The 128,304-nt window shown below is 38.5% G+C and overlaps 4 protein-coding genes and 1 long non-coding RNA gene across 5 annotated transcripts; 2 read left to right on the top strand and 3 right to left on the bottom strand.

The window, feature by feature from the left end:
- The first annotated feature begins 6,825 nt into the window (after positions 1-6,825).
- On the top strand, positions 6,826-64,838 carry LOC126369208 (monocarboxylate transporter 3-like). The gene is made up of 5 exons (XM_050013514.1): positions 6,826-7,107; positions 60,065-62,162; positions 62,276-62,497; positions 62,687-62,996; positions 63,559-64,838. The coding sequence occupies exons 2-5, from the start codon at positions 60,462-60,464 to the stop codon at positions 63,747-63,749; spliced, it is 2,424 nt and encodes an 807-aa protein (XP_049869471.1). The 5' UTR covers positions 6,826-7,107; positions 60,065-60,461; the 3' UTR covers positions 63,750-64,838.
- A 1,164-nt stretch (positions 64,839-66,002) lies between these two features.
- LOC126369239 (hexosaminidase D-like) lies at positions 66,003-76,054 on the top strand. The gene is made up of 11 exons (XM_050013579.1): positions 66,003-66,143; positions 66,227-66,281; positions 66,836-67,030; positions 67,497-67,694; positions 69,222-69,405; positions 69,747-69,901; positions 71,212-71,324; positions 71,850-71,950; positions 72,444-72,561; positions 73,408-73,494; positions 74,164-76,054. The coding sequence occupies exons 1-11, from the start codon at positions 66,136-66,138 to the stop codon at positions 74,366-74,368; spliced, it is 1,419 nt and encodes a 472-aa protein (XP_049869536.1). The 5' UTR covers positions 66,003-66,135; the 3' UTR covers positions 74,369-76,054.
- Positions 74,621-124,789, bottom strand: LOC126369305 (uncharacterized). Its single transcript, XR_007566684.1, has 2 exons — positions 124,680-124,789; positions 74,621-74,664 (listed from the first exon to the last, which is right to left on the bottom strand). It is a non-coding gene; the product is annotated as an uncharacterized LOC126369305 (long non-coding RNA).
- LOC126369258 (phospholipase A1 2-like) lies at positions 86,738-89,211 on the bottom strand. The gene is made up of 2 exons (XM_050013611.1): positions 89,064-89,211; positions 86,738-87,842 (listed from the first exon to the last, which is right to left on the bottom strand). The coding sequence occupies exons 1-2, from the start codon at positions 89,158-89,160 to the stop codon at positions 86,953-86,955; spliced, it is 987 nt and encodes a 328-aa protein (XP_049869568.1). The 5' UTR covers positions 89,161-89,211; the 3' UTR covers positions 86,738-86,952.
- On the bottom strand, positions 92,485-98,215 carry LOC126369257 (phospholipase A1-like). The gene is made up of 2 exons (XM_050013610.1): positions 98,055-98,215; positions 92,485-93,579 (listed from the first exon to the last, which is right to left on the bottom strand). Exons 1-2 carry the CDS (start codon positions 98,149-98,151, stop codon positions 92,675-92,677), a joined length of 1,002 nt encoding a protein of 333 aa, XP_049869567.1. The 5' UTR covers positions 98,152-98,215; the 3' UTR covers positions 92,485-92,674.
- Positions 124,790-128,304: the final 3,515 nt, after the last annotated feature.

Here is a 128,304-nt window from a genome sequence, read left to right as displayed (position 1 = left end):
CTCTGTGGTGTAGCGTTGCGCTCATGATGCGGACCGTCGTCATGGTCCCGGGTTCGAATCCCGAGCGGACGTATACAAAAATCTCTCTGCGAGCCCTAGTTTGTTTGGAACATATATTATCAGGATGGTCACACGATTGTTCAAAAATAAGGTGATCTGTGTACCAGAAGGCGTTAAGCCGTTGGTCCCGGTTAATACTTGCTGATGTAAGTACGTAGGCGTTACATGAGTTATGTCCTGGGCCTTTAGTTGCTCAGTAACAACCCTGACACCAGGGTTGATGAGATCGGTAATCCACCTCGTAACTCCGCACGAAGGAGTAGGTATGTGCCTAAGTTTGGTTTTACCCTTTCCAGAGTCATTGGCAAATAAATAAATTGTCTTCTCCGAATAAATTGCATGGGATCGAATAACAGTTCCAGGAATCATTTCGACAACACGCTCGATCCGACTCCACACATTGTTTGTTTTGGATGAAGCTAATGAATACCTACTTAATTGTGAAATATTGTTACCTACGTATTAGGGTTTACGGGCGTATGTTTATGTAAGTAAGTACCTATCTTCTACTTATCGTGTGCGTTGAGGTGGAATACCAACCTCATCAACCCTGGTGTCAGGGTTATTACTGAGCCGCCAAAGGGCCCTGAAATAGCTCATGTAACGACTACATACGTACATTAGTAAGTAGTAACCGAGACCAACGGCCTAAGTACCTAATGGGCTGATAAATAAATTACGTTGTTACTTGTCATCGACACGAAATAAGAAGAAGAACAGAATGTCTAGTTCAGTCAGTACTCTTGCGTACAGTCATGAGCAATATCATGTACCCACTTTAGAACCCTGTCGCACTATCATATTTGACATTTAATGAGGATTACGGTTTAATTTGTCAAAAAAGTTAATGTGACATGGTTGCAAAGTGTATACATATTAGTACTCGTGACCGTACGTACTTCTCTCTCTCTCTATTTAAGAGCTGCGTTCTTGTCGGTGAAGTAACCGCCATTCCTCTCTTCTTCCCGCCAAAACCTTCACCTCCCGATACGACACGACCTGCACCTTCTCTTTTATTTACGTACTTACAATAGTTTATAATGATTTCCATTGTCATTCAAAATTTACATTTGAAGAGTTTTAAAACAGTAACTAAACAAACTTTGTAAAAAAAGGTAAAGTGATTATTTAGAATATATGAATACATGGGATTAACTGTTTGGGAACAGATATCAGGCAGCCAAATTACTAAATTGTATAACAATGTTTTGTGTTTTCTTTTTTAAAAACGTCTAGGGCCATGTGCCGAGGTTTTTCTTGCTGCTTTTTCCGGCTATACAGGTTGTGAGAAGCTTGGGGGGGTTAAACCTAGCTCAGCCTCTGGTAGAGAGCGGAGAGTTGCCGTTCTATACGTATTATTATTTCTTACTTCTTCTTCTATCGTGTGGGGTGTGAGGTGGATTACCAACCCCTTCAACCCTGGTGTCATTATTACTGAGCCGCCATAGTCCCCTGACTTGACTCATGTAACGACTACGTACTTACATCAGTACTTAGTAACCGGGACCAACGGCTTAACGTGCCTTCCGAAGCACGGATCATCTTACTTTTGGTGATCAGCTTGTAATGTCCTAACCAAACTAGGGATCACAAAGTGATTTATGTGATTTGTCCCCATCGGGATTCGAACTTACTCTATGCCTACGCTACACTTGTGGTGGAGCAAATTTTTTTGTACCCGATTAATGAGAAAATAGGTAATTATCACGTTAAACGGAACGTAGCCTGGAAAGTAAAGTGGCATTGTAAGCTATTTGAGGAAAATCACACACAATGTAGACATGTAGATCTACAGTTGTGAATGACTTGTGTAGTGACTACTAATTGCTTCTGCCTAGACAAGGCGTACCCATTTCATGCTCTACAAAGTACTCAGTGATTCTCAAACTTTGACCATGCGGGTCATAATCCATCACAGGACTTGTTATCAAAAGTAAGACTGTTAGGCCAGGCGCGCACTACGAGTTTTTCGCCGCGCGGCAGAAAAACGCAGCGGCATAATGTCGCACTGTAATACTGCGCCGCTGCGGCGGCTCTGCCGTCAAGTGCGTGCAATACAATTTAAAACTGTTTGGTACAGTATGACATTATGCCGCTGCGTTTTTCTGCCGCGCGGCGAAAAACTCGTAGTGCGCGCCTGGCCTAAGCAATAATATATATAGTGTTAGTGGCAACGTACCGAATACCTACTGAGAGATGTGATTCAAATCATGATTCTGAGTTAATATCAAGTGGAATTTTCCGTCGCACAAGTATGGAACCGAAAATAACTTCAAAAACTAATTTTAAAAAGTTCATGATGTTTGCGACGGCAAATTCCACTTGATATTAACTCAGAACCACGGTCTGTATCATCCCCCTCAGATTTCGGGTACGGTGTCACTAACACAGAGGCGGAGGACAGGAGTTCTAGTATGGCTTTGTAATAGACTACTCTGGGCGCCATCCCACTTGCGTCAGACAGAGTACTGCGGGGCGGAAGGCAAGAGGGAAACCACTGCTCTATTTTTCCCTAAAAATGTAGCATGGAAAATGCTGCACCGACAAGAGCGTGGCTCTTAAATTGATGATGATGATGTCACTAACACCCTGTATGTCTATTTCCACCTTTTCAAGCCATAAACAACACCGTAATTTCATAGTTAACACATCATAAATAACCTTGTTAATTATCTTCACCTTCAAAACTGTATCGTTTTGCTCGTATTGTATTTGGGCATAGACTGAAGAGACGCGAATAAAAACGCGTGAAACAAGTCACTCTCGACTCGACATTGTTTTAATTCTGTTAATAAGAAAGAAATGCAGTCGAAACGTATTTTAGGTCTAAACTACGTAGGTTACTTTGGTAGGGCGTATGATCTTTTCGGTAGAGTTAATGCCATCTGAGGTAAACAAAATGCAAATTCAAAGATATCTTTATTCAGTAGGTAACATAGTTATACTTTGAATCGTGATCGTGGATGCATTCATAAATAGGTATACTTACGTCTTTTTAATTTCTCTCTATTTTTCATTACTCTGCATTTCATGTAGCTTCTATGGTGGACTCGGAACGAATAACGACCAAATAATTCCTGCATCTTCCCGGTCATGTCGTAGACTCCCATTCAGTTCCCTTCCATCATCATCTTCATACGGCCTCCATGGTCCAGTGGTTGAGCGTAGTGCTCACGATCCGGAGGTCCCGGTGGGGACAAATCACAAAAAACACTTTGTGTTCCCTAGTTTGGTTAGGACATTACAGGCTGATCACTTGATTGTCCAAAAAGTAAAAAGATCCGTGATTCGGAAGGCACGTAAAGCCGTTGGTCCCGGTTATTACTTACTGATGTAAGTACGTAGTCGTTATATGAGCCATGTCAGGGGCCTATGGCGGCTCAGTAATAACTCTGCTGGTTGATGGGGTTGGTAATTAAGTAAGCACCTCGGTGAATGGTAAAGATTTGTTTTGTGTAAGTTCTTTAAAAATGTAATAATGTGAAAGCGTGGCGAATGCCGAAGAAGAAGGCATCGAGACAAACCTGTTTAGGTTTAGCGATGTTTGTAAAACAATCTATGTGTAATTTATGAAGTGTTATAAACAAAAAAAAAAAAAAGTTCACCTCACAATCCACACGATAGAAGAAGAAGATCATCTTCATGAAATATAAGAAGAAAGATTATACGAATTATGTACTTAAAAGCTTTGAGCGCTAAATGGTCTCATACCATCCATTAAGATAGGCGGTCATGGCCTTCACCACTCTAGCCATAGAGGCAGCCAATCAGCTCGCGACACCAAACACTTCAGGACCCCGATACCGACCCCGCCGGCGTGGTCGACGATTTCCCTCAATCAGCACTTATCCCTATCGACCCACTAGGGTTGATTAATTCTTTCAAATATTTTTCCTCTCAGACGACGCCCTGAGCCGAGATTCGCGCCCAACTGGGCACCCTCAGGCCTGTTGTCTTAAACGTTGTACCGGGTGAGAGCTTTCAGCGCTCCCCATTTGTCCGGCCAAGTAGTTAATGCCATATGCGGCAAATCTACAATATGTCACGTCAAAAAAAAAATGGCGTTCACCAGTTTGCGCACCAATGCAGCGATGTACCTATAATTATCGCTGGACTCTACTCCAGAATTATCTATTTGAATCGCGTAGTGCGTAGTGAATATACAAATATAGACGTAACAAATATAATATGAACGTAACATATATTGTATATTATGAACGTGCACACGTGACCTACAAACAAACAAGCAGTGCACTAGTTACTTGTTGATAAGTTTGTTGGCGTCAACCATGAGATTTTATTTTTTTAAATTTCAAATTCAGGTAATATATATACTTTGACACACCATAATAAAATGATATACTTACTTAGTACTTAGCCGCTGGATGCGGGCAGCGCAGGACCGATCGTCGTGAAGATCCATGGGGGAGGCCTATGCCCAGCAGTGGGCGTCGTACGGCTGCTAATTATGATGACTTAGTATTTATTTCGGCAAAAATACATAATTCTTCATAATACCATGAATTTGAAATTTGAAACCATGTAACAATATGTAATTATGTATTTTTGCCGAATAAATATTTTCTTTCTTTCTTTCTTTTCTTAGTACTTATATAAATGATAAACGAACGATCTACTAAACTAAACGATCTACTCTGAACCGTGCGGGTCAGATTTGATCGTACCGTATCTTGTGAATGAAATGAAAGATGAATGTGGAGGAAGCAAGAAAAGTGTGTCAAGGATCGAAGCAAATAGAATTCCATAGTCTCTGCTTACCCCGGTGGGAAATAGGCGTGAGTTTATGTATGTATGTATGTTTATTGCTTGTTGTAACCAATATGGTAATGCGATAGAGTACGCCGCTTAAAATAGATAGATACTTGTTTAAGGTCGGTCGTTGACGCTGTTTTCGCTAAATACTCGACTAGTAGTCAGGGATTCCTTTAAAAAGAAAAAAAAATCAATTCTATACTTTTGCGATGGAAAATTCCACTTGATATTAACTCAGAATAATCAGCTGAATCATCCCTCTCAGTATTCCCCGTACAAGTACATACGGTAGCCATACAAGTAGGTATGGGTGTTAGTGATATCGTAACGAAAACTTTGAGGGTTAATTCAGACCATGTTTCCGAGTTGATATCAAGTGGAATTTGTCTGTCCCAAAAGTATTAAATTGAAATTACTTAATTTATAAAAACACAAAAAAGTCATGTATTTTCCGACAGGAAATTCCACTTGATATCAACTCAGAATCATGGTCTAACCCATCCCACTCAGCTAACACCCATAACTACTTGTATGGCTACCTGTATGTACTTGTACGGGGTGTTACGTAACGAATATTGAGAGGTATGATTCAGCTCATTATTCTGAGTTAATATCATGTGGAATTTTCCATCGCAAAAGTAAAGAATTGAAAATATTAAAAAAAACTAAAAAATCATGAATTTTGCGACGGAAAATTCTACTTGATATTAACTCAGAATCATGAGCTGAATCATACCTCTCAGTATTCGTTACGTAACACCCCGTACACGATGTCATTATCACCCTGTATACTTACAGGTACTTACTAAAAATGTTATGCATCAAGCAATTCAGAAACTCATCCCTTTTATTTAACCCAAAAAAGAACAAAATTAACAAAAACAAAGAGTTTTACAAAAAAAGATTCATTATGATTTTTTTTTATAAAAACTCTTTGTCCGAAACCAAAAGGTAGCTATCAGGTTTAAAAATATGTATTGTTTTGGCACAACCATTATAGTCGGCGTACGTTATTTATTTTTTTATTGAATTACAATTTACAATACATTTATTAAAATAAAATAGTCAAATGTTATTCTTATTTATTTTAGAATTAAAGGCTGATAAATTAAGTGAGAATAAACAAATTCCGGCGTCAGTAACCGACCTTGATCGCTGACGTCACACCAGCATCCTCTATATCTTTAATGCACTCCAGACAAATTAATCCTATGAAAACTTTTATAAGTATTAAGCAAACGTTTATTAAAAACTGAACAACCGCTTAATACTTACTTACTTACTTACTTTTCGCGTCTTAATAACATTTTTCGCGAAGATTTTCCAAAAAGATTTCTTTCGTAAAATCATTCTCATTTTTAAATTACGTACCTATTTTTTTTTTTAATTTTTGAATACAACGAAAAATTAACAAAAAAGAATAAAATAACACCGCTAAACCCCTCACGGGTTTGTCTCGGCGCTATTAGTAATATAACAAAAAACATCTTTATTTTTATTTATTTTATTTTAGACGTGATTTATTGTAGATTTGCCGCAAATGGTATTAGCTACTTGGTTGGAAAAAAAATGCCAAATCTACAGAGCTGTTCTCAAATGACGACACGTCATACACGTGGCAATTTTTTTTTTAATTGGAATAAAGAGATAGAATGACGTTCTGACATCACAGAGACAAGGAAGTTCACAAGGTCCCCGTTTTGATACGAAAACTGTGTTACAGTAAGTATGTCTATAACATTATTTCATAGACAACCGTACCGATAACCTTGTCTGTCGCCTACACAAAACCTGTCAAAGTCACTAAATAACCTGAAATCACACTATAAATGTGAAGTAAAGTGAAAATTATTATCACAAAGAAATACTACACTTCAGACGGCCTTATAAAAAATCTGTCATGTAAAATTCCACAGAATATCATTGGATTTGCAGTTGTAAAGTTTTCAAACAATATTATCTCGAGTAAACAATGTTATCATCCCGGCGATAGCACTCGCATTGAACGTTCCTCTGGGACTAGACGTTTGTGTTCACTGGAGGATTTTTTTTGTTAAAGTTTGTGTTGTATTTGTGAACAAAAATGCGGTGGTATGGTGTGAGGCGCGACGGTCTACGTCTCGCCTCTTAGTGAAACTGTTACCACCATCAGTCAGATGTGGTTCGAATGCCCGCCGCGACGCACGTGTCTCCGGTTTCGAAAATAAACGTTCCTCGTGTGTTTTTATACCAGTGAACAGCTGATCGGACGCTCCAGTGTGCAGTGAATTGAAGGTAAGTCGGGGTTAAGTTAAGTCAACAAACTACTTACCTATTTCGAGCGAAGAAGTAACGGGACAAAGTTAAAAATATTTTATTCATGCGTGGAATTAATGAATGAACGTTTATACGCGTTGATTCCAGTTAGCATAATAAAAAGTGTTTGTACATTATTTTTGTACCGTGTAATTTGGTTTGTGAAGTGCAAATTTTTATGTCTATATGCGATTCGATAGTTTTCATTGTTCGGTAAGTGTGTATGGAACACACGCATTTTTATCGCTTGAACAAACAGCAATTTATATTTACACATACACATAATATAACTCATATGCATTGTACAAATACCTACTTGTAATACGTTTGAAGAGTGGAGGAAAATGTAGGTATAAACGTTAGGTTTTAAAGTCAGCATTAAATTAGCACTTAGGTCGTATAACTTAAGTTCGAACTCGCATAAACCCTAGTGTTTTCCTTAGCAACCAAACTTGTTATTCAAGTTGGTTTCATACTTTACGACTTGCACTTTCAAAGTCAAAGATTATCCACCGATTACGAAGCAGCATGAAAGAAATAAAGAAATAAGTTATGTTACGTTTCGTGTGTACTAAAAATATTACACTTCTATTTTTGACTTGTCCACTAGGCTGGGAAAGAAAGACGAATAAAAAACAATTGAACAAATCATCAAATGCGTTCAGCTTCTAATCCGGGCATGTAGAAAAAGTCGGGTACTACGGGTTTAGGTAAACTCTGCCTCTGTGATGAAGCTTTTATGCTATGTAATTAAAGGTTAAAAAACAAACTGAGAGGAGGAGAAATTGAGGAGCAACATGTTAGCATGCTATGGGCATGTAATGAGGAGGGATGAAAGGCGTTACGAGTATGAATGTGGATGGCTATAGGTATATGGGAGGACCCAAGAAAGTGTGGATGGATTGTGTAAAGAAGGATATTTGTGTGAAAGGTGTGAGTACCGATATGACGACTGACAGAAGGAATGGAAGAGGAATACACGACCGACCATACCTGGAGTGGAATAAGGGTAGGAGGATTTTTATCCTCCCAGCATTATCCATTTCTCACAGGGTCCGCTTGCCTAACCTGAAGATTTGACAGGTCCGGTTTTTTTCAGTAGCGACTGCCTGTCTGTCGTTCCAATCCGCGAATGGAAAACCAGCCCAATACAGCTTAGGTCACATACCTCCGAAAATGCAACAATTTTCACCTGCATTGAAACTAGCGTGTCTATTTAAAAAAAAAAAAACACTTCCGAATGTGATTTTTCATTAAGGTTCTTACAAGGTTTTCTCTATAAGTCTACAATGTAGATTATTTATTGTCCCCACCGCTATTCGAACCCGGGACGTCCGTTAGCACAACGCTCTACCACTGGACTACTTTGTGATCCTAGTTTGGTTAGGACATTGCAGGCTGATCACATGATTGTCTAAAAATAAGAAGATTCGGAAGGCACGTTAAGCCGTTGGTCCCGGTTATTACTTACTGATGTAAGTACGTAGTCGTCACATGAGTCACGGGCCTTTGGATGCTCACTAATAACTCTGACACCAGAGTTGATGAGGTTGGTTATCCACCTCACAACCCACACCATAGAAGAAGATGTAGATTATGTTGACGAGAACCAACTAGTTATAAATGAAGGCTGGCAGACTGTCCCTACACGGTACATTATAATGTTATCTATCTTAGGACATCTATACAAGTATATACGGCTGCAAATTATCTTCTATTGATGTATTGCTCTCTCACTCCGATAGAGATAAAAAATAAAACGTAAGTTGTACCTCTCTCTAATTTTCACTCTGAAACTGTTTACTTACCTAAAAGCTAGAAGCCTAAAATGTAGCCTAAATACTTCAATTTTAAATACTTGTAGTATTTAAAATTGAAGTATTTGATTATTAACGTGGTTTGAAAACAGAACATTTATTAAAAGCTAGTAGCCTAAAATGTAGCCTAAACAGAACATTTATTGAAAAACAAGATTCCATTTTTAAACCAAATCAAATGCCGTTTATTTTCGATATTAGATAATTATGTCCTTTCGCATTACAATCTAAATATTGCGGATGAATTATTTCGTTAAAAATCATTCGTTTCATTCGGTAAGTGATCGGAATCATTCGAATAATTCGATTGTTAATTTTTGGAACAACCGTCCATCACTATTTGCTACAATGGTAAAAGTAACAACTATTTTTATTATATTATATTTTTGAATAATTAGGTACCCGAGTAATGAGAAACTAGGTAATTATCACGTTAATTCTAGACAGCGCCATCTATATTTTTTTGGGGGAAAGTAGCTTGGAAAGTCTCTCATTGCCTATCATTTTGGACGCCACAGATTAAAAACTAAAATTAATAGTTTATTTCTACAAATCTGCAATAGAGTATATTCAAACTCAAAGTGCTTTATTTGTAAGAATATGGGTACAAAATGATCTTATAGCTAGGATGTCCGCCATAGTCGACCTTATAATTCAGGTATACAAATTAAAATATATTATCATGCATTATCATGTCACATCAATTCAATAAATTAATATAATTAATAATTATAATTAAATCTATAACTTAAGTCAGCTAGTAAAATTTGTATCAATTCATATAAAAACAATTACATTAAAAATCATTATTATACATTTCATCAAAGTCAATTATATTTAAAAAAAGTAGCGTAATGATAATTGGACCTTAACCGGTTACATTACGTGTCAGTGTACTAACTGGCTGTTTCTTTACTTTTACTTATAGTCTAAGAGTTAGCGACAGATAACCGAAGTGTTATGATTAAATATGTCAATGGGTTGAATTTCGCTGTCTTACCAGAACTGGTTTGGAGATATGTGTTCTAATTATGTTAAAACATTATTTTAACGTAAGTTTTATAATTATAACTCGGTAGGAGGCAAAGTAAAAAAAAGGAAAAAAATGGTTCAGTACGATCTACTCTTGCGTGCGTCAATGAATCGATTGATGAATGTGGAGGAAGCAAGAGAAGTGTGCCAGGATCGCAGCAAATGGAATCCCATAGTCTGCTTACCCCGGTGGAAGATAAGCGTGAGTTTATATATGTATGTATGTAGGAGGCAATGTAAAAGCAGGCATACAGGCTTGTAAAATTGATCAAGTACGGTCACGAGCATTAATATGTATACCTTTGGTACCATGTCACATTAACTTTTTTGACAAATGGAACTGTAAGTCTCAGTAAATGTCAAACATGTTAGTGCGACAGAGTCCTAAAGTGAGTACATTATATTGCTCATGACTGTACCTATTAAAGAGGACATAAAAGCACGAAGAGTTCATCACTGCATATTTACAATGACTTTAGTGGACAAAAGGTTATTATTAATTGTGTAAAATAAAAATGTGTTAACGAAATCAGGTCTAATGAAATATTAACGAATCGAATCAATGAAATCATGACAAATAATGCTGGTATTGATTTGTTATTTATCAGATAACGAAGGTCGTCGTGTTAGCGACTGATATGTAGGTAACGTTCAGAATAGTAGGTATTAATTAATTGATATTCATATACATGTGTATAGGCAAACCTATTTGTAATAAAGTGGTGTATGTTACCTATTAGAAAAGTGGTATTTCCCCATTGAAAATGGTATGAGGAAATTTGCATACCTATACTCTACAAGAAAGAACAACGACATAACATAAGCTAGTCTAGCTAAGCTAGGCTACAGGGTAGTCATAGGTACATCCATCGGAAGATGAGCTAAATACTAAGTACCACACCTCAACGAGCCTCAAACAAAAAAAAGAATGTATATATGTGGGATTTTGGGTTTGCTCAATTAAACAGTCAAGTACGGTTCAAACACTTATTTTTATTTTTAACCTCCGCGTAATTACACCACCATCGTTTTCGTCCGCCTTCCGCTATCTCGCCTTCCCTTCTCCCTCCTTCCATCACTCTCACTCATTCACACTCCTTCACTCAATCTATCATTTCTCTATGCATCCCTTCTATACTCTATACCTTCTGTACTACTCATGTTACTCGTCTACTTCTCACACAATCATCTCAACTCACCTGTCACTCACTCAGCCACACGCCTACACTCGGCTGTCCTGACATAAAGCTTGCCCTCAAGCTTTACAAATGGCTCTACACCAAAACATCAATGACTCTATTACAATGACTCTATTACAATGACTCTATTACAATGACTCTATTACAATGACTCTACTACATTGACTCTATGACAATGACTCTATGACAATGACTCTATGACAATGACTCTATGACAATGACTCTATTACATAAACAAAACATTCTCGTATAACAACTCATTCATACACTATCACACCTCCTAAAATTCTCGTTACAATTATAAATCTTAAAAAAAATACAAAAACTCTATAAGCAAGTCAATAGGTATTAAACACTGTTACACAATACTAAGTCTTATCCACCCTAGATATTCTCAAAATATTTTAATGCAAAAAAAGTTCCATTCCACACTAAAACTCGTCTAAGAAACAAGACATACCTACTACAACTTATGTTTAAACTGAAACACCTTCAAATATATTTTTTATAAAAGAACATCTAAAACAAAACTATTTCCTGCAATTTTATTTAAACAATACAGCTTGTGTACTTCGACAACAATCTAAACATCTAAATATCAAACAAAACTAGATAAAGTTCTCATATGTTGTAATAACAAACTAACTATAAAATTCAGTACAAGTAAGTCTTATCAGGGAAACTGTAAACACAATAAATGAATTTCTTAACCAACAGTCTTAATTATTTCAATAAACAGTCTTAATATTCATTATCTTACTTATGACATGTAAAAATTTACACCCTAACTTTTACATAACAACTCAAGCAAAAACAAAGCATGGTTACTGGGTCTGAACCTCAGTATAATTTTAAAGAAAATACTAATTAAAAGTGATGCGAAATAATGAAATAGTAAACAAAAAAAAATAAACCTCTTCAAGCCTCTCTAGCCAATGCCATAAGGGTACACCTGCATGAAGTCTGCACTAGCATCGGACTTCTTCATCTTCTCAACGTCACCACAATCTCTCCATCTGACTTTAATAGACTTACAGGGTTCTAATAATTTTGGCATTAATTTCATACTGCTCCTAAACTGAGTCCTTTTAGCTGCTCTCTCTCTTTGCTGTGTACTTTCCTTTCTAATCCTATCATAATTCTTCTTATTTTCTTCTTTTCTTTTCAACTTCTTGACTTTTCGTTTCAATTCTTCTCTATTGTACATGTAATTTTGGTTTTCTTCTCTTAATAACCATAAATTGGTGCTGCTTTTCCTCCTGAGTAGCACTAACGGGTTAGCATCATTGGAGGTACTGACTTTAACACCTTCTTCTCCAAGCCACTCCAGTCTTTCTAACTCAACCTCTTCTTGCTCCATGACTGTCAAACGTCTAAGTCGCCGGGGAACAGGTATTTCATCCTTCAAAACATTCTTCAACTCTGTAGGAGATACTCTCGTCTTCTTCGGGGTATAGGAAGTGTCCAAGGACTCAACTTTGTCTTGTATGGAATTGCTCTTCACTTCACAACCTAAAAAGTCAACCTCAGCAGGAAAATGTTTGATTTTTGTTGACCACGAATCGTCAAAAGAAGGCAAAAAGGTGACTTTGTTGTGATCCAGTAACATGACAGTTTTCTGCAGTAATTGTTGACCAATAATCATATCGTACGGCATTACATGAATTGGCACAATATTAAACTTTACGTCCGTAAAATATTTACCGTCTATTGTCACAACAGTAACAAAACAATCACACGATCGCACGTCGCTTGCGCCGAATCCCGATAATATCACGTCACACTTCTCTGGTTTATCGATGTTTAACTTCTCATAACACGTCGCAGACATTAAGTTCGCTTCACTTCCCGTATCAATAAGCGCGCAGACCGTTTTTCCATTAACTTGTACAGATTTTAACGGCCGATTTCTTCCATTAACTTCTTCGTTTATCATCATAACTTGCGAATATGCACCGGTATGTGATCTGTCAAACTCAACTCCATTCTTCACGTCATTCTCGTTCATCTCAGTGTTGCCAGTATTCGTATCTAAATTCCTACCATTTTCTGACACTTTAATGCACCATTGTTTCGCCGACTGGACCGGTCTTCGTTCACTCACTTGCTTTGCCGACATGTCGCATTGCGACAGGGGTTTCGCCGAACCGCCAGATGTCGCTGTCGCTGCTATCACCATTGGATTTTTCGGGCAATGCAATGCAATATGGCCGAACAATCCGCACTGGAAACATCTTAATCCTTTTCCACGATGTGGGCACTGTGATGAAACATGATTTTCTTCGCCGCAATTATAACACTTCACACGTCTATCTTCCTGTCTTCGTCTTGCTGTATTACTATCCTGTTCTCTCGTCGCATTATGTCGTTGCTTCACACTTTTACACACATGTTCATAGATTTTAAGCTTCTCTTTCAGGTCTCCAAACGTCGATACGCCATACAACATAATCTTGTTGTTTTCATAGTCTTGTATACCGTCTACAATATACTGTATAGTAATGTAATCAGGTAATTTTCCTCTTCTGCCGAGCTCCTTCATAGCTAACATATACTCGTAGCATGTTTCGTTATTCGTCTTCTTCTTCGTACTTAGGATTTCGTGTAATTCTTTTTGGTTAATTGTATCAGAAAATTCCTTCATAATCGCGGTTTTCAAATCCTCAAACGTCTTGAAAACACGCTCCGACTTCAGCCATAGCTCCGCCGTCGAACACAATGATCGCCTCGCTATAATAAGCTTTTGTATAGGCGTCCAGTTGAAGATCTCGCCATTATCTTCAATTTCTTCCACCCATCGTGACACAGTATACATCTTGTCATTTCCCGAGAATTTAGGTATGATGCCGTCGTACATCATCGAGTAATTTGGTACAACCGGTACCGATTCTGGATCTGGTTGTCCACGTCGTCCGCCCTTCATATTTTCCGTCGTCATGATAATCGAAATTAATCGAGCCGTCTGATCGATAATTTCGCGTCTTCGTCGTCGTCTAACTAGCCACTCGGTGCCGTCTGCGCCTCGTGTCCGTCGTGAAAATTTTCGCCGTCTGCGAACGTCGTTGTCCCACCGTATCCTGTCCAATTAATGAGCACCCATCCCGGACGAGCCCCCAAAATGTGGGATTTTGGGTTTGCTCAATTAAACAGTCAAGTACGGTTCAAACACTTATTTTTATTTTTAACCTCCGCGTAATTACACCACCATCGTTTTCGTCCGCCTTCCGCTATCTCGCCTTCCCTTCTCCCTCCTTCCATCACTCTCACTCATTCACACTCCTTCACTCAATCTATCATTTCTCTATGCATCCCTTCTATACTCTATACCTTCTGTACTACTCATGTTACTCGTCTACTTCTCACACAATCATCTCAACTCACCTGTCACTCACTCAGCCACACGCCTACATATATATACACATATGTAAGTGTCAGAGTTCTATTAGTCAAATAAATAAATACATGAAATACCTTGACATTGATTTATTAGCGCAAGTTGAAGTCTTTGACTTTAAGACAAATTATAACATGGTACAAGTAATCAGAATAGAGAAAAAAGTCTATAAATATCAATGTATATATATATAGCTCAATATGTGTGATGTGGTTGTACTTTTTTAAATAAATAAAAATAAATAAATAAATATATAAACATATTGGTATTAGGCCATCACGTCTAGGTATAAATTTGATGAATACCTTTATATATACACATAAATATACTTCAAATATGTGGAAGAAATTAAATGTGTGTAATATGTGGAGATCGCGAGGAGTGGAAATCTGTTATTCGAGCATAACAGAAGATTCCCATCCCATCAGGGGATCAAAGGATTAGAAGAAGAAGAGAAGATGTGCAAGAAATACGGCTGCAAGTTGTCTTCAAATAGTTTGCATCTCTGTCTATTGGCTTTGCTTAAATAGGTATTTATTATTTTTGTGATTGTTCTCTTTTCTGTTACGTTACACGTGAATGTTGCCAAATATTATGACCGAATATAAAAAAAATGTCTGAAGGTCAAAGAAAGAACAATATTCTCCGACATATCATGACGAGCACAAAAGATGATTGTAAATGCATAAAGAGAAATTGTAATATGACACTATACCTATCTTGTGATTAGATAAAGTCGGTTATAAAGATAGTGGAAATTCCAGTTCTAACACAACTGCATAGGTTGATTTATCCTTACTGGTTAACATGAATTTTGCACTTACAACATGAGTTATGTTACCAGATGTTTTTGATAGCCAGGGTGATGAGGTCGGTCGTTGACCTTACAACCCACACGAAAGAAGAAGATAGACATGGTTCATATCACCTTCATACGATTGTTGTATCGTACCGATAATCGTACTGTATACAAAGTCGCGTTGTTATTGTGTGTAATAAGTAAATATTGTTTTTATAATTACCTAATTTATCTATTAATCTGTCGATATAGTATCTAATCTTGACATTCCATAAAGAATATTCTTCATTAGGTACTTAAATATAAAAATATTTATATACCGATCGAAAAGAAATTCATAAATAAAGTTGTGTTTTATCTTGACTCTTGCTCTATAATGGAAAGTTCTAGAAATATTCTAGAGCCGTCCCTTACGCTTTTTACGTCTTTTGCTGTTCTCGTCTTTAGAAACCACATTGCTAGTTCACTACAGGTTTCTCGCTGTCCTTTTTACTCCTAAAGGTTTTGGTATAAGTATGTTTCTTTCTTTTTCTTTCCTTTTACTTTGAAGTATAGCTGTCGATATTGTGTTTGCATTTAAGTAAAGAAATAATAATGAGTTCAAGAAGCAATTCTTGAAAATAATTTATGATTCAAATTACGAGTACCTAATCTTAAAATATTTAAATCCTTACTCCTATGATAGAAATGAAGAATGTACAGTCATGCATGAGCAATATAATGTACCCACTTTAGGACTCTGTTGCACTAACATATTTGACATTTAGTGAGACTTACAGTTCAATTTGTCAAAAAAGTTAATGTGTCATGGTACCAAAGTGTATACAATTAATGCTCGTTACCGTATGCCACCTTAGGTAGAACTCATAGAACGTTAGTTTTTTATAGTTTCTGCGAATTTTAACAACGAATGCTTTGGCGACAACTTTCTCTCTGTGATCGATTGTGGGTTTGATAAACGAATCGTAAACTAAAGGGAAAGTTTATCATTCATTCATTTCGGACATAAATTTGCGGTAATGTATTTTAGACTTAATAAAGTATTCGTAACGGAAATGGGCAAATTAATTTTAAATTCATAAATTAAAATATGTTAGGTTTGTCAAGATTTTAAACTGGTCAAGTAAGATCAATTTATTGCTGAAAAATGTATTTTATAAGTTATTGCATAAATTCACGTACATAATACCTAATAGGATGGGCAGATCATAGATAAAATCAAAGACAACTTGCAGCCACTGTTGATACCGAGTCCTAAGATGGATATGTTGTCCATCATGTTAGATAGGACACAATACCTCTGTCGGATTTTACGACAAGGTCGGGAAGAAATGGAACTGAACATTTTCTGTTTTTATTCGCTACCACTCTACCATAAAAGCTAATAAGAACACAATTATTAACTTGTATTTATTTAGTTATTAACTTGTATTGGACTGGTTTTCCCTTCGCGGGTTGGAAGGCCAGACAGGCAGTCGCTTCTGTAAAAAACCGGACCTGTCCAATTTTCAGGTTAGGTAAGCGGACCCTGTGAAAAACGGGATAATGCTGGAGAGATGATGATGATGATATTTTACTAGATCAGCACCGGCTCATACGAAATTCACCGGAACTTCGTATCACTCCATATTTGCTCACCGTTTAAACCTTCCCAGGACTTCCATGAATATTTCAAGACTAAAATCAGCGAAATCGGTTCAGGCGTTTTCGAGTTTTAGTGAGATTTACGAACAGCATTTCATTTAAGAAAGAAAGAAACATTTATTACTCCCGGACACCACAGACACAGACAGATAGGTACATTACATTCAACACAGGACAGAAACCATACGGAAATCAATACACAAAAAAAAGAAACACCAAGATCAAAAATTAAAACCATTTCTATATCATAGATAAAAATATTATTATCAGAGATGCAACATTACTATTTATAATAAAAAAATCAGGTAGCCCATACTTCAGGTAGCATAAACCTTTGCTTTGTTTTTTTTACGGTGTTTTCAACTTGCAAATTCTTCCCGAATGAATGGTTTGCCTGCTTTTGTTTTTTAAACTATTTAGCTGTCAACACTTATCTGAAGGTGAAGTGGAAGAGATCAAAGAATTTTAAAAAGATTGATTGAATTATCTTTTTTTACCGGAATAAAAGTACACTTACGAAAAATATTTTTGATGCGGGTGTATGTGGTAGAGTTGGTAGAGGAAGGCCTAGGCGTACCGCTATCAGTGGAGTTAAAAAGGTATATGTGGCCTTGTAGCAATTCCAATGCAATTGCAATGTTTCCTTTACACTGGTTGCCTGTAAGAAATTGCTGCTTAGCAATAAGGCCGCCAGATTGTGCTGTATCTTTCGTCCATTTGTGTAAATTTGTTTTGTATGTTGTGTGCAATAAAGTCTATTTGATTTGATTTGAAAAGCAATATTGCTATTTGACATTTGCGTATATACAAATAAGTGCGCAATGCAGACAATTGTCAAATAGCAATATTGCTTTTTAGATGAATTGGTTTGATGTGGCCGTTTTAATCCTTCAAATAAAAAGTAGTTTAAACCGGCAAGCATACCTACATGAAGACTTTGATTCGGGTGTCGTCGGCTTTAATATGCCAGCCAGAAACAACTGACTTTTCGAATTCAAAATTCGAAAATTCAAATAAACCGACCAGATACTTACTCACAGCCAGTACCCTGCCCTAGTTATTCGCATAAATAATCTACTTCTTTCTACACAAACATCCTGATTGGTTGTAACTACAAACTATTCCCTACAAATTACTATCATACATCTATTCAATCTTCAACACAATTTTTTCTTGATACCACGTCGTTGAAAGCATTTCTAATATGTAGGTCAGAGCATTTCTTTCGTAATTTTCATAGGGAATGTTATAGCTATGATGTACAAACGTCTCGGAACGTTCAGTTTTCATTTTGTGTTGTTTATTTTTAGTTTTACATCAGTGTGCATACGTCACTAGACGGATCTTCGCTGTTTCGTGCGTGTATATTTCGGGAAACAGTCTTTAGGTATTTTGTGATAAATCGAGATGACGGGCGAGACGCTTTTTATGCGTTTTGTCGCTGTTAGTTTCTGCCAAATTATTTCGATTTGGAAATGAAATCTGGCAATAGGCGCTTTGAAGTTATCATAATGAGGGAATTTGTAGGCTGCGTGTCCCAAAAACATATAGAAGGCGCGGTACAGAGTTGCCTTCGTTTACATCAACATTATGTAGTCCTGTGGCCACATTGTTTTTTTTATATAGTTGTTTTGTTTCCCCCATCACAGTTACTTGACCGGGCAAATGGGTTGCCATGGGGACCTTACCCGGTAAAATGACCGCATTGGAAACGGGTATACTACACAATAAAACAACTTTGGCTAATTTTGATAAAAGAGTTCTCCTTCCGATGTGTTTACCTCTGAATACCCTAATTGGGATATAGTCGCTTATGTTATGTTATGTGTTGAAAAAATAAAAAAAATAAACAGTGATTCTTTTCTTTCTTATCGTGTGGGTTGTGAGGTGGAACAACCTCATCAACCCTGGTGTCAGGGCTACTATTGAGCTGCCAAAGGCGCCTGACATGACTCATGTAACAACGTCTACATACTTACATCAGTAAGTGGTAGCCGGTAACAGTGATTTGAGTAACTTGATTTGAGCATTGATGTATAATAGTCTATTGTACTCTTTCCATCTCTCTTTTGTTTTGTATTTCCTGTTTGTACAATAAAGTATTTGTTACGTCATAGAGATTTGGGTTTGTTAGGAAGTTAGAGAAGAAGGCAAAGAGATCCATCTCATTATACATATCTAAGTAACCAAGTCGTTAGTCTATATTCAGTCGTGAGCAATATCATGTACCCACTTTACAACCCTGTCGCACTATCATATTTGACATTTAATGAGACTTAGGGTTTAATTTGTCGAAAAAGTTAATGTGACATGGTTTCAAAGTGTATACATATTAGTACTAGTGACCGTACGCATCGAGTTAACTAGGGCAATGATGTCAATGATACGTTCGACGGATGTTCAGTGTCATTGGATGATTGGATCAACGTACGTTTATTCGGTCGTCAAAATATTTTGGACTTTGAATTATGCGCAGCCGTCTGGAGCTACGTAGTGTGACAGTTAGCATAAGCCGAGTAAATACATAGTTATCATAACCTAAGGTCAAGAGTACCTACCTATATCCTATATGGGGTAGTCAGAGGTACATCTATAACAAGATAAACTAAGTACGGTCACGAGCATTAAATGGTATACCTACACTTTGGTACCATGTCACATTAACTTTTTTGACAAATTGAACTGTAAGTCTCACTAAATGTCAAATATGTAAGTGCGACAGAGTCCTCAAGTGGGTACATTATATTGCTCATGACTGTACGCACGCCTCACCGAGCTCCCTGTTAGACCAACATGGTTAAGATGCGCAACCTCATAAAATTTTGTCACGATCTTTTTATCGAATTATCGATTCGTTCTGTTAAAATACGAACAAAAAACAAACTCAGCGATTTCAACAAAATTTATTGAATCGATCGATAATTTTATCACGTTGCGCTTGCGCATGTTAGCCCTGCAGGTATGCTCAATCCTATGACAAGCTGCTATTGCTAGCCCTTGACGTAAGTGTTACCATTAAATCGGTATCCCCAACATTCCAAGGATGTAAATTTTTTTATTGAAAATTAAGTGAATTACTGACTAATTACTATTATTTGTCACATATATAAAAATCATAAAAACTGTACGTAAATCTTTTACTAAAAGTTAAAAAATTTCTTGCAAAGTAAATTAAAAACATTCGACGTATTTAAGCGTATTATTTGTAGCTACAATTACTATCTACAGATTAATAATTATACGCGAATCACTGAAAAAACCAATACGTGTATAGATAATTTCATATGCAATTTCAAAAACTCCATTAAATCGGAAATTCATAACTTCACACTTTCTGATCATACAGCCCAATCTTTGACAGTAAAAGTTAAAACGAAGAATATTCCTGAACATTGGTATATATTAAAAAGAGACTATTCCACCAGTAACGTTAGAAAGTTCATAAATTGTATTAAAGTGCTGTCCTTCTCTACAGTATATTCTCAAACAAATGTTGATAGAGCTTATGAGGAATTTATAGACTTGTACAAATTGTTTTATGATTTGTGTTTTCCTACCATCAAAATTAAAATTAAGCGCGCTTGCAAACATAAATGGATATCGAAGGGCTTAAGAGTAGCTAGCAAAATTAAAAGAAATCTTTACGTTGAGTATAAAATTAAAGGTAATAAAGATAAACAAATTGCATATCGAAATTATACAACTATATTGAAACGGTGTACACGGACTTCCATTAGACTATCAAATCAAAAATCAATCTCGAACTCTCACAATAAATGCAAAGGTGCTTGGAACGTAATAAAGGACTGCTCAGGTGAATCTAATAATCCTCCACATGCAATAAACAGCATATTGATAAATGGAGTGGAAATTAATGTTCCCGAGAGAATTGCTTCAAATTTTAATGATCACTTTATCGATAATCTACCAAAATCAAATACGACAGAATGTAGTGATACCATTAAAAATATTTTACCCTGCTCCCAGTCTTTCTATGCAATTCCAGTTACTGAAAAAGAGTTGCTAGCGATCATAGCTCAGCTAAAAAACTCAAATGCAGTAGGATATGATGGACTGAGCAGTAAAATCATAAAAATCTCAAGTATCTATATTACCCGTCCTCTACAACATATTATAAATCTATCACTTGAGCAAGGAATATATCCTAAACAATTGAAGATTTCAATTATTAAGCCAATTTACAAGAACAAAGGCCTAAAATCCGGTATGACTAGTTATAGGCCAATTACTTTGATTCCAGTTTTTGCCAAGATAGTAGAGCGAATTATGTACAACCGGTTAATTCGATTTGCTGAAAAATATAACTTAATCGCTAAAGAACAACATGGATTCCGTAAAGGTAGATCGACTAATACTGCAATTTATCAGTTGTTGGAAACTGTTCATAATTGTATTGACGAACGAATTAATGTGTCAGCAGTACTTACTGATATGTCCAAAGCGTTCGACTGTGTAGAGCACAGAATTCTCCTGGGTAAGCTTGAGAGGTACGGTGTCAGAGGAAACATTCTTAACTGGTTCGATACTTATCTTAAGGAAAGACTACAGTGCGTGGAAATTAATGGTCTTTGTAGAAAAACCAATACCTTTCTTTCTAATAAGTCGCCATATAGAGTCAATGGCAGAGGCGTTCCGCAAGGAACGATTTTGGGGCCTCTACTGTTTCTCCTTTACATTAATGACCTCCCCAAAGCTATCCAGACAGATATGGTATTATTTGCTGATGATAGCACTGCCATTGTAAGGTCCGGCTCCGCAGAATCGTATGAAAAGAAAATAGAGAGTACATTAAAAGATATTATACATTGGATGCAAGCTAATGGGCTGAGTATAAATTTAGCTAAAACTAACATAATGCAATTCCACTCATACCGTAGGCTACCAATGGACCTGACGGTAAAATGCAATGGATGCGTAGTAGAACAGGTTTCATCAACCAAATTCCTTGGAATGACGTTGGATTGCAACTGTAGCTGGAAACCGCATGTTGAAAGTGTTTGCAATAAACTGGCTAGATTTGTATACCCTCTAAGGCGTATTGCCTATAGCACATCGATAGAGGCAGCACTAATGGCTTACTTTGGATATGTCCAATCAGGACTAGCATATGGTCTGATCTTCTGGGGCAACTCTACTGATGCTTCCCAGGCCTTCATTGCACAAAAACGCTGTGTAAGAGCCTTAGAAGGTTTGGCCCAAATTGATTCTTGCAAACCACTGTTCAAAAAGCACAAGATACTACCACTTCCTTGTCTTTATGTCAAAGAATCAGCTATTTTTGTTAAAAATAATTTAACTCTCTACGAATCAAAACGCAAACTTCATAGAAACCTTAGAAGCAATAATAATCTATTACACACAGGCAGGCATCTATCCAAGTTTTACCATAAAAGTTTTTTTTATATGGCAGTTACAATCTATAACTGTATTCCAGATGAGTTCAAAGAACTGAATATTAATTTATTTAAGACAAAAGTAAATTCCTGGTTACAGGCAAAAATGTTTTATAGTGTTAGGGATTTCCTGGAAAATCGTGGTAAATTGTAGTAATGAATGGTATAACCAAATATTTAATTTAAATGACATCTATTATTTTATTGTATACTCACTTATCTTTAATGAATTAATTTTATCTTGACATTGAAATGATGATTAATGAAATTAGGAAATTGACATTACAAATTATGAAACTAGAAATTGAATGACCATAGAATGTTATTTTATTTAATTTATTGATTTGTGTATCAACTGTGTATTGAAATTGTATTATGTGTAGTTGACGTTTATTAATTATGGTTATTGCACTTTGCCTCCTTATTGTCATTTGTCTGTATGCATGAATTCTAATATTGTACACCTAATTAGGTAGCTGTAATGAAACTAATGTATTACCACGTATTACTATTTTCGACCTTAAAAACTTATAGCTTAACAATAAAATTATTTGAATTTGAATTTGACGTGGGTAATTTATTTTTTACGAAATGGCAACGTTCGGTGGGATGACGTCAGCTGGGCTAACCTAGAAATGCGAGCTGTCACTTTTGAGCATAACGTGATAAGTGAGCCGTATCGCCGTCTATAATGGTCGAGGCAACTGTGTTAGTGAAAACTGCACTTAAGATAAATTGATAACTCATTGGTGCGCTCCCCGCTTGAGAAGCAAGCTGGTGAACCGCCGTAGCCCTCAGTTTAAAACGAAAGGGTGTTTTATTTATGTATTTCATCGGAGTTATGGAGCGGTGGTAGTCCAGTTGGTAGAACGCTTGCCTCTCACTTTGAGGTCGCAGGCTCGAATCCAGCACAGGTCTAAACCAAAGATTATTAAATTTATTAACGAATTCATGTTTGGATCATCAATTATTATCACTTAAATGCATTTTCGGAGGTATGTGATCTAACCTGTATTGGGCTGGTTTCCCTTCGCGGGTTGGCAGGTCAGACAGGCAGTCGATTCTGTAAAAAAATCGGACTTGTCAAATTTTCAGGTTAGGTAAGTGGACCCGGAGATGATAATGATCGGAGTTACGCACTTTGATAAATATTTCTTTTGACGGCTTCTCAGCCGGGTTCGGCGGCTGCGGCCGCGGAATTAGGAAAGCGGCGTAAGTATCAGGGTCTGGGTGCAGGTTATTTTTTCTTGCCTTTTGCTGTAGAAACGTTGGGCCCATGGGGTCCAGAAGCACGACAGTTTTTAAAGACAATTTCGGCTCGCCTCATCGAGGCAACTTCCGACCCTAGAGCAGACAGTTATTTTGCCCAAAGGGTCAGTTTGGCGGTGCAGAGGGGCAACGTGGCCAGTATTTTGGGGACTTTGCCTCGATATGGTGAGCTGGAGGGCATTTTTTATTTATAGCTTTTTATCCCTTTTTTATGTTTTGTTTTTAATAATATGTGTGTTGTTACAATTGTAGTTGGATGGAATGTACTTGTTTATGTATTTTTATTTAAAAAATAATTTTAAATAAATATTATACGTATTAGTTATTAACACACACATACACATACATACATAAACTCATGCATACTTCCCACCGGGGTAAGCAGAGACTATGGAATTCCATTACTTCGATCCTGACACACTTGTCTTGTTTCATCCACATTCATCAATCGCTTCATACACGCACGCCGGTTCAGAGTAAATAGATCGTACTAAACCTTTTCTAAGGACATCTCCAATAGAAATAAAAAAAATAATGATAATAATGGAATACTTATTAAAAGAGGAAAATAAATTGCATTTATTCTTGGAGTAAACAATACCGTCTTTGTTGCTAATAGGAAAATATAGCATTCCATAATGTTGTGTAATTTTCCTGAAATGTAACTCGAACGATGAATCATTGCGATCTTTTAATACGGTCACGAGCATTAATATGTATAGGTACAGTTTGGTACCATGTCACATTAACTTTTTTGACAAATTGAACTGTAAGTCTTACTAAATGTCAAATATGTTAGTGCGACAGAGTCCTAAAGTGGGTACATTATATTGCTCATGACTGTACAACGACAGCAATGCAAAGTTAGCGTATTTCATTAAAGTAGTGAGTCAAGGGGGGGTTAAAATGGCCACATCGAAGCAATTCATCTAAGTAAGCAATATTGCAATTTGACATTTGCGCATATATAAGCAAGTGCGCAATGCAAACAAATGTCAAATAGTAATATTGCTCTCTTAGACGAATTGCTTCGATCGCACTTTCAAATTTGGGCCGGCCAAAGTATGGAAAGCCGATGATCTCCTTTTATAATTATGACAACTAATGGTTCATAATTTCACCACTGTTTACAAATAATTCGCTGAGCTCAGTGACTGCACTTTTGCTCTTTGATCGTATAAGTATTCCGAAGCTAAACTATCCCGCTAGAGGTAGTATTTTAATATCTCCTATGCTCAAAGGTTGCCTGGAAGATTGCTACTTAGCAATAATGCCGCCTATTGTATTGTTTCTATTTCTCTTTTGTTTTGTGTTTTGTATTTCCTGTTTGTGCAATAAACTATTTGTTATGTTATGTTCATCACTTTGTGAGACTCTCCTTTGTTTGGTAAGGACTTTTCTGGCTTGAATTACCTGATTGTCCGAAAAAGTAAGATGATTCTGTGCTTCGGAGGGCACGTTAAGCCGTTGGTCCCGGCTATTAGTCGTAATAACACCTCCGCCAACCCGCATTGGAGGAGCGTGGTGGATCATGCTCCATACCCCCTCCGGTTGATTGAGGGGAGGCCTGTGCCCGGCAGTGGGACGTATATAGGCTGTTTATGTTATGTATGTTATGTTATGGGCCATTACAAATCACTAACACAACACCTACATGTTGAGATTTAATTACTAATTATGTAAATAACCTTCAGTGAAATACTGTAGCGAATTAGGTTAGTCGTCAATTTACAGTGCACTGCACAAGTTCAGTTGAATTTACGTAATATTGTGCCTACTGTTCATGTTGACTCATTTCAGTAAATAACGTCAATATATTGTAATCTGTACAGTACTCGTATTGACTTTGTTCTCAAGATTTTTATGGTCACTTTTATTAGTAGTTTTACAGCTAGTTACATAATATGTAATTTAATTATGTTTGACGTTCAAAAAGCGCTGACTTTGTAAGCCAATTTTGAAAAATAAATATTTTTGAATTTTACTGATTGGTATTTTTAATTCATTAGTCAAATTTACCTTCTGTATTTGACTTTGTATTTAATCTCTCTCAACATCTTACTTTCGGACAATCAGGTGATCAGCCTGTAATGTAACCAAACTAGGGATAACAAAGTGATTTTTGTGATATGTCCCCACCGGGATTCGAACCCGGGGCTTCCGGATCGTGAGTCCAACGCTCAACCACCGGACCACAGAGGCTGCCAAAGGCCCCTGACATGGCTCACGTAACGATTACTCACTTACATCAGTAAGTAGTAACCGGGACCTACGGCTTAATGTGCCTTTCGAAGCACGGATTATCTTACTTTCGGACAATCAGGTGATCAGCCTGTAATGTAAACTAAACTAGGGATTACAAAGTGATTTTCGTGATATGTCCGCACCGGGATTCGAACCCGGGACCTCAGAAACACAGAGGCTATCTTAGAGAATGTATCTTCTTTTGTTTTCTGGTAATTGGAGGTCGTACTTGCCTGATCGTTGTATCGTTTAACAGTAAATGCACGTAATGTCCTAGGTCGGCATCGATTACTGCGCGTCATACAACTGATTACTTATACCAATTGCGTGTTGGCCAACTTCTGCATCCATTGTCTTGGTGTTACTTTAATGCATACACACATAATCAAGCTTGAACTCCCTGATAGGGCGGGCAGAGGTACAAGTACCTAATCACTTCTTTTTTGCCTCTCACTTTTGAGTTTGAGGAGCTCGGTGGCGCAGCGGTTAACGCGCCCGGTCTGCGATTGTTGAAGTAAAGCAACTTTTGTAAAGGCCGGTCATAGGATGGGTGACCACAAAAAAAAAGTTTTCATCTCGAGCTCCTCCGTGCTTCGGAAGGCACGTTAAGCCGTTGGTCCCGGCTGCATTAGCAGTTGTTAATAACCATCAATCCGCACTGGGCCCGCGTGGTGGTTTAAGGCCCGATCTCCCTATGCATCCATAGGAAAGGCCCGTGCCCCAGCAGTGGGGACGTTAATGGGCTGATGATGATGATGATGAATTTTATGGATTACCTTTACAGCATACTCTACAAATTGTATGGGAATTTTATATGTATGATGTAATCAACAAACTTGCTGAATACATGCAGATAATTCGCGGCTGACTTTGCAAAATGACGTATCTGCAATTTATTGCTAAAATAATTTGTGTCTTATTGACAACTAGCTTTTGCCCGCGACTTCGTCCGCGTGGCGTGTTATATAAGAGAGAGATCTTTGTGTGTGTGGGAGTGCATACTTATGCAGTTTAGATTTTTTCATACAATTTTTTTCCCAATAACTCCCATTTTTCAAAATACAGCCAAAAATAAACTTTATATTTACTAAGGTATGCATTCATGCTAGATTGAATCAATTGATTGCATTGATTTTTTTTTAATTGATTGTTCATTGAGTTTTAATTTTAATACACACTTCCTCTCTTCCCTTCAACGTTGCTGTGCCCTACAGGGTCCATGTTTTAGTTCCTATGCCTATGTAACACCCCATTGTCCTACATGGAATGCAATAAATAATTTATTTGAATTGAATTGAAAACATCTATCTTACGCGGTTTCGATTTTTTCATACAAATGTTTTTTTCCCACTAACTCCCGTTTCCGTGGGAATTTTGCAATATCCTGTTGCAACTAAGCTTTAAGTTAACTAAGGTACCTGCATGCCAAATTTCAAGCGTCTAACTTAAGCGGTTTAGATTTTTCATACAAAAAGATTTTCCCGCTAATTTCCGTTCCCGTGGGAATTCCGGGAATTCCTTTCTTAGTGCACCTCTACGGTACCTAAGCTATGTCCCTTCCAAATTTCAAATGCCTACGTTCAGCCGTTCAGGCTATGCGTTGATATGTCAGTCACTGAGTCAGTCAGTTTCTCCTTTTATTTAGATTTGATTTTTCATACAAATGTTTTTTCCCGCTAACTACCGTTCCCGTGGGAATTTTGTAATATCCTGTTGCAACTAAGCTTTAAGTTTACTAAAGTACCTGCATGCCAAATTTCAAACGTCTAACTTGAGTGGTTTAGATTTTTCATACAAAAGGATTTTCCCGCTAATTCCCGTTCCCGTGGGAATTTCGGGAATTCCTTTCTTAGTGCACCTCTACGGTATCTAAGGTATCTGCGAGCCAAATTTTAAACATCTAACTTGAATGGTATAGATTTTTCATACAAAAGGATTTTCCCGTTAATTCCCGTTCCCGTGGGAATTTCGGGAATTCCTTTCTTAGTGCACCTCCACGGTACCTAAGGTACCTGCATGACAAATTTCAAACGTCTAACTTGAGTGGTTTAGATTTTTCATACAAAAGGATTTTCCCGCTAATTCCCGTTCTCGTGGGAATTTCGGGAATTCCTTTCTTAGTGCACCTCTACGGTACCTAAGGTATCTGCATGCCAAATTTCAAACGTCTTACTTGAGTGGTTTAGATTTTTCATACAAAAGGATTTTCCCGCTAATTCCCGTTCCCGTGGGAATTTCGGGAATTCCTTTCTTAGTGTACCTCTACGGTATCTAAGGTACCTGCATGCCAAATTTCAAACGTCTAACTTGAGTGGTTTAGATTTTTCATACAAAAGAATTTCCCTTCACTACTCTGCTCCTATTGATTGTAGCGTGATGAAAAGTATACTATAACCTGTCCAGGAGTGTGAAGAATAATTGTACCAAGTTTCATTAAAATCCGTCCAGTAGTTTTTGTTTCTATAAGGAACATACAGACAGACAGACAGACAGACAAAAATTTTACTGATTGCATTTTTGGCATCAGTATCGACCACTTATCACCCCCTGATAGTTATTTTGAAAAAATATTTAATGTACAGAATTGACCTCTCTACAGATTTATTATAAGTATAGATAACGAAAGGTGCAAATCAGATTCGCCAAAAATTTCAGATTCGTCAGTTAGCGACGTCATCGACGAATTTATTGCGACCGCCCATCTTGAAGATATTTTGTTATCGATATTTGATACTTTTGCGAGGTCATCAAGTGCTTTGACTTCAATTCAAATTCAATTCAAAAACACTTCGTAGCAAAAAGGTAAACATAACAAAGAGGATATACATGAAAGACGTATGGAACAATCGGCGGCCATATTGCTGAACGGCAATTTCCAACGATAGAGTTCCACACAAACCCAGCAATACTCACGTGGTGTATACAGTACTTATATAGTATATACAACATACAGGGTGTTAGTGACATCGTAAGGAATTGTTTGAGGGATGATTCAGACCATAATTCTGAGATGATATCAAGTCGAATTTTCCGTCGCAAAAGTAAGGAATTGAAAATAATTTAAAAAAAATAAAAGCATGAATTTTCGACGGAAAAATCCATTTTATACAAACTCAGAATCATGGTCTGAATCATCCCTCTCGGTATTCGTTACGATGTCACTTCATTCATTCACAGGCCTTTACATCTTTAGCAGATGATTCAAACAGCGTTTCTGTGGCAGCTTTTAAAATGGCTGTATATTAGCGTGAGTTGTGAGGTGGGTTATACCAAATTCATCAACCCTGGTATAGGTCCCGGCAAACTTCTTGAGCATCGACCTTGACTGCGCACAACCGAATTTTAGATCTCTTTGGTGGTGCGGTACGGGGCGCGGGGGCGGGTGAGTCCCGCATCGACCGGCTATTGGTAGATCAGTCGATGCTTCCCCCGCGCACTCTGTCTTCGTCCCTTTGACTCCCGAATACACTTGCGTGCAGTGAAACTGTCACGTTTTTGTTATTGCTCTTTTGTTAGTTTTTTTTGTTATTGCTCATTTGTTTAAGTTTAAGAATTAGTTACTAGCACGAGGTCTATGTCTACAGATCCAAAACCTAGCACTAGCTCTGGTATTGCTGGTTTCAACCTCATGGAAGGAATATCATACTTACCTGACGATTAGTTTCTTATTAAATATAATAATATAATATAAGTTTTAATAAACTAAAATAATATAAGTTTAGTTTTATTTACATAATTAAATAATATAATAATTGTTTTTTTTTTGATGAAGTTAAGAAAATAATCAAAAGTTCATTTTTTTGCACGGAAGTGTACGTGCGCGAACTTTCCCCCACTACGACACTCGATGCTCAAGAAGTTTGCCGGGAGTTATAGTAGGGTTATTATTGAGCCTCCAAAAACCCCTCATGGCTTCATGTTAAATCAGTAAGTAGTAACCGGGACTTAATGCTCGTGCCTTCTGATGTACGGAATCTTATTTTTGAGACAATCGGGCGATTTCAGTACTGGCCAACCTGGATAGAAGATGCAGATGAAGATTTTTGAGTCAAAAGCGAAATGAAAGCAATAAGTTCACGTACGTAATCCTAAACAACTTATTCAATAAACAGTCGTTATTTATAACGCAGAAATCCTAAGAATAACTTTACTAAGAGTACGAATACCTGTTTGCATTGAGGTCAGTCACCTTAGGGCAGTCACTTGCTTGAAACTTGTGCGGGAGTTGAGAACGATCGCCTGTGCGTATGATAATCCTACGCGGATTTCTGAGATTAGTTAAAAACATACATATGTATGTAATTTAACGCCTGAGACAGGCTGCGGTTTCCCGACGACCCGATTACTCTAGCCGTAGAGGCCGCCAATCAGCTCGCGACACCAAACACTTCAGGACCCCGATACCGACCCCGCCGGCATGGTCGACGACTTCCCTCAATCAGTGCTTATCGCTATCGACCAGCTAGGGTCGATTAATCCTTTCAAATATTCTTCCTCTCAGACGACGCCCTGAACCGAGGTTCACGCCGAACTGGGCACGCTCAGGCCTGTTGTCTTAAACGTTGTACCGGGTGAGAGCCTTCAGCGCTCCCCATTTGTCCGGCCAAGCGGCAAGCAAATGCCATCTGCGGCAAATCTACAATAAGTCACGTATTGACGACATCCACCACCGCCATATGATCAACCCGACCAGCTTCATTGTAATTCTTTTTTAAATGTAATTTTTTTTTAAATGATAAAGCCGTGGAAGCCTTTCTAGCACAGTTGGTAGAGCGCTTGCCTCTCATTTTGAGGTCGCAAGTTCGAATCATCCAGCACAGGCCTTAACCGATGATTGTAGAATTTGTTTTCGAAATTCAGAAAGTCCTTCCAATATGTTATATTGGCCAATAACCCGACATAATTAAGTTGACAGCACACTTCAAATGTATTGCGTATAAGCGTGATGCCTATTGTATTCGCCCGGTTTATTCATTCATTTTGAAATGAACAGTTGTCAATCATCCGTCCCATTCCTTTTCGGCGAATAAGAAACAAAAACAAATTTGGAACAATTACACTTAATATAATAATAAATTTAATTTACTTAATCTTTTATAAGAAACTGACTGGTATAACTTAAAATAAAATTAGGAGGTGTCCGCAGGAATCGGGGCCAATATCTACGATATGGTGAAAAAACCGTCTATCTTTCATAGTAATTATTTTTATTTATAACCTGCATATTTAGTACGTGAATTACAAATCCAAATTTTGAAGCCACTCTACAGCAACCGGAGTGAGTTTATTGAGCTCTTCCAGACCACCGGGAAAACTCCTTAGAGGGCACCTCAACGACATGTGCGGTTCATATAAATGGCCAAACATCTTGGAAGGGAATCCTTAACTTTTGTGATACGCCCGAGAACATTCTACAGTTTACTCTTGTTCCCGATCCCGAACAATGTTCCGTGTTAAGTGAAATGATAAACGGAGACTAATAAAAAATCGATGATATCATCCATGACCTTTGTAAGCAAGATAATTATATAGATAGGTATATGAATTAGGTATGTAGGTATGCTTGACTATTTAAGTCCGTAAATACCGTAATAATATAACATGTTCCCTTTGCCCCAACACGGACGGACAATATAAAATAAAATACATTTATTTCAAGCAACATAACGCCCATATACAATACTTTTGACACAATAAAATAAAAACAAAATGAAATGAAATGACAATTAAATGAAATAAAATACAATGAATATAAACTGAAATAAAATAAAATTAAAATGAAATAAAAATATGACTACAAAAAAGAAACAATAGTAACATAATAGTATACATCAATGTCCGAATTAAACACAGGCTCTTCTTTACGTCATTTCGGTACCTACGTCACAGTAACGTAACTAACACATTTCTACCCATGACGGTGGGGCGTAACTCATTCTACTGGAGAACTGGCCTTGGCTCGTAAAAGCGAAATGGGTGTAACAAATACTGAATTTTATTACAGGGTAGCATCTTTCTGTTGCCCCACCTAATAGTCCAGTCAACGAATAACTCAAAAGGTGGTGTAGAGTCCTAAGCGAAGTTTCTGAAGAAATTGCTGAGGATCTTTCACACTCTACAACCTAAATTATTGACCCGACTACTACGAGTTTTTTTTTGACGTGACTTATTGTAGATTTGCCGCAGATGGCATTAACTTGGCCGGACAAATGGGGAGCGCTGAGGGCTCTCATCCGGCACAAAATTTAAGACAACGGGCCTGAGGGTGCCCAGGTGGGCGCGAACCTCAAGGCGTCGTCTGAGAGGAAGAATATTTGAAAGAATTAATTTACCCTAGGGGGTCGATAGCGACAAGCGCTGAATGAGGGAAATCGTCGACCACGCCGGCGGGGTCGGTATCGGGGTTCTGAAGTGTTTGGTGTCGCGAGCTGATTGGCCGCCTCTATGGCTAGAGTAATCGGGTCGTCGGGAGTTAAAAAGACCACCTCGAAGCCAATGCACCTAAATAGCAATTTTGACATTTGCGCATATAAAAGTAAGTTCGCAATGTCACCAAATGTCAAAAAGCAATATTGCTGTCTTTTTTTTTTCGGTATCGCTTTTTGCCATCCCCCCTCCCCATCCTATGCATTACAAATGAATTTTTCACATTCCACCGTACGTAATAGAACAGAACGAGAAGCATCGTACTTATCTAGTTATTCTTCTTATCGTGTCGATGGCAAACTAAATTGTATCGGCCCAAAACTTGGCAACAAGTATGGCGCTATGTGCAGCGCTCATCAGATCCTCCTGCGTATAGGTGTTCGGGCACGCAGGACACGATGTAAGATGTTCCATCGTTTGGGGAACAGTGCCGCATTTGCACTTTAAGTCCGAGCCATCCGAGAAACCCCACCTGAACAAATTGTCCTTACTTCGGCCCACCTGAGTCCGAAGTCTATTTAGAGACTTCCAGGTAAGCCAAGGCAAATCAAGACCTGGCGGAGGTCTCTCGGATGGCATCTAGTTATTTGTGAGTTAATATCTCTATACTCTATACGTAGATTGACAGACGAAATCTGTCAATTTCACGCTTAGCGACGTTCGTTCGTTTGTTTGACATGTGTTATATTTAGTTACGGCATTACGGCACTAGTATATTATTGTTATATGATCTGTGGTTACGGCTGTTTGAAGTGTGAACGACATCTTTATACTTATGACCTTGTAACAGTATTATTTTAGCTAATGAGCTCAAGATAAACATACCTAATTACATTCGTAAAGTTACGTATCCAGTCACTATTAAAGTAGGAAATAGTTCTAAATGATGCATAATAATTTCATAATTAATTTATTTATTAATTTACGATTACTTTAATAAAACAATAATTTAAAGTCATATTAACATTTCAAGACTTTGCTTCCTGCAGACACCCCTTAATTTTATTTTAAGTTATAAAATGTTCTTATTCGCCGAAAAGGAAAAGGACAGACGAATAACAGCTGTTAATTTTAAAATGATTGAGTGAATTAAAGAATAACCCTGACGAATCAGCAGGCTGTCCGCTCAAATCTGTCGTATTATTGGTCAAAGTAAATTTTTGAGAGGGTTTAATATTTCTGCCTACAATTAACGTGTGCTTCATAAAATTTTATGCCTGTCGTTTACCCGTCCCTTTCTTTATATAACTTAAAATAAAATTAAATGATATCTACGGGAATTGGTACCATTATACGTCTAGTGCAACAACATTAAATAACAATGTATGTAAACAATATAATTAACATAAACAACACATTGTAACACCCATTAAAACGTACCTAAACAAAATATTACAATGTAAAAACAAATTCCGAACATAACTTGGCAATACCTTGGATTTAGCTTCCCTATTTCAAGAGTTGGCATATGACAGGCGCAGGCGCTTGTAAGGCCGCCTATCAAAATATATTACGTAGAGATACCAGCGTATAGCTGGCAGGCATGACCTGCAGGTGGTACGACTGGCCTCTACAAATCAGACGAGCAGGTAACACCCATTGGGTGAATGCCAGCGTCTTCTGTAGCTTAGTTAGACAACTGATCTTTTCTATATTTACAAACAAACTAACTGTCACGTGATGTACTGTATTTATTTACAAATCCAGTCTGCTCGTTGCTACCTTTATGTTCTATAAAAAAAAAATGTAGTACATAAGGCAGATGCAAAAGACAATTTGCTAAGGACAACTTGTAGCTACATCTTTTTTTGTTTTCTGACGTGACTTATTGTAGATTTGCCGCAGATGGTATTAACTACTTGGCCGGGAAATGGAGAGCGCTGAGGGCTCTCACGCGGTACAAAATTTAAAACAACAGGCCTGAGGGTGCCCAAAAAAAAGCTGCCTCTTTTCGAAATTGTTTTTTTTTTGTTCTACTCTGATCCTATCAGCCGAAATGCTAGGTAATAAAGCTCTTTTTACATAACTTTTGCGCCTCTTTGCAAATCCTTGAAAGTTCCCACTTCCGAAACGGCAAATGATTGATAAGTTTTATGTACCTATGCCTCTTGGGATAGGCTAATGCTAAGTGGTTTTAAACACCAAAATTTACAGCAAATTGTATTCACGTTTCGTAGCTTAGTGATATAACTAACTGAACCTTATATTGATAATCCATATTGAGGATTATAAGGAGGTGCGTCTATGTAAGTAGATACAAAAATACTTCTAGAACAATCCATATTGATAGATTCTGTCGCATCGAAACTTCTAGAAAAAAAAACCACGCGGCCAAACCCGGTTGATAATGATAGTTACTTAGACGGTCAATTGAGAAGAGCAGTTTGCAGCACTCGAATGTATTGGTCATTTAATTGATCAATTGAACAAACTAATGGTCGGTCTAAAAATAAATCGACGAGTACTGCTTGTTTAAAGTTCAGCTTAATACTCATAGGGGCGGTGTAGAGAGAGTTCCAACGTAGAATAAACAGTGGGAAGTTGGTAACATGGCATAAGTGACGGGGACATAACGTGAAATAATTTCCAACCGCATATTTGAAAGCAAAATATTATAGTAACTTTACTTTTTTTTGACGTGACTTATTGTGGGTTTGCCGTAGATGGCATTAACTACTTGGCCGGACAAATGGGGAGTGCTGAAGGCTCTCACCCGGTAAGTACAACGTTTAAGACAACAGGCCTGAGGGTGCCCAGTTGGGCGCGAGCCTCGGCTCAAGACGTCGTCTGAGAGGAAAAATATTTGAAAGAATTAATCGACCCTAGTGGGTCGATAGCGATAAGCGCTGATTGAGGGAAATCGTCGACCACGCTGGCGGGGTCGGTATCGGGGTCCTGAAGTGTTTGGTGTCGCGAGCTGATTGGCTGCCTCTAGGGCTAGAGTAATCGGGTCATCGGCATCGTATATTACGTACTTCGACAACCTTGATAGGGAACCAGTAAAACTACGGCTTTTCACTACGACATTTAATCCAAGCGTAAGTAGGAACGCAGGTATCAACATAATATTAATTATTAAACTTGATTTCTAAATAAATTTTATACATTTTACACACACCTCAATAAAGTTTGAAACTCTCAGATTGTTCAAATAAAACAGAGATTGCGTAACGGGTCATTATTTATTTGTTTTTATGATCCAATAAAATCTTCACCGAGATTTATAACTCCAGTGATTTTGAAATCATTAAAATGATGGATCTGATGTGCCGTCCACTAGACCTATTTTCAGAAGAATTTCTGTTGAAATAGCTGATAAAAAAAACGTTGGTTTCGGATAACACTGGCGCAGATTTTATCTCTAAACCACTGAATGCGACTTAAAGTGTTCGAATTCATGTTTACGTCATAATTCTTTTTTTAAATTTATTTAATAACAATATAAGTAACGTTTACAATTTTAAACATATTCGCCAAACTGTAAGACAGTTTGTTGGCGAAATCATGCACCTATTACTTACTTACTTATATCTATTACAGCAAGTTTTAAACTTAATTCTTAAATGCTACATATTTACCAACTATTCAATATGTTCATAAAATGAGTTCCATAAAAACAACTTTAATTTAGTTTTAAAGATTACTACAACATTCATTTTCGAACTCAATACTATTAAAATAAATATTCTTGGAACAAGGTATTTTAATGTTCTTTATAATATAATAATTAATAACACGTTGCAGTTAATATAATAATTAATAACACGTTGCAGTTAATAATAAGTTTCCAGGATTTATTCTCGGTGAATGGCAAAAGCAGAAGACAAGAGGGAAACCACTGCCCTATTTTTCCCTAAAAAGTAGCATGGAGAGGTATGCTACACCGACAAGAGCGTGGCTCTTAAAATTAGTGATGGTGATGAATGTCAATAGCCTCGTCCCGTAGCGTAGGTATTAGATAGCTCTTATTAACAGCATCCGTGGTCTAGTGGTTAGAGCGTTAAGCTCACGATCTGGAGATCCGGTTTCGATTCCCGATGGGGACATTGTCGAAATCACTTTGTGAGACTGTCCTTTGTTTGGTAAGGACTTTTCAGGCTTGAATCACCTGATTGTCCGAAAAAGTAAGATGATTCCGTGCTTCGGAGGGCAGCTTAAGCCGTTGGTCCCGGCTATTAGCCGTAAAAACACCTCCACCAACCCGCATTGGAGCAGCGTGGTGGAGTATGTTCCATACCCCCTCCGGTTGATTGAGCGGAGGGCTGTGCCCAGCAGTGAGACGTATATAGGCTGTTTATGTTATGTATGTATAAAGATAGCTGGCAAGGAATGAGTATGAGAAACGGGTATCAGCGAGATGCCTAGTTGAATCGTCCGGGTTACTCATACATTTACTCATTCACTGTAAATTTATCAGCTGTCAATCTTCCGTCTCTTTCCTTTTCGACGGATATGAAAACGACAGGTAATCGACAGGCATAAAATGTAAAATAAAATTAGTGCGGTGTATGCAGGAATTAGGGCCAATGAGTGCCTAAAATGTCCGTTGCAGTGTAATTTTACTAGAAATCTTGCCAAAATCATAACCAAGCATTTTGCGACCGTAAGTCGTAATATCATCTTAGGTAATTCATCTTCCAAATCGTTTCAATCTTCCCCATCTGGCCTAAATTGGGATATTAATAGATGATTGACGCCGTATCCTTCAACGCGAGAGAAATCTACGTCATTGTTTACGACTGCAATCATTACCGGTCTCTTTACCGTCACTGCTGCGCCTGCGCTTTCCCGTTGCCCATCGACGATAGAACCAAATAGACACCAAATAGTTCATATTGCGTATAGATCTATTTCTGATAAACGGTTAGGGAAGCGTACTGATTGGCTCATTCATGATCCCAAGCACGTCGGAAAGTGACGGAAACGATTGTGATTGGTCGAAAATTGGCGGGCAGTTTATGTCTTTTTAATTTTAACATTTTTGGGCGTTACACTGCAGCTGTACTGTAAAAGTATTATTATATCCTCTGCCGAAGGTTGTCTGAAAGAGTTCCCTCTAATAGGGCCGCCTTAACCCGTTGATCTGTTATTATGATTTGAGTCTAGAGGTTGTATCGTCCATGTGGTTGCCAGACTGTTTTTCAGTGATTCATTTGCCACGGGTGCGCGTGCGGCTGGAAGCGGGCTGGAGCATGCCAAATTACGTCATCAGTGTCGCGATTTTAGGCTATTTCCGAAACGCCTTGAGACGGCCCTCGCGCAGATGTTCATCTGGATCGCGGACTCGGTATTCAGCCAAAACCTGGCGATGGTAAAAATAGACGGGAGTTTGTGTAAGTTATCTACAATCTTAAGAGAATCGTCGCCGTCGTGGGTTCGCTTTAGTTTAAATTCGTTTGTGCTGAACTGCTCAGCGGCAGTGGAAGTCTAGGACTGTTTACTCATTACTATCAGTTTAAATAACAATATAAATTAAATTAAATTAAATATATCTTTATTTCAGGCTCAGACCCATAGAATTACAATTAAAATGATAAAGAAAATAAAAGATACAGTAAAATTGTAAAAATAAAATAAAATAAAATTGTTAAAACTAAAATACCTACTCAATTGTAAATTTTAAATTACAAGGTCAAAATCAGCTTCAAAATCTTAAGTTGCATTCTGAGTGCGGTGCAACATCATCCAGTGCCTTATAAAATATAACATAGCTTCCTGCTTGTACAGTTATGAGCAATATCATGTACCCACTTTAGAACCCTGTCGCACTATCGTATTTAACATTTAGACTTACGGTTTAATTTGTCAAAAAAGTTAATGTGACATGGTTTCAAAGTGTATAAGTACATATTAGTACTCGTGACCGTACCTCCTGTATGCAGACAAAAAGGGACAACGCCTAAGGAGGTGACTAACTTTAACCATGAGTAGAGTAGACATTATTTTAAACAATCCACATCACTAGATTCTTGATTAGAAACAACCACTATTAATTTTTCAACGGAAAGATACCAATCCACTTTGTTACTTCTAACAACCGCTGAGTTATTAACCTCGTTGGCGCCTACCAATTACATCGAGCCTTTGAAGCCATAGAAAACGAGCAAGTGTGACAAGAACATGCGACTTAAGAGAATAGAAGCCAGATACCTATTAAGGAAATGCTCTAAGGTGATATAAGTGCTGTAAGGTACAATAAAATGCTCCGAGTACACCGTCTGCGTCACTTTAGTTGCTTCCTTTTGAATGAGGGTCGTAAAGTCGAAGTACACACTTAGCATGGATGGTTGAAAAATAGGCCACCTGGAAGGTTAAAAAGGCCACATCGAAGCTATTCATCTAAAAAAAGCAATATTGCTATTTATCATTTGCGCATATAAAAGTAAATGCGCAATGCAAACACATGTCAAATAGAAATATTGCTTTTTAGGTGGATTGCTTTGATGTGGCCTTTTTAAACCCCTCTGGTTTGTCGATTAAATTTTCTTGTAAATATAAGGATAAATCACATAGCATAAACAGCCTATACCTATACGTCCCACTGCAGGGCATAAGCCTTCAACTGGAATATAAATTAAATATATATATGAAATTGCTTATAAAATTCTGAGTATCTAGACATACCCACCTAAGTACGTATTAACGGTCATCATCATCATCATTAATCAGCCCGCATCATCCCACTGTTGGGTATCGGCCTCCTCCATTTTGCACCACTTTTTCCGATCCTGCGCTAACCTCATCCACAACTTTCCCGCCGTTGCAACGACGTCATTCGACCCCCGGGCCGCTGGTCTACCCATTGACCTTTTCCCATCTCATGGCCACCTTTTTATGGTAAAGAACACAAAATATTTTTTAGCTAATAAATTACAATTTTGACTTCTTTAATTGAATTACTGTCGTAGTAACACAGGGTATATACTAACTAACTTCTATTATATGTCCGGTTAGTCCGTCCGGTATTAGGTAGGTCTTTTATTTGCCAAGCAATTACATCCTCCACGAACTGGCTACTAACTAGTCTGTCAAATAGTTGCTAATAATGTGTCAAAAAAACCATTGTTATGAGTACAAGTGAGCAGGTGTTAAAAACATCAAATACTTAGGTAGGTACGGTCACGAGTACTAATATGTATACACTCGTATGAAACCATGTCACATTAACTTTTTTGACTCATAACTGTACAGTCATGAGCAATATAATGTACCCACTTTAGGACTCTGTCGCACTAACATACTCGTATTTGACATTTAGTGAGACTTAGAGTTCAATTTGTCAAAAAAGTTTATGTGACATGGTATCAAAGTGTATTACATATTAATGCTCGTCACCGTACCTATACGTAGGTACGCAGAAATTATATATGGACTTGTGAATTTCGTTTTTGAGTGATGTGGGAACTAGTAAATAATAGTGGGTGCGAGGGTGTTAGCTAATTACTAAAGGAAATAAACACAGAGATTCACGTCCGTGATGGGGTGAGCTGAGCTCCAAGTAAGCAAAAGAAAGATAACTTGCAGCTACTTTTGATATAAAGTCAGATGGATAGAATCATGGGTGGGTTGTCGAATTTGTTTTCGAATTCATGTTTGGAACATAAGTGATTATCACGTGGTCAGCGGTGAAGGAAAACAGTGTGAGGAAACCCGCATTCCCGAGAAATGCATTTACGGAGGTATGTGACCTAACCTGTATTGGGCTGATTATCCCTTCGCGGATTGGAATGTCAGGCAGACAGTCGCTTCTGTAAAAAACCGGACCTGTCAAGTCGTCACTATGCCAATGAACGTCACAACTCTAGCTTGCGTACTTTGACAGGTCTATTTTTTACCCCGCTGAGACGATTGTAAAATGTTATCTTATTGAAATATAATCAAAAATTGTACTGAACTGGTCGTTCTAATACAAATAGACTCACAATCGATAAGGGTTTTTTTTTCTAAAAAAGCGTCCGAACCGTATTGTAAATACGTATACATTAAGTTATATAAATAGTACAAGTTCATTCCCTCAAATTAAGATGTTATGGTTGTTAAAATAAAGGACATTGACCCCGATTCCTGCAGACACCTCCTAATTTTACTTTAAGTTATACCTGTCATGTTCTTATCCACCGAAAAGGATAGGGACGGATGTTTGACAGCTCTTAATTCTAGGAAGAATGAGTAAATTAATTAGTAACCGGGGCGAATCAAAAGGTATCTCGCTGGTATGCAAACCGTTTGACGTGTGCTGACAACGTAATTCTGTCGGGTTATCGGCGTAAGTAAAAAATTTAGAGGGTTGTTTTAGATTTGTGCTTAAAATTGACGTGTGTTCCATAAATTTTATGCTTGTCGATTACCCGTCCTTTTCCTTTTCGGCGGATAAGAAAATGACAGGTATAACTTAAAATAAAATTAGATGGTGGTTACAGGAATTAGCACCAATATCGGTTGTACAGTGACGTCACTACGCCCATTGCGACTAAATTGGATCTCGACACTGTTAGTGGCAAGATGCGCCGCGGACACTTTTTTACAGAGAGGTTAGCCTTTGTTTATATACGAGGTCAATGGTGGAAACAGCTGTTGTGGTTACGTGAGGGAGGGTTAGTCTGATGGGGTTAGTCTAGTGAGAATATTGCGTGCAACAGGATCATTTATAACTTCGGTTATCTTTTATGTGAAAAAAAAAACATGTGAAGCTAGATTGAAGTATCTCATAATGTCACGTGACATTGCAGAATTTAATACGATACCTACCTATTAGGTACTTATTGAATCCCGGTGAGGACACATCAGAAAAATCACCTTGTGATCCCTAGTTTGGTTAGGGCATTACAGGCTGATCACCTGATTGTCCAAAAGTAAGATGATCTCGGAAGGCACGTTAAGCCGTTGGTCCCGGTTACTACTTACTGAGGTAATAAGTCGTTACATGAGCCATGTCAGGGGCCTATGGCGACTCAATAATAACCTTGCCACCAGGGTTGGTGAGGTTTGTAATTCACCTCACAACCCACACGATAGAAGAAGCAACTGGAGAACTAGTGTACATTTGTATAATATGTACGGTCACGAGCATTAATATGTACTTATACACTTTGGTACCATGTCACATTAACTTTTTTGACAAATTGAACTGTAAGTCTCACTAAATGTCAAATATGTTAGTGCGACAGAGTCCTAAAGTGGGTACATTGTATTGCTCATGACTGTACGTAGGTACGATACTCATACCCATGTTTTATGATGTTGAATGTTTACTTGACCGTTGGCGCCGCGCCCGCTGTTTCAGTCTAGGTTTTTACAATCGAATAAAACGATTGATTGCTGTTCCGACAAATGATAGCCAGACATATCCGTTACTCGCATGCATCTGTTTAGTTATCAGTCTATGGAGAGTAAAAACACCAGTAAACTGAACCATTGCAGCATGGTCAACTGTGAATTCCATTTACATTGATCGGTACTTTTTTTTGACGTGACTTAGGTATTGTAGATTTGCCCCAGATGGCTTTGACTACTTGGCCGGACAAATGGGGAGCGCTGAAGGCTCTCACCCGGTACAACGTTTAAGACAACAGGCCTGAGGGTGGCCAGTTGGGCGCGAGCCTCGGCTCAGGGCGTCGTCTGAGAGGAAAAATATTTGAAAGAATTAATCGAATCTAACGGGTCGATAGCGATAAGCGTTGATTGAGGGAAATCGTCGTATTTGGTGTCGGGAGCTGATTGGCTGCTCTATGGCTAGAGTAATCGGGTCGTCGGGATCGTGTATTACGTCCTTCGAATTCATCGGTACTGAACTCAGACTAATGGTACTTATAGAATAAAGAATAAAACTTTACGCAAAGTATAGAACGGTACTTCTCGCCCAATTGTTATCAAGTACACCCCCCCCTATGACCCTTGGTCGTCCCAGTAAGGGCCTGAGGGCTCTCACCCGGTACAAAATTTAAGACAACAGGTCGTAGGGCGCCCAGGGGGGCGCGAACCTCGGCTCAGGGCGAGCTACTTCGATACCGATACACTTCATAATCATAATCATAACCATTTATTGCAAGTCACAGTTTTACATAGGTGCTACTTCTCTTGCTTCCTCAACATTAATCAATCGTTTCGTACACGCACGCCGGCTGAGAGTATCCAAATTCTCATCTATTATATTTTAAGACTATTTCTAACTGATAAACATGCTATCGACAATAGACAAACAAAAAACTGATTTTGTATTCGTTTGACTTGTTCTGTGTCCGTTCGTCGTCCTTGACTACAGACGGCTGCGCTGGCGCATGGCGCCTGACTTGGTGTATTTTTGTATCAGTCAAGTGACCGTTACCTACTGAAAGAATGAGAGACTATCCAGGTGACGTTCCCCAAAAATATATATATGACGCGGGACCAACGAATTGGCGTGCATTCTGTAGCACGGAAACATGAACTTGAACTCATGAAGACGAATTTCGAGCCCGAACCGGGTTCGAACCCGGGACACTATGATATAAGTCACGCATTCTCAAGTCTCCGAACAGGGCTATCTCGGATTTATGTTTTTATGAATGGAATTATAAGGCGATTCTCACACTGCCCCGCATCATGCTGCATGTTGCGTGTCGACGAACCTACCCGCGTGCCTGCGGGAGTGCAGATCTGCATCATCGTGCGGGATTTTTACGCACTCATGCGCGTAGGGGCGTTTTGTAGATTAACGCACGGCGGCTCTCATATCATTCAAAGCCGTTCCAAAATCACGCGCGGCACTGCGGGATTCAGTGTGCCATACCTTGCGTCTCGCCCCGCACCTACGCGCGGGGGTGCATGTTTCTCCGCTTGTATGCGCGTGATCCGCATGAACGCGCGTGGATGCATTTTCTGTGTGTTAGACTGTGCGTGTTTTCTATAAAAACGGAGATACTTACAAGCAACGGAAGAACACGCATCCACGCGCTACGCTGCATCATGCGGGGCAGTGTGAGAATCGCCTAAGTGACGCGTTGCCGCCTATTATGTACCTACTGCACATAGTAATGATGATGATGGTACTCAAGGTCAGGCGGCCACCGCGTTATTAGCCATAAACCTTTTATCACACCAGCAACACGAGCTGTCTTATCTTCCTCTAAGAGTAATGTACCTGTAGCTATACTTACAGAACCATACTTATCATTGTCTCCTTAGCGTTGTCCTATTTTTCCCAAGGTTCGCTTACCTAACCTGAAGAATTGATAGTTCTGGTTTTATTACAGAAGCGATTGCCTGTCTAGACTTTCCACTTCCTTAGAGTACAGGTTAGCTGACATATCTCGTATATCTCACGAAGCGCATTTCTCGGGAATGTGGGTTTTCTTTCGCCGCTGAGCACGTGATCATTATTTCTGATCCAAACATGGACTTGAAAATCATTGGTTTAGGCCCGTGTTGAGCTGCGAACCTGCGACCTCACAGAGAGTTAAGCGTTCTTTCATGTTGGAAACTACCACGGTTGTGACACAGAAACACACTTATCTTCTTCTCTTCTTCTTCTTCTATCGTGTGGATTGTGGTTCAGGGTCATTATTGAGCCGCCATAGGCCCCTGATATGACTCATGTAACGACTACGTACCTACTTACATCAGTAAATAATAACCGGGACCAACGGCTTAATGTGCGCGTTCCGAAGCACGGATCTTTTAACTTTTTGGACAATCAGGTGATCAGCCTGTAATGTCCTAACCAAACTAGGGATCACAAAGTGATTTTTGTGATATGTCCCCACCGGGATTCGAACCCGGGACCAACGGACACAACGCTCAACCACTGGAGCACGAATGCCGACTGTGTTATCGAAACGAAGCACGGATCTTTTAACTTTTTGGACAATCAGGTGATCAGCCTGAAGACACTTATAATAGGTATTTTTATTAAAAGATTCGAAAATCATTGGTTTAGGCCCGTGGGATGCGACCCTGCGACCTCACAGAGAGAAAAAAAAATGCAATAAATAATTGAAATGAAATGAAATTGAGAATTGAGTTGAGAGTTAAGCGTTCTTCCCTGTTGGAAACTACCACGGCTCCCGCACAGAAACACACTAATAATAGGTATTTTTATTAAAAGTAATTACAAAGAGTACAATTTATTTAAGTACCTATACATTTCATTGACCTCCTTTGTAGTCTGTTGCCACGTGACTTTACAATACCAAGTGGATAAAAGAAGTAGACTGATTAACCTGAGAATCAATTGAGGAGAGTGCTCGGTAGAGACGTATCTACTTACATCTTATGTCTGATATTACGAGTAATAAAGTACATACTTACTAGCTACTTTAGAGATAAACACTCCGTCCAAGTAATTAATGTCATTTACGACTAATCTACAATACAGAATATCTAATCACTACATAGTATTATAAAACAAAGTCGCTTTTTCTGTCCCTATGTCCCTAAGTACGCTTAAATCTTTAAAACTACGCAACGGATTTTGATGCGGTTTTTATTAATGGATAGAGTGATTCAAGAGGAAGGTTTATATGTGTAATACCATCTATTAAATAGTGGAGAAATACTGTTATTTTTGAGGTTTTTAATGTGATGTCGTAAATAATTTCATTTTTTCCTCAGCATTGCTCCCGAGTGAAGCCGGGGCGGGTCACTAGTAAGAAAATAAACTGAGTTTCAGTTGGTAAATAATTATGATGTACTTACTCATGATTGCGTCAGAGTGGTACCTATACACATATTTATATGCGTAGCATACGTAGTATCACGCCTGTATACCAAAAGGGGTATTCAGAGATGTATACACCCACCCACTCGCCAGCTATGTCATTGAATACTACGTACAGAACGGTAACTCTCTACTCCCCACCAGCGGCTGAGCTGAGTCTTCAATCATATGGCGCGTGTAAAATTACGCCAATGTGTAGTGTCTGTGTAAAACGAGGTGTTTTGTATGAAGTTTTTATGGATGTGGCTATGTTTAAGCCCATGTAATACGGGGCGAGCCTACTGACTTTTTTTTTTTTTGACGTGACTTATTGTAGATTTGCCGCAGATGGCATTAACTACTTGGCCGGACAAATGGGGAGCGCTGAAGGCTCTCACCCGGTACAACGTTTAAGACAACAGGCCTGAGGGTGCCCAGTTGGGCGCGAACCTCGGCTCAGGGCGTCGTCTGAGAGGAAAAATATTTGAAAGAATTAATCGACCCTAGTGGGTCGATAGCGATAAGCGCTGAATGAGGGAAATCGTCGACCACGCCGGCGGGGTCGGTATCGGGGACCTGAAGTGTTTGGTGTCGCGAGCTGATTGGCTGCCTCTATGGCTAGATCCTACTGCCATTAACCGGGCTATGAAAGGCATATAACGAGGAAAGTTGTGAGTATGAATATGGATGGATGTAGGGGTAGGAAACCCAAGAAAGTGTGCATGGATTGTGTAAAGACCTTTCACACACATAGCCTGTGTGTGAAAGGTGTGAGTACTGAGATGATGACTGGCAGACATGAAAGGAATGAGGAGTACTATAATGATGTTTCCATCCACTGATTATCGACTTCCTTTAACTTGTTAGGTTTTTTTACAATGGTCATTGACATTGACAGTTTTATAGCTTCACCAGTAATGTGATTAGGAGACACAAAGGACTTTTGTTAACAATGACTTTTAGAGCGGGATTGAATGAATTAGACGTTTGAAATACTATGCGCAGGGCACTTGATTTATTGTACATCAACATCATCATCATCAGCCCATTAACGTCCCCACTGCTGGGGCACGGGCCTTCCCTATGGATGGATAGGGAGATATATTGTACCCGGTACAAAATTAAAGACAACAGCCCTAAGGAAATCCAGTTCGGCGCGAACCTCGATTTGATTTGATTTGAAAGAATGAATCGACCGATAGTAAGCCGATAGCGATAAGCGCTGAATGAGGAATATCGCCGACCACACCGGCGGGGTCGGTATCGGGGTTTTGAAGTGTTTGTTGTCGCGAGCTGATTGGCCGCCTCTATTACGCCGAGGACCAGTATCGATGTATATGTTACATAAGCAGCCACTATAAATGAAACAATATTTATTACCTACCTAAATATACCTAAACACCTAAATATTTATCTTGTATACAAGTGGAATTTTCCATCGCAAAAGTATAGAATTGAAAATAATTTTAAAAAACTAAAAAAAAACATGAATTTTGCGACGAAATATTCCACATGATATTAACTCAGAATCATGGTCTGAATCATCCCCCTGAGTATTCGTTACGATATCACTTACACCCTGTATTTTTTACCTACCTAGTATAATAATACCAGGGTTGATGAAGTAACCCACAGGATAGAAGAAAATAATAATAATTACTAACATAGTTTTAAGGGTATTGTTACTAACACTCTTTTCAAACATTTATCTTTTATTATTATTTTTTTTATTGCAAGGATGCCAAAGTTTCCATTTCACTCATAAACAAAACAGATTTAGGTGAAAAATGGTACACAGGTTGATTCAGACACTTTGTTTTATCAGTCGAAGGTAATTGGTAGGGCTGGTAGAGGAAGACCTAGAAATACATAGGTAGGTATTCGAAATTGGGGATATCCTTGAGAAGGTTTAATACGATCTACTCTGAACCGGTGCGCGTGTATGAAACGGTCGATGAATGTGGAGAAAGCAAGAGAAGTGTGTCGAAGCAAATGAAATTCCGCTGTGGCTGCTTACCCCTGTGGGAAATAGACGTAGGCCTATTTACCTAACGCATTACTAATAACAAATAAACAAGCTATTATCGTGTTTATAAATTAAATATTTGACAGCAAAGCAATATTTTATCCAATTAAGTACTTATCTATCAAGCAATTCGATCGGTCTTTGCTTGGTTGTCAAGTACTTGTTGTGTGTTTGTACTGTTGGTGTGCCCAATAAATAAATAAAAAGTACTTAGATACTTGAGGAGCTCGGTGGCGCAGCGGTAAACGCGCTCGGTCTGCGATTGTTGAAGTTAAGCAACTTTCGCAAAGGCCGGTCACAGGATGGGTGACCACAAAAAAAAAAAAAGTTTTCATCTCGGGCTCCTCCGTGCTTCGGAAGGCACGTTAAGCCGTTGGTCCCGGCTGCATTAGCAGTCGTTAATAACCACCAATCCGCACTGGGCCCGCGTGGTGGTTTAAGGCCCGATCTCCCTATCCATCCATAGGGAAGGCCCGTGCCCCAGCAGTGGGGACGTTAATGGGCTGGTGATGATGACTTAGATACTTAACAGCCTCCGTGGTCTAGTGGTTAGAGCGTTAGGCTCACGATCTGGAGGTCCGGGTTCGATTCCCGATGGGGACATTGTCGAAATCACTTTGTGAGACTGTCCTTTGTTTGGTAAGGACTTTTCAGGCTTGAATCACCTGATTGTCCGAAAAAAGTAAGATGATTCCGTGCTTCGGAAGGCACGTTAAGCCGTTGGTCCCGGCTATTAGCCGTAAAAACACCGCTACCAACCCGCAGTGGAGCAGCGTGGTGGAGTATGCTCCATACCCCCTCCGGTTGATTGAGGGGAGGCCTGTGCCCAGCAGTGGGACGTATATAGGCTGTTTATGTTATGTTATAATATGTGTATTTAGATACACGTTTATCGTTTGTTTTTATTGGTAAGGCGGATACTCTTTCGATGACTATGCTACTTGGAATATTACAGACTATTACAGTTTGCGTTATTGACCAAACATAAAAAAATGCAGTAAGTAAACCAGTTTACTTCAGTACGTATTACAAGGAAGCCGTGCAAAGACAATGTTATGTAAATGAATTGCGGCGTGTGCGCACCTCACATCCGCTGCACGGAACAATGGCGGCGCATGTCCACGTATTGTTGGAATGTTACTGTACTTCAAACACACACAATACGTACATATTATCACGCCCGCATCTCTATAGGGGTGAGCAGAGTTAAACAAATTACCGCGTAAGTTCGAGCAAGACAGATAGTTTGAGCGCGCTCCCTTACTCTTTAACAGCTTATGACTAAGTAGAGTACTAGACTAACGCACAGATCAGGTAAAAAGCGTAAACTAAAGTGAGACTGGGGCGCGGGGGTGAGGTAAATCCACCGAGACAAATTGGTGCGGGGAGAAGAGTGTCCATTCTGTAAATGCAGTAGGTATTATTCTTTATTCAATGGTCAAAAATAACAGCCGTGGATGCCTGTCTGTGTCAATACATCCCTTAAGACCGTCATCGGTTGGCCTTCGCAATGAAAATCAGAATAATTTATTTGCATCAAATGTGGTATACGTATAACGGTTTTAAATAAAATACAGAAAATTCAAACACTTCACCATTGTCATGCAGGCATGCAATAAATTTGACATTGAATAAGTAGGCACAAAATAGAAAAGATAATAAAAATAAATAAATATAAAAGTTATTTATTTCAGATAACGTCCATATTACACATTATTATTATTGTCACATTATTATTATTTGTTAATAAGCTCATTTTAAAAATTATATTATAATTACACTTTTAACTCCAAACTGGCGAACATTCATGAAGTCTTTGATGAGAGTGGAGGAAGTGAGTGTAGAGTGTCAGGATCGTTTACCATAGTTAGCGGAATTGGGTCGTGTACGGGTGTCAAATTGATACCATGTCACATAACCTTTTTTGACAAATTAAACCGTAAGTCGCATTAAACGTCAAATATGATAGTGCGACAGGGTTCTAAAGTGGGTACTTGATATTGCTCATGACTGTACTAGGTTCAAGATAAATTATGAAATTCTTATTACTAAATAAAGACAGATCTAAAAAGTAACGAAATCATTTTCTTATTCTATTTTACTTATTAAAATTTATGAATTTTAATCAAGAAAACCGTAATAATGAGTCAGACATTTTATCACGCTTTTCTATGACGTCACAGTATGCTTTTCATACAAATTCCATAGTACACACGTTTAGTAAAAAGTAACTGATTTGACTAGTTGGAATCCGGGTGAGAGCCTTCAGCGCTCCCCATTTGTCCGGCCAAGTAGTTAATGCCATCTGCGGCAAATCTACAATAAGTCACGTCAAAAAAAAAAAAACTAGTTAGAAACTAGCCTACACTGTGGCGTGTCCTTATGTGTGTATATTCACATAATATTGCAAGTTAAAAATAAATCTCTATCATCATACTACTCATGGGTATTACCAATGTAAAGAGGTTGCCACTAAGGTTGAGGTTACTGATCATGTACGGTAGAGTCGCCTACTTCACTTTTTTCCTTACCTTATTTACCTCCCTATTTGGCAACTAACTCTCCGTGGCTGTATTGGCAGGAATGCCCTTTAGAGTATTTTTTTGTATGCTCCATTCCCCTTGAGATGGAGAGGAAGCCTTTGCCCAGCAGGGGGACGTATATAGGCTGTTTATGTATATTTTTAGAGCTGTTGTATTTATGATAATCAACAACATAGATTTTGAAACTTAGGTACACACTTTGTACATAAAAGGTTAACCAACAAATCAAATCAGTAAGTTTTTACTAAACGTCAAAACACGAAATTACTATGGATTTTGTATGACACAGTGACGTCATAGAAAACGTGACAAAATGTCGCCATTATTATCAATAACTAATTATATTATAATTAATAGAAAGCCGTTAAGCCGTTGGTCCCGGTTACTACTTAGTGATTTAACTAATTAGTCGTTACATGAGCCATGTCAGGGGCCTTTGGCGACTCAATAGTAACCCTGACACCAGGGTTGATGAGGTTGCTACTCCATCTCACAACCCACACGATAGAAGAATATATAACTTCTTGAATTACTAACTATTGAATTAATTTTCTTGTGTTATATAATTCATTATAATTTTGTTTTTGACAATTTCGGTCAAAACGATCCGTTTTTACAGCTCATTATTTTGATATCCACATTTCCGTCACGGGACCTGAGTAGACAGTTTTAGTTGGATTCTGGACTATAGCCAGAGGCGTCCAGTTTCCCAAACACCTTACGTAAATGAAGAGTTACTGCAGTATAAATAAACATGACTAATAGCTCTAAAACTGATATTTACTTACGTGCACTTTCTTAGACTAGCACCAATGAGTTAATTTATCAATTTTTACTTCACCGAGGAGCTCAGTCTGCGATTGTTGAAGTTAAGCAACTTTCGCAAAGGCCGGTCATAGTGACCACAAACAAAAAAGTTTTCATCTCGAGCTCCTTCGTGCTTTGGAAGGCACGTTAAGCCGTTGCTCCCGGCTGCATTAGCAGTCGTTACTAACCACCAATCCGCACTGGGCCCGCGTTGTGGTTTAAGGCCCGATCTCCCTATCCATCCATAGGGAAGGCCCGTGCCCCAGCAGTGGGGACGTTAATGGGCTGGTGATGATGATGACAGTTTTCACTAACACAGTTGGGTCGACCATGATGGCGATACGGCCCACCACCACGTTTGTCTAAGAGAAAGCTTCCGATGAATATACCTACCTCTGACTACCCCAATAGAAATATAGTCGTGAACTCATGTTATATTATGTATTGCATATGCTATCTTACAATACGACAATATCTAATGCTTAACTTAATACTTATATCCACCTCTGCAACCGTTGATATCTTCACCCGTATCCCTGAGCAAGGGTTCTACGTTATACCCCGTGTATCTCCGGCCTACTGAAGTAAGAGGCGCCCACCCCCACGTCAAGGACGCGCCGAACAGGAATTGCCCCAGTGGAGGGTAGAGAAGATGACTGTCCCCCTTGGGGCCGGGTTAATGGTCTCATATGAAACCAAAACCAAAGGCAACCAAAGGGTATAAAAGTATCTACCTATAATTGAAAACCTGTGTCCTAATCTCTCGAAAAACTAATCAAGCAGGATTAATTTTCTACCGTGAATATCGGTCACTTGGTCGAGAGACCTTATTAGTAGCTAATAAGTACCTAATAATGGCGCTATGACGAATTGCTGATAAATATTGTTATTGACTGAATGGTGATTGAAAAAGCTAAACATAACTGTAGGTAGGTAACTAACCAGACAGTGTAATACATAACATTGTAACGTTCGTATGTAATGTTGTATGTAAATTGTAACCTTTTTATTGCTAGTATTGAATAGAATAATAGTATCGGTATAGATCCAATACCTATTATAAATGCAGAAGTAACTCTGTTACCTTTTCACGCTGCTTAAACGATTTAAATCACTGAATCGATTTAGATGAAATTTATTATGGAGATAGTTTGAGACCTATGGAAGGAAAAAAAATGAGGTACATTAATAGGGAACGTTAGTAGGTGCCTAAAAAAGGTAAAAAGCGGTTCACATTTTTTTCTAAACGTGACTTATTGTAGATTTGCCGCAAATAGTATTAATTACTGTCCGGAAAACTGTTCAGTTATAACCGGGACACGTGTTGAAACGAAGAATTGAGAGAATTAAACTCAATATCGGAGCGAATGGAAATCCATCAGCTCTGCTTACCCCGCCAGGAAATAGACGTGAGTTACCTAATAAAATATTAGTCACGTTTCCACAGTTTCCAGAAGTTTATGTTTCATGTTTAGGTACATCATAACATAACAATAACATACCTATAAATAGTACTTTATTGCACACACAGGAAATACAAAATACAAAACAACAGAGAAACAGAAAAAGTACAATAGTCTCTACTTAATCCGGTAGAAAATAGGCGTGAGTACAATAGGCGGCCTTATTGCTAAGTAGCAATCTCTTCAAAAATACATCATCACTATAAATGTAAAACTTGTTTCCGTGCTTGTGAACAGAAAATACTGAAAGCGAAAGAAAAAGAAATTCGTTTTTTGAATGGGCAAAGGGCGTAATGGCTAAAGTCATTGATTTGCTCGAAGTTGAAACGTCAGCCACACCTTATTGAATGACAATTTGATTCTCGGTATTTACTAGAGAGTTTTTGGTAAATAGGTAAGTACTGTGTATTTTATACATAATATCTAACTGGATATTTGCAAAACGAGAAAAGATCTTAGGATATTTTTTGCGCGATGCGAATGATATTGCTTAAACATTTTTTTTTATTTTTTTGACGTGACTTATTGTAGATTTGCCGCAAATGGTATTAATTACTTGGCCGGATAAATTGAGAGCGCTGTAGGGCTCTCACCCGGTACAAAATTTAAGACAACAGGCCTGAGGGTGCCCAGTTGCTATCTGCTAATAAGTAAGTAGGTAGCTGTGTCCGGTATGCAGGACATATCTATCGTCACTTTAGTAATCAGTCTCATAGATGCTTGACTTGTTCGTTGAAATGAATTACGGTTACTCTATAATTTCCATAAACACTCTTATTTGTAAGTAAGTTAGTTCTTGAGATATTATTATCCCAAAAAAAATTCATGTAAAATGTTGCTAAGACGAGATCATATCGATCACAATGTCAAAAAGTCATCAGATCTCATGTAGCGCCAAGTTTCTAACTCTACACGTCCTAATTATACAAACTCTAAGTTCACAAACTCTACACGTTCGGCAAAATATGTGGCTTGGCCGTTTTAGGTGACATACTTCCGAAATGCATTTTTCGGGAATGTCGGTTTCCTCACGATGTTTTCCTTCACCGCTGAGCACGTGATTATCATTTATGATCCAAACATGAATTCGTCAACAAATTCGACAATCACTGGTTAAGGCCTGTGCTGAATTCGAAACTGCGACCTCAAAGTTACAGGTATTCTACCAACTGGGCTAGGCTGGGCGGGGCTGGGTTTAATGGTCCTATAATATGATGAATAATAATTATGGTAGGTACTAAAGTGTACAAGTGTGTGTAAAATGTGGTATCCATATTAATAAATGCTCGTTCATGACAATACCGTAGATACAGTACAAATCACGCAATAAAAAAGAGGTAGGTAGGTACCTAGGTAAAAGTCTAAACATAAAAGTATTTTTATGGTTCATTCAATAACACTTTCCCGTGCTCGCGAAAACTATAGTCACTCACTTACTTACCAACCTATATTATCACCATCAATGAGTTGCATACCTGTACCTATGTTTGTATCACATGTATTGTATCATGAACCGATGTTATCGCCATGCAAACCGAATATATCAGGTTTTCACCGGATCCAGCCGAGAGCAGACCTCGTGTCTAGTTTACCTATTAGTCGTAACTAGTTTGATGACACGATTGTCCTATTTCCATTTGACGCTAATAATGCGTTTGGTTAGACGTGTAAATGACGGACTGGTACCTAAGTACTATGTTCCCATAGGTAGATACATAATTATGTTGCAACTTATCACCACTAATTTAAGAGCCACGCTCTTGTCGGTGTAGCATTCTCCATTCTTATTTTATTTTTATTTATTCGGAATAACAACAGCTAGTTTTACATAAATATTTTAAGTTATAATTTTACAATATATACGCCAAAATAGTTATCCACTTTTGAAATTTTTGTTGAGAGTAGAAACTGCAGAACCAAACTGTCTTAGTAACCCATCCAGGGATCCCATCTCATTTACTTTATACACTAAATAGAGTAACTGTGATAACAGGAATTTGGGATCTTAGGGGTATTTAGTCACAGCTAGAAAAAAGAAAGGAATGAGATATATGTATAAAAATCTCGACATATAATATACATATATATATATACACATACATATTCACACACATACCTACTTACGTACATACGTAAATACATTCTTGTCTATCAAAGGCCAATTCCTTCACTTCCTTATAAGACACGACGTTCACCTTCTCTTTGATCTGTTCCATGTAAGCTCTTCTTGGTCTTCCCCTTCCTTTCTTTCACTGTAGCGTTCCTTCTGATTTAATAAATTCGTCTAGCCAAAGGCCCCTGACATTGCCCCTGACAGTAACCAGGACCAACGGCTTAATGTGCCTTCTGAAGCACGGGTCATCTTATTTTCGGACAATCAGGTAATGTCCTTACTCCTTACCAAACTAGGGATCACAAAGTAATTTTTGTGATATTTCCCCACCGGGATTTGAACCCGGGACCTCCAGATCGTGAGCCTAACGGTCAACCATCGGACCAATCGGCCGTTGAAATAGACCGCTAACTTACTTTATACCTAGTTCTAACTGGATATTTGCAAAACATATTATATTTTCCGGTGCTCTGAAATCCACCCCCTATAGCCACTTACCTGTGATGTAATAAAAGGCAATGTCTAATCTAGGTTAATGTTTGGTCACCAAGTTATTAATTTACTAGGAGGAGGTTAATGTTTCTCACAAATCACAGCTGGTTGGAAGGGCGCGCCGCGCCGGTCCGTAAATTCGCGCCAAAAATGATATCCGATTATAAAAATACTTATTACCTATTACAAGTAATAATAATATTAAGTAATGCCAATAACCAAACCACAAATAAACGATATTTTATACATATTAGGTATGCTGTTTCAGATTCCCGAGTCCGGTTAATGCTTTGGGTTAATGTACATCCACGTAATGTACGACCTGATAATCCGTGTACATAACAATGTACACGGAATACGTGCGTGTACAATCCATGGTCGGGAAATATTGGCTGCGAATTATCAGTCCGTACACGGATTGCCCATCCGTGTAATGTACATCCAAATAATTGGAAGCCAAGATGGCGGCCACCTATTCTATCAGCCAATCAGGGGTCAGTATCATAGACACAAAACTCCATTGCTATGCGTCGTTTTAATTAGTTAACCGTGTAGCTACATTAGGCAATTTTTTATTATCATAATGTTAGACAAGGACAAAATATAGGCCCAATAGTGCCCTCAGCTTTATTTGTTGAAACCGACCACATTATATGGCTTTTTGGCGGGAACGGAAACGGTACGGCTGCTTTCTTCATTGAATAATCTAAATAATTAATACGAAATGGTGTTTAATGGTCGCATTAAGTTAGTCGGAAAACATTGGCGATAGTGTTATTATATCTGAATATTTAATAAACGAAGTGTACCTACCTATTTTCGCTTCGTTCCAACAAGCCGCTTCATTACTTATTAATTCGTTTATTTAATTCGTTTCTTTAATTCGGACTTTTTTTTTGTTTCTTTAATTAGTTTATGCGGACTTTTGAGTTAATTCGTTTGGGGTTCGGAGTAGGAGTCTACTCCGAGGGTGGGGGCTTAGGTTTCATCATCATCACTTTTCATCATTTCATTAATCTATTTTTCAATTTGACATGGCTGTATGGGCATAGTTCCCTTTGCCTTACCCTTCGGGGAAAACCAAAATAAAAAAATAGTAGCTTTGTAGCAATTTTAGCCTTTTTCAGCCTAAATCGCCTCCCCTTTTCACCCTATAAAATTTATTTATTTTCAATTGGAAGGGGAATTTGAATATGATGAGTAGTGCTATTTATTATATTATTTTTTAATGGATTGTTTTTTGGATCTCATGTAATCAGAGTAAATTCTTGCACAAATTGATGTCAGATTTTTTTCGTGACAATCACCCGCTTTCTATATCTAGGGCGTCGAGGAATGGAGTAAATGGGTGCATCTGAAATAAGAAACACAAAATAAAAAAAAAAAATAATAACCTCACAACAGCTCTAAATTGACAGAAACAAATAAACAGCCTACAACGCCACACCCATACCTAGTCCATTCTGTTGAGGGAATTATTTTTTTTTTGTGTTCTATCTGTAGATAAATATGGAAAGTGAAACAACATCAAAATAATTGCCCATAATAAAATAATAAATAGCACTACTCATCATACTCAAATTCCCCTTCCAATTGAAAATAAATAAATTTTATAGGGTGAAAAGGGGAGGCGATTTAGGCTGAAAAAGGCTAAAATTGCTACCAACCAAAGCTACTAACTTCCAAGACATATAATTCAATTTAAAAAAAGAGCTGTCATGTTCTATAAGAGCAGTTTCCACAGAGCAATTTTTTTACTATGGAACATTACCGTCTAGTGCGTAGCATCTCTACTTGGTCTGTGGTATAAATATATAAATATGCTCTTATAAAAGTAATTATAAAATATTAAAATAAACTGTTTCCAATGCGTAAATTTAATTACCTACTGAAATGACTGGACTTTCATTTTATTTTTTATTATACCGGGTGTTAGTGACATCGTAACGAATACTGAAAGGGATGATTCAGACCATGATTCTGAGTTAATATCTAGTGGAATTTTCCGTCGCAAAATTCATGAAATTTTGAGTTTTGTTTTTAATTATTTTCAATTCCATATTGTGCTTTTAGCTGCATAGAACCCAAATTTCAATAAAAAAAACAATAATGACAAATTATCGAAAATTTTCGATGTAATGGAGACAACAGCTGCTCGAACGGGTCAACGGCCACACGCACCGAGCCGCGCGCCCCGCTCCGCACGCCCCGCTCCGCGCGCCCCGCGCCGCACGCCGGCGGCGCGGCGGCGGCGCGGCCTACAAAGTAGGCACTACGAACCGATCCTATTTCTTTCTCTGTCTATCGTAAATTATAAATTTATTTTATTCTTATTCTTAAATGGACGGATAATCAACAGGCATAAAATTTATGGAATACACGTCTATTTTAAGCAGAAATCTAAAACAACCGACAGAATTAAGTTACCAGCGAGATACCTTTTTGATTCGACCGGGTTATTCATTCATTTACTCATAGGAATCAGGGCCATTATCTACCTAAAACAGTTGAAACAGTAAATAATTGTATTCTTTGTTGTCATTAGAATAACTAACAACCAACTAACACAACCACCACAGATTAGGTAATTAGTTACCTACTATGTCAACCATCCACCAACTTAGTATGTAAGTACCTACGCAAAACCTCGCTACACAAAAATCGAAAATAAATAAATCTTTTAGATCAATACCCATTATTGTTACAAAGCAAGACCTATCGGTACTATCGCTAGTATCGATCTAAATGTACTATCACTACTTTCGATAGTTTAGACAATTTTCAAGTTCAACAATTGATAATCTACCTATCGATAGTTCGGCAACTCCGCCGCGTAGGCAATGTCGGCATGTTCAAAGAAAAAAATTGTCCGAGTGGAGTGATCTTATTTTTCTTGTTACATGTTGGTACCGTACCGAGGTACTAAGTACTAAGTTATTCGTAGTTTTAAATCTCATTGTTAAATCATCAGTAAAGAACTAATTAAACCTATCCTGTTCTGTGTACAATATTCATGTAACGGCTACGTGCTTACATAAGTACCTAGTAGACGGGAGCAACGACTTAACGTACCTTCCGAAGCACGGATCATTTTACTTTCGGACAATCAGGTGATCAGCCTGTAACGTCCCAACCAAAGGCCTTATAAACAGATTTTTGTGATATGTCCCCACCGGAATACGAACCCGGACCCTCCGCATCCCATCGCTCAACCACTGGACCACATAGGCCAAGAAGGTTCTAAGACATAATTAAAGGATCCTGGGACGCAAGACCTCCGAGTTAGGGCTTGTTTGATCTGTCTTGATGGATACTCGGACGTGAATAGCCTCACGGATCAAGGGCAACGCGCGCCAATAAAGTAGGCATTACGAACAGATACTAGGTATTTCTTTGAGTTGATAGGTATCAAGTGAAGTTTCCTGTCGCCAAATTCATAAAAAAAATAGATTTTTTTCAGTCCCATATTGTGTTTTAAGCTGCATAGAACGCACATTTAAAATAAACAAATAAAAATTACTAATTATTAAATTTTATCAATGTCATCAATAATAATAATAACGTATCTACAACTTCAGCTATGCGCAGGTGAATAGCCGGCGCACGGGTCAAGGGCAACGCTCGCCAATAAAGTAGGCATACGAACAGATACTATTTCTTTCTCTGTCACTTGCACCATAAACATACTTCTCTCTCTCTCTCTAGTCGTCGGCTCGACTCGGCCGCGGCCGGTGCGTCGTCGGCGCCCTTAGTCGGCGCCTTTGATGCTTTGCGCTAACGCCGCCGCGCGCTTCCGCTCAGTCGAATACTAAGCTTGACCCGAATCGCGTGATGTTTTTCGAGGATATTTTTTTCGTGTTTGTGAGTGTTTGTTTCATTCTGTAAATGAGTAGTGTCGACTATGATGATAAATCATAGACCATTTACTGCGCAAAAGTATGGAAGATTGTTGATGTTTATTAAAGAGCAAGGTGTTGTGTTTGTGAGTGCATGTGATACCTACCTACCGCGGAGGAAACGCGATGTTGCATACCTACGTGACGTGACATGTTCTAGGGTACCTACCTAGGTACTTCATCCGAAGGAATAACAATTAAGGTAAGGCAAGAGTAGGGTTTTTATTGTTAATAAGTTAGGAACGTTTTAATAACTGGTAGGTAGGTACCGTGCGTGAAAAATCGTGGCAGTAGGTGTTCTACTTCAACAAACAACATTTTTAAACGTTGAACCACTACTAAGCATCTAAATACAAGAGAATGAAAACTCCTACCTAGATATCAACATCGTATCTCACACGCGTAACGTAGCCGCGCGTAAGTTTAGCGTCTGTGTGGCGCGTTGTTCGACTTACATTGCGGCACAGTAAAAATTGAAAATCTTAATTAAACATTTGCGACAAGAAAAACACCCACCATCGTTTTTAGTACAATAAAATAGGCGTTCCATTTTTTTTTTCGTTACGATGTCACTAACACCCTGTATTATATGGCCAGGTTTCAAGACTTAACCCATGCCGGGTGATGGTTTATTAACCAATCTATTATTATCACATAACCAATCCTTACAAAATCCTTATTAGTCTTGTAAAAATAATATAGAATATTTTCAGTTGCTTGTCTTCGCTGCACTGGCATATTGTAAAAAAAGACAGCGAAATTGTGTTATTCCTGACTTTGGGTCATATGGACTGGGCAATTATGATTTTGGGTTCTTTCTGACAAAAAGAGTCTAGTATGAGGGAATGGTTTGTTAATCAATCCATTATCTACATAACCAATCCTTGTTAATCTACCGGTCAATTTATACAAAAATGTAGAATATCTTCAATTGCCTGTCTTCTCGGGTATTTTCCTAGCTTACGGATTGGGCAACCATATCTGACTTAAGATTTGTATCAAAAATTGTCTTATAACAAATGGTTCTAATTTAATTACCCCACAAAGGATTGTGCACGGGACTGAGTTTATGTATTATTGTAAACGTGAACAGCTGGTAAGCATGGCTCCTGTCCACAAACTTTTAAGTCCTGACAAAATTTTGATAAAACAACTTTCAAACCTCCAGACTTTTTTTTTATAAACTGTTTATTAGGATATACTAACATACTGTGATAAAAGTTAACGGCTCTTCGTTTGTTCGTACATTTATTTAAACGTATAAAAATAGAATAAAAAAACAAACGAGGTTACTAACAAGCCTGTTTGACACCGTTTCTCTCGCTATATCTTAATAGAGTACATTCCTACTGCGTGTAAACGTAGCACAACCACAAATAATAGATTGATCAATTAACCAATAGGCGACGAGCGCGATCGACCAATAGGAGGAAGTGTACACGGAATATTTGGATGGGCTTTATCACCTTGTGTCGCTTTTGTCCAAGGTGTTAATTCGCAGCCACGGAATGTACGCGATGATAATCCGTGTACATATGGTCACGGAATATTTGGATGTACAATACTCGGTTGGGCTTTATCATGGTCGTGCATTACAGTTTCCCAGTTTTTTGACTAGTCTGATTGATTGGGTTGCCAATTTTGAAAAGTAATCACCCTTTCTTATTTATTTTCTTTTGTTTCAGATTGATCCTGTATCTGGCAGTATTGAAATGTTGCCGACAGCAAAACTTTAATTCTTCATGTCAAGAAGAGTACCCACGTTTGAGAGTCGAACGTGTGAGAATTTAAAAAGTGTTTTTTTCAAAAGTGTGAAATCGAGGACTAGCCGGTCCTTGATGTACTCGACAACCTACAATCCCTGCGCCCTCACACTTTGTATATCGAAACGGCCCTGTCGTTACTCCGCCAGAGATCCCAGATTAAGACACTGGTCGAGAGAGTTGACTATTTCGACATAAACAAACATATTTTTGGATTTTAAATCCAATTTTGGTAGTGATCCTTACGTTCGTTAGAGAACAGGATATTCAGAACCAAGTACGTACTTAGCTTCGTACTTAAGAGCGCGCTCGAAGACTAATGGACACGGAAAGAGCATATGCAAATGGAATACCAGGTAAAGAGAAACCAATCAAGCATGAACAAAAAGTACCGTCTCAAGAGGAGAAGGTTACGTCACCTCTCCTACAAAGGACGAATGACATTAAATACATTGACGTTGCTCAAGAAGACAATGACGTTAGAGACGTAAACAAAACTAAAAACGATCTCAATACAGTGAATTCTATGAAAACGGATAACGATGGAAATAACCTTGCTGTATCGTATCATAGGGACGGGAAAACTGAGGAAGATGCAACTTCAACTAACGAGGGCGTCAAATTCTTGGGTCTGGGGGATGCTGACAGTATATGCTCGAGCAGACCACCTCCGGAGTCAGCGCCACAGATACCTGATGGTGGATGGGGATGGGTAGTCGTGGCGGCATCTTTTCTTATTGCTACCGTAGCTGACGGGCTTGCTTTCTCTTATGGATTGATGCACGAAAAGTTCGTGGTTTTCTTTAAAACCAGTGAAGCGAAAACTTCCCTTATCGGAAGTTTGTTCATTTCTGTACCTCTAATAGCGGGACCTATAATGAGTGCTCTCGTGGACAGATATGGATGTAAATATATGACAATTGTTGGAGGCGTTGCATCGACGATAGGATTTGTGGCTGCTGCATTCAGTAACTCAGTGGAAGTCCTATGCGTCACGTATGGCTTGATGGCTGGTTTAGGAATGGGTTTGTTGTATGTGACTGCTGTAGTATCCATAGCTTATTGGTTTGAGAAACGTCGTAACTTAGCTGTAGGTTTGGGATCGTGTGGGGTTGGATTTGGAACATTCATTTATTCACCCATCACCAGCTCTCTCTTAGACTATTATGGATGGAGAGGCACATTACTAATGTTGGCTGGCACAGTACTTAATGTGTGTATTTGTGGTGCTGTAATGAGAGATCCCGAGTGGTTGATTTTGGAACAAAAAAAACAGAGAAAGTTAAATAAATCTAAGAGAGCGTCTAGTTCCGTATCTATATCAGCTAAATCTGGTGGAGGGGAATCAGTTTATCCAGGTGTCGAGGAGCTGAAATCTTTGATGAAAAGTGGTGAAACTCCCGAATATATTTTGACAACTTTGGTAACGTCCATAGCTCAAGCCGAAAATTTGGAAGCTGCTACCAAAAGAAATGCCGAACTTTCTGAGCAACATAAAGTTAATTCGGTCATTAATCTCCCGACATTTTTAAAACAAAGCGAAAAAGTTCCAGCTGAAGTACTAGAGCATTTGACAGCCAACAAACGTCTTTACAATATCGTGCTACAGAACTACCCTTCACTTCTGGCATTGAGAAGTAATTCAGAGAAAAATCTCGCTACGGAACCATCTCCTGAAGTGCCAAAAGGGAAACCCGTCACAATGTCCATGAAATTAAAACTTAACAAGAAGGAAAAAAAGGATTTTGAAGCCAAATTAGAAAAGGCTAGAGAGAAACTTCTCCAACCAATACCTGAAAATAAGCCCGCGGTAATAACTCCTAGAAATGAGCGTCAGGACTGGCTGTCGAGGCAAATTACCACCGATCATCATTATCTGAGGGACATCAGGGTGCATCGTAACTCAATTATGCATCGCGGCGCTATGATGAACATCGCCAAGTATAAACTTCGAGCATCTTCGTGTCCTGATATTTATAGAAATTCAATGTGGTCTATGGAAGATGATCACTATGAAAAGGTAATATTCTAATTTACTTTTATTGTAATTAACGTACTAAGTGACGTAGATAACATAAGTAAACTCAACTTTTCATCTTTTTCTGACAGTAAACATGTGATTTCTTATTTCAGACATGGGGAAGGCGTATTCTCAGCCTGCTTTACAAAACGTTCGACTTCAACATGTTCACTGAGTTCCATTTCTTGATGATGAATCTATCGACTCTCGTGCTGTTCATCTGGTTCATCGTGCCTTACTTCTATATTTCCAACTTCATGCATCTCAACGGTTATACTGAAACTCAAGGCTCTGCTATGTTGAGTGTTTTCGGGGTTGCCACTATCATCGGCATTGTAAGTATTTCAAACTGAAACCATGCTAGTATTTTTAAACTATCCGAATAAAACTAGACCACTAATTGTGACTTTTACTTTTTTCATCGAAGACTATTATTAATCTTTTAAAGCCTATACATACAATCTTTAATTGCAACAAATGTGATTTATTTTTGTATTACTTCTAATCTTGGATAATCTTTCTAGGTGGGCCTTGGCTGGATGGGAGACTTACCTAAAGTCAATGTAACAAAGACCTACGCACTCTGCCTTATCATCTGTGGAGTGTCCATCGTGTTATTCCCAATCCTGATTCAGATTATGGACGCTAAATCAGAGTACAGCTTCTACATCTTGGCAACCAACGCAGTTATATTTGGGCTGATGTTCTCTAGTTCGTATTCGTATACACCGAGCATTCTGGTGGAGCTGATTGCTCTGGAACGATTTACGATGGCATATGGATTGGTGTTGTTGAGTCAAGGAATTGGACATCTTGTTGGACCGCCTATTGCCGGTAAATAATATTATTTTTATTATTACTTCTTTTTTGTTTTGTTTACCTTTTTACAGCAACTAATTTAGTTTTATAGTTCTTTGTCTACTTTAATGTAGGTAGTTAAAATCATTAGAAATGGTTTACATCCTTTGTCGTAAAATCTTTAGCGTTATAAAGATAAACATCTTGCTTAGCCGTCTGAATATTACTTGTGTTTTATGACGATGATCACTATAGTTGTAAAATAATAATGGAAGCTGCTGTTCTGTTGACATAGATACTGCTACCCTTACACTTGGTAAACTACAATAGAGACCTAATAACTGAATTTCATCGGAATCGTTTAAAGTATTTCCTGGAATCTCAGAGTTCCTAATAAAAAATGGAATATCCTATAATATTCATATTTTAATTGTTATTTGCCAACTGTTGAATCATACGTTGGTATTTATTGTGGGGCGAACTACCCTATTTCATGGTAAACGGCGTCACACAAACATCAATCGTCTTTCACGAAGAAGCTCTATCAAAAAATCACATTTTGAATTTATTACTAATCATATTTGGTCTTAAATTCCAGGTGCCCTTAAAGACAGTACGGGCTATTGGGATGCGGCATTCTACGTGGCTGGCATCTGGGTGATCGTGTCTGGCTTGCTGGTCGGAGTCATTCCGTATACGAAGAACTTCAGGATTTGCGGCAACGCACCTTTGGCTAAAGACGTCGCGTCAGACCCCGAACCTGGTGTTAAAATTATTATAGCACATTAAGCGACTGGTGTCATTCACATTATACAGGTTCAGCCGTATCTGGCTATAGCTGAATATTGAAAAAATATTATGGCTGAATGTTTGTCTAGTTTCAGATTTCAGAACTTTCGGTGAATACCGTCACGATCTGCGGCTATCGGACTAGTGTAACATGACTTTGCTTTGTCCCGTTTTTACTAAAAGGTCACTAAATAGATCTTACATTTATAGATAAATACAAGTTAAATTATTAGAAAAAGATATAATGAGAGATGCAATTGGCACGGTTTAAAACGATTGCTTTCTAAATTAATATTACGTGTGTTTGCTTTGGTTGATTAATTTATTCAGGAGGAAATTGTGAGTGAAAATAATTTACAAAATAAAAGCAATCTATGAAAAGAAACAAATTATAATATTTGAAAACACTCAATTTTTTTAAAATACCAATGTTGTTTTTTTGAGGTGTTGTATTTTAAGCATCATGAATTCACGAATTGTAACAGTGTTTTCATTGAAATGGAAAGATCTATTTTAATATAATTAAATCGTATTTTTAGTTTATATTATAGTTAATAGAGTTTTTAATTACACCTACCTAGTAGACATCTTTAATAAAGCTATTTTATTTTATACGTTATTGCTTTTTTCTATAATTATGTAGTTTATATAAATCATTAATGTTAGCTAAAAGTTTTGAACATTTGTATAAAGTAAAATACTTTTGGTTTATTTACTAGTTTAATGTCCTATGACTTCCTACGGAAGATTAGTATTGACTTTTAATTTAAAATTGTATTTCCCTAATGAATTGCTAGATTACTGAGTTGGATAATGTAGATGGTTTTGTTTGTGTGTATGAAGGTTTTTAGATTGATTACAAAAGCATTGTATGATTAAATTACGTATGATTGATAATGAGAAAAAGGATTGGAGTATAAAAATGAATGTAATATTGAAAGCGAAAAGGAAAACTTGCCAATACTGAACACCGACTTGAAATGAATTTATTTTTATACAGGAAAGTATTGTAGAAAGTAAGTTTGTTGAATCTACTTAAATAGATTATGACCTTGTATATCATTTATTGCATTAAAAGTTTGCTAATCATTTTTTTGTTTAATTTATTCCTTAATTACAAAACATGAGCAAAAAAAGGACTTTCTATGCTACGTTCCCTAAAAACATTATAGATGGCGCTGTTCAGATTTAACGTGATAATTATCTTTTTTCTCATTGCTCGGGAAGCTCGGGGTACATAATTATTCAAAAATATAACGTTATGGCAAAGGCATTTTTAAAAATAATTGCTGCTTGATATTTGGATCAGATACGCATAAAATTATTTTGCTACCTATATTGCTTTATTTTGATCAGAATAACAATAGGTGGAAGATGTGTTGTGCCTAAGTGTACAAGGGTCATTATTTATACCCAAAAACAAAGATAAAAGATGCATATACGTCTGTTATTTATAATATTAAAAAGTACAGCTCCATCTATTTTTTTTTAGGGAACGTAGCCTGGAAAATTCGTCATCACCCTTACACATAGTACTACTTTTTTTAATGGCAACATTACGTTTCATCTGTCATTCTCCGTTTACGAAAGGTCTTTTATAATATACTGTTTTTGTTAAGACAACGATGAGAGAAATTAAGATTTATTGCTTTCCTATAACAATTTATTTCTGATTATTAAAATTTTTAATTATTTAATTAAAACACTAATTCAAACGAAACTTAAAAACACGTCCGTATAACCCAAAATTAACTTCATCCATGCACTTGTATCTGTAATTGCATCTTTTAAAAACTTTTACTTTTAGCGGATGGAGTTATCATAACAGTGATCCGTAACCCGTGCTTTTCGGCGGGAAACGGGAACGGGACAGTTGCTTTCTTCATTGAGTAATCTAAATAATTAATGCGAAGTGGTGTTTTGTGGTTGATGATCGCATTAAGTTGGTCGGAAGACATTCGCGAGTGTTATTATATTGGAGTATTCAATAAACAAAGTGTATCTGCCTATTTTCGCGTCGTGCCGGGAAGCCGCTTCATAACTCAAAAGTTTATGCGGACTTTTGAGTTAATTCGTTTGGGGTTCGGAGTAGGAGTCTACTCCGAGGGTGGGGGCTTAGGTTTCATCATCATCACCTTTCATCATTTCATCAATCATCAAGAAAAAAAATACGTAAGACATGGCTGTATGGGCATAGTTCCCTTTGCCTTACCCTTCGGGGAAAACCAAAACAAAAAAAAAATAAATCCGTAACCCGTATTTTCTTCGAATTTTGAATTAAAATAAACAAAATCTGTTAAAAATATAGTTTTGTAGTTAAAACAATTTTATTTTGATGTGTTCTTTAGTGCATTGTTTATGTTAAATCTTAATTAATATCAGTAAAATGCATAGGTTAGTGTGAAATTGAAAATTTATTGTTTTAAATTAAAATTAGATTGATAATTATTTTTAATCAATGTTCTGTTTTGTCCCAGGATAGTTCACTTAGATTTAAAAGGTGCCCCTTGGAAGATATCATATTTGGAAAAGGTAATTATTATAATTTTGTAGGTATTTACAAGATGAATTTGAATTTAGTTTAGGTACTTAAATTAAAAAATAAGAATGCTTATTCTTTCTCGTCATTACATCTACTGGAGAGTTTAACAACAGATTGCTAAATGGTCGACGAAAAACAATTTCTGCCTATAGTAGCGGCACTGTATGATGGCTGTTCAAGTAGGTACAGCAATTCATCCCATCAATATAGTTATAAAGCAGCACAAACGTCAAAAAGGCCATTAATAAGTACTTTAGTGTCAAGTGTCCCACTCTTGGGCGAATTCCCCCCTACTTTTCTATCCTTCTGAGTCTGTAGAGCAATATGAGGTAAAAGTTTTACATCCTGCCACTGAAATATAGATTGACTGGTAATCTCTTCATGGTTAAAAATCAGTTATTGTTTATCAAATGTAACAGAGAGTCTAAGATGGTATGTTCTAACTATAATGGTATGTATAAACGTGACTTCTGCAATACGGGCTTTAGCCTAGTGTAATAACAGTTAAAAATATGCACCAAATGTACCAACTTAAATTTCAAAGGTAATACTCTCTGCTAAGCAATGGGGCGCTACTGGAGTTCTCTTCGAGTGGGAGGACACATTTCCATATTGTGACCCCTTGATGAACATTGGCAGTCTCAGCGGCTGTCCCAAGGGCAGCGGTGGGGACCGACTTTACTCCGTGAAGGAAGTATGGCATATACTGGAATTCACAAAGCTGAATGGACTTGAGCCTGTGAGTATTTTTTATTATTACATACATACATAAATTCACGCCCGTAATGTCTAATGGGGTCGGCAGAACCACAAGTAGGTACTAAAAAACAACTTGCAGCCACTGTTGCAACAAAGTCCTATGAACCTTAGGTGACAAGGGATCAGCTAGTGCCCTTAACAATTGTGTGTCATGTTAGGAAGGACACAATCCCTCTGTCGGATTTTACGACATGCCAGGAAGGACAAACAGCTGAATGTGTTTTATTTTTTTATTCACTTCCAGCTGGGTCTGCATGATTTATATCGAGCGCTTCTTCTTATTATACCTATATAAAATAAGTAAATAAAAGAAGATTTAACTAGTTCCCAGTTTGCCGGTGAATAAATGTCTAAAGTAGTCAAACGGACTCTAAGGCAAAAGAAGGCATTTTGCGATCAAAATTCTTTTGTCCTGTAGAATCATGACTTTATTTTTTTTCTTACAGATCCAACTGGTCCAAACAATTGGTCACATGGAGTTTGTCCTGAAGCATAGCAAGTATAGAGACCTGCGCGAGGCTCCGCGTTCGCCCGCGGTGCTCTGCCCCTCGCGGCCGGGGGCGCGAAGCCTCGTGCTGACAATGCTGGATCAAGTGCTGCATTTCCAGCCTGATGCGAAGTACCTGCACATCGGGGCTGATGAGGTGAGGGATTTGGAGTGAGTTATTGTTCTAAAGATATACTAGACGTCATTAATGTATCTGCTGTATATTCGAATTACACGAAAGAACGTCGGCGTCCAATTTCAAAATTGGCACATATAAACTAAACGGCAATGCAGGACGGAAGGGGCAAGTCACAGGGATTGTAACCTGGAACCTGACAGAGGGCAGCAGTAACTGTCAGTACTATTCAGAGGCAGAGGACAGGAGTCCTAGTATGGCTTTGTAATAGACTACTCTGGGCGCCATCCACTTGCGTCAGACAGAGTACTGCGGGGCGGAAGGCAAGAGGGAAACCACTGCCCTATTTTTTCCCTAAAAAGTAGCATGGAAACTGCTGCACCGACAAGAGCGTGGCTCTTAAATTGATGATGATGAAACTAAACTGATAAAAAAAAAACAATGATTCATCATGCATACGCACACTCCGAGGAGTCCATACAAAAATTACATTGTTAACATGTCGCCCAATGCGGTAGTGCGACCGAGACAGTCCTCGCGCTTTCTCCCTTACACCTTAGCGGCTTACGACCATTTAAGACAAAAGTAAGACCTTTAGGTTGTGAGGTCTAACATCCGTATTCTAAGTTGTTAACTCCAGGGTTCCCAGATGTCCCGATTTTGGCGGGACGTCCCGATTTTTAAATCACAATTTAATTTAAAAATAATGTCGCGATTTATAATCAAAATTTTAATTTAAGAAAAAAACTGGCATCCCTGACTCTAACCTTCCTCAACTCGGTCTTAAGTTGAGGCAACCTTAAGGAAGACCTGGAACTCGGCTCAAAATAGGTATTCTTAGACGGCGCCTCAACCTTGTCTCTAGTTTACTCCATTAAGGTTGAGTGGAGGCATGACGTCATTATTTTCGTATTATTATGCTGTCACTATGACATGCTCCACTCCAGTTAGTACCTAAATAAATAAATAAAAATCGTCCATAACAAAGTCCATAGAATGTTAGTACACAAACGACTTATAAACTAGTGTTAGGAAGACATTATTCGGGCGATCATAAATACAAACTTATAAAGTGTGAAGCTCCATCCACCTTTTTAGAAGGGGGGAGTCCCACCTATCACATAACGTCTTCAGGATACTTGGGGCTGGCTCGAGTCCGCGTGAGAAGCGACGCACAACGTTTCCGCATGATCGCTGCAAAACAATCTGTGTGGGCCTCAGCGAACATACCAGAGGCGCAGCAATATCGCGGCAACCTCAACAATATCCTGAAAGCGTTATTATACTGGACGCGCAGATCGCTGTATGCCCGACGCGTGTAATCCACCCACAGACTGCACGTGTAAAAGGACTGGCAATATGCTCTGAAGAGCGTTACCTTAACCTCTTCCGTACACCGTAAAGGCCTTAAGTCGAGGACGTAAATGTCAATTTAAAATGCCAAAATCCTCAGCTGAAGCAGAGTCGAATGCAGGGAATTTCGAGTTAATGTGTTAGAATATGGATGTAACTCGACAAGGTTGCACTCAGCAAAGCCATTTCGTTCAGGTATGGCACACAGGCGTCTGCCAAGACTGCCAGGTGCGCGCGGCCGCAAGCGAGCACAAGACCGCGTCACTGTTCCTAGACCACATTCGGGACTTAGTGCTGTTCATCAAACGGAAGAGGCCAAACTTGACTGTACTCATGTGGGACGACATGCTGAGGTCTGTGAGTGTTGACACTCTGCAACGTAAGTTTGAGTGTAATTTTTCCTAGCGTTATCCTGTTTTTCACAGGGTCCGCTTACCTAACCTGAAGATTTCCCAGGTCTGGATTTTTTATAGAAGCGACTGACCTTCCAACCCGCAAAGTAGTGTTGCCGAATAATCGATTATCGATTCTAAATATCGATGTTCTAACAATAAATTAATTAATATTAATTAATATAAATAAGTCGAAAAATAAAATGAGATTGGTCTTTCATCATCTTAGTCTGGCTTCTATTTCCAGATTAGCATATTCTTTGACCCAGTCAAATCCCTTATTGCTTCAATGTGGCCTGTTTAGACCCTCTGATCTTTTTAATTTCAGAATACAGGGTGGGCGAGTTAGTGCAGCCGGTGCTATGGCTCTACAATACTATAGAGTGCTTCCAAATAGACCCCTTACTGTGGCAACGGTACAAACAAGTCTTCCCAAACATGTGGACTGGGTCCGCATATAAAGGAGCTAACGGGAGTAATCAGGTATCGAATTTTATTGCAATATATGGCGTAATAATCTTTCGACACTGAGCTGCTGACCGCCACGTTGCTGCCTTGCCGTCCAGTCGCGTCGGCTAGATAGGTGGCCCTTATAGTCAGTGCCGTAAGAAAATGACAGGTATAACTTAGAATTAGGAGGTATCTGCAGAAATCGGGGCCATAATATATCTTTAACGGGCCATAATACATACACGTGGGATATAGAAATAACACGGGATATTTTAAATATCTTTACTCCTTATTAATTATCTTGACTCCTTATATTTTAACAAAAAAACCCTAACCCGACCGACATCGCACCATAGACTCCCCTTTCTTACTTTTTAAAACTGCCTTACGTCCCATTCATTAACCAATAACCATCCTCCTTTCATACCATAAACAATCAAATTCCCATTCATTATCCTTCCATAGTATTCTCACATTCCTACATACATACATAAACTCACGCCTATTTCCAACCGGGGTAAGCAGAGACTATGGAATTTGCTTCGATCCTGACACACTTCTCTTGCTTCCTCCACATTCATCAATCGCTTCATACCCGCACGCTTTCATAATCCTATTATCCTTCATCCGCTCACGTATCCAAACTAACTTAACGTTCCCTTCTCAATAGGCCTGGCAGTTCAGAGGGGAAATGCTGTCAGCATTTTGGGCGCTCTGCCTCAGTGTGGCGCGCTGGAAGAAGTATTTATAATAAGCTGGTGTTGTTTTTATCGATATTTTTTACGTATTGATTAAATTACGAAATATAAAGTATAACTTTTTACGAAATCTGTTCTCAATCTCAGTCACTATACCCCCTTTTCATAGATTTAGAAGATATGAATGCTTGGGATTAACTGTCTGAGAATTGATAATAGGCAGCTAAATTACTCAATTGTATAACAATATTTTATGTTTATTTTTATTTTTTTAAAAGAACATCTAGGGGAGGCCGAGGTTTTCTTGCAGCTTCTTTTCCCCGGCTATACAGGTTGTGAGAAGCTGCAGTAGTTTTAGGCGGATGAGACGTTCGTTATGTAAAAATTGACGATTCAAAGTGTAACTATGTTACCTACTGAAAAAAGATATTTTTGAATTTGAATTTGATACACCATCTCTCTCTTATCATACTGTTTCTTACTCTATCACTCAACTACTTAACGATCTTATTTCTTCGGGGTTATGCCTATTTTTCTGTTTCTTCTGCCGTACCCAGCAATCACTACCATGCTCATTGTTTGAGGATCCAAATAAAGTAAAAAGAAAAAAAAAGAAAAATACGAGTTATAGTTTGCCTATTTCAGATCATATCGCCAGTCAGCCGCTACATCAGCAACCACGAAGCCTGGCTGAGAGAGTTCAAGAGGTACGGCGCAGATATCAGCTTCACTGGCATCATTCTCACTGGGTGGTCCAGGTAATGGGAAATTTTACTGAGTTACAAATATATTAACAGCAATAGTTTATTAATATATTAGCAGTAACTGTCAGTACTATTCAGAGGCGGAGGACAGGAGTCCTAGTATGGCTTTGTAATAGACTACTCTGGGCGCCATCCACTTGCGTCAGACAGAGTACTGCGGGGCGGAAGGCGAAAGATTCCCGCAGATATCTAATTTTATTTTAAGTTATACCCGTCATTTTCTTACCCACCGAAAAGGAAAAGGACGAGTAATCGACTGGCATAAAATTTATTTATTTAATTTTAGGCAGAAATTTAAAAAAATCCCTTAACCAATAACCCGACAGAATTAAGTTGAGTTGTCTCGACATATACAATTTGAAACCATGTCGCATTAACTTTTTCAACTAATTAAACCGTAAATCACATTACGTATACATGTCAAATATGATAGTGCGACTGGGTTCTAGGGTGGGTACATGATATTGCTCATGAGTGTACTATTATTATTATTAATGTGTCTATACATATTGTTTTCAGATATGACCACTACGCGACGCTCTGTGAGCTGTTGCCTGTGTCTCTACCAAGTTTGGCGAGTTGTCTGCGACTTCTTGTGAAGGGAGATACGGATAATATTGGTAAGATTTTGTTTCATCATCACCAGCCCATTACCGTCCCCACTGCTAGGGCACGGACCTTCCCTATAAATGGATAGGGAGATCGGGCCTTAAACCACCACGCGGGCCCAGTGCGGATTGGTGGTTATTAACGACTGCTAATGCAGCCGGGACCAACGATTAACGTGCCTTCCGAAGCACGGAGGAACTCGAGATGAAAACTTTTTTTTTTGTGGTCACCCATCCTATGACCGGCCTTTGCGAAAGTTGCTTAACTTCAACAAACGCAGACCGAGCGCGTTTACCGCTGCGCCACCGAGCTCCTCAAGATTTTGTTTACTTTTTAATTATACATATAATTGTAATTTTTAGTCTTTTTCATGTTATTTTGTAGTCTTATTTTTATTTTTGTTTGCTCGTCCTGGCTTGACAAGAGCTGCGGGTTCAAGTCACATCCGAGTCAGAAAATTTTTCGATTAAAATTTTCTCTTTAAGTATGTTATGTATTTTTCAGTGAGCGTAGTCAGTGAAACACTGCCACAGAATGAATGGCCGGGGTTGGAGCTGGCTCGCGCCGTGCATTCGTTCGTTGCACACAGAAATCGATGTCTCGAGTTCATACATGGAGATTTGTAAGTACTATTTATAAAGCACGTAAAATCTTCAGTCCCGGTTATCTCATGCAAAGTAGACGAAACACCACCAATAACAATAATAATCCGATATAGATAGAGCAGCGTGGTGGAGTATGCTCCATACCCGCTCCGGTTGATTGAGGGGAGGTTTGTGCCCAGCTAGTGACACCATAACAAAAACTTTGGGGGAAGATTCTGAGTCGAAGTGGAATTTCCTGTCAAGTGAAAATTCATGAAAATTCAAGTGATTGTTTGAATTATTTTCGGTCCCATATTGTGCTTCAAGCTGTTTAAAACCCAAATGACAAATAATTAAAAATAACCATCTATGTATGTATATAGAATACTAATTATGTTAACTTTGTGTTTGTGGTTACAAAATAAGTATCTGTCACGGACAAGCGCCATCTAGCGCATATTTTAGGAACCAATTAGTTCGCCTCGTTCGTTCGTTTTTACGTCAATGTCAAAGGTATGTCGCTATTAACTGACGCTAAATAAAAAGAGATTACCAAGATGGGGTGACGACAAAACACTGTCTTTTATTTTCCTTACAACAAACCAATTTATACCAATTTCATTATCAATTTCTTCAGTATCATTGGGTCGGTCTCAGGTTGTCTAGATAGCAATATGACTAACTATATTAAAGACTATTCTCAAACCGACTAGATATCATTTCACCTATCTTTATTGACCTTGTCGTAAAATTTGCTCGTAAAATAACTATAAATAAACGACTAACATTTTGCGATCAAATAAATTTATGACCCGAATCTTTATGGACCTTAGAGGGCACAGCAAAAGCCCCGATTCTTACCTGATTTATGTTTTGTTTCGCAGAGTCGGAACTTGGCTCAACCCTTGGCAACTGGAGAGGAACTTTACTAACCCGGTACAAATTGAAGGCATCGCTCACAATGCGCAGCAGTAAGTATAAGAGCAATCAGCGGGCCTAGCACCGTAAACGCGCGACTCTTTCTCACCTCGACATACGTCACCCGTCATTCTCACACAGTACTGCACAGAAAGAGACAGACGATCTCTGTCGCGGCGAGAAAGAGTCGCGTGTTTACGGTGCTAGGCCCGCAGGTAATTCCAAAATAGACATATTATTTTCAAATTTAATAAAAAAATAATTATTTAATTTAATAAATTGATAGCCAAATTTGAAAATAGAATCGAAATTCGTTAAAAAATATTTACAGCCATTTGCAATCAAGGAATTAAAAAGAAATGGCAATAGTGACGTCACACGTTGTCAATGCCATATAAGCTACATTTGGGTCGTGTACGGTCACTAGTACTAATATACATATGTATATACACTTTGAAACCATGTCACATTAAGTTTTTTGACAAATTAAACCGTAAGTGTCATTAAATTTCAAATATGATAGTGCGACAGGGTTCTAAAGTGGGTACATCATATTGCTCATGACTGTATATACATACATACGTTACATAGGTAAATATTAGGGTCATCACTAATTTAAGAGCCACGTTCGTGTCGGTGTTCTCCATGCTACTTTTGTGTGTATGTGTGTATTGACAACTTTTTTCAAGAAAAAAAAAACTAAGTAAAATAATTATTTTCAGACTCATAAATGACATGACGGGACTACAAGACGAGTTATCGACACATCTTCACGCCATGACCGGAAAGAGGAGCGCAGAGGAGTGGCTGCAGACCTTACTGATACCTGTGTCTCGACGTCTTACTGAAATAAGGAATGTTGCCGCCGTTAGGGCTGCATCGGAGGCTGGAGTGAGGCCTATATTAGATGATGATGATGATGGTTAGCCTATTGTAACCACGGAATAGAAAGAAGAGGTTGGGAAGTTCCCAACGCGAATTTTCTATGAGAACCGCTGTCGCCGGTTCAACCCTACTCTCTTTTACTACTACTCCTGCAAACAGATAAATATGATAGCTCTACTGCTTCTCAAATTCCATAGCCACTTTACCGGCAATGTGTATTTTATGTGATAGACTGCAATTTTATCATTACTTTTCGTAAGATACTGCATACAAAAGTATTTTTTTGATAAACAGCTGATCACACTAAGGGTGGTATTGGCCCCGATTCCTGCAGACACCTCCTAATTTTACTTTAAGTTACCTGTAATTTTCTTATCCGCCGAAAAGGAAAGGGACGGATGATTGCTCTTAATTTTAGGAAGAATGAGTAAATGAATGAATAACCCGGGCGAATCAAAAGGTATCTCGCTGGTATGCAAACCGTTTGACGTGTGCTATCAACGTAATTCTGTCGGGTTATTGGCCAATGTAAAATTTTTAGACGGTTGTTTTAGATTTGAGCTTAAAATTCACGTGTGTTCCATACATTTTATGCTTGTCGATTACCCGTCCCTTTCCTTTTCGGCGGATAAGAAAATGACAGATATATCTTAAAATAAAATTAGATGGTATTTACAGGAATTAGCACCACTAATAAACTAATCTCAGCTTCGAGACTGCCCTCAAGATCATGTCAATGTGACAGTTCTCATATAAAAACAAAGACATGATCTTGAAAGCAGTCTCAGCTGAGATTCGTTTATTAATACCACCCTAAAGTTTTTAGCTGTCCTGTGATAAGGAGGGGGATCTCCTTGCGTGATAGTCGATATTCCATTTTTTGCCCTGCAGTTTATAATGCACAAGACGACCTTTTAATATACTATCGCGGAGCTCCGTGTGTCGTAAAGTTTGCGGAAGAATGGAGTGCAAAGTTGAAGTATGAAATATTTGCTCATACTTGTATGGCGCGCGTTTCTCGCTCACTTGGCCTTTTTTTCTATTCCGTGATTTTAACACATAGAAACAAAGGAGTTATGCCCTTAGCACTGATTTACACGAGTCTGTTATGCTATATGTCGCGCGCCAAATGTACCTAAGTAGAAACGCGGCTAAAAAGTAAGTGCGCAATATCAAGAAACTTCAAATAGCAATATTGCTTTGTAGACGAATTGCTATGATGTGGCTTTTTAACCGCCCTGGTGAGATGGCAAATGGCAATGCCAGGTGATCCGAAACAGTTAAAAATTTTGTTAGCTGCTCTTAGTGATTTTACAATAAAATGTTAGATGGCGTTCCAAAGTATGACGCTCATAGTTGTCAACGCCATATAGGCTATTTAAAAAGAACTAATAAGTAATAGTAGTATTTAATTGTATCAAACTTCGTTCTGTGCCAAATTTTGGTCAAAAACCGTTGTCTTTTTAAAATTTGACATTCCACGGCATTTTTCTTTTTTGGATTTCGAACATGTAACCGACTTTAGACGGTTTGGACTGTGTTTTGTTTTGTATGAGTCATATGAAAATGTATGGGCCTAACTAGTCATAGTGCTTGCTAAGTACCTTTATACGATGTATGACAAACTCAGTATTAAATGTATGTACTTACCTAACTAACCTACCTAACTTGATGTAACTTGTACCTAAGATGGTAAAAAATATCAATATACCTTATATTTATTTAATACTATGCAGTTTTATTTACATATCCACATAATATAAATGATACATAGCCTATATGACCTGACAGAGGGCAGCAGTAACTGTCAGTACTATTTAGAGGCGGAGGACAGAAGTCCTAGTACGGCTTTTAAATAGACTAGTCTGGGCGCCATCCGACTTGCGTCAGACAGAGTACTGCGGGGCGGAAGGCAGGTGGGAAACCATTGCCTTATTTTCCCTAAAAAAGTAGCATAGAGAATGCTACACCGACAAGAGCGTGGCTCTTAATTATGATGACGTCCCACTGTTGGATGCAGGCCTTACCTCGATCAAGCAGAGGGAGTATGGAGCATACTCCACTATGCTGCTTCTGTGCGGGTTGATGGAGGCGTCTGGGCTAGTAGCCTTGTGTGTGCTTTCCGAAGCAAGGAATCATTTAAATTTGGTCATGGGTGGCTATTGCTATTTTATCTATTTCTCTTCGGAGATAGGTAGTCTGCGACCTAATGACCCCTCCCCCCCCGTAACATAAAAGCTGGATCCGCTCCTGAAGATGATAATGATAAAAGCACCTGATTTGTCTTCCTGAAGTGTCTTCGAAAACGACACGTCCGCTAGAGCGAAGTGGAAGAGAAATACGAAGAAGGCAGACCCCACCATCAGATGGGAATAATAAACGACAAGAAGAGAGGTTCTAGGCTGCGTTTTCACTGACGCGGAGCTGTGCGGAGAGGAGCGGAGATATGCAGCAATCGACCAATCACCGTGAGGGAGAGAGTGACAGAGCGTCTTCGTTTTTCGCTCTCTCGAACGCTGTGATTGGTCATATCCGCACATCTCCGCTTTTCTCCGCCCATATCCGCCTAGTTTGCGAACCTCTGTTCATTTGGATATATTTTTAATACAGGGTGTTAGTGACATCGTAACGAAAACTTTGAGGGGTGATTGAGGCCATGATTCTGAGATGATATCAAGTGGAATTTTCCGTCGCAAAAGTATGGAATTGAAAATAATTAAAAAAAAACACAAAAATTTTCAGGAATATTCAGACTCAAAATTCCACTTGATATCAACTCAGAATCATGGTCTGAACCATCCCCCTCAGTATTCGTTACGGTGTCACTAACACCCATACCTACTTGTATGGCTACCGTATGTACTTGTGTGGGGTGTAATTGACATCGTAACAAATACTGAGGGGGATGATTCAGCTGATTATTCTGAGTTAATATCAAATGGAATTTTTCATCGCAAAAGTATAGAATTGAAAATAATTTAAAAAAAACTAAAAAAAAATCATGAATTTTGCGACGAAAAATTCCACTTGATATTAACTCAAAATCATGTCCTGAATCATCCCCCTGAGTATTCGTTACGATGTCACTAACACCCTGTATAAGTACTCATTCTATTTTACGTGCCTCATTTGTATTGTTTTCTGGTAAGTAATAAAAACATTTTTCATTTTTTTTTTCTTTTTTTCAAGTACGCGAGCTTGGACCGCTATACACTATAAAATGCCCTAAAACATATAAACAAAGAGCCCGAATGGAGCGGTTCACGTACCAGGCTAATTTTGATGTATCCCGCCCAGGCTTCAGCGGGTATTTTGTGTAGACGTACTTAATTTCCTGTCGCCCACGACCGCAGTAATCCAGTCTGTATAAAGTATTTTTAGGGGTCCGTAAGTCCGAGGGTTAAACACGTAAGTTTCATTTGCTTCCGTACCTACCGGTGTCCAAATTCTCACATATTTTTACATGATCTTGATAATAGTACCTATTGCTATTCAAAATTCTAGATTAATCATCTTTTTTGGGGTTATGTATACGTTTTTACAATAAAATATCAGATAATATTTTAAATTTGTCAGAAAATAAATTTAAAGCACACGTGAAGCTTACTTTATGTAAAAAAGCTTATTATACGATAGTTATTAAATAATTTGTAATGTACCCTCATTGATTTAAAAGATGTGTTGCTGTTGCAGTTTCTTGCCATTTCTTCTCTCAGCCGTAACACCTTGCGAAATGATGTAAATTCAAAATGTGATAAAATGTCGGACTTTTCTTGATTAAAATTCATAAATAAGTTAAATAGAAAAAAATATATATTTTTCGGTAATTTTAAATCTGCCCTTAATAAGTAATGAGAATTTCATGATTTATCTTGAACCTAGTACACGACGCACTTGAGTTTATTTTCCTACGGGACCCTCAAACAATAAAATGATGACGGCATTATTATCCTACACGAAACTGGATAGGTTTTTTAGCGCAAAAGCCTTCATTAATCTCCGTATACGTGTTCCGACATCAATCATGACGCGACAGAGTTTTGTACGAAATATTATGGCTAGGAATTACGCCATCTTTCACATGGATTAAAACATTTGTTATATGGGATTTGGCGGGATTACGCCTTGAGAAAGTGGGCGTTGGGGCCTAGTTATACTTATTTTTCTTGACAAGAAATAATGACGTTTTACGAGTAAATAAACAAGCTTAAAGAGATCATATTATTGTATTATTTTTTTGACGCCATATCAAAAGTGGCCAATACCAAAAATATGTACCCCTAACAACCCGGACTCGAGTACCTATCTACTAGGTCCCAGATAAATTATGAAATTCTGATTAAGTACCTAAATAAAGATAGATCTAAAACTAACAAAAATCATTTACTTTTTTCTATTTAACTTATTTAAGAATTTTAATCAAGAAAAACGTAATAATAAGTTCGACACAAACACAACCCTGCTTTCTCATACAATTTTCTTAGTCATTTTGTGTTTTGATGTTTAGTAAAAAGTAACTGATTTGACTAGTTGGAAACTACTGCTACTAGATAAGACGATAAAAGATCTGTTATCCATGAAATTAGAAGTTTAAACGAAGAAAGAACTTAACAACTCCGTCGGAAACGCCGATTGGAAAGTCCTTCATTATGGAATAGATAAAGCCAATAGTTTGACAATTTAGCGAATATTCCTGCTTCGCGCACCGACAGCATTCCATTCCGCTCGAATCGTAACTTAGTTTATCAATCCGTTAACACTTACTAACTTCCCGCCAATAACTTACCATGCCCAAAACGGGCCTCGAATCGGCAATTATCTTGGATCGCGATTAACAGCGAGCCTCCAGTGCCGAGTGCCGAGGTGCCGAGAAGTCAATTAAAAACTTTTGTCGCTGCCCGGTGATTAAGCTGACTTAATTAAAGAGTTTCTGAACGCCTTTTTAAGGAGGATAAGGAAACTAGGCGGTTCAGTCGCTCTCTTGTTATTTACGCTTAGAAATTGCTCCCGTAGTTTTGTAAAGAAACTAAAAAAAAGAAATGCGTTCAGCTGATTACTTATCAGCTCGGGCATTTTGTGTCTGTCAGAAATCAGAATCATTTATTCAACGTAATTATCATGGATAAACTTGTTGAAGGTCAATGTAACATTTTTGAATTTACGTCGTTTCGCAAGGTGTTATGGCTGAGGAGAAGAAATGACAAGAAACTGCAACAGCAACACATCTTTTAAATCAATGAGGGTACATTACAAGTAATTTAATAACCAGAGGAACACATTCAATACCAGACATTTTTATCATTTAGGTAATCATTAAATAATAAGTTAAGTAAAAATCTGTTAAAATTAAAACTAAGAAGTGTATTGCTCGATAGCTGTAGCTGTAAGTAATATATTATTTGTATTAACAATTACTTTCGGTAGGTAAATTAAGATATAAACATATGAGCGCTACTCGCCATCAAACTTCATAAGTTTGGCGGGGATGATTTGTAAATCTACCGTTTAAGTTTTTCATTTAAATAAATTAAAAAAAAAATAATGTTATAATAAGCTTTTTTACATTAAGTAAGTAAGTCTGTTATAGTCCTGTTCGAAAAACGCGTGATTTACATCATACAAATTCAATTCCCGGTTCGGTCTGTAATATGGCAGACTTATTGCCATTAACCGGGCACAAATCCTGGAAACCCCGTGATATCAATAAAGTCAATTCTACATTTTACCCGACTGTGGCGAATTAAAAAGGGGGTCATGTGTTTGACCGCTGTGTATTTGACTTTGAATTCATGACGTGCTTTCCAGGATTTGTATCCAGTTAATGGAGATAGGTGGGCGTGAGCCGTGATGCTATTGATATTACGTTATCTCATTTTCTAATTTCATCCTTAATGAACTTACATCCCACACATACATAAGTTCACAACTATATCCCAATGGGTTATTCAGAGTACATCCATCGCAAGATGAACTAAGTACCCACACCTCACAGAGCTTTCTGTTAAACCAACGTCATAGGAGAGCCGTATGTATGACATAGGTTATAATGACTTTTTGACATATTTCTACAAAGAGAATCAGGTCCAAATTATGATGGTAGGGAGTACTATTTCATACGAGTTTATTGACATTAGTTACAAACTGAAGTATGCAAGCGTTCCCTAGATAATAGGTATTTTCAAAACGTCAAGCCAGCGGGATCAAAGAACTGCCTTTATAACTTTGGAACCGTTGAAGTACTAATTTCGGTTTTTTCAAGGGGTGAGTACTATTTCGGTACTATTTTTTGGCGTTTGAATCAAAGCGAAAGACCTTGTCGTTAACTCTCGCCAAATTTCCCTCACCGTCAAGCTAGCAAGTGCAATAAAACATGGCTATAAATCCAGAACCGTGATTTTTTTTACAACAGGTACTATTTTTTTCAATAAGAGTAGTATTTTTTGGTATGGTAAAATTATTTTTTCGTGCCCATTTTTTTTTTGAGGCCGCTAGCTTGACGCACACGCCGTATCGCCGTCTATAATGCTCGAGGCAACTGTGATAGTGAAAAGTGAATTTTCTTACTTTAACAAATCGTGTATAACATTGCTGCAGGACTTGGCCTCGTCGGAGAGACTTACTAAGGCCTTCCTTCTTGCTTTTAATGATTCTAAGTCTATGGAAAGTACCCCATACACATAGGTTTTGATTCCCCTACTATGTATTTTTTATTTTTTTGCCGTGACTTATTGTAGATTTGCCGCAGATGGTATTCCGCTTAGGGACGGTACTGAAAAGTATCGGCGTCCGAAGGACGTAATATACGATCCCGACGACCCGATTACTCTAGCCATAAAGGCAGCCAATCAGCTCGCGACACCAAACACTTCAGGTCCCCGATACCGACCCCGCCGGCGTGGTCGACGATTTCCCTTATTCAGCGCTTATCGCTATCGACCCACTAGGGTCGATTAATTCTTTCAAATATTTTTCCTCAGACGACGCCCTGAGCCGAGGTTCGCGCCCAACGGGGCACCCTCAGGCCTGTTGTCTTAAACGTTGTACCGGGTGAGAGCCTTCAGCGCTCCCCATTTGTCCGGCCAAGTAGTTAATGCCATCTGCGGCAAATCTACAATAAGTAAAAAAAAAAGAAAAAAAGCCGCAGATGGCATTCACTACTTGGCCGGAAGGGTGGCTTGGAAGGTTCGTAGGGGACGAAACGAAATGTACAAAAAAAGACTAAAAATGGCCGTATCTTTGGTGTGAACCTTATTTTTTTACAGCTTCTTTTTTTTTACATCTTATTTATTTATTTCAAGGGACATAAGCATTAAAGATAACTCATTGGTGCAAGTCCGCCACTGGGGTTCGAAAGTTCGAGAAGCAAGCTGGAGTACCGCAGGACCAAAGTGACTACAACCTATCCTTGAAGAATCGTTTAAAAAATCTTTTGTACAACAGTTGTTCCCATTTAGAAAAAAGGTCGTTGGTATTGACTTGGGTTTGAAATATGGAGATTCTCTGCCAACTGAGGAATGTAATTACTTGGCCGGGACTACCAGCTGCCCCAGTTGGCTGAATTACTTCATAGACAACTGATATACAGGACTAGGTATGTGTTTTTTTTATAAAGCCGTGTATTTTTTCAAATCAAATCAAATCGGAACTAAAATTTCAACAATCAGACATAACACATGAATACAGTACAATTTGGGCGGCCTTATTGCTCTAGAGTAATTTCTTCTAGGCAACCACCAAAAGGAAACAAACATTTACAACTTGGATGCGGGATGGTGCAACAAAAAATAAATACCTAAAAGTAAAACTAAAGATCGCTCTTAGCGATAAGGCCGCCTTTGCCCACCTTAGAATAAGTTTATCCTGTAAATGTTTTAATTAAAGCACATAATAACGGGTTCTTACCGCGTTTAAATGGGGATATGAGACTCCCGATATTTCGACACTGTTGCAAGTGCCATGATCACGGGATGACTGAAAATTATGGATCTACGTACCTACTCCACTCCAATCTCATCAGTCATCCCGTGATCATGGCACTTGCAACAGTGTCGAAATATCGGGAGTCTCATATCCCCATTTAAACGCGGTAAGAACCCGTTATTATGTGCTTTAATTATGATAATAACCGCGTAAACTTAAAACAATGTGTAGGTAAATGTTTTGTGAATTTGTGTGCAATAAAGTGTTATTATTATTATTATTAAAGTTAATATAATAAATACTCTATACTATACGTACATATTATTTTTTCCCTTCCACCTATTACGTTGGTCTTGCAGAAAGCGCGGTGAGGTGTGGGTACTTAGTTCATCTTGCGATGGATGTACCTACTGACTACCCCAATTGGAATATACTTAGTCGTGAGCTTACGTTATATATTTTTACTTTTACCCATGATTTATTTTATTTACCATCCTGTGTATGATACACATTAATTGCCAAATGTGAAATACTTCATCATCATCAATTTAAGAGCAACGCTCTTGTCGGTTTAACATTTTCCATGCCAGTCTATCAAAGGCCAATTCCTTGACTTCCCTATAAGACACGACGTTAACCTTTTCTTTAATCTGTTCCATGTAAGCTCTTTTTGGTCTTCCCCTTCCTCTCTTTCCTTTTCGCTTTCCTTCTATGATGTTTTGATAAATTCGTCCTGTCTTATTAGGTGTCCAATCATCTTGCCTCTTCTGTCCTCAATAATTCTCAGTATTTGTCTTTTTTCTCACTATTTGTTTTTTTTTGTGAAATACATTGACCAAATTGGAGATGTCCCTAGAAAAGGTTTAGTACGATCTACTCTGAACCGGCGTGCGTGTATTTAGAGATTGATTCTTATTGATTCTTACCCCGGTGGGAAATAGGCGTGAGTTTATGTATGTATATATGTATGTGAAAATTAAATAACAAAAAACAAATATGAAAACGAAAAAGATGAAGGAAAGGAAGAATCCTGACCACTTGCGCTGTCCCTATATACCTGACTAGCTTTTGCCCGCGACTTCGACCGCGTGGCGTGTCATAAAAGAGAGATCTTCTAGCATCTAACTTAAGCGGTTTCGATTTTTCATACTAAAGGATTTTCCCGCTAATTCCCGTTCCCGTGGGAATTTCGGGAATTCCTTTCTTAGTGCACCTCTACGGTACCTAAGTTACGTCCCTTACAAATTTCAAGTGCCTATGTTTAGCCGTTTAGGCTGTGCGTTGTTATTTCAGTCAGTCAGTTTCTCCTTTTATATATTTAGATAATAGACCAGCTTAAAGAAAAAAGGGAAATACTCATCATGAACACTCATAATCATTGGGGATATTCGGGGTATCATAGTTATTCAGGCGCTTATTGCTTTTTTAGATGAATCGCTTCGATGTGGTGTTTTAACCGCCCTGGTGGGTTACAATAGCCACATTGAAGCAATTCACCTAAGCAATGTTGCAATTTGATATTTGCGCATATACAAGCAAGTGTGCAATGCAAACAAATGTCAAATAGCAATAATGCTTTCTTAGATGATTTGCTTCAATGTGGCCTTTTTAACCGCCCTGTTCTTGTTTGTGTGATTTTGAAGAGTTTTTGTGTTGTATTGAATTTTCAATCCAGGTTTCGCGGATTATTTTTAATACAAAGTGCTATACATATTAGTCAATCAGGAATCACACACATGACCGAGTTTGTCTGTCTGTAGTCTTTCAAAGTAAACCAAAGAACATTTTCTTTTAATCTTTCATTTTGTTTGATCTTTGAAGTTCGCTTGGTCGCTGTGGTGTCTATTCTAACGTTGGTCTATTTTAGCATCCAGTACATACTAACAAGATGTAAATGAGAGTCATTGGGTGTTAATTCGATTGTTTTTTGTTGAATTTAAAACGACCGTTGCAAGTAGAGTATTTGTAGGTTTTTTTTTACGTGACTTATTGTACATTTGCCGCAGATGGCATTAACTACTTGGGCGGACAAATGGGGAGCGCTGAAGGTACCCGGTTAAATCGTTGTAGGCTTCTCAGAAGGAGAGTGCCTTCGAGCCCCGGTACCCGGTACCGGTACCCGACTTGCACTAATGAATTCATAATATATCTCAAGTGCAGTTTTCACTAACACAGTTGGTTCGGCCATCACAGACGGTAATTAAAAATTAAGTTTCGCACACACACAAAGATACGGCCTTTTTTAGCCTTATTTTCGTACATATTGTAGGGGAATCAAAACCTATGTGTATAGGGTACTTTCCATAGACTTAGAATCATGAAATTTGGCAAGAAGAAGGCCTTAGTACGTCTCTCCGACGAGGCTAAGTCCTGTAGCGATGTATACGCGGTTTGTTAAAGAAAGAAAATTCACTTTTCACTAACACAGTTGGCTCGACCATTATAGACGGCGATACGGCTCACCTATCACGTTGGTGTAGCGGAAAGCTCGGTGAGGTGTAGTGCTTAGTTCATCTTGCGATGGATGTAAGCACCTCTGACTATCCCAACTGGGATATACTTAGTCATGAACATAAACAGCCTATATACGTCCCACTGCTGGGCACAGGCCTCCCCTCAATCAACCGGAGGGGGTATGGAGCATAATCTACCACGCTGCTCCAATGCTGGTTGGTGGAGGTGTTTTTACGGCTAATAGCCGGGACCAACGGCCTAACGTGCCCTCCGAAGCGGGATACTTAGTCATGAATATTCTTTTTTTTTATTAATTTAATAATTATAAGTATTCTTTTATTGGTAAATCAAATATTCTCTTTTGCACATATACACACGAAACATTTTGAAACATACACAGGAAATCATCATCATCATTATCAGCCGTACGACGCCCACTGCTGGGCAAAGGCCACCCCCAAGAATCTCCACAGGAAATATTACAGCACAATTGGCGGCCTGATTTTTCTACAGCAATTTCTTCCAGGCGACCACTAGTGTATCAGCAGTGACTGTTCTCTTAGTCTGTACGAAATACGTGGCTTTCATGTTTTCCTTATTTGAGATAAGTATTAAACTAAGTACATTTTGAAATATAAGGAAGATAATTCAACGTGATCTTAAGGAAAATGTAGGTAGGTACGTAGATGTGTAATCATTGATATTGTTTAGCCTCATGGGGAATCACAGTAGGACATTTATAAGGAAAAAATCACTCGCTTGATAACCTTCTTGTCCTTATTGTAAGTAGAATAACAGCCCGAAGTGTTTTTTTAGATGTGACTTGTAGATTTACCTCAAATGGCATTCATTATAATTATCACGTGCTCAACTGTGAAGAACAACATCGTGAGGAGACCCATATACCCGAGAAATGCATTTCAGAGGCATGTGACTTGTAGATTTACCTCAAATGGCATTCATTATTTACGTAGCTTGAGGTCTTCTTACATAAATTTGAGTTTAAAGCATTAATTTTATGTGAAAAAGTAGTTAGTCAATCCGCACTGGGCCCGCGTGATGGTTTAAGGCCCGATCTCCCTATCCATCCATAGGGAAGGCCCGTGCCCCAGCAGTGGGGACGTTAATGGGCTGATGATGATGATGAAGTAGTTAGTTGTTGTTGTTTGTAAGGTCGCAGGTTCGAATCCCGCACGGGCCTAAATATACATATGATTTTCGTAATCGTTTTTCGAATTCTTGTTTGGATCATAAATAATTATCACGTGCTCAGCGGTGAAGGAAAACATCGTAAGGGGGTCCCCTTATATTCCCGAGAAATGCGTTTCAAAGGCATGTGAGATGTGACCTAACCTGTATTGGACTGGTTTTCTCTTCGCGGGTTGGAAATTCAGACAGGCAGTCCCTTCTGTAAAAAACCGGACCTGTCAAATCTTCAGGTTAGTAAGCGGACCCTGTGAAAACGGGATAACGCTAGAGAGATGATGAAGATGAAATAGTTGTATAATGTCTACTGGCCAGTCTAGCCATTTGATTGGCCTCTGGAGATCTGTCTACCAGATCACCAGATAGATTGTTCACGCCCCTGTATGTTCTATTGAAAAACAAGATGAAATCGGTCCAAGCTATCAGTTACGTAAGAATGTAGTTACATGAGCCATGTCAGGGGCTTTTGGCGGCTCAATAGTAACCCTGACACCAGGGTTGATGAGGTCGATAATTTGTCTCATTTTCCACACGTGATTTCTCCACTTATTGAAAATCAGTTTTACTGAATCGCTCGAAATATTTTGAAAGATTTGACTTTACGTACATTGACCAAATTGGAGATGTCCTTAGAAGAAGTTCAGTAAGATCTACTCTGAACGGCGTGCGTGTATGTGATTGAATGATTGATGCATGTGGAGGAAACCAGAGAAGTAGGTATGTCTGGATCGAAGCAAATGGAATTCCATAGTATCTGCTCACCCCGGTGGAAAATAGGCGTGAGTTTATGTATGTATATATGTATTTGACTTTACGAAATCGTAAGTTAAATACGAGGTACCGTGCTCGTGGTTCTTACGTTGTAATAAAATAAATTATTATACATAATCAGTTTATGTATCACACAAATACAATTGGAGCAACGATTAGCCAATTAACATCCGCATCCTACCCAAGACCTTCCGTAATTGCCCTTGACTCGTCGACCTCACTTCACTCTTTATCCACAAGTGTGGGAATCCATTACACACTTTATCCACAATTTATCACATAAGTCCATAAGTTTCCGTCGAGACATAAAACACTCCTGTCGCGTTCCCAGGATTCGAATAACCAGCTATCGTCATCTGGTTTGCAGAGCATTTACCAGCGGAAAACAGGTCGTAGGAATCACAAGCCCAGGCCAAATACCAAGATGGCTGATGAACAGTCTTAGCCCAATACTCCACGCACATATTATGGCTGCATTTGTCAGCGCCTGACTCGTTAAAGCCAAGGCAAGGAGGTTGCTTACTAGCTCTGTTGATGAAGAAATCGGTATCAGCTAGAACACTTTCGGTTCCCAAACCCCCTGAACTGCAGTGGTAGACTTCAACGTACTCGGCAACTCCAGATCTGACCTGATCGTCGATTAGACTATTGGAGAAATAAGGTCCTGCTGGATCCAAAGCGGTGATCCTCCAGATCTTTTCCGAGGTTTCTTTGGTGTATTCTGTTCCAGCAAATCCAAGCATCTGACTGCCGAGATCGTGACCAACAGCGTGAATGTTCTTTGAAGGATATCCTTTCTTCCTGAATCCTGCAAGGAGTTTCCCCAGTGCTGTACCAATGTAGTAGGAGTAAAAGACGGATCGATCGTAATTCTGTATCTTTCCATCTCTAGCGTTGGTGTATTCTGAATGGTCGATGATAATCAGGTATGTATTCTTTACGTCACTGAAAGTCTGTCTTATGAGCTCTTCGTTCTTCTTCCTAATGTGGGACTTGTATCCTAGGACGAAGAAGATGAGTTTCCTAGTGACATCCAAGTTGTAATTTGTGAAGATCCCATTGACAGCCGAGTCTATCTGGTAGGTGATATTGAAGTTGTTTTGGAAGTCGTAGAAGAATACTTGGACTTTGCTCACGTCGAGGTCCAGGGTACGATTGTGGTCACCTGGGAAGTAATAATGATTTGATTAACTGTAGATAACGCTAATAGCACCTATACTATTATTTTATGGATGTGGTGAACCATACTATCAACAATAACCATCAACATCTAGTAGTTTGTTAAGTAGGTAGTACCAACGAGAACTAGTTTGTCTTCGTTTTGTCAAGCGATTTATCATATCTGCGCTAAATGTAACAATAACACGACGTCAATTTTATCATGGTGGACTCATATATAGTAATTTGTACGTCACGAATGAGTTTGTAAATATTGTCAATAAATCAACCATACTTATGCCTTCTCCATAGGGAATCTTTAGCAAGATGATTTTCCTTCGTTCAAACTTGTAATTTCATGGATAACAGACATTATGCATCTTTTATCTTTGTTTTCGGCTATAAATGCTGATCCTTGTTTTTACACCCAGGCACAACACAAGTTCCACCCATTATTATTCTGATCAAAATAAAGAGAAGCAATGTAGAGAAGCAACATAATAATTAATTTGCACAAATTCTAATTTTCAACTTCCGACCCTAGAGCTGGCAGTTATTATTTATAGCTTTTTATTCTTATTTTAAATTTTGTTTTTAATAATGTGTGTGTTGTTACAATTGTAGTTGAATGGAATGTATTTGTTTATGTATTTTTAATTTATACAAGATTAAATGAGTTATTACATTCATTTTACAGTTCATTTTGACCGTAAGACTAAACACATTCGGTTTTGAATTTAGTTTGTGTTTAAAACAACACAATTAATGTAAACACCGTTCGGATGTTGGTGTTCGTTGGTTGGTTGTTGAAAAACCACTTTAAACTAGTTACAATACAACAGTTAACCTTTGAAATAAAAAAAAAAGTGTGACGGTAATAATACCTACTTATCTAAGTAGGTGGGTAATTAATCTCGAAGTATTTCGGCACTTTATTTTGAAATAATCTATTAAATTCGTACACCATAATTGCACATAACACCTAAAGAATGGTAATAAATAGGTACTCACGTAATATCTAGATTTTAGCCTGATATATTTTTGTGTATAATTTAATTAACCGCTTACCTATGTTTAATTTTGAGAAATAAATTTTGTTAAATATATTGTATAAATGTGTCCAAGTTCTGTTTGTATGCCATAAACACACATATCTTATCTATGGACTGTAGTCTGAAAATAAATGATTTTTTTTTTATAAATAATTGGTAAATAAGCCTCAACTCACATGTAATCCAATCCGAATAAAGCAACCTCCGGTACTCACTGCCAGATATTTTACTGACCGACACAACACACAACAACAAACAAAGTAGCAGCTTCATGTTGAAAATCTTACACGTCCGCCCTCGACGGTGGTCGGGTGATAAATGTGGACAAATTAGATAGATAGATAGATAAATGATTTATTTGGTCTACAGACACACATGCATACAATACAAATCAACAACAATACACACCACATACAAAATGTTTAACACACGCCAGGTATGTATGTGTGCTGCAGCAGTGCAAAACGGTCATAGCTAATTATTGTTGCCGATCGATAGGCTACTATCGATTAATAATCGATAGTCTATCGATAGCATGGCGATAGCAAGACTATCGATAGTATCGATACTATCGATGGCTCAGAATGTGATAATACTATCGATTGAGAGCAATACTAACGATACTATCGATAGTATTGTTGTTCGAAAATAACAAACTATCGATACTATCGATACTTTCGATTGTTTCAGCCTATCGATAGTTTACCAATTTGCAATAGTATTGATTACAATTTTAAGTTAAAATTAATTTGTATGGTTTAGTTCAATTGGTTTCTTTTCGTGACAACTCCTTCAGTATAAGCATTAATTTGTACAAGGTAAACTACTTTATTCTTGTTATTTATAAAAGTCTTTAAAATAAGGTGTACGTGAACATGCAACTTTGTCCATAAAAAAAAAAATGATTTAGTGGTTGGTATGGTAGTAAGAAAATCCAGTTATACATACACTCTAACCTTTAAAAAAATTGGCCTTCGTGGGCCAGTGGTTGAGCGTTGGGCTCACGACCCGGAGGTCCTGGTTTCGAATCCCGGTGGGGACATATCACAAAAATCACTTTGTGATCCCTAGTTTGGTTAGAACATGATAGGATCACCTGATTGTCCTAAAAGTAAGATGATCCGTGCTTCGGAAGGCACGTTAAGCCGTTGGGCCCGGTTACTACTTACCGTAAGTAAGTAGTCGTTACATGAGCCATGTCAGGGGCCTTTGGCGGCACAATAATAACCCTGGCACCAGGGTTGATGAGGTTGGTAATCCACCCCACAACCCACACGATAGAAGAAGATCTTTAAAAGCCATTTCAAAATGCTTTCTCTCTTTTTTCTTAACGGTAGTAGTATCACAGGTCGGTACGGTAGTAACATAAAAAAAAAACTAATATCTAAGTTACGGTCGTCGTTTAATTACATTGCTGTTTTATCATACCCAATACTATTGCAAAATTACATACTATCGATAGCCTAAAATAATCGATAGTATCGATACTATTGATAGTAGTCTTAGCAACCTAAGAACATCAATAGTAGCATATCGATATTATTTATAACTGCCACTTTACCCATTTTTAACCGACCGCGGCGAAGGAAAAAGAAGGGGTTATGTGTTTGACCGCTATCTATGTATGCACGTCTGTTCCAACCTAACTTCTAAACCACCTGTCAGAATTGAACAAAAGAGGTGTCACTAGAAGCGTCTTGATTATATGATGGTTATAGGCTATGTGACGTCGACGAAGACGCTAAATTCAATGTGGTTTTCTCACTAGAAAACATAACGTGAAGACGAAAAAAAAAATTATTCCAATGTGTGTTGGGTATTAAATGAAAGGGCTCAATTTGGACATTTCAAATATGTACATATTACTAGCCTTTATTTACGGGTACTCGATAATTACATTAAATGATAATAGGTATGTATCACTGCTCAGTTTTGGATAGGCCTTTTCTCCAAATCTTGCATAAAACACGTATCGGAAGCATTTTTTCTTAATAAATCATCATCATCATCATCAATTTAAGAGGCACGCTCTTGTCGGTGCAGCATTTTCCATGCTACTTTTTTTAGGAAAAATAGGGCAGTAGTTTCCCTCTTGCCTTCCGCTCCGCAGTACTGTGTCTGACGCGAGTGGGATGGCGCCCAGAGTAGTCTATTACAAAGCCATACTAGGACTCCTGTCCTCCGCCTCTGAATAGTACTGACAGTTACTGCTGCCCTCTGTCAGGTTCCAGGATCTTAATTTATAAGATTTCAAAATAAAGTAAATAAAAACATAGTAAGTTTAAACTAAAAGCCGACTACGGAAAACTGACGCTCTAAACCAGTGGTTCCTAATTTAAAATAATTATAACCACACTAATTCGAACGAATATATTATTATGTTTGTTATGTGAGTAAGAAAATGCACGTTTAGGTAACTAGTAAAGTAATATATAAATCTCGGAGTTAACTAGTGTGAAGGTTGAAATTGCTTTGCATTCGCAAGTTTGACAATATTAGGTTCGGTTTCACTCAACATGCATCTCATGTCATGCTCAACATTCAGACGGTTTCTGGATTTTGTTTTTAATGTAACAAGAGTTATGATACTATTTCGTGCCATCCCGTTTTACCCCCCTAGAATCTCCGTTTTATCCCTGAGGGGGTAATTACCCCCAGGTTAGGAACCACTGCTCTAAAAGCTATGAAACAAGAAGATAGGTATATTTCTCTGAAATTCTTCCTATTCCTATTCGTAATGAACAAGACTTACGTGTAAGAGTTAATACGGTAGTACGAGAAATATCAGCAATAAGTTTGAGAACATTAAAGAGATCATTTTTAAAAAGATGCCGTTTGTGTATATCGCAGAGAGGGGCGCAATTTGAGCACTTTTTAAAATAAAAAATTTAATTTTCAAATCAGTTTTTTTTTATTTCTATACAATTTCTAAGGGTAAAAATGACTTACCGGCTTGCAGAAATGTTGAAAAATTTTACTCATAATCAAAATACTTACTTAATAACAATTAACTTAAAATAAGGAAAGTTGTAATTTTGGTGAAAAAGTCCCTTTCTAAAGATAAAATTGCAAAAAAACTTGTTAGAGTCCAAATTCGCCAAGTATTTTACCATATTAGAATTTGCATTAATTGTGCAATCTTTTGAAATGGTTGACCACTGAAGTTCAATACATTTTTTTTCACCACTGCAGGTCAAGAGTTGAACGAAAAAAAAAATCTCAAGGAAAATAAATGAAAAAGAAAATTTATAATGCGACAACCCTAATATTTAACCACGTATTTTAATAGGTTTTATAAAACAACTATTCACAAGTGTTCATAAAAAAAATAAAAAAAAATATTCAAATTTGGGGAAATGGCGGCGTAAAAACCGACCCAAGGTGTCGATTTCTCGAAATTTCCTTCAAGGTCAAATATCTCGAAAACTATTAGATTTTTACTAAGGCTAAATTTTAATTTTCTTGATGCTTATTACCTAAGCAATCAGACCCTTAAATATGATGCGGTCATTATGGGACACCCTGTATATATTTGACTTTAAGTTAAATACGAGGTACCGTGCTGGTAAATCTTACGTTTTAATAAAATACTTAAATCATAATCAGTTTTTTCGAACACTGCGAACAACTTGCGGTAATCACAAACACAATTGGAGCAACGATTAGCCAATTAACATTCGCATCCTACGCATGGCCTTTCGTTATTGCCCTTGACTCGTCGACCTCACTTCACGAAGTTCACGGCTGATTCATTCCGGAATCCATTACACACTTTATCCATAATTTATCACAGAAGTCCATAAGTTTCTGTCGACACATAAAACACTCCTGTCGCATTCCCAGGATTCGAATAACCAGCTATCGTCATCTGGTTTGCAGAGCATTTACCAGCGGAAAACAGGTCGTAGGAATCACAAGCCCAGGCCAAATACCAAGATGGTTGATGAACAGTCTTAGCCCAATACTCCACGCACTTCTTATGGCTGCATTTGTCAGCGCCTGACTCGCCAAAGCCAGGAATAAGGCCTTGGTGGCAAGGAGGTTGCTTCCTGCCTCTGTTGATGAAGAAATCGGTATCAGCTAGAACGCTTTCGGTTCCCAAACCCCCTGAACTGCAGTGGTAGACTTCAACGTACTCGGCAACTCCAGATCTGACCTGATCGTCGATTAGACTGTTGGAGAAACAAGGTCCTGCTGGATCCAAAGCGGTGATCCTCCAGATCTTTTCCGAGGTTTCTTTGGTGTATTCTGTTCCAGCAAATCCAAGCATCTGACTGCCGAGACTGTGACCAACAGCGTGAATGTTCTTTGAAGGGTATCCTTTCTTCCTGAATCCTGCAAGCAGTTTCCCCAGTGCTGTACCAATGTAGTAGGAGTAAAATACGGATCGTTCGTAACTCTGTATCTTTCCACCTCTAGCGTTGGTGTATGCTGAATGGTCGATGATAATCAGGTATGTATTCTTTACGTCACTGAAGGTCTGTCTTATGAGCTCTTCGGTCTTCTTGCTAATGTGGGACTTGTATCCTGGGACGAAGAAGATGAGTTTCCTTGTGACATCCAAGTTGTAATTTGTGAAGATGCCATTGACAGCCGAGTCTATCTGGTAGGTGATGTTGAAGTTGTTTTGGAAGTCGTAGAAGAATACTTGGACTTCGCTCACGTCGAGGTCCAGAGTGCGATTGTGGTCACCTGGAAAGAAATAACAATTTGATTAGCTGTAGATAAAGCTAGTAGCACCTAGCTTTTATGAATGTGGTGAAACATACTATCAACAATAACCATACTATCAAAATAATAGTAGTAACGACCTCCGTGGTCCAGTGCTTGAGCGTTGGGCTTACGACCCGAAGGCCCTGGGTTCGATTTCCGGTGGGGACATATCACAAAAATTACTATGTGGTCTTTAGTTTTCTTACGACATTACATGCTGTTCACCTGATTGTCCGAAAGTAAGATGATCCGTGCTTCGAAAAACACGTTAAGCCATTGGTCCCGGTTACTACTTACTGATGTAAGTAAGCAGTCGTTACATGAGCCTTGTCACGGACCTTTGGCGGCTCATTAGAAACCCTGACACCAGGGTTGATGAGGTTGGTACGTTGGTACTCCACCTCACAACCCACACGATAGAAGAACATAATAGTTTATTAAGTAAGTAGTATCAACGAGAACTACTTTGCTTTTTTTATTTTGTCAAGCGATTTATCATATCTGCGCTAATGGTAACAATGACATTTGTTGTTGACATTTTTTTTGACGTGACTTATTGTAGATTTGCCGCAGATGGCATTAATTACTTGGCCGGACAAATGGGGAGCGCTGAAGGCTCTCACCCGGTACAACGTTTAAGACAACAGGCCTGAGGGTGCCCAGTTGGGCGCGGACCTCGGCTCAGGGCGTCGTCTGAGAGGAAAAATATTTTAAAGAATTAATCGACCCTAGTGGGTCGATAGCGATAAGCGCTGAATGAGGGAAATCGTTGACCACGCCGGCGGGGTCGGTATCGGGTATCGCGTATCGGGTCCTGAAGTGTTTGGTGTCGCGAGCTGATTGGCTGCCTCTAAGGCCATCACGGTGGACCCCCTTATAGTAATTTGTACGTTACGAAAGAGTTTGTAAATATTGTCCATAAATCAGCCATAGTTATGCCTTCTCCATAGGGAATCTTTAGCAAGATGATTTACGTTACAGTTTATAATACAGAAGGCACTTTTTAACGTAATATGCCACGTTTGTAATGAGGCACTTTCCAGGCTACGTTGAATATAGATGGCGCTGTAAAGATCTTCCTTTTTTTTTCTCCCTGTTTAGTGTGGTTTACAATAAAAATGTTACACTGGGAGACAGGAGCCCAAACTAGGTAGACCCTGTGTCATGGGACTCCTGGTATCCACCTCTCAGATCATGGTGCAAATGTGATTTAATGTTATGTATTTGTTTAACCTTGTCATTTCATGGATTACAGACATTATGCATCTTTTATCTTTGTTTTCGGCTATAAATGCTGATCCTTGTTATTACACCCAGGCACAACACAAGTTCTACCCATTATTATTCTGATCAAAATTAAGAGAAGCCGTGTAGAGAAGCAACATAATTCTATACATAATGAGATCCAAATATCAAGCAACAATTATTATGTTTGTATATGCTTCAGCATGTTATTCTTGAATAATTATGTACGGTCACGAGCATTAATATGTATACACTTTGGTACCATGCCACATTAACTTTTTTGACAAATTGAACCGTAAGTCTCACTAAATGTCAAATATGTTAGTGCGACAGAGTCCTAAAGTGGGTACATTATATTGCTCATGACTGTACTCGAGTAACCAGAACATAGGTAATTATCACGTTTAATCTCAACAGCTTCGTCTATATTACTTTTTGGGGAACGTAGCTTGGAAAGAAAGACCCTCATTAAGATTATTTTATTTAGAATAGAATATAAAATGATGCTATTTCCTGTAAATACCATCTAATTTTATTTTAAGTTATATCTGTCATTTTCTTATCCGCCGAAAAGGAAAGGGACGGGTAATCGACAAGCATAAAATTTATGGAACACACGTCAATTTTAAGCACAAATCTAAAGCAACCGTCTAAAAATTTTACATAATAACCCGACACAGTTAGTAGACAGCACGTCAAACGGATTGCATACCAGTGACGTACCTTTTTGATTCGCTCGGGTTATTCATTCATTTACTCATTCTTCCTAAAATTAAGAGCTGTGAATCATCCGTCCCTTTCCTTTTCGACGGATATGAAACTGACGGATATAACTTTATATAAAATTAGGCGGTGTCTGCAGGAATCGAAGCCATTGTTTATTATGGTTAAGATAATAACATCACATAAAGAAAATCACAAAACAATTACAAAAAGCATAGAGGATGTTCATTAGAATGATCATAAGGTGGTGGTAGACGTCCTGATATAAAAGGGTCTCGCTCAGCACAAGTCGCGACGTGAACCATGACGCTGGTATTATATGGACCCTGTTATTTTATGTTAAAGACTGAATAGATAAGTCATTACCATGGGTTCCTAAGCAATATTCAGAATCTTTGCCACACGTATTCAAGAAAAATCTAATAAGTAATCTAATAAGTGTGAATAAATGACATGGTATCTATGTAGGTACCTACGTAATAATTGTAAGTAGTTAACTAAAGTAGGTAACAACTACACGCTCTCGTGGACACAGCCTTCCTTTGTTGACTAGAAATAGTTACAATGGTTGTTTGTTAGTATAATAAATGTATAATAAAAATCTTATGTACCAATACGGCTGCCAACAGACAATCGTACCGTTAGCCTAACTTCTGGAGGTCTTCTGGAGTCGATAATAACTGCAGGTAGTCTACTACACGACTGCAACCGACCGCTTGACATTGAAGATACGACTACATATAGTCAATATTGACAGCACACTGCGTGTAGTCTGTGTGTAGTTGAAGTAAAGAGTAAGTATTCACTGTTAATATCGGGTACTTACACACGACTGCAGCCGCACGTGTTAAGTTGAAGTCACGACTACATACAGTGAATATCGACAGCACACGGCTGCAGCCGCCTGTGTGAAGTTGAAGTAACGACTACGCCCCGTTAATATCGTCTACACACGACTGCAGCCGCACGTGTTAAGTTGAAGTCACGACTACATACAGTGAATATCGACAGCACACGGCTGCAGCCGCCTGTGTGAAGTTGAAGTAACGACTACGCCTCGTTAATATCGTCTATACACGACTGCAGCTGCACGTGTGAAGTTGAAGTCACTACCTACTGCATGCAGTCTAACGTACAACTGCATGTGGTTAAATAGTGCAGTCCGTCTGATAGCACCCTTATGATCATTAAATAACAATAATTGTCAGTAACTGTCAGTACTATTCAAAGGCAGAGAACAGGAGTCCTAGTACGGCTTTGAAATAGACTACTCTGGGCGCCATCCCACACGCGTCAGACAGAGTACTCCGGGGCGGAAAGCCAGAGAGGAACCACTGCCCTATTTTCCCTAAAAAAGTAGCATGGAGAATGCTACACCGACAAGAGTGTGGCTCTTAAATAAGTGATAATGAATAATAATCTTTTTCTATCGTGTGGGTTGTGAGGTGGATTACTAACCCCATTAACCCTGGTATCAGGGTTACTATAGATCCGCCAAAAAGGCCCCTGACGTGACTCTTGTAACGACTACGTACTTACATCAGTAAGTAGTAACCGGGACCAACGGCTTAACGTGCCTTCCGAAGCACGGATCGTCTTACTTTCGGACAATCAGGTGATCAGCCTGTAATGTCCTAACCAAACTAGAAATCACAAAGTAATTTTTGTGATATGCCCCTACCGGGATTCGAACCCGGGTACTCCGGATCGTGAGTCCATCGCTCAACCACTGGACCACGGAGGTCGTTAAGACGCATGGTAAGTCACCTAAAGTATGTTCCTGTCACAAGCAACACATTATAATTTGTACAATGCATGGTACTTAACAGCAAAACACTGTTTATTTGTGCAAATTAGAATTTGTGCGAATTAGAATTTGTGCAAATTAAGATTGTGCGATGCCTGTACTATGTACCTATCTCACTTCAATTAATTTTACAGTTCGTTTTGACCGTTAGACTAAATACGCAATCGGTTTTGAATTTAGTTTGTGTTTAAAACAACACAATTAATGTAAATACCGTTCGGATGTTGGTGTTCGTTGGTTGGTTGTTGAAAAACCACTTTAAACTAGTTACAATACAACAGTTAACCTTTGAAATAAAAAAAAGTGTCACGGTAATAATACCTACTTATCTAAGTAAGTGGGTAATTAATCTCGAAGTATTTCGGCACTTTATTTATTAAATAAAATACAAAATTCCTACACTATAAATAACTTTGCACATAACACCTAAAGAGTGGTTGCATTACTTTGTATGATTAGAAATAGGTACTTACGTAATATCTAGATTTTAGCCTGATATATTTTTGTGTATAATTTAATTATCCGCTTACCTATGTTTAATTTGGAGAAATATGATTTACTTACCTACCTAAGTAGAGAGAATTCTGTAGATAGTTATAATGTTGTATAAATGTGTCCAAGTTCTGTTTGTATGCCATAAAAGTATATTTCATTGGTAAATAAAAAAATCTCAACTCACATGTAATCCAATCCGAATAAAGCAATGTCCGGAACGCACCGCCAGATATTTTAGTGACCGATACACTACACAACAACAAACAAAGTAGCAGCTTCATGTTGATAACCTTACACGTCTGCCCTCGACCGTGGTCGGGTGATAAATGTGGACGAATCACTCGATGACCGCAAAATCGGTCGGTGTACTTGCGCGTGCGACGGTGCGCACAATGTATTCAACTTTGGGTGTTTATTTAATAGATAGCTTCTTTTTTTGGACTTACCAATGTGTTTGACTGAGTAATAACTAATAAACGAATTACTTATTATCGAATTTTTAGAGATTTCCATTTCATTTCCTGAAATGATATTAATCATTGTTTTAAAACCAGCGCGCTCATCTGTTCCAAACAAATGGTTGTTTGGACAAGTAGTGAGTCACATTCGTGACAAACTGATAATCAAATCAAATCAAATCAAATATACTTTATTGCACACAACATACAAAACAAATTAACACAGATGATGATAGATACAGTACAATCTGGCGGCCTTATTGATAATATGATAATATAATAATTTATAATTTTGTTAACTGTTTCCTAATTTATTTGTTTAATTCATCATTTTCAATGTTACTGTATAATATTGTAACTTATAACTTGTTTAACTTAAGCAGTTATAATAAAGCTAGCTTATGCCCGCGGCTTCGCTCGCGTTAAATTCGGGGTAACACAGTTCCCTTTTCCTGATGTACAATTTAGCTTCCTACCTTGAAAACTGCGGAATGCTCCATACAAACTTCCACCCCCCATTTTAGGGAAGTGGGGGTTTAGAAAGAGACAAAATATAGTCTATGTCACTCTCCGTTCCTTCAACTATCTCCGCTTAAAAGATCACGTCAATTCGTCGCTCCGTTTTGCCGTGAAAGACGGACAAACAGATAGACACATACACACTTTCCCATATATAATATTAGTATGGATGTTTGAAGTTAAACTACTTATAGTTCGTTTCTTGTTTTGTACGAACAATGAGGTAATACAATTGTGTAGGTAGTGCTATTGTTCCGATGTCCTATTGCAATAGATTAGCTTTATAACTGCCACTTTACGCATTTTTACCCGACTGCGGTGAAGGAAAAAGGAGGGTAATGTGTTTGACCGCTGTGTATGTAGCGGAAAATTCCACTTGATATTAACTCAGAATCATGGTCTGAATCATTCCTCAGTATTCGTTACGATGTCACTAACGCATACTAAGCTAAGCTATACTAATACAGGGTGTTAGTGACATCGTAACGGATAGCTTAGTATATTATACTATTCTAGCTTTTCCATATAAAAATAGAAAATTTTCGTTATGACATTTCGTAAAATATATCTCATTTGACTAGGGTGCAATCATCATCATCACCAGCCCATTAACGTCCCCGCTGCTGGGGCACGGGCCTTCCCTATGGATGGATAGGGAGAACGGGCCTTAAACCACCACGCGGGCCCAGTGCGGATTGGTGGTTATTAACGACTGCTAATGCAGCCGGGACCAACGGCTTAACGTGCCTTCCGAAGCACGGAGGAGCTCGAGATGAAAACTTTTTTTTGTGGTCACCCATCCTATGACCGGCCTTTGCGAAAGTTGCTTAACTTCAACAATCGCAGACAGAGCGCGTTTACTGCTGCGCCACCGAGCTCCTCAATTTGCAATATAGCCTACTTATTATCTATTTAGGATCTACTTAGGATCCAATTGTTGCGGAGAGACTCACGTTTCAGTACATTCGGTTGTATCAAAGGAATGTTTAAGGACCAAAACATCACAAGGGTCTGAAAACTCCGAAACCGCAACAAATGTTTCTCAAGTGAAATATAAGCGAATACGAAAGTCGATAATGAAAAAGTATCAACTTGTGCAAACCAGGTTTGCGGTTTCGTCTGCGAGGCGCGCAAAAGCGAGTTGCCCCTACTCTTGACTGTAGAGTAAATTATTTATTACAAAAAGTCAGACAGACTAGCACATATCATAGAGTAAATAATAATAGGTACAGTCATGAGCAATATAATGTACCCACTTTAGGACTCTGTCGCACTAACATATTTGACATTTAGTGAGACTTACAGTTCAATTTGTCAAAAATGTTAATGTGACATGGTACCAAAGTGTATACATATTAATGCTCGTGACCGTAGGTATAAAACGGTAACGCTCCGCCTCACCCCCTTTGGGTCTTACTCTAGTCTTAAATGACCTAAAGACAAGAAGCGACCTGAAATAGTATGATTTAGCTAAACTTGACGATAGTATACAATAAAGAGTTGATATTACCGTTCACCAACTTACTTGACTTTTCAAAATAGCAATAAACTTCGTTATCAGAATAGTAAAATCCTTGGCTAGGTACTTATTAGCGTAAGTTTTTCATAACACTAATTCAGTCGTAAATTACTGTGTTGACATAACATTATGTTATGTTATCCAAGGTGGTGAACGGTAATATTAACTCTATATTATGTACTACCGTCAAGTTCACATACTAAATATTTATGCCACCGAATTTCGACCGATAAAGAGGGAAAACATCGACCAACACGCCGGGGTCGGTATCGGGGTCCTGAAGTAGCTGATCGCAGGCTGATTGGCTGTATGACTTCAGTGAAAAATTATGATTTGTGGCTTAAGATGTGGGTACCCGTTCGGGTTACAAGTTTGAGGTGCCCTTATCTGGAATTACGTAGACAAGGGCACCTTAAAAGTACAACTAGATAGAATAGGGCTAACTTTCCAGGACAGTTTAAGGCTAAAATAAATTGTAGAGGCGTCTCGTCTGCCTAGTTTAAAAGTTTTATTACATTTGCACGCTGTGAATTTTAAAATCTGCTAGCATTTAAGTATTCAGACGTTGTTCTGTGATCCGAAGCTATGCTATGGGTTACGTGCCATCTAGAGCCCTTAACACGTTCAAGGACAGTACTACGTCTATGGGCGTGATCTCGATACTTTGTTTTTTCCTGGTTTTTTTTCTCTATCTAATCTAATATTCCCAAAGTGGGAAGATTCCCTGAAACAGCAAATCACTGCACACAACCCACACGAAAGAAGTCCAGCACTGACTCTAGCTTGAAGATTCATTATCCCATTTTTCACAGGGTCCGCTTATTTAACCTGAAGATTTGACAGGTCCGGTTTTTTACAGAAGCGACTGCCTGTCTAACCTTCCCACTCTCGAAGGGAAAACCAGCCCAATACAGGTTTGGTCACATACCTCTGAAAATGCATTTCTCGGGAATGTGGGTTTCCTCACGATGTTTTCCTTCACCGTTGAGCACGTGATAACCATTTATGATCCCACCGACAACAAATCGACAACCATTGGTTTAGGTCTGTGCTGGATTCGAACCTGCGACCTCAAAGTGAGAGTTTGAGGAGAAACATCAATAAAATTAAACCCGGTCGAGTTCCAGGAGTAGCAGCTGTTCCCCATCACATTAGCGGGGTGCGGATCGACCTCATTAGTGGAGCCCAACTCAAATTGAACGAACAAACGGCCATTCTAACTTCACCAGCTTTTAAATTAGTTCTTTTCCAAAACCTGTTCGTTCCATTGATAGATGTTTTCGACGATTTTATTGGAGTGCCAACAAAGTAAGATTAATGAGCTTGCTGGTAGGTACATAACAATAAAAAAAAACTTTATTTACTCTAGTAACAAGACGCATTGCTGATAGTAACAATATACTTAACACAAAGCTTTACGTACGTCATCTTGTGATGGATGTATTCATCATCATCATCATCAATTTAAGAGCCACGCTCTTGTCGGTGTAGCATTTTCCATTCGAGTCTATCAAAGGCCAATTCCTTGACTTCCCTATAAGACACGACGTTAACCTTTTCTTTAATCTGTTCCATGTAAGCTGATGCATGTGTTGATGGATGTATTACTTACTCCAATTATGTTGTTAAATAGCTTTTGCCCGCGGATTCGCTCGCGTTAAATTCGGGGTAACACGGATCCCATTTTGCTAATGTACCAATTTTTAGCTTCCTACCTTGAAGATTGCGAAAAGTCCCATATAAAATTTGACCCCCTCTTTGAACTGTGGGGGCAAATTTCCAAAACAAAAAACGATGCTCGATTTTTTTTGTTACTCACAAATAGTCCGCATACCAATTTTTAGCTTCTCCACCCCCCCATTTTAAGTAAGCGGGGGGTTAGATAGAGACGAAATAGCCTATGTCTCTCTCCATCCCTTGAACTATCTCCTCACTACAAACGAACAGACACACACATACTTTCCCATTTATAATATTAGCATAGAAGTATAGATGTAGGTTATATGATAATAATATTATTATAAATACGTATTCCTAAAATACTCGGAAACTAAAATAACTTTTATCTTCATCGTAACAATATTTTTTCTCCCAACTCCCAAACATTGAGTGGAACAAAAACATAGTATTCTTCAAACATTTATTTTTATCAAAGACGACGCGACAGAGGCCTGAAAATTCACATTCACATTTCCATATCACTTCGTAGCATGAGATATGGGGCCAATTTCTGTGTCACAGTAAAGACATTCGAAATAAGAACGGATGGGGGTCATAATTCAACGGTGACGAAATCCATGGTGTGAGGAAGAAATATCGCCATGGGACTCGGTATATCCCGGTTCTTAGATTTCCTGAAGGATAGGGGGATAAACTGAGGCCGTGCACTGCATTAAATCAAATGTAGTGAGGATAAGGAATATTTGCGAATTCCTTCTGAGGAAGGAAAGTAAATACCTACTTAGGTACATCAATGTGTACGATTGTCTTCTCATACATGCCTAATGTGCACAGTAATGATGATGCTGTTATACCTGTCATTTTCTTTTATACCTGTCACTTTCTTATTCGCCGAAACGGAAAAGAACAGGTAATCGACAGGCATAAAATTTATGGAAAACACGTCAGTCTTAGGCAGAAACTTAAGCAACCCTCTTAAAATTGTACATAGGCCAATAACCCGACAGAATTAAGTTGACAGCAGATGCCTATTTTATTCGCCCGGGTTATTCATTCATTTTAAAATTAACAACTGTCAATAATCCGTCCTTTTCCTTTTCGGTGGATAAGAAAATGACAGGTATAACTTAAAATAAAATTAGGAGGTGTTTGCAGGAATGGGGGTAACATTTCTAATGCGAACGGCTAAGATCTGGCATTGTCTGTCCGCCAATCTGTTTCCTGGTAAGTATAAGGCAAGAGTGAATAGGCACTTTCTAGGTAAGCATGTCTATCACATCATCGCGTATCATCAGGTGAGATTGTGGTCAGTCATGATGAGCAATATCATGTACCCACTTTAAAACCCTGTCGTACTATTATATTTGACATTTAATGAGACTTACGATTTAATTTGACAAAAAAGTTAATGTGACATGGTTTCAAAGTGTATCATATTAGTACTCGTACTGAAATGGGAGCGGTAAAATAATATAGAACACGTTCAGATGCTTGTCTTCTCAGGCATGTCGTAAAATCCGACAGAGGGTTTGTGTCATTACTAACATTATAGACAACTGTTATGGGCGACAGGCTGATCCCTTGTCATCATAAGGTTCATCACATCACTGAAAACCAGCGTCATAGTCTAGGCTATGGCATTATGCTGAGGTGGAACCGTTTCGGCATACATTCATAACTGTATTATTTTATGTTAATTATGTTAAAACAATAAGTATGTCGAATAAATATTTTTTCTTTCTTTCTTTCATCATTATCCATCAAATGCGACTTCGTATCAACAATTGGCTGCAAGATGACTTATGACACAGAATATAATAATGATACCTATTATACAAGTAGTACTTAGTTCTAATTACTTATACTTATTTTTATACTTTTTCCATTTGAAATAAAATTTATTTGTAGAAAAAAATGTTAAAAAACATTTCGGCGAATTAAAAAATGATAGGCATAACTTGAAATACAATTAGGAGGTGTCAGCTGGAATCAGCACTTGTATCAGTTAGAGTATGTTCTAGAAAATAGGTACTAATTCCTTGGTATACCTACCACCAACCTACACCCCCCCCCACTACCACTACTTATGAAAAATTCTTATAATTAAATTCTATATTCGAGTAAAATGTTCTCTGAAGCCACCACGGCATCCCTGATCCTCTTCCACCAGCTTACAAATTATTACAATACTAAACGGACAAGTGTTTGGCGCCTGTCCATTAAGCTTGGCAACGTTTAAGCGCCTTATCAGAATAACATAGCAATCTCAAGAGCGAGCAGATTGGCTAATTTGTTGCAGCAGGCGCTATAATTTCACGGTGCTCGCCTCAGACCATATTTCTCCGGCGTTCATTTGTAACTCCGAACGGGTTAAGATCCTCAGCACCATTGTTTATGCAAATTGTGTATTGGATTTGTGAAAATAAATTACGGTTCCAGCTAGCTCTTGTATTTGTCTGTTACAACCGAATAAACAACATACAGGTTACAACATGACTCTTTCTATCAAACAACAGATACGTTTTTCTTATTTGTTTCTAAGTGCGTTAAAATAGGCGCATTTCTAAATATAAGGAGTGGAATTTTCTGCCGTCTTCTGTATTTCCGAATGCATATAATATAAGCACCCGGGTTGCTTTTAAGGTCAGAGTGAAGAGGCACCTTCTGGGCGAGCTCGCTCCATCTTAGGCCTCGTCAATGCCTTCGGGTCTGGGCCAAGAGCAAAACCATCAAAGGTAAAAAAAAGTCTTGTAAGGTATACCTATATCTTTAAATGCGAAGGTAAATCTGTCTGTTACCTATTCACGCTTAAACTACTGAACCGAATTAGATAAGATTTCGTATAATAGTTTGAGAATAAGGGAAAAACATAGTTATCTAGGAAATCGTCCTCTAAGTCGGTGAAAAGGGAATGGTAACAATATGCCGCGCGATAACCAAAATCAAAGACAAATTCTCGGGTGGAAAGCTAAAAGGTATATACTTATTTATTATTAAACTTATGATATTGCTCGGGATTGTAAATACCATGGTAAGTATACTTCATCATCATCAATTTAAGAGCCACGCATTTGCGTGCAAAGGTAACATGCGTGGTAACATGCGTGAAAAGGTAACAGAGTGAGTGTGTATCGTGTTCCGTGCTGCGGAGGGCACGTTAAGCCATTGGTTTGGGCTATTAGCCATTAAAACACTTCCACCAACCCGCAGTAACAATGACTTTTTTTTTTGACGTGACTTATTGTAGATTTGCCGCAGATGGCATTAAATACTTGGCCGGACAAATGGGGAGCGCTGAAGGCTCTCACCCGGTACAACGTTTAAGACAACAGGCCTGAGGGCGCCCAGTTGGGCGCGAACCTCGGCTCAGGGCGTCGTCTGAGAGGAAAAATATATGAAAGAATTAATCGACCCTAGTGGGTCGATAGCGATAAGCGCTGAATGAGGGAAATCGTCGACCACGCCGGCGGGGTCGGTATCGGGGTCCGAGTAACAATGACAAACAATAAAAAAGAATATGGCTAAAAATAATGTAAGTACAATTAATACGTGTTACTTAGCAAAAATGTATATAACTAAAGCGACCACCAGGGTACGTGTTAATTAGCCAAAATGTATCTAAAGCGACATGAAGAGCTATCATGCTCAACGTGATAAAATTGTCGATCGATGCAATAAATTTTGGCGAAATCGACAAGTTTGTTTTATCTCTAACATGCGTGTCACGTGACTTTGTTCGCATTTTGACAGAACTACATGACTTATTCGGGTTCACATTATTAGCACCAATCAACAAAACGACGATTATATTATAATAGCTTTTGCCCACGACTTCGTCCGCGTGGCGTGTTATAAAAGAGATCTTTTTCATACAAAATTATTTTCCCGCTAATTCCCGTTCCTGTGGGAATGTCGGGAATTCCTTTCTTAGTGCACCTCTACGGTACCTAAGCTACGTCCCTTCCAAATTGCAAGTGCCTACGTTTAGCCGTTTAGGCTGTGCGTTGATATGTCAGTCAGTCAGTTTCTCCTTTTATATATTTAGATAGATTATCGTGTTTTTGGGGAACGCCGATTGGAAAGTCCTGATACATTATTGCACTAAAATAAAAGAAAATAGTTACATAAGGTACCAATGTTACGTATTATCCTCCGTGGTCTAGTGGATAGAGCGTTAGGCTCACGAACTGGAGGTTTGGCTTCGATATTTGATGGGGACATTATCGAAATCATTTTGTGAGACTATCCTTCATTTGGAAAGTGCATTGCAGGCTGAATCACCGTTGGCCACGGGCAACTAGCCCAAACAACTCCACCAACCTCCAGTGGAGCAGCGTAGTGGAGTAAGCTCTTTTTTCTCTCCGAGAATATTCCAGCCAGTGGGGCATAGATTATATGGGCTATTTTATGTATTGTTACTCCAATGCATAAACTTTCACCCTAAGACTGCCTGGCAGAAATTGCTGTTTAGCATAAGGCCGCCTTTTGTGCGTATTTTATTCGTCTGTACATGTCCTGAGTTTCTGTTTTCTGCGAGAATAATTATTAAGATATAAAGAATTATTGATTGATTTGTTACGTAACGTATTAAATAAATAAATAATGAAACACCTATCTGATACAATTTTATCACCCTACGAAGTAATTACGCCGTAATATCCAAAACTTCGCATTACAAAATCGGTATACTTCATTATGAGCTTCGCATCCAATAAATATTCATGAGCTAATCAAAGTTTGCTAATAAAACAAATAGCCTGTATCCAGTCTATTGTGCGCCTATAATTAACTGGACGGTAATCAATTCGAGTGTACATAAACGGGTGTAAGTACCTATTATTAACTACCTAGTACTTAATATACACTGCAGGGATATCAACTTACGGCGCGAGTTAAGGGTGTGTTTCCACAGAAGCGGAGCTGCGCGGAGCTGAGCAGAGACTTATATAAATTGACCAATCACATTGGTCAAAATACACATCTCATCTCCGCTCCGATTCAGTGGAAACAGTGTTAGCGGAGTTGAGAAGACTTACATTGAAATGTATGGTGCGCGGGGATAAACGTGGCACAGCAGTATCGAGCTTAGTAGAGCTGTGCGGGATAAAGCGGAGCTGTACGGTGTAGAGCCGGGACTGACTCCGGCCGAAATCGGTCGGAGTCAGTCGGAGATCATCATCATTATCATATCATGATTTAACATGATATCATAGCATAACATGAGCCTTCATCATCATTATCATCATCACCAGCCCATTAACGTCCCCACTGCTGGGGCACGGGCCTTCCCTGTGGATGGATAGAGAGATCGGACTTTAAACCAGCACGCGGGCCCAGTGCGGATTGGTGGTTATTAACGACTGCTAATGCAGCCGGGACCAACGGCTTAACGTGCCTTCCGAAGCACGGAGGAGCCTTAACATAAATTGATTAAATATCAAAACACATAGACAACAACTGCGACTACCCTTATTCCTTTGGGGATACAGGCGTGTTGCTGTATTAGGTTAAGTGTTAAACTGCATCTCATCAATAACAAACCATTCCCCCTTGCAATAAGGTAGGGGCAGTTACTAATTGCCACTGCACCACAATATGTATTATTTAGAAGCATAAACTTTCAGGTCATAAAACACTATAGTTAATGGTCTACGGCCTACGCCACACTCATTACCAGGACCCTCTGTCATTACCATGTTTAACAAATGTTCTTTGCCATTATTGTTCCCCCTTGACAATGCCACAGGAGGCCGAAGACAGCTTGTTTACTTTATATGCAAGTATGTCTTTTTCGAACCCGCTACCTGAATCGCACAGCCCATTAACGTCCCCACTGCTGGGGCACGGGCCTGCCCTATGGATGTATAGGGAGATCGGGCCTTAAACCACCACGCGGGCCCATTGCGGATTGGTGGTTATTAACGACTGCTAATGCAGCCGGGACCAACGGCTTAACGTGCCTTCCGAAGCACGGAGGAGCTCGAGATGAAATGTGTTAATTTATATTAAGTATAGTTTTCACTAACACAGTTGGCACGACCATCCTATCACGCTGGCCTAACAAAGAGTTCGGTGAGTTGTGGGTCCTTAGTTTATCTTGCGATGATTGTATCTCTGACTACTTCAATTGGAATATAACCGTGTATTTAAGTCCAAATTCTAAACTTTATAGTTATAAGCAAATTCACATTTTATTCATATAAATAGAGACTGCTTCAATAATTTAATTACTAATTTGTAGCCCGTGACCGTACATAGCATTATGTACGGTCACGAGCATTAATATGTATACACTATGGTACCATGTCACATTAACTTTTTTGACAAATTGAACTGCCAAACACTAAATGCCAAATATATTAGTGCGACAGAGTCCTAAAGTGGGTACATTATATTGCTCATGACTGTACACTGTAATTGTCATATATATATGCATATATTTATAAGTCTTAATTTTATATGAGGGAGCAAAGGAATTCGCCTTTCTAAAGTTTAAAATGGTGCTGATTCACGACCAACACGATCTCGTTTAATTTTTATTTATACCTCTCATTGTTATCCACCGAAAAGGAAGGAACATGTAATTGACAAGCATATTTATAGAACACACGTCAATTTTAGGCAGAAATTTTAAGAAAAATCCTCTCAAAATTGTCGCCAGGAATCTATTTATAAACGGTGCCTCTCACACACTATAGGGCGCAATGTGGGCAAATATAATTTGTTGAAACACTTTAATATGATTAACTTAGTTATGTTGACACGTCAAATTACAAAAAAAATTGATGCTGTCTTCATGAAAAAGAAAGAAAAAAATATGTTTTGATATGTTGGTAGCCAGTTGAGGAGCTCGGTGGCGCAGCGATAACCGCGCTAGGTCTGAGATTGTCGAAGTTAAGCAACTTTCGTAAAGGCCGGTCATATTCAAATTCAAATTCAAAAATATCTTTATTCAGTAGGTAACATAGTTACACTTTGAATCGTCAATTTTTACATAACGAACGTCTCATCCGCCTAAAACTACTGCAGCTTCTCACAACCTGTATAGCCGGGGAAAAGAAGCTGCAAGAAAAACCTCGGCACAGGGCCCTAGACGTTCTTTAAAAAAAAAAACATATAATAGGATAAAAATAAAAATAAACATACATAGGATGGGTGACCACAAAAAAACAAAGTTTTCTTCTCGAGCTCCTCCGTGCTTCGGAAGGCACGTTAAGCCGTTGGTCCCGGCTGCATTAGCAGTCGTTAATAACCACCAATCCGCACTGGACCCGCGTGATGAATTTTAAGGCCCGATCTCCCTATCCATCCATAGGAAAGGCCCGTGCCCCAGCAGTGGGGACATTATTGGGCTGGTGACGATGCTGGTAGCCACATTACATACGCGTTTTCTATGAACTCTACCCCAGACCTTTACAAACGTGTTGCAATGTCTAACCGGCTATCAGCCGGCGTCAGTGAGTTCTCTTCTATCGTGTGGGTTGTGAGGTTAATTACCAACCCCATCAACCCTGGTGTCAGGGTTAATATTGAGCTGCCGAAGGCCCCTGACATGGCTCATGTAACGACTACTTACTTACATCAGTAAGTAGTAACCGGTACCAACGGCTTAACGTGCCTTCCGAAGCACGGATCATCTTACTTTTTGGACAATCAGGTGATCAGCCTGTAATGTCCTAACCAAACTAGGGATCACAAAGTGATTTTTGTGATATGTCCCCACCGGGATTCGAACCCGGGACCTCCGGATCGTGAGCCCTACGCTCAACCACTGGACTATGGAGGTCGTCAGTGTCGTTAGGATACTTATTATTATTATTATTATTTGAAAGTTGTGAGGGCCGGACCGAATGCAGCCCGCGAGTCCGGAAGGTGTCCGGAAGTAATAAATGTTTCTTTCTTTCTTTCTTTCTATCCAGAACCAGCTCCGTTGTTTCAAGTCAGCTGATATTACCTAGCCTGTGTGACGCGACGTATAATGCACCGCCTTGCGACGCCGAAGGAAGACACACATAAATTGCACCGCATGTGCATTCCGTGCTAATGCTCTTTAGGAAAATAATTGAGAGTGGTTCGTGCCACGATTTACGTTAGCTTGCCTCTGACGGTTGTTTTGAAATTTCGGTGCGCTTGTGATATATGTGTGAGCTAAACTATAAATAAAGTGTTAAGAATTTTTATTTCCAATTATTTATTTTAGGAGAGCTCTAGGTAGTTTCAAATCAAGTTTAAAGAACCGTTATCTGAGTCTTATCTGAGTTGCATTGGTAGGTATATGTATTTATGTATATATTGGAGCTAATTCCTGTCCTGATAATATCTGTCATTTTCTTATCCGTTGAAAAAGAAAGGGACGGGTAATAAATACCAGCGAGATGTTTATTTTATTCGCACGGGTTAGTCATTCATTTTAAACACATACATACATAAATTCACGCCTATTTCCCACCGGGGTAAGCAGAGACTATAGAATTCCATTTGCTTCGATCCTGACACACTTCTCTTGCTTCTTGATTCATTTTAAAATTAACTTCAAAACGGAAAGGGACGAATAACCGACAGGCATAATATTTATTGAACACACGTCAATTTTATGCAGAAATCGAATACAACCCTCTGAAAAACACCGACCAATGATCCGACAGAATTAAGTTACCAGCACACGGCAAACGGGTTGCATATCAGCGAGATATATTTATTCATTCACTCATTGTCAATAAAAAAACTTAGAAAACGTTCAGCTGCTTGTCTTCCCGGGCATGTCGTGAAAACCGACAGAGGGATTGTGTCTAACATGGTGGACTAATGTTATGGGCGACAGGCTGATCCCCTATCACCATAAGGTTCATCATGTCCAGCTTACGACATCGTATCAACAGTGGCTGCAAGTTGCCTTTGATTACTTGTGGCTCTGCCCACCCCATTAGGGATTACGAGCGTGAGTTTATGTATGTATGTCATTGTCAGTCATCCGCCTCTTTCCTTTTCGGCGGATAGGAAAATGAGAGGTATAAAACTTACGGTAAAATTCGATGGTGTTTACTGGAATTAGCACCAGTAACCAGGTAAAGAAACCAATCTGTAACTTACCTGGCATACTTCACGAGCTAAATGTACTTTGATACATCTACCAACACATTACGCAATAAAATAACCTCGCGTAATCACTCCGTCTTCCGGCCCCCATTCACACCGCACATGGTAGATTTAATTCATTTACCTGGCAACACCCGCGAGTAGTGTAGTGATGCGATTGACACCCTATCGATGTACAAAAAAGACAAAAGAAACATACAAAGAAAACAGACAGTACAGGCTTACAGGTAAGCTTATCTCTAGGAAAGACATTTCTTCCCGCTGGCCTACGTGCCAAGAAAAAAAAACAAATTCCAAAAAAAAACATATTTTTTTAGCGCAATACTCTAATGCTACTAACTCAAAAATGATGTACAATCATGAGCCACTTTAGAACCCTGTCGCACTATCATATTTGACATTTAATGAGACTTACGGTTTAATTTGTCAAAAAAGTTAATGTGACATGATTTCAGTATATACATGTTAGTACTCGAGACTATACTACCACTACGAAACTATCGAACTTCTGAGAAGCAATACTTTATAGCACATGGATGATTCCTGGTAGTGATTGCTTGGAAGAAATTTCTTCAGTGCAACAAGGCGGCTTATTTGTACTGTTCTTATTTGGTTTTTTAAATGTTTGTACGTTCTGTTTATGCGCAATGAAGTGATTTATGGTAACAGTAGCTGTATAGTTGTCACGTTTTGCTGCAAGCTCTATTGTGGCTTATCAAACAGCAGTATGGCATAGTTTGCCGTATCTTCCCGGGTAGTAGGTAGAGTCGATATCTTTTTTTATTTATTTATTCAATTTTACAACTATCATTACAAGTTTATACCTAATGCGACAGTGTATCTTATATGTATAACTTATAATAAGTCATCCCCCTAGCATTATCCCGTTTTTCACAGGGTCCGTTTATTTAACCTGACGATTTGACAGGTCCAGTTTTTTACAGAAGCGATAGCCTGACCTTCCAACCCGCGAAGGGAAAACCAGCCTAATACAGGTTAGGTCACATACCTCCGAAAATGCATTTCTCGGGAATGTGGGTTTCGTCTCGATGTTTTCCTTCACCGCTGAGCACGTGACAATCATTTTCATGAATGCGAAAACAAATTCGACAATCATTGGTTTAGGCTTGTGCTGGATTCGAACTTGCGACCCCAAAGTGAGAGGCAAGCGTTCTACCAACTGGGCTACTACGACTCGTATAACTTATATAATAAGTACGATCTTAAATTAACTAAAAATTAGGACCTATAACAAACTACAAACAGTATACGTAGTACTTGTGAATTCACTCTGAGAGCAGTGGAATACATCGATCACTGCCATCATATTCTCTCTCTCTCTCTCTCTATTTAAGAGCTGCACTCTTGTCGGTGGAGTAATCGCCATTCCTCTCTTCTTCCCGCCAAAACCTTCACCTCCCGATACGACACGACCTGCACCTTCTCTTTTATTTGTTTCATAAAATATGTTATCCTAGGTCTACCCCTTCCTCTCTTCCCTTCAATTTTTCCTTCTATAATGTTTGTTATAAATGAATCGTGTCGTATCAGTTTGCCAATCATATTTCCTCTCCGGTTCTCTATAGTCTTCATTATGGTTTTCGTTTATTCAACTCTTTATCATTTGACACCATTTCAGTCCAGCTTATACCCTCCATCCTTCGCCAACACCACATCTCAAACGTTTCCAACTTCTCTCTGTCTCTCTGTGTCATAGCCACCATATTGTGATTGAATAATGCGCGTGTGAACAGCGGGTCCGCTATCAAATTAGTTTTTATCGATATTATTATCGATTGTAGTCAACACTAGAGTGATGGACACAGTGAAGCGATAAATTGAGCTCGCAGGCCACCCAGCCGTGCTTGTTCACGGTACATTCAATGTATTACAAACATGGCGCCACGTTTTTAAAAGGTAAATTGTCTGGAAGTAGTGACGGGGATTTCAATTTCAGAGACGTGGTAGCCGTGGTAGTTGGTAGACCGCTTGACTCTCATTGTGAGACCGCAAGTTCAAGTCACTGGTCTGAATCAATTTTCGAATATTTTTTTTGGATTCATGTTTGGATCATAAATTAGTATCATAATAATAGGCTATTTGAAAACTTAGTCAAATGAGATGCTTCTTAGGAAACGTCAAAACGAAAGTTTTCTTTGGAGTTTGTTTGGAAATACTGTCCTGTGACGTCATCAATAAAAGCGAGCAAAAGTCGTACTCATTGTTACTTAATTCATAAATAAAATTCGAAAATAAGTCGAAAAGTAAAATGAGACTGATTTTTAGTCATCTTAGATTGGCTTCTATTTCTAGATTTAAATTATAATTTATTTCTGACCCAGTCAAACACCCAATTATGCTCAGTAAAGTGAAACATTAACAACCATTTACATATAAATGTGTTTTAGAGATGTATGACCCTATGACCTAATCTGTATTTGGGCTGGTTTTTAAATAGAATTGTCTCGTTGAAAATAGACTGCCCATCAGTGTTGTCATTGTAACTGTCGACTCGATCGACATAATATGCTGGCTCGATTTTTTGCTCTAACGTGTACCGTGTTGTCTTCGATAATCCGTCCCTGACAAAGCATAAGGGCGTATCTCAGTTTTTCTAACTTTTCAGGAGAGCGTAAAAACTGTTTTTTTCTCCGAGTTCCTCAGGTTTTCAGTTCATAAAATCTAAAGTAATATAGATACAGCCATGAAATTTATAAGGTGGATAAAGGTTGAATTAAGGCATAGATTTATAGTTCTTACACTTCCGGAAAATGCATGGTTTCCTGAAAAAAAGGCCTGAAAGTCACTTACGCCCCTTTGTGGCGCCGCTTTTAATAGGTATGGAGAGTTGAATATGGGTGCAAGTAGAAAGTGTTACTAATTATCCTATATTTTAAATAAAACAAATTCATTACGAACGGCAAATTATTTATAGTTGATGTCGAAAACACAATTTGTCATCATTTAAAAACACTTAAAAATACGGAACGTAGGAACATAAGAAGTTAAAATGTGCGTGTGTGAGTACGCGTTTGTATGTATTTATGTGTTTGTTTGTTTGTATATAAAAGCGATTGCGTGTGTGTGTGTGTGTGTGTGTGTGTGTCTGTGTTTAAATGTACTTTCATATGTAATATTTTATATCGTGTACAAAAAAAAACAAAAACAATAAAGATCTAAGATCTGTGCAATTAAGAAACAAAATATTCTTAAAACTAAAGAGATCAAAATTTCAGACAGACCTTAGGCTGCAATACATTATCTTATGTTATAAGAAGATATGATATATGTTATAGTGTTACTTATACATAAATTCCAGGACTGACCATTGAACTTGGCACCCATTTAGATCTCACTTCTTTTGTCGTTGAAGTCAACAACCAAGGCATTTATCATTATATTGAACTTGGCTCTCATATCACATTTATGTTTTTGAAAAAAAAAGAAAAGCCAGTTTCTTATGTATTCCTTTGTATTCATCTAATTACCTATCTGCATACCAAATTTTAACTCTCTTGGTCATCTGGAACTGGGTTAGAGTTTTAATATATAGGTCAGTCAGTCAGTCAATAACCGTAAATAGTAAATAACTGTTTGAGATAAGCTTATGAAATTTAGAACACATATGTACCTCGCAAGTCTCAATATATGAGCCAAATTTGATAAGTTTATGTGAAAAAGTTTTTGATTTATGAGGATGTCAAAAGTGGCTCCAAATGGTTCGTGTAATATTACACACGGTGTGGCTCGCCAGTTCTGTTTCTTGAACTTGGTTTGACACGCTACCGCGTGTCTAGATAGAGCATCGATGACACGAGCTGAATACTTCATTCATTCAATCTGTGACTTCACATGATTTCGGTACATATACATCGTTTCCGTAGCCTATGTTGTGCAAGTTTTTGGATCCATGCGTTGTACATTGTAGATCGTCTTCTTCGAAATGCACTTTGCAGAGAAGAACGGAGCATCGAAAACATTAGCTCAACTTCTTTACAATGTCCTACTTCACATGATTGGTGGTTGTTGCAATCTGGAGCAGATATATATATATATTGGTGATTTATGAGACGTCATATACTCAGGCATGTAGTCAGGATCATTTAGGTCACCGAGGTCTCCAAACAATTCAGGCGTAAAACTATTAGAGGTCAGAAAGTTTCAGCATCTTCGTAATCACGATCTATAATCTTACATACCACTTGCTGAGCTGAATTCATATTTTCATGAATTTTTAACAGGTTTTGAATATTATCAGGAAAACTCTTGTTTTCATTTTTGTTTGTTCCAAGACTTGATTTGAATAAAATGTTTTTTTTCTGTTGTGACATCTAAGACTGGTTGTATGGTATTGGAAAAAATTTGGTTGTCTGTACGAAGCATTGCTGTGTCTTTTTCTATAAATTCAAGCCTACTTAAATCACGTAAATCTTCATCGTCGAAATTAGTTAAGCTGAAAGTAATAAAACTGGCAATTGCCATCATACTGTCTGAGGTTTCTACTTCAGATGTCGACAGTGCAATGGATGAAACAGAAAGATGGTTTAAATTGTCATAATCATTTTCATTATCTTCTTTATTAGAAGTCAAAGGATTACCTGAATTTTTACAACTTACCTGTGTGTTGGACATTCAATGGCACACAAAATTTTACTTGGAGGCACTTAAAAATATATATTTCGTTAATAACACCGGAAGATATTTACTTCATGCGGGCGCAACTAAACAAATAAACGATAATGAAGTCACTGAGAAAGGGCGTATCTCAAGTTGAAGAAGTACGACATAATGGCGTATTTCAATTACGTCTTTTTGCATTGCTCTTTTTTTACGTGATTTGAGATAAGCCCTTCCCTTAAATTCTTAAATACTGTGATTAAAGCTACACCCTTTTGCGACGTTATAGATCTTGTTTAGACGATCAAAATGGTATAAATAACTCATTTTTGCAAAAAACTGAGATACGCCCTTATGCGGTGTCAGGGACGAATCGACTATCGATAGACTGTATAGTCGGATATGTCGTCGACAGTCGACTATCGATAGACTGTATTGTCGGATACGTCGCCGACAGTCGACTATCGATAGACTGTATGGTTGGATATATCGACGACACCACTAGTGCTGGGCACAGTGGAGCGACAAATTGAGCCCGCAGACCACCCAGCCGTACCGTGTTCACGGGGAATTCAATGTATCGCAAACATGGCGCCACAATTTTATAAGATAAACCTAGTGAAGGTTGACGGGGGTTTCAATTTAAAATTATAATTGCATATTCATGCAAATTCAAGGCTGTAATCCGAATCGGGGACGAAGTTGATGGAAGATTAACACTGTATCGGTTTTGGAATTATTGTCTCGAAAACAGTTAAGATAAAAAAAGGTGGGACGTGGTTGGAAAGAGAAGGGGAGGCCTTTGTCCAGCATTGGGATATAAAATATAGGCTATAAACAAAACTAGAATCGTGAAATAACACCAACTCAAGATTCTACCTCATAAACATTATCATTTGCAATAAGTTTTAGTAAGTTTTATATCTGAGTTTGGTGACAGCTGATTAGTCCATAGCTTTTATTACTGCCCATCGTGGTTGAAAACAAAGGACACAATATATCTGTCACTTTTACGACAGGCTCGGAAGATAACCCAGCTGAACGCGTTCAATGTTTTTTATTTACTCCCACCCAATCACAATTCTTGCTTACAAGCAAGAAAAGGAGCATGAAATATCCTGCAGGGTTAAAAAGGCCACATAGAAGCAATTCGGGTGCCCCTTTTTTCGTATGCTTATCATTTTCTATCCTAATGTCGAATGGCATAAAATGTTTAGCATAATAGTCATTTCGCATAATGGTCTTTACGCATAACGCATATTTGGCATAATAAGCAATTTCCCTAGTTGTCTTAACCATAACTTTGTTATCAGAAACAAATACGATAAATCAAAGTATTTAATGTCATTTATTATTAAATCATTAATAATAAAGAATAATTATTTATTACTTATTGTAATTTTAGGTTTGCGGCAATAGCACGCAAAAATTATGAACCATTAATTGTTATTATTATAAATGTTTTTGTAGGTGTTTTTGGTTTATTACAGAAACGACAAGTAACCAGTTAATTTCTTGATTTGCAAGATACTGATTGGACTTTTGCAGCTTATTGTACATCAATCGCAAGATGAACTTAGAACCCACACGTCTCACCGAGCCTTCTGTTAGACTAACGCGATCGCCGTGTATAATGGTCAGCCAACTATGTTAGTAAAGACTTCAAACTAATGTCAAATAGCAATATTGCTTTTTACGATGATGTGGCCTCTATAACACTTTTAACACTTTTTAGGACAGAACGTCTAATGACGTTCATATTATGAACCCATGGTCTCTGCCCGTGAAAGGGTTAAGCTTTTCTTTCGTCGCGTGAACATGATGCATGGAATCTGCAAGGCAATCTAATTTCTCTAAGCGCAGCCGTACATCATCTAAGATCACACACCGGGCGATCCCTGCAAGTCGCTCCAAAGCGTACCACGTACAGTTTTAAGCTGCATTATAATTGGTTTCATCGGTGCGGGAAATGTGCAGCGTTTATGAGCGGTTTAGAGTACTCCTCACACAGTGTTAAATATAATATATGCTGATGTAGTTTATAAATATTTGGACTTTATTATGTAAAAGACAGCTTTGGAAAGATGTACATAGAAGCATTGTTTAAGTACTTAGTAGATACGCGTAGGAACTTTTTAGTATAGTATTTGTCAACTCGCTCAATGCTATCACTTCGCGCCAGCTAAAAGAAACGCGGGCCAGATATAATACCGTCAGAAAGCTCTTTAGACACCGAGTTAGAGATTTCTGCTAAAAACGTGGTGGAAATTTTTATCAGCACGCGACAAGACGTGATATTTTTGATATTTCAAAAGTGTACTGAGTAAATGGTCGGGTTTTGAAATTTAAAATTTAAAAGTGGGGGGAAATTTAATAATACGTGACTTTGTTTGTCTCGTTGGAAGCGCGAAACAAAAATCTTCCCAGGGCCGTCTTAGTACATTCCGGGGCCTAAGGGCATATGAAAATAAAGGGTCATGTTAAAAAGTAAAAAGACTACTTAACATACATAACTGTTAAATTACCAACGCACAGTATTGACAGATAGTCGATAAAAAAGCTTTTTCTCAATTTGTTGCTATCAGTTTTGTTAAGGGCCCAGTCTCCGGTCGTGTACAATAAACGGTACTCAGAGAAATATCGTAATATGCTTAAAAAAGGAAAAGAATTGTCACCAAAAACTCGCAACAAAAGAATTTTGCGGAGACTGTATCCTTACGGAATATCAATTCAGAATGTGGGCCCTGATTTGTTGTGCAGACGTTACTGGATCTTCCTCGGAATGTCAGTATTGACAGATAGTTGAAAAAAAAACCTTCTCATTTACTTGCTGATCAGGTTTTTTGAGGAATATCAATCCAGAATGAAACATAAGTACCTTCTTCTATCATGTGGGTTGTGAGGTGGATTACCAACCTCATCAACCCTGGTATCAGAATTACTATTGCGCCGCCAAAGGCCCCTGACATGACTCATATCAGTAAGTAGTAACCGGGACCAACGGCTTAACGTGCCTTCCGAAGCACGGATCGTCTTACTTTCGAACAATCAGGTGATCAGCCTGTAATGTTCTAACCAAACTAGGGGTCACAAAGTAATTTTTGTGATATGTCCCCACCGTGATTCGAACCCAGACCTCCGGACAGTGAGCCCAACGCCCAACCACTGGACCACGGAGGCCGTTAATATGAGTATAAGCAAATATTATCGGGTCCCACCAGAATGTGGGCCCTGATATTGTGCAGGCGGCACTGGATCTTCTCGGAATGTCAGGTTCTAAATGGAACACTATTAAATCTAGACTGCGCCAGCCAGTGTCTGACACGAAAATTGTCCGAGAAGGGAATCTGCACTCTCAGTGACAAATTTCTTTAATGACCTATTTTAATTGGCGCCTGAGGAGTGAGCAATTGAAACGGAGCTGAGCTTGGCTACTTTTGACTCCGACAAATGAGAGACTTTCCAGGCTACGTTCACTAAAAAATATAGAGGGTTCCTCGCCAGCTATAACGTACAAATTATTTTAGCAAAAAATTGCAGATACGTCAGTTTCCAAAGTCAGTCACGATTAGTTGCTTAGATAAGGCGCGTTGTGACGTCACATCAAAACAGGTAAATAGGCCTAGGGGTAGGTAGGCCTTGGCGGCTCAATAGTAACACTGACACCAGGGTTGATGAGGTTGGTACTCCACCTCACAACCCACACGATAGAAGAAGAAGGTAAATATATAAAAAAAATCGTTTTAAGACCCATGGGTCTAATGTCCCCATCGCAAATGGCATTGGCACATCCTCATCATCGTCCCGTCGTATATTCCAGCATCGCACGATGAACCAAGTTTCCACGTTTCATCGAGTTATATTAGAACGTTATGGGTTAACCTGTAAATGGGCTGGTTTTCCCTTCGCTGGGTGGAGGGACAGACAGGCAGTCGCTTCTGTAAAAAAAGCGGACCTGTCAAATTTTCAGGTTAGGTAAGCGGATCCTGTAAAAAAACCGGACCTGTCTAATTTTCAGGTTAGGTAAGCAGATCCTGGTAAAATATAGGACCTCTGTCAAATTTTCAGGTTAGGTAAGCGGATCCTGTAAAAACAGGTTATCCCGTTTTATCGTTATGGCTAGGAGATGATGTCATGATGTGAGAGAAGGTGATCTGAGTAAGTTATAGAATGAATGAATGAATGCATGGGATTAACTGTCTGAGAACTGATATTAGGCAGCTAAATTACTCAATTGTATACCAATATTTTATGTTTATTTTTATTTTTTAAAGAACATCTAGGGCCCTGTGCCGAGGTTTTTCTTGCAGCTTCTTTTCCCCGGCTATACAGGTTGTGAGAAGCTGCAGTAGTTTTAGGCGGATGAGACGTTTAAATGTAAAATTGACGATTCAAAGTGTAACTATGTTACCAGGGGCGTAGCTACCGCCGTATTTGCCGTATAAATTATACGGGGGCCCCCAAAGTGTGTAAGGACGGCTGTCAGACATCTCACTATTGTCCATAGAGGCAGAAACTTTAGAAAAACTAAAATCATCATCAGCCATAAATGATTTAATAAATCAGTTTGCCGAAAAAAAGGCAAGGAGAGTGAATATTTAAAATTCGATTTTTATTTGTAAAATGGGTAAATTATGTGATAAATAAATATTTCTTCTCACAATATTTTTTTTTCTTTTGTGAAAAATCTTTACCTCCATATAAGGGCCTCCAAAAAAATTTTTATACGGGGCCCCGACAAGGCACGCTACGCCACTGTATGTTACCTACTGAATAAAGATATTTTTGAATTTGAATTTGAGTTGTAGAAATAACACACATAACAGCATAGGCTCACGACTATATCCCAATTGTGGTAGTCAAAACATCCGTCGCGAGATGGACTAAGTATGGACACCTGTTAGAGCTTTCTGTTAGACCGACGTGATAGGTGGTGATTATAATTTACCATTTACGTATACTAGGATTCTAGTATGAAGAGAAAAGCTCTGGTATGTTTCATGTTGTTTAATAATCATCTTGGCCATAATCCTGACAGTTGACTAAGGGAAACTAAAGGGACTGAGAAACTAATGGAAATAGGCAATGATTCAATGTAGTGTTAAAATGAAACAGTGTGGTAAGAGTGTGTGTGTGTGTGAGAGAGAGAGAGAGAGAAATGTGATGTAAGAGACAATATAGTGACTAAGATTGAGAAAGGAATGTTAAGTTGGTTTGGATACGTAGAGCGGATGAAGGATAATAGGATTACGAAAGCGGTTTATAAAGCGAAGGTTGATGGTAGGGCTGGCAGAGGAAGACCTTGAAGGTCGTATATTGACCAAATTGGAGATGTCCTTAGAAAAAAAATAGTACGATCTTCTCTGAACCGGCGTGTGTGTATGAAACGGTTGATGAATGTGGAGGATGCAAGAGAAGCGTGTCAGGATCGAAGCAAATGGAATTCCATAGTCTCTGCTTAAATAAAAAACTCACGGAAATAGGCGTAAGTTTATGTATGTAGCGTCAAAATGTCTGTCAATCCAAACGCAAAATCTACTCACTGCAGGTACGCCGCTTGACTGCGTCTACTCTATTTCGACATGGATTCTGAACTGAGTTTGTTTGTAGATGGATATGTGTGATGCTGAGTGAGTAAACTGTTCGTTATAGAGGTACTGGTGTTTGCGGTCTTTGTGATGCCTAGTGCCTGGTTTGTGTATAGTAAACAAATCCTAAGCAAATTTGGCAGAGAAATGGCGCCTTTTGGCGATTCGGAAACTGCGTGTTTGATTTATGTGCTTATTGCATACATATTGATAATAAATTCAACGAATTGAATCGAATCACAGTACTGCACAGAAAGAGACAGACGATCTCTGTCGCGGCGAGAAAGAGTCGCGTGCTTACGATGCTAGGCCCACTGGTCTGCTTATACCATGCTCTCAACCAACATTGTTCCAATGCCAATGCGTAGAAAGCGAAAAAAAAATTGTAGCAAGTACGTCTGGTACAAGAGATAAAATGGCATTTTGGCGGGAACGTGAACGACATGGTTGCTTTCTTCATTGAATAATCAAAATATTTAATTCGAAGCGGTGTTTTGTGGTTAATGATCGCATTAAGTTAGTCGGAAAACTTTCGCGATAGTGTCATTATATCGGAATATTCAATAAACTAAGTGTACCTACCTATCTATTTTCGCTTCGTGGTAAGAAGCCGCTTCATAACTCGAAAGTTTATGCGGACTTTTGAGTTCATTCGTTTGGGATTCAGAGTAATAGTCTGTTCTGAGGGTGGGGGCTTAGGTTTCATCATTCATAGTCATCACCTTTTACCATTTCATTAATCATCATCTAGAAAAAAAATACATAAGACTTGGCTGTATGAGCATAGTTCCCTTTGCCTTGCCCTTCGGAGAAAACCAAAACAAAAAAAACAAGAGATAAAACATCAAAAAGGTAATAAAAGTAATCTTAATTAGTAACTTCATACCGAGGGGCTATTTCGCGAAATTAAATACCATTTATTATCAAAAAAGTATAGCAGGGCAAATAATTTAAGTTTAAACGGACAATTAAGCAAAAATATGATTTCCCTGGAAAATACGAGGCTGCAACCATTACCCGGCCTGTCTTTGCTATACCTACCTATAGGCGGAGTCATTACCTTGCGTAGTCGTATATTTTTTGTCTGTACAGATGACGATAAAACCATACTTCAAGACTAAGCCATAAGCATAGAATGAAGAATAATACTAGGTTTATATAACTTACACAAGAAAAAATAATGCTTACATACTTAATAATATTTATGATTATGATGCTGTGCAGAAACAAAGTTATAGGATGTTTTAAGTAAAATATTACATAATTAGAAAGGTTACCTTTAAACGATCGATCTGAGTGAATACGTTTTACATCGGACGGTAGGCGGTTATAAAGTATTGCCAAAAACAAGCGAAACCATAGCAAATAACGAAGTCCGAAATCATTTTCCGCGGCCGGTAATGAAAAGATGTCTATTAAAAACAGAGTAAATGCTCTTCAAGCTCGGTTTTTATGAGAAAAAAAGTAATTTAATAACGTTTACAAAACTTGACTGGCCATTAAGGCGCCGAGATGAAACACAAAATACATGCACATAATTAAAAAGTAAATAAATGTTAAATAAACGTCCTACTTTACACGTTCGAAGCAACATAATATAAGCTCACGACTATACCTCAATCGGGGTAGTCAAAGGCATGAACTAATTAGGCGATTGTCACACTGCCCCGAATGATGCAGCGTAGCGCGTGGATGCGTGTTCTTCCGTTGCTTGTAAGTATCTCCGTTTGTATAGAAAACACGCACAGTCTAACACACAGAAAATGCATCCACGCGCGTTCATGCGGATCACGCGCATACAAGCGGAGAAACATGCACCCCCGCGCGTAGGGGTGGGGCGAGACGCAAGACACACTGAATCTCGCAGTGCCGCGCGTGATTTTGGAACGGCTTTGAATGAAATGAGAGCCGCCGTGCGTTAATCTAGAAAACGCCCCTACGCGCGTGAGTGCGTAAAAACCCGCACGATGATGCAAATCTGCGCTCCCGCAAGTACGCGGGTAAGTAGGTGCGTCGACACGCAACATGCAGCATGAGCACCGAGCTTTCACCAACGTGATAGGTGGTGAGACATATCCATCAACCATCGTATAACGATCGAGATTTCGAAGTCGGTTTAATTTTTTAAATTACTTTTTTTCTTTCATTGTCGTGCCATTTTTTTCATTTTTTTTTATTAAATTATACTTATTAAATTTTATACGTTTGCATTGAAAATTCCACTTGACATTAAATCTGAATCATGGTCTGAATCAACCCTTAAAGTTTTCGTTACGATGTCACTAGCACCCTGTATTAAGAAGCAAAGAAAGAGTTTGTTCGAATATATTTTGAGTTTGGGTATAGAAATTGAGTTTGGGTATAGAAAATAAAATCCGTTAGGTATGTTCACTGAGACACTGAGTTTATTATTCTTTTCCACTATTTTTACAAAATGTTCATCACACACGTCGTCGCACACCATCCGCCATTATCCCCTTCCTTCCCCTCTTTCCCCTCTCAGGCCATCTCACTCACACACAATCTGTACCGTTCATTCCATCGTCACAGTCATCCTACATTTTAATAAAATAACATTAATTACTTAGGAATAAATTTCAGCAGACAAATTATCAATTTAAAGTTTTACGAATTCCAAGAACGCGGGAGTTCAAAGACTGCTGAATTAAGTCGTAATTGTGCCCGCGTCGGTTCAATTTTCACAAAAAGTATTTATTGTTTTACAAATATTTTCGAGTTAATTAACTTGGAAAATGTAATATTACAATAGGAACTCCAGAGAAACGCTCTTTGATGCGACGGCTCTGGGAGATGGTGCGATTTGGGAGAGAAGAGCGGGTTTCTGATGGAATTCAGACCTTAAGGGTCTTACTCCATACATCCATACAACAATTTCTTTCTTACCGTGTGCCATCTAACGCGTTAGTGCAAGCGAGATACAGTCTGCGCGCTCTCTCCCTTGCTCCTTAGTAGTTTATGGCCCTTTAAGACTAAAGCACACCCCGGACACTTCATACAAACAACCTCATTTTACACAGACATTACACATTGACAATATCGTACACACGCATCTGTGTGTGTGGCGTCTGACGCCATGCGATTCAAGTCTAAACTGTCCGAGGGGGTGAGGTAAACCTAGCTCAGACGCTGGTGGGGAGCGGAGAGTTGCCGTTCTATACGTAGTATTTACTATTCCTTACTCTATGACTAAAGTAAGTCACTGATTTATGTTGTATATCGACGTACGTCATGTTGTAAGTGGTTTTCACTATAAGGTGACGATGTTATTAATAATATGTCGTGTGTATAATGGCCCCGATTCCTGCAGACACCTCCTAATTTTACTTTAAGTTATACCTGTCATTTTCTTATCCGCCGAAAAGGAAAGGGACGGATGATTGACAGCTCTTAATTTTAGAAAGAATGAGTAAATGAATGAATAACCCGGACGAATCAAAAAGGTATCTTGCTGGTATGCAAACCGTTTGACGTGTGCTATCAACATAATTCTAGCGGGTTATTAGCCAATATGTAAAAAATTTAGACGGTTGTTTTAGATTTGTGCTTAAAATTGACGTGTGTTCCATAAATTTTACGCTTGTCGATTACCCGTCCCTTTCCTTTTCGGCGGATAAGAAAATGACAGATATAACTTAAAATAAAATTAGATGGTGTTTATAGGAATTAGCAGCAATATGTTGTTAATTAAATATAAATCGGCTTTCCGACCATAAAGTATCGTTCGCGCAGGATTAGTTTCGGCGCGTAACTGCAGAGCTGTTGCAACGCTTCAGCCTCGTGGCGAAGCACCCTTAAAACTCTAAAGCTTCTGACAGCGACTACAGCCGGCAGCAATCGGCGGCGTTTCCTAGTCGATGGTTGGCAGTTATTTCATTAAATTACTGCTGGAATAGTTAACATCGCCGACTGCTCCGCTGGAACCCATCATACACTTCTATGCTTACTTATATGCTTTGAAACAACTGATTGAATGGGTTTTCAGCGATAACAAGCAAGCAAAGGAAGTATTTCAGGATCGAAGCAAATGGAATTCCATACTTACGTGAGTAAGGTTTACGTTAAGGAAATAGATGTGTGTTTATGTATGTATGTTTAGCGAAAAATTACCGCCTTATTACAAAACGAAGACTAAGGATAAACTAAGTTTAAAATAATAATTATTAAAAAAATATTTATATATAATCCGAACCACAAAAGAAGTCCAAGGATTTTAATACTAATGAGCGACTTTCCAGATTACGTTCCCAAAAAAAATATAGATAGCGCTATACATTTTTTTTAAATTCAGAATAAGTTAAAATACATTTATTGCCAGTAATGAGAATGATGACATCATCAGCCCATTAACGTCCCCACTGCTGGGCCACGGGCCTTCCCTATGGATGGATAGGGAGATCGGGCCTTAAACCATCACGCGGGCCCAGTGCGGATTGATGGTTATTAACGACTGCTAATGCAGCCGGGACCAACGGCTTAACGTGCCTTTCGAAGCACGTAGGAGCTCGAGATGATTTTTTTTGTGGTCACCCATCCTTTGACCGGCCTTTGCGAAAGTTGCTTTACTTCAACAATCGCAGACCGAGCGCGTTAACCGCTGCGCCACCGAGCTCCTCTATGAACTAGATAATAATGAATATTGCGAATACGGGCAAAAGGAAATGGCTCAGCTTGTGCTGCGATGAAGCCATGCTATGGCGCCTTAAGATGGGTTTGCTCTTGTTCGTTCTTCCACGAGGAGAAGAAGAGATCGACGTTGGAACGAGCTTACCCAGAAAATGCCTATTCATCCGTGATTTAAAGGACCCCAGGTTATAAGATACAGGAAACACCGACGCTGGCAGCCCATTCCATTCCTTGGCTGTGCGCAATATTTTTATTGTTATAATTACCTATATTCTCATTGCTCGGGTACATAATATTATACGTAATTATTCAAAATTATATTGTAATAGCAGAGGCATGTATAAAAATAATAACGGCTTAATTGTTGCATCAGAGGTGTAAGAATTAAGTAAATATGTTGCTCCTCTTTATTTCCATCAGAATAGTAATGGGTGGAAGATGTGTTGTGCTTTTTCATACAAATTCCATAGTAATTTCGTGTTTTGACGTTCAGTAAAACGTAACTGATTTGACTAGTTGGAAACTAGCGTATTACTGTTGATAAAATAATACATTTATTATATATATTTATTATATTAAGTCATTACTATACTTAGTAAAATATATCTACAATCTGAAATTCCTTTCCCCACGTTGACTTTTTAATAACGTGTAGCTTTTGCTAATTTAAATCCGAGGCATATAATGTAATATGCACCTCAGGAAACTGAGGAATTTATCACGATCAATAGACTGATGCCTTCTACTCGCAAAGGGCATCAAATAATCGTAATTTAACATACAAACTTTACAAAGTGCATTTGATACCTAAGTACCTAAATGTCACTTACACCACGTATAAGCATATACAGTCATGAGCACTATCATGTACCCACTTCAGAACCCTGTCGCACTATCATTTTTTTTTTTTGGTTTGGTTTTCCCCGAAGGGTAAGGCAAAGGGAACTATGCCCATACAGCCATGTCTGACGTATTTTTTTTTCTTGATGATTAATGAAATGGTGAAAGGTGATGAATGATGATGATGAAACCTAAGCCCCCACCCTCGGAGTAGACTCCTACTCCGAACCCCAAACGAATTAACTCAAAAGTCCGCATAAACTTTTGAGCTATGAAGCGGCTTCCTAGCACGAAGCGAAAATAGGCAGATACACTTTGTTTATTGAATACTCCAATGTAATAACACTCGCGAATGTCTTCCGACTAACTTAATGCGATCATTAACCACAAAACACCACTTCGTATTAATTATTTAGATTATTCAATGAAGAAAGCAACTGTCCCGTTCCCGTTTCCCGCTAAAAAGCCTCGCACTATCATATTTGACACTTAATGAGCCTTACGGTTTAATTTGTTAAAAAAGTTAACACTGTGACATGGTTTCAAAGTGTATCATATTAGTACTCGTGACCGTACAGCCATACAATCTACGTACTTATGGGTGTTAATGACACCGTAACGAATAATGAGGAAGATGATTCAGACCATGATTCTGAGTTGACATCAAGGGCAATTCCCGTCAGAAATTCATGAAAATATTAGTGTTTTTTTTTTAAATTATTCTTAGTGCCATACTTTTGCGACGGAAAATTCCACTTGATATCAACTTAGAATCATGGTCGAGAATCATCTCTCAAAGTTTTCATTACGATGTCACTAACAACCTGTAACTATAATCGCTATCAACCCATTAGGGTGGATGTCCAATGCTGCCTCTGCGTATTATACCTCAAACCTTTCTTAAACCATTACAACAATAAATGTGGTAAATGCAAAGAGAAATTCAACAAAAGTCTAAAACGCAGGCATCTTAGCAGTGTAGTACAGAAGCACCCGTCCTATCTAGAGTTCCCGGGAAATAATATATTGCCCCTGTAGACACCAGTAAGAGGCATTAGGCAAATTGTGTACTTTTATATCACTAGCTTTTTAAAATAATGCTTAAAAGCTTTATTGTAGGTATAAATCGCTAATATAGCTTAAACCATTCATTCATCGCTATAGTTTTTAGAGTGCCATTTACCTACCTTTTCTTTTGTAACGTAAGTTATTGTGGATTGCCGCAAGGCATTAACTATTTGGCCAGACAAATGGGGAGCGCTAAGTACTCGCACCCGGTAAAAAAATTAAATAAAAGTTGGGCGCGAACCTCGGCTCAGGGCGTCGTCTAAGAGAATTATATTTGAAATAATTAATCGACCCGGGTCGACAGCGATAAGCGCTAAATGAGGGAAAACGTCGACCACCCTGGTGGTCGGTATCAGGGTCCTGAAGCGAAACTCTCAAACAAGACGAGCCATAGTTTTTAAAATA

The sequence above is a fragment of the Pectinophora gossypiella genome, chromosome 8, assembly GCF_024362695.1.
Source record: "Pectinophora gossypiella chromosome 8, ilPecGoss1.1, whole genome shotgun sequence".
Lineage (NCBI taxonomy): Eukaryota > Metazoa > Arthropoda > Insecta > Lepidoptera > Gelechiidae > Pectinophora > Pectinophora gossypiella.
The sequence above is the reverse complement of the archived record's forward strand: the minus strand, read 5'-3'. Positions and strand labels throughout refer to the sequence as shown.

Bases quoted from the DNA above. Each gene is read 5' to 3' on its own strand.
- LOC126369208 (XM_050013514.1), top strand. From the start codon at position 60,462: ATGGACACGGAAAGAGCATATGCAAATGGAATACCAGGTAAAGAGAAA. The intron at 62,163-62,275 runs GTAATATTCTAA...TTCTTATTTCAG, and splicing joins AAGATGATCACTATGAAAAG to ACATGGGGAAGGCGTATTCT. The intron at 62,997-63,558 runs GTAAATAATATT...CTTAAATTCCAG, and splicing joins TGTTGGACCGCCTATTGCCG to GTGCCCTTAAAGACAGTACG.
- LOC126369239 (XM_050013579.1), top strand. The intron at 67,031-67,496 runs GTGAGTATTTTT...TTTTTCTTACAG, and splicing joins AGCTGAATGGACTTGAGCCT to ATCCAACTGGTCCAAACAAT. The intron at 67,695-69,221 runs GTGAGGGATTTG...CATTTCGTTCAG, and splicing joins TGCACATCGGGGCTGATGAG to GTATGGCACACAGGCGTCTG.
- LOC126369258 (XM_050013611.1), bottom strand. From the start codon at position 89,160: ATGAAGCTGCTACTTTGTTTGTTGTTGTGTGTTGTGTCGGTCAGTAAA. The intron at 87,843-89,063 runs GTGAGTTGAGGC...ATTACTTCCCAG, and splicing joins TTATTCGGATTGGATTACAT to GTGACCACAATCGTACCCTG.
- LOC126369257 (XM_050013610.1), bottom strand. From the start codon at position 98,151: ATGAAGCTGCTACTTTGTTTGTTGTTGTGTAGTGTATCGGTCACTAAA. The intron at 93,580-98,054 runs GTGAGTTGAGAT...ATTTCTTTCCAG, and splicing joins TTATTCGGATTGGATTACAT to GTGACCACAATCGCACTCTG.